At 34.0% G+C, this 144,179-nt stretch overlaps 3 protein-coding genes, 1 long non-coding RNA gene and 1 other non-coding gene across 15 annotated transcripts in view; 1 reads left to right on the top strand and 4 right to left on the bottom strand.

The window, feature by feature from the left end:
- Positions 1 to 35,313: 35,313 nt before the first annotated feature.
- Positions 35,314 to 101,319, bottom strand: LOC106663930 (out at first protein). The gene is made up of 3 exons (XM_024228530.1): positions 101,140 to 101,319; positions 37,942 to 38,201; positions 35,314 to 35,768 (listed from the first exon to the last, which is right to left on the bottom strand). The coding sequence occupies exons 1-2, from the start codon at positions 101,264 to 101,266 to the stop codon at positions 37,945 to 37,947; spliced, it is 384 nt and encodes a 127-aa protein (XP_024084298.1). The 5' UTR covers positions 101,267 to 101,319; the 3' UTR covers positions 35,314 to 35,768; positions 37,942 to 37,944.
- Trnad-auc lies at positions 81,467 to 81,539 on the top strand. The gene has a single exon. It is a non-coding gene; the product is annotated as a tRNA-Asp (tRNA).
- Positions 101,320 to 115,998: 14,679 nt separating the features above from the next.
- On the bottom strand, positions 115,999 to 128,675 carry LOC106672373 (hydroxyacylglutathione hydrolase, mitochondrial-like). 4 transcript variants are annotated; one of them, XM_014403752.2, is made up of 8 exons: positions 128,425 to 128,645; positions 126,448 to 126,514; positions 117,108 to 117,216; positions 116,917 to 117,038; positions 116,647 to 116,864; positions 116,434 to 116,537; positions 116,232 to 116,376; positions 115,999 to 116,169 (listed from the first exon to the last, which is right to left on the bottom strand). In XM_014403752.2, the coding sequence occupies exons 2-8, from the start codon at positions 126,510 to 126,512 to the stop codon at positions 116,042 to 116,044; spliced, it is 891 nt and encodes a 296-aa protein (XP_014259238.1). In that variant the 5' UTR covers positions 126,513 to 126,514; positions 128,425 to 128,645; the 3' UTR covers positions 115,999 to 116,041. The 4 variants fall into 4 exon arrangements, with proteins under 4 accessions (XP_014259238.1, XP_024084292.1, XP_014259237.1 ...); XM_024228524.1 differs by having other exon boundaries at positions 116,917 to 117,056; XM_014403751.2 differs by lacking the exons at positions 115,999 to 116,169; positions 116,232 to 116,376; positions 116,434 to 116,537; ... (1 more) ...; positions 116,917 to 117,038; positions 117,108 to 117,216 and adding an exon at positions 120,135 to 123,454 and having other exon boundaries at positions 128,425 to 128,675.
- Positions 128,676 to 132,777: 4,102 nt separating this feature from the next.
- On the bottom strand, positions 132,778 to 138,604 carry LOC106672338 (serine protease snake-like). The gene is made up of 7 exons (XM_014403687.2): positions 138,372 to 138,604; positions 137,816 to 137,872; positions 137,606 to 137,757; positions 137,389 to 137,492; positions 134,707 to 134,981; positions 134,481 to 134,653; positions 132,778 to 133,012 (listed from the first exon to the last, which is right to left on the bottom strand). The coding sequence occupies exons 1-7, from the start codon at positions 138,424 to 138,426 to the stop codon at positions 132,848 to 132,850; spliced, it is 981 nt and encodes a 326-aa protein (XP_014259173.1). The 5' UTR covers positions 138,427 to 138,604; the 3' UTR covers positions 132,778 to 132,847.
- Positions 138,605 to 140,055: 1,451 nt separating this feature from the next.
- Positions 140,056 to 144,179, bottom strand: part of LOC106672339 — a 43,145-nt gene continuing 39,021 nt past the window's right edge. For 5 of the 8 annotated variants that reach the window (XR_002910585.1, XR_002910586.1, XR_002910584.1 and 2 more), the window contains 4 exons: positions 143,628 to 144,179; positions 141,769 to 142,174; positions 141,465 to 141,638; positions 140,056 to 140,266 (listed from right to left, as the gene is read on the bottom strand). The exon at positions 143,628 to 144,179 is cut by the window's right edge and continues 328 nt beyond it. This is a non-coding gene — a long non-coding RNA (uncharacterized LOC106672339). The remainder of the gene's footprint in view (positions 140,267 to 141,464; positions 141,639 to 141,768; positions 142,175 to 143,627) is intronic. The other 3 variants (XR_002910583.1, XR_002910587.1, XR_001341231.2) reach the window with 3 other exon arrangements.

Raw genomic sequence — 144,179 nt, forward strand, 5'->3', positions numbered from 1 at the left:
TTCTCCTTTGTCGAGCCACTGTCCAGAACGTCTAGTGTTATCGTAGAGAATCCACTTTTCGTCACATGTAACAATTCTGGCCAGAAATGGGTCATTTTTGTTTCGACAAAGAAGTGATGCACAAACATCAAAGCGCTGATTTTTTTGGCGATCGTTTAATGAGTGTGGAACCCAATTTTCGAGTTTTTTCACTTTTCCAATCGCCTTGAGGTGGTCAGCGACGGTCGTTTTACTGACTTTGAGTTGCTCTGCAAGTTCTCGAACAGTTGTTTTGGGGTTTTCTTCCACCACTGATCGCAGAACATCATCATTAAGAGAGGAAGGCCTTCCACGACCTTCTTCATCTTCAAGGCTGAAATCTCCCTCCCGAAATTTTTTAAACCACCTTTGCACAGTGCACTCATTAACACAACCCTCGCCCCAGACTTGGTTAATGTTTCTAGCCGTTTGGGCTCCGCTTCGGCCGAGTTTAAACTCGTAAAAGAAAATCGTACGAAATTCTCGCTTTGACATTATAAGGATGACTGAATTATTTCCAAGTAGCGGAATGCTACAGAGGTAAACAAACAATATCATTTGGAAGAGGATTAATAAGTGTTGACATTCATACAAATGAGTAATCCTGTAAACGTAAACAGAATATTTTATATAGATTTTTTTTAATGAAAACTTAAAATCCTGCATTATTTTCCGGACAACCCGATAATTGATGATAGTCAAATTATTAATTACTAATAATGATAAAATTTGCAGTGTTAAGAGAAATAAAATCACCTTGCAAGTTGGAGTTATAAACTACGGTACTGCAGCATAATAATCATCGGCCATCTTGAACAATCTTGCTTATTGATGTGATTGAAGAAGCCTCAAATTAAAGCACATAACGAACCGTTCTTTCCTTTTCTTCTTTCTTTTAGCAAGTTTTACTTGGAAAAATTTTTTCTCTGCTGCATTTAAAGTAAGGGTGTAAGTGGGGCTATTCTTAACTTAAAAAGTCTCCCTCGTGGTTTCACTCCTCCAGATCGACTCCTCTTCCATTATAATAACATTGGTACGTATTAGCAAATTTTGTGTCGGATTCTGTTAAATTGTGTATTATAATGTCTATTTTACCTGAGACTAATATTATGATAAAGTGTTTTATTATTTGACGGTGGGAAACGAAACCACAGGGCAAGTGTTTCCACTTGATTGTGCTGATAATGCTTCATTGCTTCGAAAATGGATGTTGAACCAGACTCGTCTATAATACATTTCCCCTTCCTGCTGATTTCCGCTTATTAAATCCAACGGCATATTAGTTTTTCTTTGCTTTGGGTTTATCTGATTCACTTTAAGTAATAGTAAATTTCATTTTTGTTTAATGCTCACCAAAGTTTCAATTTTGATCTATTGAATTACGAATGTTATATTAGTAGTTGTCTAAATTCAAACCTGATACTCCAGCATCTTTCAGTTACTATCTACCGAGGTACGATCATTAACACAGGATTTTGATTCTTAGATATTGTATACCGGCTCTCTTTGCAAAATTGTCAGGATCATTACACTAATATCCAGTTACTATTTTATCAAGAGGTGGAAACATCGTAAGAAAATTATTTGTATAATTTTACTAAAATTAATTTTTTGTGATTTTTTTTGAGATTAGATAATTTGAAGTTTAGGTTCTTGAACAGTATTCAGCATGGTCTTTGGAGAATTCTATGTATTGATTACGTTTTCGACCTCATGAGTCCTCATCAGCGTTGCTACAATTTATCTGGCGGACAACCCAACAATGTGCAATCTTTCATGCCAATCATATACATAATAATTACATAAATACTTTTTAAAAGTTGACTTTAGTTTGCGTATTGTTCATTTAGGTTTGAAAAACAGTACAAGTCGACATAGAAAACATATTCTTATTTTCTCTACTTAAATAATTTAATGTAATTAACATATGTTTAATCATTGAAAAGAATCCAATTTTGTGTTTCCACCTGTAAATTTGATGATGCATAATTAGTTGCCTCTTCATCAAATATTCAACTCAAGTAAGGGAAAACAGCACAAATGAGATATTTCCATAAAGATGCACTTTGACGGCCAGACTATTAAGCTATAGTTTTAATCAAACATACTTTATGTTTTCCTACTTTTATGATCAAGCTATGGTTAATCTTTTCAGAAATTATATGTGCTCGGAAGTTGTGTTCCAGTAGAAATAGTTTGAATAGATTAAGAAGATCATCCTCTTTTGATGTGGTAATAAACTCTTGGGTAGAACAGCTCACTATATCATTTAAAAAATCAATTTAAATAACTTTCTAAATTATTCGCCTTTAAAATGACTCTGGTTTTTTTGGATACTTCAAAAATAGTATTAACTTTGAAAAGATCTAAAATAACTAACTTTGAAATAATCTACAGAAAAATGTACCGGAGTTAAGAGTCTAATAAATCACACATAATAGATATTTGTCTTCCGTAATTAAATTAGAAATGAAGATATAAAACAAAAAAATTGAGGAGTTTGTGCTGATTCTATTCATATTTTTGTTTGCTTATATTGCCATAAAATGTAAAGCTTGTTGACTTTATGTGAGTAATAAAGAAGACAAATTATACTTTTTAACGGTTAACGTTTGATAAAATCCAGTATGGTTATGCATTTGTAAATGGAACAAATCGCCCCCGGCTGCCAATACAGTTGTAATGACCGAGTAAAAGTGTGGTCAAATATTTTTGAACAAGGAACCAAATTGTATTTCTTTTTTGCTCCATCAAAAAAACATTAATACGGATTTTAGTTCAAAAACCGTGCTTTTCAAATAAATGCCTCCTATTTTTTTAGCAAATCTCATAACTGGTGTTCACTTTAAAATGACTCGACTGATCCGTTAGAAAATTTTACAACGGTTTAGAACCTTATAAACCACATGTAATGGCTTTAAGCTAATATCCTTAAAAAATGCTGACTATACAGATATATAAAAAATTTTGAAGTATTTTTTTATAATGACATAACATCTAAACCTTGCTGACTTATGGTGAAAGTAGAATAATTCAGCTTTCCAATAGTCACCATAACATTGAATCTGGATAAAATCAAAACACAATAAAACCGGAAAAAAATCCTCCATTTTTTTTGACTTCCAAATGAATATATTTCCAAAATGAAACTTCTCCATTGACATATAGCAAATTTTAATGTTGTTTTGGGCCCATTACGCATAGTAGCGCCCATTTGGCCTATGTAAATAAAATACAATATAAAAGTTTTGAAAAGTTTATTCTTTCGTCTCTATATTTCTCACTTATGCGACATAAAATGTACACCTTGTCCATAAAAGCTCATAGAAGTGAACTTTGCAACGGTTGTGATACCATGGACTATCGTTACAATCCAGAAGAATTATGAACTTTTAAGCTAATAATTTTGAATTCGCAAGATGGAATATTTTCGTGGTATTTAAGAGAATACATTTTTCAGAAAAAGTGCATCACTTGCTACTAAGTTATTAAAATTATAGGTTTGTTCATATTTAGTTTTTTAATATTAAACATTCCAGTTGCTTTGATTTGGTTTTTTGTATATTTTGACTTGTTTGGATTAACAAATCGTCTTGATAAACCAAAAATAACTATAACAAAATTAAGGCAAGTTAATCTTTTGTTATTAATGAGTGTTATATTTTTCAACTTTTTTCATTTCAAAATCTTTTTGTATCACTCACTGAGATGTCTTTAAATTTGTGTATAAATAGAAAGAAAATAAATGTATTTTTAGTATTATTAAATGGTAATTAATTACGAAAACCAAAAACGGTTTAATGGTGTCTGCAGCGCTAATTAATTGTGTTCAGGAAACAGTGAGCTTGCCGAACTTCTACAACCTGAAAAGGGTAGCCTGAAAAAGGTCCCAAAATGCATAGCTGTAAAAGAAATTAAATAATGGAAAACAAAACAGGTTGTAGAAGTTCAACATCACCATTTCCAGAAAATAAAAAGGAAAAACAACCAGATAAAAGGGAAAAAAGAAACGTGATTTAATTAGTTGTTTCAATTTCATTTACATTTCCTGTTGTATTTTCTTTTCTGAATTAATGACTGACAGTGTCTACACAGCAACACTTCTTAATACTGTAGTAATTGTGTAGGGGTTTTCTTAAACACAATTTGACATTCGCCAAAACAGGCTGTTTAAAAATCATATACGTTTTACAGAAGAAAATAAATTGCTTGGAATCAAGTTACTAAAACTAGGTTTGTTAATTTTTAGATTTCTTTTTAAAACTTTCGAATTGTACGGTTTTTGTTTTTTAGGTTGGTCTAAATTGTGGTGAGACGATCTTTTGTAATTAAAGCATGTTACAGTTTTCAACTTCTGGATTTCAACTTGTTTGTATGCTTCTTCTCAGACCCCCTCATCACCCATTTTTTCACTTATGATTAAAGTTCAATGGTCTGTAACAATAATTTTTCGTTTGATTTAAATTTCCTGCTCTGATTTGACGTTTAAATTTGTCTATTTTCTTTGAGTAGCCTATACAGTAACACGCAAATTTTAGAAATGCATATAAAATTCAGAATTGACAAAAAACACACAGACTAGCCACTGAATATGAGGAAATGCCGAAAAAAATATATCTGTCCTGGAAGCCATCGAGAATAGACAGACGATTATTACTTTAATTTTTATATTAAGTTCAGAATTTTACTTGTGTAAAAATATTTATGCTTGCCAATTAGAACAAAGTGTGTAAATTTACGATGTTAACGATACCTGTTGGGGGGAAGGGCTTTCGTTAATTTGAAATAAAGATTTCCTTACCCAATATCCCACTGGTTCAATGTGGGGATTAATTTTCCAGATCTCAATTAATTTCAGAGAAGATGAATAAATTAAATATATATTGTTATTAAATTGAAGATAGTTATGCAAAATATTTAACTCTCCTTTCCCCTTTTGTCTTTTGAGTAAATGGAAAATACCTAAAATTTGAATATATGGCATGCACACATGTATACGGGTAAAACTATCAATAATACGGTTTTATACATATTTAAAGAATATATTGTTATAATAAAATATAAAATAAATGTATTCTTACTTGATTTAAAACATAAACAAGATCAGATAAAATTAAAATTAAAATAAACCTTTTTCTATTGATTTGAATTGAATTTTCTATTGATCTATATACAAATTAAATTAAACAACTTTCTGAATTACGATCATTTGACCAGATCGTGGTATTCAATTGAACAGATTAATCAAACAAAATGAAAATTATTAAATTTTAATGAAAAGAAATGAAAGAAAGTTGACCTTAATAATATTACTCATGTAAAGACGTGCACGTTAACTATGAATTAAATTAACTTAACAAATAAACTTGCATGCAATAAAATAATAATAGAATAAAGTAAACTTAAGGATGAAGTGAAATGGCGAAGCAGGTATGAAACTTGAAGATGTGGAGTCGCAAATGATGAAGAAGCCTCAGATGATGAAGAAAAACCAGACGAAACGGTGACGAAGAAAAAAAATAAAGATGAGATGAAGATCAAAAGAAAATACAGCCTGGTGACGTCACGGTATAAGCAGTTGATTCCCTGATCTTTCGGCTGTGGTCCCTGAAGGTATAGGTATCGATGATGGGACGTAACGAAATCGATATAACAATCGATAGACCGATATACGGAAAATAGCTGTTCTGTCTTTCAAAGTTGCGCTAAGACTGCCTTCTCGACGTCTCATTCTCGATCAAGGGTCCGCGATAATGGCTAATCCTCTCTTGTTTTGTCCGCTTAATCCGTTATGGATCGCGTAATCAACAATTATTTGAACAAAATTAAAGATTTATCCCCGATACATGTATAAAATAATAATAAACTTAATGCATGCAAACATAAATCAAAAATTAAAATATATAATTAAGAGAGTGAAAAAAAAAGGGGGAAGGAGACTAGACTTCGTAATTTACGATAAAATATAAAAGAAAAAATGCGCCTTAACAATCCTTTTTACGGAATCGTTCACCATTATGTTAAAGCAATTATCGACGATTTACGCTTGGAACACAGGAAACAGTTGAATTTGTTTTGCTTGTCGGAAGTTCCGATGTTCTCGCAAACCTGAATTTTTCCACCTGTAGATTTCCCATCCGACCTGTCATAGGCACAGAGTTTCCAATCGTGTTATGGACAATAGGAATTCACGAATAAATTCATTTATTTTTTACACGCGGCTTAGAAGTTTATTTTTGTCACAACGAGAACGAATTGTCCGATAGAGATTTAAAAAGTAATTAAAAAAATCTACGTGTGTTATCGAATTATGTCAAATCATACTTTTTTACTACCTGTCTGATATATGACACGACATATAAATGCATATGACACTTTTGAGGCAGAATTGTACAATATCTCTACTTTACTCTCCTGGATTTTCTGAACTATAACATAAAAATTTACGTTGTAACTGTATAATCAGTTGATAATAACTTTTTTTAAACGTGTAATATGTTATAATAAAAGCAAATAGTATGACATCGTAATAACGTTTCGATTAGCAGCAAAAGCGAATTCCACCTGCAGACAATGCGACAGCATTGTGTTCTATTCTACTTCCACTTCCTGATCCTAATTACGGTTAATCACATAGCGGTATTACGCTTCGCCATCAATAACAATAGATATTTCAGCTCCATCGACATAAATCACAATTAACCTCAGTAGTGATTAAATCCAACAATGATTATTCCTCACTAAGCGTATGTGCGTCAATTCATTAACTATTGCCAACTAATCAATAAAAACTAGTAACATAATTATTGTTAAATTCGTGCGATACAATTATTTCAAACCTCGTTATTTGTTTCGTAATTGGCCAAGTTTACTTTATTGACCCATAACGGATGATCAATATCCACAAATTGAGAATTGCTCAACCGTACATCCAAGAGCTCTACAGACGTGGGATCGCCGATTTTAAAGAATTTTTTGTGTGATAGTAGGTCGAAAAATATTAGACAACTATCCAAAAGCGTTATTATAGGGCCTAGGAGCCGATTAAAAAAAAGTAATTTATATATTGCTTTAATTCTTTTTTGAACATGTTCTTCAAGGTAGTATACATCAGTCGATTTATAATGTCACGTAAAATTTAGACAGAAAATCATATTAAATTGAAATTATGAAAAAATCATTTAGTGATAGATTAAAATTTAATTAACAATTTTTGCTCGTTTTGCTCTTAATGCTTTATTAGTTTCATTCTACCATTTACATGCCAATCTAAACAAATGTATAATTAACAAACTAGAACAAAACCTGAGCTCAATATGAATTAAATTTTAATAATGAATTTAATTTGAAATAACTTATAAAATACTACAACTGCTTTTTGTCACTTTACTTTAAGAATTAAGCACAAATATTTTAATTATAAATATTAAACAAGTTTTACATAATGATATATCTTAACGTGTTAACGTACGAGAAAAGTTTTTTATTAGGTTTCGTGATCCGCTTGACCAAATAAATTATTTTCAATTCATTATGGTTGAGATATAAAAGTCAGTGTCACGAGCGGGATTCGAACCCACAACCTTCGGCTAAAAAGGAGGGAAAATTCAAAAGGTGGGATTGAGATGGGAAGTTGGTGCCGTGGTGGACGTAAGTTTATAAAAATTATGCCAAGTAATTAAGTAATTTCAAATTCGATTTTAAATAATACGTGGTAAATAATAATTTGTATGCTTTTAAAAAGTTTTCATATAAAATCGGTAACAACTTATTTTTCTTCGTCTTTCACAAGCCAATAATAACCAAATTTTAACAGAGAGTGGTGTTTGTTTAACAGAACAGAGATGGTGAAGAAAGGCCGTCCGTCATGCTCACCTCGTTAGTCGATCCACAGGACTTGGGTTCGATTCCCACCGCATCCCTTGAAATTATCTGACCTTTCCTCTGTCTTTTAATGACTATAATTGTCAAATAATTAGAATTCACTAATTTTCGTGGTCCACTTTATCAATTAATATCTTATTATTAATTAAGGTTTTAAGTTGAGATAAAAAAGTCAGTGTCACGAGCGGGATTCGAACCCACGACCTTCGGCTTGATTCGCCGCTACTCTACCACTTGAGCTATCGTCACTTCGATCCACTCGGACACCAACTTCCTATCTCAACCCCACCTTTTGAATTTTCCCTCCTTTTTGCCATTTTTCAAATGTCGTGTAATCAGGATTCGATTCTCGGCGGCAAATGAAATGGCCACGGAGAGCTTTAGTGAAGTATACTTCATTTTTCTTATTACATTTTATTAAGTTTCGTGGTCCGCTTGACCAAATAAATTCTTTTGAATTAAGGTTTTGGTTGAGATAAAAAAGCCAGTGTCACGAGCGGGATTCGAACCCACAACCTTCGGCTAAACAGGAGGGAAAATTCAAAAGGTGGGGTTGAGATAGGTATTTGGTGCCCGAGTGGATCAAAGTCACGATAGTTCAAGTGGTAGAGCAACGGCGTATTTAGCCGAAGGTTGTGAGTTCGAATCTCGCTTGTGACACTGACTTTTTATCACAACCAAAACCTTAATTATTACGAGAAAAGTTTAACTATTTGGATTGCCGGTGGTTATAAAGTTGAATTTATTTACAAATGAAAGTAGGTTACCTAAGGTAGATCTTTCTTATGTATTAAGTAATTATAAACAATTAAAATACACACAATACAGAAAACATACTAAAATATAATTCTGTTTTTACTTAGAAAGTCTTTTACAACTCAAATTAATTAATCATTATCTATAAATAATTGGATTGGTTTGTTGTTTCCGTTTAAAGTTTCAAAAACAAGGAAGTGCAAGCTAAATGAGAGGTTTCGAATGATGTCCCCGGCAAAAGGATAAACCATTTGATTTAAAGCTCTAGTTTCTGCGGTTGCCCTGAAAGGGAAAACGTTGGCTGAGAGACAAGGATGCCCTCTCGGGGTTTTGCTCTCTGACTTTTTGCCTGGCACGAAGAAACGAAACTTTTCTGTGGTTTCAGATCTAAAACGTATAAATCGAGGCGCACTCTGCAGAATAACATTAGAACAGTAAAAAACCCTGAGAATTAAACTATGTGCTCATCTTAGTGTTCAAACGTATTGCGGTTATGGTTAAAAATAAATAGAAGTAGAAAATAAATTTTTTGCAGAACGAAAACAGTGAGGATAGGAAGGACAAAATGATCAGGAAATGGCCAAGCTACAGGTTCATCGTCACCCAGGCCTAAAAAAAATCTCACATAAAAGAGGTTTTGGACAATTATCAACAACAAAAGTTGATATTTTTTTGACAGTAGGGTTATTATTTTTTAAGAATATTTACGTTACATGATGGAAGTAAAGTCATGTAAATTGGATCGAAATGAAAATATTTGGCAGTATGAATACGTTTTGAATCAACCAAAATATTCAGTATTTACATTTATTTCTAGTTTGTTGAAAGTTGTGTTTTATTCCCATAACTACGTATTAATGTAGTGTTTATAATATAATAAATATAATACAAAATACAAGTAATCAAATAAATTAGAATAGTGTGGTGATTAGTGACCGTTAATCGATATTTATTTAGAAATCGTGAGATGCTGATGTAGGTTTCAGAAAAACATTTTCTTTATCGTGCCAACGTTTCGATCTTTATTGAGATCATCTTCAGGGCCTGGGATTTACAAACATTGTTTACAATAACAATTACATTTTGGTTGTGAAAAAATGAATTTATACAATGCAAAATATATTTTTTATATTCAATTCATGATTGAATGGCACAGTTACACAGAAAACAATCACTTTGAGTGAGTAGAAATACTTTGATTGAATATAAAAAATATATTTTGCATTGTATAAATTCTCTTTTCCACATCCAAAATGTAATTGTTATATGTAAACAATGTTGTAAATCCCAGGCCCTGAAGATGATCTCAATAAAGATCGAAACGTTGGCACGATAAAGAAAATGTTTTTCTGAAATCTACATCACACCAGACCGCATCTCACGATTTCTAAATAAATTAGAATAGTTTCATTTATGTTTAATTACATGGGATATTTTTGCAAAAGTTATTTATATTTTTTTCTTAAATATTTTTTTACTGTTGGAGATGAAAATGTTTTGAAGACATCCAGTAAATTTTACCAGTTCTAATTTTATGGAGTCTGAAATTGTTGCGAATCTGTCGGTGTAAGGTCGGACCGCCGAGGGAATATATTCTAGTCAAAATTTATTTATACTTAGTACTGTTCACTTCGGCTTAGTGACTAAGTAAATAAGACATGTGAACATTGGAGATGTTTCTGACCATTCGAAAACCCTTATACAGTGTAATAAAGTATCTATTCATAAACACCAGCCTGGAATAGCCAATTTAGGATTTTTCGCTATAAATAATTTAAAAGAAATGGCAAAAAGGAGGGAAAACTCAAAAGGTGGGGTTGAGATTGGAAGTTGGTGTCCGAGTGGATCGAGGTCACGATAGCTCAAGTGGTAGAGTAGCGGCGTATCAAGCCGAAGATCGTGGGTTCGAATCCCGCTCTTGCCATTGACTTTTTTATCTCAACTAAAAACCTTAATTAATTGTTATAATTGGTCAAGCGGACCACGAAATTAATGAATTTAATAAATAATAAGCACAGAAAACAAACACTTCCAACCCTGAAGATGAGCTCAATAAAGATCGAAACGTTAATACGTCAAAGAAATTTTTTTTCTAAAATCTACATCACACCAGACCGCATCTCACGATCTCCAAATAATCATAAATAATAAAATATACTTGAAAGCTTCTCGTATAAATAAGAGAGAGTTGGCAACACCATTCGATTCATTAATTCTATATAAAAATTTTAAATAGCTTGTAACTACTTTTTTCCAAGATAATCTACAATAGTTAGTACAAGGCCTATTTTTCTGAGGTTTTCAACAATTGTTATTTGTTTATATTACTTTTCACTTTTTACTTTTCACTTTACTTATGCACAGTGTCCCGTGAACAGACGTTAATACTTCAGGAGGTGATCGTACCTGTCAAATTGGTCTAAACTAAAAAAATTAAAACACATAAAATTATACAGCTAGACAAACTTTGAATTTATACGTTTCAAAATTGTGAATAAATGTATAAATTTGGTCTTATTAGAATAATTTTGTTACCATTTTAAATTAATAATTATGTTTTATAATGATAATAAAATCTCGACAAAAGAACTCAATTTTTCCTTTTTCATTGATATTTTAATTATAATAAAACCAATCAACTATATTGCATTTAAACTAGGATGGTTGTAACTGAAACTAAATTTCGATTTTCTTCGAAATTTAACGTTTCGAAAGATCTGACTACTGTAGTTTAGCAGGATAGAAAAATAGTGGGCGGAAAATATGGCGTATTTATCTACAAATAATTAGTTGTTAAATTTAAATTAATAAATGTATTTATTTATATAATAGTTTATAATAGTTCTTTAAGGTTTCGTTATTAGATTGTTTAGATAATTTTATTGTCAATACAGTTTCTTCTTCTGATTCTAGTCAATAAACCACTTTTGATTCAATATATTTTTTCAAAGTTTATTTGTATGAATACTCTACAATTCTTTTACTGAATCATAAAGCATGATATAGAGTATTTAATTTTTCAATCAAACGAAATTTTGTTAAAGGATTTTTGATTATATACTAGATTTTTGCTTTATGTAAAGTTTTAATAAATATTACAGTTATTTTTTTGACAACTATATTTCTGCCTTGTTTTAAATCTATTGATAAAATGTGTGGTGTTTAGTGTCCCTTAGCCATTGATTATTTCTAGATCATGAGGTTTTATTTTTTATTTATTTTTTTATTTAAAATTTTCTAGCATTGTATAATTTTTGTTTCATATCCTACATGCATTCGTAAAATTTAAACAATGTTTGTTTTAGATCCCAGGCTGAAGATGATCTCAATAATGATCGAAACGTTGGCATGATAAAGAAATTTTTTTTAGCAGGATAGAAAAATAGTGGGCGGATTGGAGGGGCAAAACTAGTTGCGAAACATTATTGATTGATCGTTAAAAATCATCTAGAAAATGCTTTTGTTGCTGTTTTATAATATTAAAATGACGGATCTTGGTTGAATAATTAGGCCTAAGTGTTATTATACGTTGGATACAAATAAACTTTACCTTTATTAAACGTCTCGTTATGATATTTATAGAGTTGGTTGTTTAAAGCCTACATGGTAATAAATACTCAAGCTTTCCCTACAAATTGAATTACCTCTTCAAAAGATTAAACTTGATCTATTACCACCGGCCGGAGAGGGAAGCGGGCATATGTTGATAAGAGAGAGTCCAAAGGATGTATAATGCCTCCCGGCCCAACAGATAGGCTTAGTATTTAGTAAAGAACCTCATCTAAATTTGCCAAGGTTGGTCGGTATGTGTCTATTAAGTTTGTGGTGGCGGTAAAGTGCATGAAATATTCGCTTTAACGGCTTCGAACCCATCCCACGCTTGAATGTTGTGAAAATTATGCCCTTGTTTATAAGCAAACGATATCACCGACTCTCATCTAATCCCTTACTCAAAAGCTTGCATGGATGACAAATCATCAAAATCCTGAAACGAGCTTTTTCTAATTTCTCATCCAAGGGTGTTTTTTTTAACTCATAAATAAATTTGATGTTGCGAGTAATTGTTTTTTGTTCAAACTGCAAACAGTAATTGTTAGTCGTTTTTAACACGGGAAAAACTTCGGGTCAACAATTTTCCGTGGACAAAAATATGATGTGGAAATAATGAAAACTTCAACATATGTATTAACATATTGCAAATAAAAGATGCTTAGCTATTTTTTAATTAACGATCATATTAAATTAGTGCGGCGAGTTATGTATCTCCCATTAATAAATTTAATCTAACAAATGATTTTCAGTGTTCAAACTACAAAGAGTGATTGTTGTTTTTAACATGGATATGTTTTGGGGCTTGACACAAAAAAAGTTCTCGTTAATATTTTGCGTATAGAAAAAAGATATTTTAAACTATGTATGAACGCATCAAAAAATAATCCTTAGCTGCTTTTAAATTATTGATAATATAAAATTAAATACTGAGGCAAAAATGTGTTACTGGGATGTCCGCATGCACTTAGAATTCTGGAAATACTGAACATGTGAAAATATCATCATTTAAAAAAATGATTCTTAGCTGATTTTGAATTATCGATCATCTGAAATTAGCATGGTGAGTTGTGTAATTTCTTTCCCTTTATTAAATTTATGGTATTAATTATTATATTTTTTTATTATATTTATTTGGTATTTACAACTACAAGTGATGTATTAAGTAAATATGTTCGTATATGTTGAATTATCATTTGAGGCTTTTGTAAGAGAAGTTGCCCAGTGGTAACACTCCTTCACACTGATATCTTCACAAATGAGAATGTATCGGGGCCACTTTCGCTTTAATCGTCTTGGAGGATTTTCAGGTAGGGTTGGAAGTGATAAATTTCGTACGAATAGATATTGTGTGTGTTCAGTGATTGATGAAATTTTTTATATCGGGTTTTGATGAGTTCATGTACAAACGGGATGTGTAGGTCTTTATGGATAGTGTAATTTGAAACGTAAAAAGGAGCATTTATAATTTGACGGAGAATTTTAGATTGGATTGATTGGAGACGCTGGGAATTGGAATCCATGGTTGAGCCCCACACTTCACAACCGTACGCCCAGAGAGGTCTAATCATTGTCTTGTAAATTAAAAGTTTATTTTCAATGTCTAATTTTGATCTTGAGTCGAGTAGTCTTTTTAACAATTTATATGTCGGTTTGTTTGTTGTCTTTTCAGTCTTGTGTGAGGATTCCAAGTCAATCGTTTATCCGTGAAAAGTCCAAGATAACGCACAAGGTCAGTGGTAGGCAATGGAATTCCATTTATACTCACCGCAGGACAGTCATTTTTACGTAAGGTAAAATTGATCTGTGTGCTTTTTGTTAGGTTAACCTTTATTCTCCACTTTGTGAACCATATTGTTAATTCCGAATTAAGTCCGAATCGCGTGTAAGAATGCTGTATCATCAGCGAATGTGTGTGTCGAAATGTTAACGTGTATAGGAATATCTGCAGTGTTTATGAAAATAGAAAAGGGCCAAGTATGCTTCCCTGAGGAACACCCGCCCTTATGCGTATATAAGGTGAGAATTCAGTTCTCTGACGGACTCGACAAAATCGATCCGTCAGATAAGATCTCAGTATAAGATAGCACGTATGAGGGAGGATGTTCCTCAGTTTCCAAAGCAAGCCCGAGTGCCAGACACGATCGAAGGCCTGATTATATTATTTAATCTGAAAACAGTCGTGTAATTGTTTTACGCGAATAAAACAAAAGTTATGTTGATGTGCGTCCAGAGTTGTGGAAAAACTTAAAATGTTAAAACTTGTATTAACATGTTTAAAAAATGTTTCTTAGTTGATTATAAATGATCAAACAAATGAAATTAGCATAGTGAGTTGAGTAATTTCTGTAGTTTTCTGAGTAAACTCTAATAAATTTAATGGTAACAAATCATTTTCTTTGATCAAATTGATAACAGTGGTATTTTTTTATATTGTAATTTACGGAATACATATTGCATTTCGTACCTATATGTATGATGACTGGAAACAGAAAGAAAACGTACGGGAAAACTGGATGTGGACTGCGCTCGGAGTTGTAAAACTATTTTGTAGTAACTGTCTTTAAAAATGAAATCATTCACTTATCAGTAATTAACGACGAAATTATCCGTAATCTCTAAAGTTTATGGTTCTATTGTTTCAATCAACTGTGTTTAGTAAATAAGATTCAACATTGATTTTTTCGTGGTATGTCAAATACAAGTAATTTGTTACTTTTTAGGGAATTAATAATGGAAATACTGCACATTTAAAAATATCAAGTTATAACAAAAATGTGTAGAGATTAGTGACCGTTAATCGATAGTTATTCAGATATCGTCAGATGCGGTCGGGTGTGATGTAGGATCAGAAAAACATTTTCTTTATCGTGCCAACGTTTCGATCTTTTATTGAGATATTCAATACTCAACATCACAGATAACACATATAATGTAAATGATTCATTTAATTTCATTAACAAAATTAATAATATCCACATCCCCTCACACTACTCTCTCATATCCCTAGATGTTTCATCATTGTTTACCAACATTCCCATAAACACAACACTGAACATTATTAAAGATAAATGGCCCAACATAACACCACACACAACTATCAAAGAACATGTTCGTAACAATGATCCGACACTGCTGTGTTAACGGATATTTTACATACGACAATCACTTTTACAAACAACTTTTTGGTATAGCCATGGGTAGCAACCTAGGCCCGATACTGGCAGACATAATCATGACACATCTACTAAATACAGTCATACCACAACTNTTTCACCCCATTAGGCCCTGAAGATGATCTCAATAAAAGATCGAAACGTTGGCACGATAAAGAAAATGTTTTTCTGAAACCTACATCACACCCGACCGCATCTCACGATATCTGAATAATTATAACAAAAAAAGATCTTTGTCTGATTTTTAATTATCGAACAATTGAGTTAGCCTGGTGAGATGCGTAATTTTTCTCACTCATGTAAATTTAATGTTACAAAACACTATGATCGTTTAAACCACAAATAGTGATGGTTTTTCTTTTCAAGTGCTTCAAGCGCATTTGAACAAATTCGGTCTTATTATGGAGATATGTCAGTGAATTTTTCGAATTTTGTTTGTATTGACTCTGTTCAAAGAAAAAACCTCAAATTACAAATTTCGACAGAAAAATATCCATAACATGAAACTGATGGTTACGCTATACAATATTATAGCTGGGGCGTCGGTAGCCGCCATGGTTTAGGCGTTGACACGGCGCTCATCACTGTAAGGTAAAGTTTCCGGGTTCGAATCCAGCGGCCCTGCCTTCGAACCCGACATAATTACAAATGGGCTTTTTTTCAAAAACACCGGCACCCCGAGGGTTGATATGACCTCTGCTGTTGCGAACCCTCGTAAAATTTAAAAAAAAATATTGTCGCTGTGTTGCCGATTTCCACGTTTCTTTAAAACTAATAATATTGGCATTCTAAAATATAGTGTTTTATTTTGATTAATACACGTAAATTTCTAATGTTATTAATGTTGCCAATTTTAACTTCTTTTATTTTCCTAAAAATGCCATACATCACGGTCCATTAGGGTGATACTGAACATATCTACCACAAGGGTATGAAGACATGTAACAAGTATTGTGAAGAAATAGTTATAAAACAGGCCGATAACCAGGTAAAGAAAGTAGGCCTTGTCTGACAACTAAACAATTATTTTGGAACGAAAGAGTCATACATTACTAAAACACTAGGTATTATTTATTTGATCGGATAAAATATTGGATAATTTATCGCGTAAGAAAACTCCAGAATTGGCTGTTATTGTCTTTTGCTTTTGAAGAGACTGTTTAATAGGATTTTCGAAGGGATAGAAACCTCTCTGTTTAAATTCTGATAATACTGGTATTTCGGTGGATTTTACAAATAAATAATCACCTTACAAAACAGAAGAGTAAAATAAATATTCGAGTGTAAGGCGCAAGATTGACTTCCTCGGAGGAAATGATCTATTTTTAAATTTTTAAAAAATAAATTTTATTAAAAAATTAACTTTATACAATTTTCCGACAAGGCACTTGAATAGATTAAAACCACACTTGACGTATCGGTCGTGCTGGTTTAACATAGCGGAGCGCCGTTTGAAAATATTTAGCAAGATTGGATGAACAAGTTCAATTTTGGTAATATTTAAAAAGTAAAAATTATAGTTAAATTAAAACCAACCAACTGATCAGAGTTAAGGGTTAGTCTGTTTGTTGACGCATTTAGTATGATAATCCGCGACCTTCTTGTAAACGTAACAAGTCATCTTAAATTAAACATACACAAGAAAAATCGATGTTTTCACTTATGTTTCCGAACATATATAAAAAATGACAGTGTGTGAGGGCCCATTTTCCGGCGAGACAAATTTTCTTACCCTGTAAATAATTGAGGGAATGATCAATCCAATGTAATTTTTTGCTCGTGTGTAAGCGCTCAAAAATCAGGTGAATCTGAGGCGAAGGGCAGATGGAAACCCGAAGTACATGCGATCAAAATCACACGCTGGTTTTGCGTGTGAGTCCGACCTCGCTCTTTGACCCACTGACGCTTACAATATACATACGTTGAGCTTCGAGTACTGTGCCCCCTGGCAATAGTAATAAAACAATAAAGCAAAATAATTGATATTATGCGACAAAATCAACGCGGCATAGGTTTCCTCACTACACGTCGTCACCACTTCCCATGGGTTTGCAACTTTGTTCAACTCAATAATAATTAGGAACTTTACAAATTCGGTCATACAAGTGAGCAATGTTTACACATCCTGTGAACTTCCCCTTGTTTGGTAATTTAATTCGTGTACGTTCACGACACAGATTACAGTCAAATATTTTATCAACCACGTTTGTTTAAGACCAAAAGGTTTCAACTGACACTTAATACAAATTCAAAATATGAAAATTGATTTTCTAAATTCTATTTTCCAATTACAACGGTAGTTATAATGAGATTAAATTTTTACACAAATTAAACATGTTTTAATCAAATCAGATCTACCCTTAAAACCGTGTCCTATAAGAAACAAAATGTTTTCTATTTAATGAAACGAGAAATCTTATGAAATAAAATTAAACTGGGGCAGTAGAGGAAAAAGCTCTACTGAAATCTTACACCTTACGACACTCTGAAAACCTTGGAGACCAACTCAGAAAGAGAAAAGATTACAATCCTACGGTAATTGTAATCCTTAAATTAAATCTTTGAATTGTTTCGTTATTTTGCTAATTGACATTAATAAATTTTGTTTTGTATGTAGTAAAAAGTGTAGTGGAGAAAAACTAAGCTGAACAATTTTTAGCCTACACATAAGGCGATTATGTTTAGTTGCCTTTCAGAAACATAATTGTACAATACAATTTATGAATTATTCAATTAATAGTTTTTTCTTACTTAGATCATTAAAAATATTGTAAAACCTACAAATGAGAAAAACGATTAAAAGGGAAAATTATGCTGATCTCAAAAGAAAAGTGCCGTTTTCCTTACAATCGCATGACCGGTAATTATTCACGTAAAATGACAATTTAAACTGATGAAAAATGTGAGAATAGCAGAAGAAAGTTAAACCGGGGGAAGGAACATTAACCCATACCCGAAGAAGTCCCATTCTGATGTAAATTCGATCCTCGTCCTACTATTTCCCGTTTATAAGCCCGAAGGTATAATGGGGAAGCTGAGCCAACATCGTTGTCAGAATGGCTATCATAATTGGCTAATTGATTGCATTTTGATTGGATTTTACTTTTTTTGCTTAGAATTCATTTTCTGCTAGTAAACATTATGCACATGAAAACATGGAAATTAATTTCTAATAAATATTTACAAAACTGGCGTAACATTAACATTTCAATTCCACGTAACAGTCTTCCTCAGGTAAAAAATTGTTATTTAGATTTTGTCTTTTTGTATGATTCATTATGATATGGCCATTATGATCCAAGTCTACTTTGTATTTATGAAGAATATAGTTTTCGTACTAATAACTGACTTGATTTACTTATTAAATCACGTTATAGATTCTACTTTTTATTAAAAATAATTGGTACGATCCGTTTGACAATGAACATAAACGAACGAATTTCTTTTTTACAATTAAATGAACTAAAATAAAAAAGTGAGCAGTTGATTATTCTTTAGATAAAAATAGGTTTTAATTCAATTATTACCGTTTTCATTATCATTTCAATTTCAATCCATATGGCTAAACATTCAACCTTTCTCAAAAATTCAAAAAAACCTTGGTTTCTTTATAGGATCTAAAAATGAGTGGTAAACGCTACAAAATTTTGCAGTTTCATATGACCGCGCAATATAAGGTGGATCGCTACGAGATGGAAAAAAGTTTGATAGCGGAATGACACAAAACGGTTTTTCTCACTCGCTCCGTCGAACAGATACGGTTTTTAAACCTTTTTTTCGGGATAAAACTGACTTGTCATACAAATAACAGATTTTCTCCATTATCTATGCCTTTTTAATCAAAATAGAGATCGACTTGTATAATCAACATATATACATTTAGATTCTCTAATTTCGTGGTCCGCTTGACAATTAAATCATTACAATTAATTAAAGTTTTAAGCTGCTCTACCACTTGAGCTATCGTGACCTCGATCCACTCGGACATCAACTTCCTATCTCAACCGGTTTAGATTCTCGATAGCTCAAGTGGTAGAAGAGCAACGGCGTATCTAGCCGAAGGTCGTGGGTTCGAATCCCGCTCGTGCCATTAACTTTTTTCATCTCACCTAAAAAACCTTAATTAATTGTAATATACATTTCGACGTAAATCGACCAAAGAACGAATGGTGTACTGAAGCCAGACTGATAGACGTTTCACTGGCGTAATTTAAATTATGGAAAATAATTGTGTTATTTATAAATTCAAAACGTCATAGAGATTGTCGGTTTTTACAAAAATTGCTTCGTCTAATAAGCTTTTGAATGGTATGCTTGGTATGAACTGCAAATTCTTTTTTCGAGGAGTACGATAGATCTTACCCCAAGAAACGTGAATCATTAGAAGAAGGGAATGAATTAATTGGATTTGATGATAGATATTTTCTTATATAAAAATCTGCTTATTACAGATTAAATTAAAAAATAAAACTAGGGTTTTGGTAAAGAAATTAAAAAATTAAATGACTAAAGCTGATACCTTAAGAATCTCGCCACCACTGCAGCAAGTTCTTCAAGTGCTTTCCACCACTAACATATTTTCGAGCACATCTTTTTCTTTGTCATATTGAATGTTAATAATTCTCCCATAGTTTGTTCATTCACATTGTACACATTTTGTTGTAGTAAGAGTGACGGCCTAAAATTCACCTATTTTCCTGATAAAGCGATACAATCCGCCTTGTTCAAAACTTGGCATAAATTATTGAAAGAAGTTGTTTAAATTAAAGTAAAATATTCCCCAAAAAGTAGCCTAGAAATTAAATCTTGATACCAAATATTTTTATTATTCCAGTTGGGTTAACTATTAGATGCGAAAACAGTTGGGTGATATCCCCGTCAAGAAGATAGGTCACGCTCGCAAAAATAGTATTTGCTACCAAAAAAATTGATATACATTTTTAAGATGGTTGTCAAATTTGATAAAAACGAATCATCTATTCAACCATTTAACTCCAACTGGGGCACAATACGCACCAGTAAATAACATTGGAAGAGCTTCGAAAAATTTCAAAAATTCACTACGCTGTAGCAAAATTTCGTAAATATGAACAAATTGTGAAAATACTGCGACATTTCATAGATTTTTAATGGTATTCTTAATAGGATCTGTACATTTTTTTGAGGTATATGGTAGATGAAACCCTTTCAAAAACTGTGCTTCATGGTAAAGTCATCATTTTTTGCAAGGGGGAAGATTTAATCGGTATGATTACAGAATTGTTTTGTTACAAAATTATTTCTACAGACTTTTTAAAATTTCATTTACTTCTACTACAACTGTACAACGAAATAAATGGAAAATCCGAGGTAACATACCAAATATGAACCAATTTATGTTGAGATTGAGATGATGTGGACACTATCACTCAAGAGGAACAATTTGAACGGTCAAAAAATCATTTTTTAAATCTTATTAAAAACAACCACTCTTCCTAGACTTTTTACACCCAAACCACATAATTCTGACAACTAAAAGTATTTCTAAACATTTTTTGTATGGAGCTATCGCGCCAGAAAGCCTCACAGTAAACTATCTATTACGAATTATAAGTACCTAAAATTTTTATTTATATTGTAACTGCAAAAATACAAATATCACAAAGGTGGCTTAGATATTGGGAAAAACGATCATACATATACAAAAGGTATTTTTCCCTTTCGGTTCAAAAGGGTTCTTGGTTTTTCTTTCAGCTTGATTTAAAAATCGCCGTATCTATCGTTCTAAATACTTATTACAAACACTCGTCCAAATTCGATTAATTTTGGTCGGACAGTTTTTAAGAAAAGATTCTAACGAAGGTAAAAATAGCTTATTTTTGTGGGAAAAAAATTAAAATTTTCTAATTATAATTATATTTTATGTATATTACCATGTTTAGAAAATAGTATAAAACGAGAATATATTATTCACAAAGATTAGAAAAGCGGTAAATGAAATAATTAAAATTATTATTATAAAATTAATTTAGTCACATTTTGCAACTTTCATGATGAACACATGACACCTAAAAGGCGTGAAGTCTGGCCTGCAACACTTCGAATATCAAAGGCAAGAAATTTGAGCAAAATTCATGTGTGTTTGATATTCATTTTAAATCGTAATTTACTCTTGATGATCATTCAATAAATTAGGAATTTTATTGACAGACCACGTCAAATTCCAAGCATTTTACGACAGAACATCCTACACTCCTTTCCCTCATTCTTAATATTTTTTTTATATTGACAAGTACAGACGATTTCACTTTGGTTGTACAATTCTTGACGAGGATTACACGTGCGAGAGCGTTTAAGCTGGCAGGCTGATTGATGAGAAGTCACATAAATATTTATAGATTTGTAAGTAGTGATGCGTGAGAAGGCGCATTACGCAATCCGACCTCTCTCCTTGCGATTACCGCTTATTTTGGTTAACATACGAGGCTGATTAATCTAAGTACCCGAAAGGTATTGAAACATTTCCGTGGATTTACTACAGGCAATGTTATTTTACCATTTAGTTAAATAAATATTTGGAAATTAAGCTTGTGAGGTTGAAGCAATTAAAATAATAATTTAGCTTTAAAACTTGAGTGCGAATTCATTTTAAGCACACATTCCAATAAAGGCAAATTATATTTTGATTCATTCTATTTTATAAAATTTTATATAGAATATTTATACTCGAGATAAATATTTATTGACATTTGACAAACCAATCTATGCCTGTTATAATTTACACGATTGTTTTCATTTTTGTTTATAACTACTTATTTCTGATGCTTTTATGTCAGAGGTACTTTAATCCCATGGAAATTCTATTTTCTCTGCCATGGTGGCATTATTGCAGAAAATTGCGGACGTCCGTCAAGCAACTTCAACTCCAGCCCCGTGATGTCATTCTAGACAATCTACTCTCTTGTACAGACTATCCAAAAACCCGTTTACAAAATATAATTGTTCATTATGTTCAATGTTTTTTTTTCTGAACTATGATTTATATTTTTTATATGATGAGACAGTAATAAATACATTGACAGGCAAAATATTCCAGCCAATTGATTTCCTTTTAAAAAGATAGTTCCTACGAACAGTAAGTTGTTTTCCAACGGTACAGATTTCAAGCGTTTAGCTCATCATCAGGTTGAAGGGGTTCTACAGTTGATGAGCTAAAAGCTCGAAATCCGGATTGTAGGAAAACAACTTACTAAGGGTAGGAACTATCTTGTTAAAAGGATTGAACACCGCACACTCTCCACCATTCATCATTTCTGCCAATTGATGTTTTTTTCATTTGATCGATAAAAGAAAATTCTATCCTTAACTTGTCTCATTTTTTAAACTCTGCGACACGCCGTTAGACGTCCTACCATAGAAGGCCCGGTTCTGGACGCTCTAAGATAACAGAACCACATGACGATCGTTTTTGACTTTGAGAATTTTGCGATACCGGCACGTTACTGTCGTTCAAGCATTTCTTCAGGCTGTAGGAAGTTCGAGGTGTCTAAATTTCTAAATGCACTGCTCGAAGAAGGTTAAATCAGTATGGACTGATGCTTTTCGCCCCGGAGGACCAGAATTGACCAGAACACACGGAATTGCACGGCTCGCATTTGCTCGAGAATACAGCCATTGGTCTTTGGACGATTTGTCTGCTATACGATTTACATATGAGTGTAGATTTGTTCTACGATCTCCAGATGGACAAAAAAGAGTATGGAGAAGACGAAATGAAGGGTACGAAGTTTGTAATTTTTCCCAGAGCCAACATTTTCAACGTAGCTCAGTGATGGTGTGGGCGGGAATTTCAATGGAGAGTCGCACAGAGTTGGTTGTTGTTCGTGGAGGCTCATTGACGCCCATTCGGTATGTGGATAAAATTTTGGAACATCATGCGTTACCTCGATGAAATCAGCGACAATCCTATTCTAATACCGTCGCATAGTACAAACCTTCCTTCAACAGCATAACATCATGGTCTTAGTTTGGCCAGCCCGTTCTCCAAACTTGAACCCCATTGAACATTTATGGGATAACCTCAAATGACGAATAAGAGAGTGTCCATCACTTCTCGTACACCTCACCATCTTGAAAGGTCTCTTCGTGAAGAATGGAACATTTTCGGACTGAGAGACAGTATGCCGAGGTGTCTTCGAGATGTAATTAAGGCCAAGTAAGGAAATACGCAATATTGAAATGTTAATTAAAAATTTAAAACCAAATTAAATCAAATTTTATCGGTCCGCTTTTTTATATATTTTTTCATTTCCTTTAGCAATTTACATTTTTTTAAAACTTTTTTAGACAAAGACTCAATTATTAAAAGTTAAAAAAGTAAAGCTTTGATTAATATAAAAAAATACATACAAATCAAGTTATTTTACAAGTGGGTCGAATCCTTTTTAAAAGTATAGTTCCTACTCCCAGTAAGTTGTTTTGCAACGTCCGGATTTCGAGCCTTTTAGCTCATCATCAGGTTGAAGGACTTCTACAACCACTTCTCTCGACACGAATTGCCAAAGTGAACCCGCTGATACCTCCGCCAACGCGACGTTCCAATTAGCAGCTGGTTTTTTAATGGCGATTAAATTTGAACGTGGGAAACGCGGAAATTAAAACACAAATAAACATTATAATAGTAAATACTGTAAGAAATTAATTATAAATTAGTGATTAAAGATAGATACATAAAAGATAGAAAATTAGAATGATATCGTAATATTATTAAATTACTATAAAAATAATAACAATTAAAATAATTAATTTAACTATTTGGACGTTTAATATTATTTATGTACATATTTAAAATGGGAGGTAAATCAAAATCTGTTATATTATTTATGCATTTATCACCATAACAGATTTTGATCTACCTGGTTGTAGAAGTCCTTCAATCTGATGATGAACTAAAAGCTCGAAATCCGGATCGTTGCAAAACAACTTACTGTGAGTAGGAACTATCTTTTTAAAAAGGATTGAACACCAAACTCACTCCATCATTTATCATTTCTAGTGGGTCGAATTTTTTGCTTGCCAGTGTAATTGAATGAGAACCGCTAAATACTAAATTAAATAGTATTTATAATCCATTATATTTAGTAGTCTGATTGGCTAAATTTGTTCTTTCAATCAATTAATCTTTTTATGTAAAGTTTTGGTTGAAACGAAAAATTTAGTGTCACGAGCGGGATTCGAACCCACTACCTTCGGCTCAATTCGCGGCTGCTCTAACCACTTGAGCTATCGTGACTTCTGAAGCTCACTGAATGAAGTCACGATAGCTCGAGTTGTAGAGCAGCGTCGTATTGAGCCGAAGGTTCCGAGTTCGAATCCCGCTCGTGACACCTACTTTTTCATTTCAACCAAAACCTTAAATAAAAAGTATTTATAATATGTTAATTTTATTTAATTTAAAAATATTAACTACACCGTTCCGTAACATTTCAATTAATGCGTTTGAAAATTTAACTCCTATTCTTAGAAACGACAATTATTCGAGTTTTAGGAGGGAGATGATATTGTACCGTATACGTAGCCGAGCAAAGCTTTGTCGTCAGTAATTAGTCTCTTGATAAGGAAGTAGCTCAATGGGCTGTATTTGACTGGTAGCTGGAAAATGCGGGTCTCGAGAATTCCAGTTCTACTTTGGTCTCTATAATAAGTATAAACGGATTAATCATTTTCAATTTCCTTGGCCTCTTCTTCTCATCATTCTGGATGGTGTGATTATTGTAATCAACATATTTTTTTATTTTTAGTATACTGGGGCTATTACGTTGCTCTATTGAAGTGATTGTTTGGCCTGTTTTAGTGATAAACTTGAGTTAAGGCTAAATAAAAAAAATGAAAATAAGGATTATTTTTAAATACGTAATTCACCGTTTTTGTTTAGCTTCTTATTATTAAAAATTCACAAACAGTACCGATTGCTAATCACCATATGAACCCACATAAAATAAATTATTTGTTTTTGAACAATAAAACTATAGTTTTTTCAACTTACACATGACCTATTTATATATGATTTAATTGATTTAATAAATTGTGTAGATCTCCGTGCCATTGTTCAGAACATTGTTTGTCTATAATGTTTTGAACTTTTTGATTTCAAGATTAATTTTGTTACATGAATGTTCTACCCAAAATGTTAATTGACAGAATAGAAATGAACAATTATACAATTTCAGTTAATTGAAGAAGTTGGGTTTAATTTAGCTGTGAGTGAGTGGCACATTCGAAAAGACTCCTTCACGACGAGTAATTAAAGTAATTACGTTGTAAAACATTTAAAAACTGTACTTTTTTGCTTTCGGTATGTCTATCTGGGACCTTTTTTTAATAAATAGGCGATCCTTAATATTATTTGCGACTGAAAACTCACAGAAGGTTTGATCAGTGAAGAGGTGCGGGATTATTCTGGAAGAGGGAACACTTGTTAGGCCGAAGCAATTTAATAAGTCCGAAATCATTTACAACTTCCTTTCCGAAGGACTTGCTCGACAGTTAAATCAAGATTTAAAGGGGGTATTTCGTTATTTTATACTTCACAGACAAACTTGAACCTTTTGTTTGATTTAATTCAATTCAATAAAGATCTAACGAAATTTTTCTTTTCATCTAGTAGTACGATTCCAAAACCAATTATCATTTTACGTTAATAATTGACCTTTAATAACAAAATAACTGAGCACTATATACAGTGGTAATAGAAATAAATATTTTGGAAGGGTTAGACCAATCTCTTCTACAATATAAAAATGGTCAAAGGAATGCTTAGTGGACATATAATAAATAATAATGGATAAGGGTCATAGATAGTTTATTATGAATAATTGCAAAAAATTATATTAAAAAATTTGACAAATCAAAAACAATTTTTTCAAGATAGCTCAAGTGGTTAGATAGAGCAGCGGCGTATTGAGCCGCAGGTCGTGGGTTCGAATCCCGCTCGTGACATTAACTTTTTCATTTCAACCATAACCTTACATAGAAAGATTAATTAGTTGTGTATAATAATTATATAGTTGTAGATAAATAAATAATGTCATTAAAAACAGAGAACCAAATTTTAAGATGTATAGATTTTTTATGAATTTCTGGATACGACGCAATTATTAAACTTTTTATGAAAAGAAAAAAGTAAATTTAACAAAGAATTTTACTTAGTCACTGCAGTTCGAAATGTCCCAAATATAAAAAAAGGACTAGTTTTCAATATCATAAAATAGTTTGAAATTAAAATGCACACAAATTGGTACTTTTTTGCTAAGTAAGAAAACACGAACGAAATGGTTCCGTTTAAGAATTCCCGAGAGGTTTTACTGTAAAAGGAGAGTATTTGCTGATTGCAAGGGAGATTGGGAGAACCATGTTACCAGATAATATCTAGCGTAATACCATTTCTAATTTTTACAGGCGACACTTTCATCAGAATGAGGAAAATTGCTCTGGACTATCTACTTTCGGATTTAACAATCAAATATTGCTTTTATTTCTGGTTATTAGGTGGTTTTCTATTTCTATTTGTTACAAGAACACAAGGGAAGGCTACGAACGTGGGAGTAGAAATTTTAGCGAACCTTATTTTGTGAAACTAGTTATAAAACTGTTATACACGGGGCCGAGTAAGCAAGCCGTTGAATGAACCTACGAGCCGATAAAGAAAACATTTTAGGTAATTTAAATAATATTGATAAATATGAGTTTCCGAGGAAAATAAACATAAATAAACCAAGTTTCCAGTACAGTAAGCCCAAACAACAAAAATATTTTTTAAGCACCCTTGAATACGAATTTTTTTAACAAACAAAAAATAAACATCTAAATTGTTAACTCCCCCCGAATTAATCCAAATCCAACGTTATTCCTACCGGTGGAAAACTGAATATTTATTGTTTTAACCTAACCCAATGCCGTATAGATTTTACGCCATTACAAGTACGCAAGGTTAGGTAAAATTTGCTTGGCTTTGTGCATACTTACAGAAAACCTGTCCCTACTAATGAGCTGTAAGCACGTGTACGTAAATAATATAATATATCTCTAAATAATATACAATATCTCGGTGTTCAGTTATACCAACGTAATATTAACGTTTAATTGTTAAAGTAGTTCTTAAGATTTTGAAACGTCGATTATAAAATAATCCAAGTAATGCAAAGGAATAAAAAATAACTTCTGTACAATCTTGAACAAAAGAAACGAAAACAGAAAGCGTCAAAAGATTAAATTACATATTTTTATGTAAGGTTTTGGTTGAAATGAAAAAGCTAGTGTCACGAGCGGGATTCGAACCCACGACCTTCGGCGCAATACGCCGCTGCTCTAACCACTTGAGCTATCGTGACTTCAGCTTTCGTGGAAGTCACGATAGCTCAAGTGGTTAGAGCAGCGGCGTATTGCGCCGAAGGTCGTGGGTTCGAATCCCGCTCGTGACACTAACTTTTTCATTTCAACCAAAACCTTACATAAAAAGATTAATTAATTGGAAGAAGTAATTTGGCCAATATACCACTAAATATAATGGATTAAATTAAATGTTGAACATAGATTATTTATTTTCTCGGGTAATGCAAGCTAAACAGGTGTACATTTGGAACACTTAATTTAATTATTCAGAAATCGTGAGATGCGGTCTGGTGTGATGTAGGTTTCAGAAAAACATTTTCTTTATCGTGCCGACGTTTCGACCTTCATTTGGGTCGTCTTCAGGGCATAAAGTGTGGTGCTATTACTGTGGTGTCACTAATCACCACACACTTAATTTAATTTTTCAAGCTTTTTGTTTATTTTTATGTGTTCAATTTTGTACCAAAGAGTCTTTTTTGTTTATCTTTTATTACTTGAATTATATTTTATTACAAGTTTTAAAATCGTACTGACTAATTTTTTTAACCGTCTGTGACCCAAAACTCGATTTTGTAGCACTTTAATTTTATTTTGGTGATAATTTACCGTTGAGATATTAGTTACGTACATGTGTTTATAGCTCATTAGTAGGGCAAGTTTTCTTCAAGCATCATATTTGTTAGTATTTACATAACCAAGAATATCTTACTTAAGGTTTAGGTATCGGGAACTGTAAAAGTTTATGTTTTATGTAATTTTGTATTTTATTTGCTTATAATCACGCTAATAAAACAAATCTCACAGGTATCAATGCTTTTACTATTGGTCTAATCAAATTTTCAGTAGGATTAACATTTTATGACATACAAAGGGCTTTATGGAATAAATTTATTAAAGGTTGAAGTAATTTGAAAAGTGAGGTATTTCGAATACAATTAAGAGTCAGACTTTGGATAATAGGGACGTTGTAGCCCATGACATGTAGGATCATCTGCTGAAGTATTGTATTCATTTGACATTCTGTATACTTTTGTGAGTTATGTTTCGAGGTACTCGTGAGGTGTTGTTGCACATTGTTTTTGAGACGTGTTTTTCTGAACTGCAGCCATTGAACCGTCTCAATCAGGTTATTGATTCTCTTCTTAATTTGTAATAACTATGTTTTTAGTTTGTGGAATCGAAAAAAGTTGATAGGGGTTATTTAATATTATTTTAATAGGTGAAGAAGAAATTACTCGCTGAGCGGGCTTAAGATTAAATTGTTTAAAGTTTTTCTTTAGATATTATAAAAAAAATATAATAAAACATTGTTTATGCTGTATATTTCCGTGTTTAGCATTGTACGTTGGTTCTAATTGCACTATTTACTAAATGAAAATAGCCCCCGTTAATCTTCCGACCTTTGTAAATATTTCTTCCGTCTCACAATCGCGTCACGCGTGTCAAGCAGCAAACAGCCTTTTACAAACAATGAATGTTCGTACACGGCGAACCACTTCACCGATAAGTTGCAAAAGGGGGGTCGGAATTGTCGGCGAACAATGGCTGGCAAGTTGTGAAGGCATTAGGCACCGGCGGTCATTAATATTGCAAGAGATACCTGCTACCTACCTCCCTATCCCCAACATAGTTGTGCTCCGAGTAACATTTGTCTTGTACAACTGCCAACTATTCCGGCCTCACTCCCCGTGCCATAGAACCGGAACCCAAAACCCAACTTTATCCGCCCATTACTGTTGGCAGTTGGGCAACAAGGTGCACCTTGGATCTCAAATATACCGTCTGATGTGGAGAGGTCGATTCGTTGTAAAGTTAACTTTAAATTATTACAATCAACCTAACTTACCATCAGATAAATTAAATGAATATATTTAGTACTTTAGTAGTTGTTATTTACTAGTTTCTTTTCTTACATTATTATTTAATAACATTTATTTTGTAATTAGTATATTGAAAATGATTTTATGAAAAATTTTACGTTTTAATATAAGTATATTGATAAATACTTACAGGTATGAGATTTTTGATCTCTGCTTGGTATCGTAACCGATTATCCTGGTGTAATAATACTTGTGGAACGGGTGTTATTTTTTCCTTTGTTCTTACGCTTCTTTTGTTCTTAATGAACTATTTTGAGCAAAACCTTGTAATAAATTGTTATTTAAATTTTATGAGCATTACCAAGTATTACAGAGTTAGTTTAATTGTTTTAAATAAAGTATTCTGGTGTTTCGATAAATTTTCTGCATAACCATCTTAATTGAATAATTCTTATAAATACTGATGAATTTTTGATCTACATTAAAATTTACAATTTACAACTTTACAAAGTTGTAACACAATACAACAATACAAACACTTTATACAATTACAAATTTACAACCAAATTTAAATTTGGTTTACATTAAAATAAGCATGTTATAATTAACATAACCACAAAATTACATATTCATACTTCTAAATAAACTACAAAAAAGATGACTGTCCGGTTCTGATGCTACTCGTCGAAAATGGTGTAATTTTATGAGCAAAACTACGGACTAAATTGTTAGTTAACTTAAGGAACAAAGTCGTGTAATAAATTGTTAGTTAAATTGTATGAACAAAACATGTAATAAATCGTTAGTTAAATTTTTTGAACCAAGCCATGCAATAAACTGTTAGTTAAACTTTAAGAACAAAACCATGCAATAAATTGTTAGTGAAATTTTATGAACAAAATAGTGTAATAAATTTTAGTCAAATTTATGAGCAAATTCATGTAATAAATTGTTAGTTAAATTTTACGAGCAAAACCATGAAATAAATTGTTAGTTAAATTTTAGGAGCAAAACCATGTAATAAATTGTTAGTTACATTTTATGAGCAAAACCATGTTACAACTTGTTAGTTAAATTCTATGAACAAAACCATGTAATAAATTGTTAGTTACATTTTATGAGCAAAACCATGTAAGAAATTGCTTGTTAAATTTTATGTACAAAACCATGAAATAAATTCTTAGTTAAATTTTATGAGCAAATCAATGAAATAAACTGTTAGTAAAATGTTATGAACAAAATAGTGTAGTAAATTTTAGTTAAACTTAATGAGCAAATTCATGTAATAAATTGTTAGTTCAATTTTATGAGCAAAACCATGAAATAAATTGTTAGTTATTTTATGAGCAAAACCATGTAATAATAATAAATAATAATATAAAAATAATAATAATATGAGTGTCCGGTTTTTTTGTCTTCGACTGTACTCGATGTTACCCGACGAAAATCTGGACAGTGGGATCGCATAGCCCAGAGTAGGGTAGAGTTGCGTGGCATCGGGCTGATGTGCACGGGGGTAATACAAACTTATGGAAAATTGACTTTGGATTTGCGTCGGGTACCATTGGGTGTGTTCCCCGCTTTAATTACACGCACAAGCTATCCACTGAAGATGCTGAAATGTCCAAATTCTTCTAAAAGACAGATAGATCAGATCGATCAAACACGACCATAAAACAATGAGATTGACCATTTTATTGTCACTTTTAAAATTCGTATACTTCGGCAATCCTTTTGTTTTCGGGTTTTAAATTGAAACAGTTATTTTTATTTCTTTTCCTCGCACGCCTGGGGGGAAAGTATAAAATAATTTGTGTTTTTCCTCGCATGCCTGGGGTAAAATACAAAATACTTTGTCATACCCTAGACAGCGCGTTTCATTAAGATTCAATCAGTTGTTCTCAAGGGAAAATGAAGGGAAATAAGTTTTAGGCCTTCATGTTTGAATATCTTCATAATACAACCTTTGATCTTGGTCTGACAAACCCGACGAGAATAGAACGCTTCTCACGTACCCCATGCTTTTCATTCCAATAAGCTACGAAAAAAACAAATTAAAAATCATAGCAAGTTTTCTCTACCATTCTCTTAATTATAAAACAAAATAAACTTGGTTGAGTATTGTTTAAAATCTTTTTAAGATTTCTTTTACAGTTCTAAAAAAGGTAATTTAATAAGCAGTATATCATTAATTATATGTGTGGTGATTAGTGACCGTTAATCGATATTTATTTAGAAATCGTGAGATGCGGTCTGGTGTGATGTAAATTTCAGAAAAACATTTTCTTTATCGTGCCAACGTTTCGAACTTTATTGAGATCATCTTCAGGGCTCAAAGTGTTTGTCTTCTGTGTAATTGTGCCATTCTTGCGTGTCGTGTCGTATAATTAATTGTGTATTAATTATAGTCGATTATGTGTACTTAATACTATAAATATTTAACGCATTCTTGCCATTTAGAACGTCTTATAGTAAATATTTTTAAAAATGAAAACTGCTCTACTTAAACCAACTAATCATTCTAAAATGATATATACAGTGTCAGCTGGTCGTGTTGAAAATAAATTTGGTGACAGTATCTAAATTGGAGTAGAATGCCGTAAAACCCATGGTTTTATCTCAATCTGTACAAAAGTTACGATTGTTTTTTAGTGTTCATTTAAGAAACATCCTTTTCTTTACCTGAATTTTGTCCACGCAGAAACTAACGAAACACCTAGGACTTTTTAGGGCTAGAATTTTAGTAAGGCTGCTGACTGGCATATAGAATCGAATCAGCAGGCACAAGCCTGGGCAGTGATCACCAAAAAAAGTGGAACATATCCTCTGTTGGTGTGAAAGCATATGCATGCCGAGATTCATACAGCTGGGAAAAAAGCCAAGGGCTTAAGGACACAAACGGGAGTCCTTAACGAACCTTTGGATCAGGTAAACAGACTTAAGCTTAACGAAAATACGTAATTTTTTCTTTTATAATTGTAAAAAATCTTCAAAAGGTCAAACCGAAATACGGACTCCTAAGAAACATTGAAAATACGATATTAAAGGCCTGAGATACCGGACTCGACAATAAAAATACCCCTACAACCTACACAACAAGCGTCTTAAGCGGGGGTTACAGGTCGTTCTGGAACGAATGTGGTAAGTAATCAATAATAATAATAGATTGAACAATAGGCTAATCAATGTTGGTGCGCAAGGCCGTAACGAATCATTTTAATCTACAATAGTTGTATTAGGTTCATTAGCAAACCTTATCTTTTGATCACAATCCAAATTAATGGTCAAAATTAATTGTTTAAAATTATTTTTAGCATAATTTTTTAAAGAGTAGAGATTCTCGGTAGTAATGATATGAGTCTTTATGAAGATAGAATCGTTTGGTAGTTTGGCTTTGGTACCATGATGACCTCTACTAATTTTCAGATACTGGAAACATATTGTAGCCTGATTGCAGTATGAATAGGTACGTCAGTTTAACTAACCATATTTTGCCGTATTTTTTTATATTTGTTTATTTCTCCAGTGATAAGATACACTGGGATCTTTAGCCAGTATGGTTTTAATGTTTTGCCCTATTTCTTTAGATATAACCAGCTTTATATCTTTTGGAGATCGTGAGGTGCGGTCTGGTGTGACGTAGGTTTTAGAAAAAAAATTTCTTTATCATGCCAACTTAATTGAAATCATCACGTGGCTAACGGTCACTAAACACCATACATTTATATCTTTTACGCTAAAGTGCTCGTAAATTCTAGTACGCGGTCACTAATGCTTACATTTGGTTAACAAATTTCGGCAAAAGGAGGGTGAAAACTTCGAATCTGTCTCTACTGTCTCTCGCCATGTCATGACTTCTTTATTAAAGTTATTCGACAAAGATTTTTTTTCTATTGATTTACTGTTCAATTTATAACAATAAAACCGCTGCTAATTTCTAAAATGAAATTTTTTAGGTGATAAGTAAAAGAAGTAACAAAAGGACTATACAAAAAAGTGTAACAATCAGCTGACTTACTATTTTAATTAATTAAGGTTTTTAGTTGAGATAAAAAAGTCAATGGCACGAGCGGGATTCGACCTGGTGGGGTTGAGATGGGAAGTTGGTGTCCGAGTGGATCGAGGTCACGATAGCTCAAGTGGTAGAGCAGCGGCGTATCTAGCCGAAGATCGTGGGTTCGAATCCCGCTCGTGCCATTGACTTTTTTATCTCAACTAAAAACCTTAATTAATTGTAATATATTAATTGATCAAACGGACTACGAAATTAGTGAATTTACTATTTTAAATTGTAACACTTCTACTTCACTTTATTTAAAAAATTGATTTAAAATGACTAATTTTTGCGATAGTTTGGATGAAATGAACAGTCAAAACAAGACCATGTTAAAGAACAACCGTAACTATTATATTATTTTAAATCGGGAGGTTAGCTCCTATCCTTGCTGGGTTGGTCTGATCGCCATCTTCAGTGGTGGATGTGTTCGAGCAGAGAAAATACAAATATATCATATTTGTTTGAATTACTGAGACATTCATAAATATAATTTGGTCGCAGCATACTCTTTACTATTTTATAATAATCTTAATTTTATCGGGGAAACTTTATGAATAAGAAAAATCCAACTTTTTATAATTTCTCTCGGTGAAGAAAATGTTCCCCCCGCATTTAGACATTTAACGTATTTCGAGTTATTTAGTAATAATTTTTCAACTGTTTTAAAGCACAAAATTATTTTGCTTATTAACATAAATACTAATAAACTAAAGAAAAATTAAGACACTGAAATGAATTTCATTTTTTAAAACAGGTCTACAAGGAATACACTGAAAACTGTGGTGGCCGGGGAGTTAGGGCACTGGAATGGTCCTTGAATCCCGGCATATCCATTGAATTTTTAAATGCGAATGATATAAAGAAAGTATTGTAAACCAGTTCGATTCAAGCGACACCCAACCAATGTGGTAGGTGGAATCCTCTTCTGAAGGATAGGTTTTACTTGACAAGAATGCACTTGGGTTCAGGTTTTAAAAGAGAAACTCAGAGATATAATTAAGGAAGGCATATATTTTTTTACATTGTATTTTTAATAGTAATTGTATATAAAAATACAAAATAGGGAAGGTTTTTCACTTTGACATAAATAGCACGTTTTACCAACGTTGCAAATATAAAATTTATTTTTTATACTTTAAATATGCATTAGTATCGTCCTATACCACTATGATCGATTTTGAATGAAAGAACTTTGTCTTGAAATCAGAGGGAAAATACAATAAGATCTCAGGATAGGAGTAGAGTCCTTGATAGATCTCAAGTAGGAAAATATCAAAACATGAATGTTTTAAGACTTCAAACTGGCAACGTTTCTTGATTCACATTCATTTCATAGTGTACACCATACTATATAACATTAACTGGTACATATTTAAAGTAAATTTTATAGTTGGGATGTTGATAAAATGTGTTATTTATGTTAAAGTGGAAAACCTTCCTTATTTTATATATGGACATCCAAACAAATCAAGGTATTATTAAATATAAAAATACAGTCAACCAGAAAACACTGGCCTTCGTTGTTTCTTACCTCCTAATACGAATCATTTTGGTACATAATTTTGACGTAATTAAAAAAACACAAAATTTGATTCCTTATTTTAATTGTTTCTGTTCGATTTATACAGTAAAAGAATTCACAGTAGTAAAAACATATTCTTATAAAAATAAATGAAAGCGTATATGTAAACTTAGAGGTTTATTGGTACTTCCAAAAAGTATATACAGAAAAGAAATGTATTTCCACCTGAGTCTTATTATAGTTATTGTTCCAGTATTTGAAATAAAATTATAAATTTACAACAATACAAAGTATATAACGAATTTAATACGCAAATAAACTACAACAGATATTTCTCAAAATTCAACTGTGTTTATTACTTAAGTTAATTGCAAAGTAACATTAACATATAGGCTAAAAACTATAAAAATAATGTTCCCATTTAAACAACTATTCTTATTTATAAAAATAATTAAATAAATAAAATAATATTATTTAAAAGATGTTTGGCGGTGGAAAGCTGAGATCCATTCTTTTTTATGTTCATCTCGATCAGACTTAACTTATTTCATCGCCACGCCCTGCTTTTCCCCTTAGATTGGGCTTTGTTCAGCAAGCGGCGAAGTTTGATCTGGCAACTGAAAACATGGAAAAATTATATAATATATTCAATTAGATAATCCAAGCCCACGGCTTTTAAATGTACTGAAATTAAATGCAAACCAGAGAAAATAAATGCGGATGTTTAATCAGTTCGATATTCCGAGAAAATACAATAATAATTGAAAAAAACAAACATTTTCACAGCAACACCAAGTAGGAATGTTAGAAATTAAAAATCGTCCATCTAATTATTATTATGTTATATAGTTAGTTATATTTTGAAGGCGCTGTTTCCCGGAATCGAGATTTTCAAAAATTTTATCCTTGGAAGTATTCGCAGGAAGTGTTCTAGGATTTCGTGGTTATCTTCTTGGAGGTTTTTATTCTGGAAGTATTATATTAAATTTTCCTTTTCCATAGAAAACTGACTGGAATCTCCATTTTTCTAAATCCTCTCTATTATAATTCAGCTCGCATAAATTCATTCAATTTTTCTTCTCTTATGTGCATTTGTTAACCCAGTGATAACATTCGTTTTAAAATTATGTATTTAGAAAAATCCGAAAATATATTTCGAAGGCCAAAAGAAATATCAAGGGGAATCGCATAAACCTAGAGCCTTTTAAACGATATATACAAATATAATTCAAGAATCATTTATAAAACAAGATATAGACAAAAATTAACCAATTCCGATTCCAAAATACCAGTGGTTATTTATTTTTTTATTTTTGAACTGTATTGAATATTTCAACTCGACAATTATGCATCACAAGTAATGAACAAGAGTGAAAGAAACAAAAATTTAAATTTAGATCTCTGGGCTAGCACCTCTTTCTTAGGGAGGGTTTGAGAGGATTCGGCAGGATGAGAGCTGTTGGATGAGTCTGGGAGTGATTTGTGGAACTTCCAAAATCTCGATAAGATTATGTCGCGTACGAAGGGTGCATTAAGGTCATTAAGGTCTCAGTAGATACCATCATAACCATTTAGGATTTTTACAGGAATTTAAGATTAGGATGTTAGGATTCGTTGTATGTTGGTACGCTTGGCAGAACCCCCAAAATTTTCCAGTCCATAATTGTACATCGGTTTTACAATTCTATTGTATATTAGTCGTTCATTAGTCAGTGACGTATTTGATCTTTTGATGATTTGATGCTTCTTCTTCTAGCTGGTTTTCTCCGTTTCACAAGCCGACGACTTTTCATACGGTGATTTGTTGCTTCTTCCATCTGATTTCTATGCTTCACAAGCCGTTACTATTTTCTTTTTAAAAAAATTTTTTGTTTGTTTATTTCTACTGAGAAGTTTTCATTAAACAAATACATGTACCCAATTGATTTCGTTAATTAGTATTTTTAAAAATACAAATTATCCAGAAACCATGCGGCAAATCAACGGCGCTACCGCTAACACTTTTGCATGACTTTAAAACATTCCTGGTTTAGCCTACCTCTGAAAAATTAACCTAGTAAGAGTAATGTGTAATTAATAATTTTTTCTTCTTGGTATAAGGTGATGATGAGGGCAGGGCGTCGACGGAAATGATAGGTGTAGTACTTCGTCGATTTGCAAAAAATACACACCCTCACAAAAAATAATATCAAAATATTGAAATAGAAAATAGTGCCAAGATTTCTAACATAAAATTGGGAAAGAAGAAGAAAGTATTCTTAGAAATTGTGTTCTTTAGAGAAAAGCAAAACTAAAGAAAACAAACTTTTTTATGTTTAATTCGATATAATATATAACTAGAAAACATCATAAATTTCAATATAATTATTGCAATAAAGAACATTTATGTAATTGGTAACTTTTTATTAAATCATTATTTTTAGCTATATTTAGAATTTTATATGTTAGTGTGAAACATAAAAAAATAATTTAAAGAATATACAGTTGATTAAATAAAGTAAACTATAAAATAACATATAAATTTCACCCCATTTACCTAAAAGAACTTATACTTTAATAAAGCTACCTCGAGTAAAAATTAACCTTAGTAGCGTAAAAAGCTTACTACCAACATACCCTTCCATTATCCAAGGTATATTCATTCTGAAATTCATAAATAGAAAGTCTGCATACAAGAGTCATTGAAAGTTTTCCAAGTGAAGTTCCATCTTTCAACTAGTTATGTTAGAATCTTAGAAAAACTACCATTTAAAGTGGTCAGTTCGGTATCTAAAAAAGTACTTTCTTTACCTGTCATTCGTCCCAAAGGCAGAGTTGTTTTTGACGCACATAATAAGAATAGAGATGGCACTTTCGGCAGGTCCTGATACCACACCTGTAAGAAGAGCCGTCTTTGGAACGGCAGTACTTGAGACCGCAAGGGTACCATCCAATGCAGGTTTCGAGCCTACACGTGCACGGGGCCCACATCCCCTTCGCTTCTCTGCAAGTTGAACTCGCCAGCGGGGTCTCTCTCACAGAGCCGAGCAGCCTTATCATCTCAGTCCTCCCTGAAAAATCGTAAAGCGATGTTTCAACAGTTTATCGACAAATGTTCGATAACAATTTAAGGAAAAGCCGGTTCATTAAGGACGGTTGCAAGTACGGGGAAACGGAAACGGGCTGGTGTAAATTTCATTAACAGGGATTAACTGGGTTTCAGTTATACAGGGCGTTAATCAAGTCTCGGTTTAACACGCTGTGTGAATCTGCTAAAGTAAACTGGCTTTACCATGCTTACCACATCAACCGGAATGCAGTTTTCGTATTGTAAAACGTTTAGAATATTTTATCCGAGCCAGATTTAGTTCTTAGTCTATCTTAAAAAAATTAGGGCGGGCAAGCTAAGACTTTCAGAAAAGTAGGCCAGAAAAATATTTTTTCGGAACACAAAATTCGGATTTATTTTAAGCATCCTACATACGAATTTACATAGCAATAAATAAATAAAAAATAAATTGCTTGATGAATCAGCAGGTGTATTTTTCCCGACATCCTGTGTTCCACTTAAAATACAGAACTTCTCTGGGCTCTAATAACTGAATCTTACTACGCCTTTGGGAAGCTGCACTTCTTTCATTGAACTTATATTAACAACCATTTTTATGCTATTATAAGCGAGAGTTTTTATATTTTGGGAGTTTCTGATTATTTCTTTCTTATTTTTCTCATTTCTAATAAATTACGATTATCAATCAAACACTCGTCGATACAGACTGAAAGAAGAGAAATTCAGCTTTCGAACGGTTGTAATAACGTTGGATTTGGGTAAAATTCAGAAGAGGTAGAATTTTTAAGTGGAACACCGGACACCGGAGAGAAAAAAATGCCCCCGGCGAATTCAGTCCATAAATTTATATGCTTTTGTTGCGATGCAATTAATATTCAAGTGTGTTAAAAGGTGGGTAAAATGAATCCAGATTGTTAAAAAAAAATGCTTGTTTGACCTACTATACTAAAACGTCTTTTGGTTTTTATATATTTAATGGTGCAACTTTTTAAATATGTAATCTTAATATGATCCTGCTTATTATTTTTCTATCCTAGGTTAAAAAGAATTTGAAATGCATGCACAATAAAGGCATGAAAGCATATTGAAAAAATTAATTACGTTCTTTTTTAAAATAATCTCGGCTCCTAGGGGTTTGTGGGCAAGAACGAAAAAGAAGGGATGAAGACTAATATTTTTTGACTTGCATCGCCAAATAAACTTTAAAATAAAAATTATAAGGAAGATTGCATTCACTTGAACGTTTGTTATAGATATTATAAACTAAAAATTACAGAATCTGTGGCTTTTGCCTTCCATTTTTGATGTGAGTATTTTTCCGATTTTAATTGATAAAGGCTCGCCATTGTTACAAGGAATCATAATAATTTTCTTTATTTTCTGAAACTAAAATATTGACATATTCTTAAACTACAACTGCCATTGATTCGACCGTTCCTTTATACATAAAGCGTTATACTTAGCCACTTAGCCGATGCTTTCATGATTTCAGAACATTTTTTATCTTAATCCAGGGCCTACAAAGGGCCGAAACATTGGGAAAATTACGATTTTATGCTTAAAAAACTATTGAGTTTTTATTTTTAAGTTATGTAGTTTTTGAGTAAACCAACGGGGACATAATGACGGTTGATATCCTGTATATTTTTATCTGTATATTTAGTTAGAAGTCTGTATCTTGTTAAACACGCTATTAGTACTTCGCAATCGTCACTGAACCTTCACAAAAATTTATTGTCTTTTTTAACCTTTTTAACTATTTAATTAAACAATTCCGCATTAACGTTTATCAAACCATTTAATTAAGGTTTTAAGTTGAGATAAGAAAGTGAGTGTCACGAGCGGGATTCGAACCCACGACCTTCGGCTTGATATGCCGCTGCTCTACCACTTGAACTATCGTGACCTCGATCCACTCGCACACTAACTTCCCATCTCAACCACACCTTTTTGAATTTTCCCTTCTTTTTGTCATTTTTCAAATCTATTTGATTCTCGGCTACAAATGAAATGGCCACGGAGAGCTTTAGTGAAGTATACTTCATTTTAATTCATTAAATTCACTATTTTTCGTGGTCCGCTTGACCAATTAATATCAATCAATTAATTAAGGTTTTCAGTTGAGATAAAAATGGCAAAAAGGAGGGAAAATTCAAAAAGGTGTGGTTGAGGTGGGAAGTTAATGCCCGGGGGGATCAAAGTCACGATAGCTCAAGTGGCACAGTAGCGGCGTATCAAGCCGAAGGTCGTGGATTCGAATCCCGCTCGTGACACTGACTTTTTATCTCAACTTAAAACCTTAATTAATTGCTTGATATTAATTGGTCAAGCGGACCACGAAAAATAGTGAGTTTATCGAACCATTCTACGAAATATGGTGTTAAAGGGTAAAAGTGTCCCAATTAAAAAAAAAAAATCAATCAATAATTTAAGAGTGTTCAATTACACCCGAAAGCTGTTAATCAAATATATAAGGCAGAATTTGTACTTGAGGAAAAACGTATATTATTTATTAGCTATACATTGAAGAAACTCATATATTTTTATGTCTCATGGTATATGGAAGATAGCATTGAGGAAAACTTAAGAAAATAAAAATGTATGGAACTGTTTGAAGGTATAAAAATTCTACTCCTGAAAATGAAGTTGTAGACTACACAAGTACGAACAGTAAGTACGGAGGAGACTTAATTGTGCACATTTACCATTAAGTGCTGCGTTCTTGTTAAGTAGACAAACACCCTAGTAACTAGGAGAAACATTGCTCTAAACAAACGTACAGAAACAAAATTGTTATTTTTATAATTAAGCAAAAGGTCAGAAGATTGTTGGCGATGGGTAACCGGCGTCTACAGGTTTACAAAAAACGGCACGTCTTAACATGCTCGTACGAGCTATATTTTCACTTTTGGTTCCGTCCTTCATTGTTTTCTCGGACTAACAACTCGAAGATAATGGAACTTTACAGAAAATATAAACACTGAGACCTCAAATTAATTGGTTTCTTCAAAACAAAACCGGATTTAAAAGAGATTCGGCTCTGTAAACATTGGAGGAAAATAATTCCAGAGGCCGAGATAGAAGGTTAGCGAGTGCAATGTTATTTTACAGGTGGTAAAACCTACTCGTACCTCCAAGGCTGCAATTTAATTTTTAATAAATAAGAATAACATAGAGGATTTAAAACAGGTTTATCTGGAAAAAATGACGTCCTAGATATAACAAACGTTCATTTAAAACAATCATCATGTTATATAATCCAACGAAAAATTTACATAGTTGGCATATCCAGGCACTGTAGACTTTTTCTTGCTGTTATTAATAAACAAAGTTGTTTATAAACCACTGTTTGGAAGATTTCCAGTAAAAATATTTATTTTGTTGACGTTTCAAAGTTTATGAAATAAGAACTGAACGGTATTTCATTTGAGCGTTCTTACCCCTTTCTTTTCCTTCAGACTTTCAACATAGACCATAACTATAATCGTTCGTATCTGTAAATAAACATTACAGAAACTCGCCTATTGTTTTAATGAATAACCCAAGTTGGACCATTAACTGGTGGAGTCTGTCTGTCCCAAGTTTTTAACTCGGCAAGCCTGGGTTGCGGTCGAAGTAATGGTTCCGATACTTCCGCCCCTCGCGACAGTCCACAAGCCCACAGCAATTTACAACTTCTCTTCCAACTAAGTTTCACTATCGACGTCGTGGGAAGGGGGATAAAGAGCAATAAAATAAATGGTTTCATTTGACAGGTTCAAATGATCTTTCTGTTAAAGTTTGAAGAACATTTTTGATAAAAACCTGGGGAAAACTCGCCAACTGGTCGTAACTCCTGAGACTCACGATTTTAGTTATTTCTGTTCGCTTCAAAGATTTTACGTCAGTAAAATTATTAATTGTCAAATTATTAAAGTAAATTGTGAAACCGAAATGGATTTGATTAAAATAAATAATTCATTGCCTGTAAAATTCATTAAGAATCGAAATTTAATTTAATTTATTAATTATTCGGAAACCGTGCCAACGTTTCGATCTTTATTGAGATCATCTTCTGGGCTCGAAGTGTTTGTTTTCTGCGTAATTGTGCCATTCTTGTGTGTCGTGTTGAGAATGCCCAATTTAATAAATTTAGCTTCAGGGGCGTTGGGACGGCGCTCGTCAATTTAAGGTAAAGGTTCCGGGTTCGAATCCAGCGGCCCTGCATTTGAACTCAACATACAAAACATGGGTATTTTTTCAAAACACTGGCACCCGAGGTTGATATGATCTCTGCTGTTCCAAACCGTCGTAAAAAAAACCCCTCAGAAATGAGTTCATATAGATTTAGTCAAATTTTCTACCACATATGACGTCGGATTTATTACGGATGATAAACATTGACATGCACATCCTGTTTTTTAAATCTTCGTTCTCCAAATGATAAAATGTCCTTTATTTTATTTAGGCCGTATGTTGAAGGAAACAATCCAGACCTGGCTGCTGAGGGTAAAAGTAATCCAATTGTTGCTTAAATCCATTGGAAGGGTTATCGTTGAGATTAAATTGGAGAAACCGGAGACCAATCGGGAGATAGCGGATTACAAATTTACGAATTCCTGGGGCTAGCAATTAAAGGCAGTGGAATAACTAGGAGGCGTTTTTTATACAGCTCCCTTCCAGTTAACACCAATTCCCCCCTCACCGTCGTTCTCTCACTCGGTCAACCTATCTAATCTGACAACCAATGAAACCGTGGACCGCTTCATTTGCACGACAATTCGATATATTGGGTTTATTCAATCAAGTGTGTTACTCGCAAACATTCCTAGCTCTAATAATTTCTTCCTGACCCTCACTTATTTCGTTTTCCTACTCCGTTTGACGAGTTTTCAATTTGAAACTCGTGCAAACCTCAATTTAACAAGAGTGAAATTGAGTTAGTAGATTTAACTCAACAACTGGTACGAATTCAACTGGTGAAACGGTACTCACACGTACACTAATGTTTCATTCTGGAAAAACCTATTTCCTTAAATTAAATGGTTCAAACGTCCGTTTTGCTTATAAAAAAACTGGTATATATTTGGATTCCGAGGAGAAACAAAAAATAATATAATGGATATGATTAAAATAAAACGTTTAATATAAATGTAAGCCATTTGAGTTTTAAAGAGAAAAAGGACTTTATATTTTTATATCGAAAGTGTATCGCGATATGAATGCTGACAAAAAGGTAGCAGGTCTATTTTTGCATATAACTAAGGCAGTTAATAAGCTAGATCACCACGGCCAAGTTTGGCCTTAATTCTGTTTGGCGAGGAGCAATGATGCAGCCCCAGATCCCGCTAAAGGCTAAACTGCATATCTTTAACGCGGTCTCACGCTCAATTCTGTGTTATGCTGCACAAGTATGGGGATCAGAGGAATTCGTGGAGGTGGAGAGGGTGCTGTGGTTCTTCATATGAAAACTGTTCAGTCTTCCAAACTACACTCCAATTTACATACTGCACATTGAAACCAGCCTTCACCCAATCTTTCTATTCACGTTGACTCTGAGTGGTCGTTATTTGGTTAAGGTGCTCCGAATGGACCACTCCAGGTTCCCCCGAATGGTGACTGAAGAGATCATCAGGCTGGGGATATCTTGGGCTGCTGACTGGGGGAGAGTGGCGGACAGGGTAGGAGTAGGTTTGTTCTCTTTGCAACCCGAGAGTAAGGCTCTCTCTCTTCAACTGCACTCAATTATTAGTCGACTGAAAGATAGTTTTATGGTGAGCAACATAGAGAGTGCAGGCTTCCTGTCGATACCGTATATATAGGTTGCTGGATCACGGAGTCAGATGTGCCAGCTTGGTTGGGGACCAAAAGCCAAATAAGAAAATTACAGACATACGTTGGATCCTAAAACTGAGGGGAGAATTGCTGAACCTACGGCATAAGCCGTATTATCTCCTCAGCCAACAGGAGGGTGAGTTATGCAATTACCGGGTAAAGGAAGACATATACCATTTTGTCGCAGAATGCCCCATTCTGTCCCCCTATCGTTTTTCTGCGTTCGGCGAAAAAACCATATCACATTGCTCAACGGACCAGATTGGACAAATTTGGTAAATTATGCTAAAGCGGCCTGGGCCTATCGAAGGCTAATAGTAAACGAATTTAATTAGTAATTCTCTTTTCTTTTCCCCTTTTGCTGTCCATCTCTTTGCCCACGCTCTTCCCATGATATTTAGTGTTTCTGTTTCTCCGGTCTCAGCTCCGCTCATTGATTTTTACTTCTCAGTTTTGTGTCCTTTTGATTTAGTATTTTGTTATAGATATTACTCTTAGCATAGATTTAGTTTAATGCATTTGTATGTTTATTCTACAGGATTAGTCAATAATTAATCCAAGCTCCGGCAGACGGTTACCTTGCCGTATTAAGTTTATTTTCTTGTGTGAATTATATGTAATTTTTTTTTCTTCTTGTGCAATAAACTTATTATTATTATTATCATTATTATTAAGCTAGGTCACCAGATATCAATTGAAGACTTGAGGATCATATTCCTTTACAGTGATCCACTATTATTCGACAAAGTTACGTCGGTGCGTAAGAAATGGTACCACATTAACTACCATCATGGAATACCTCAGGGATCTGTACTGGGTCCTATCCTTGTTTGAATTTTCCTCATAAGCATGGAATCCATATTAGCGTCAAACTGTTTGGAGCTCCCAACTTTATAAACGTATTAGGCAGTGCCAGAACTTTGAGTTGACCTTATAGGCTTGGAAAGCAGTCGGAGGTGATACTATCTGATAGTATCTGTTATAAATGTATCCTTGACATGTTTGTTATTGATCTCAAGTGAACGGAGAGGCTCATCCCTAACCCGGAAGAATGTCCAATACTCAACATAGTAGTGACGGAGCCAAGGACCATGTGGTGTTTTTATTTATGCTCCTTTATGCCCATGTTCACAGCGTTTCCCATCTTTGAGCCATCTGAATATCACAGAAGAGCTCTCGGCTTTTGTTCTTTCGTTTTAGCTTTCCATCGTGCTCTCTTTTCAATAATTAAGCTGGATGAATGGTTTTTGCAAGTTCTAGAATTTTATCTGGAGAGTCCGAAATAGTTTTAAGCATGTCAGTTATTTTTCAGTGTGACGATTTCTTTACACCTTGCATATAACTTAAAAACCAGTAGTACGATTTAATGATTTTATCTGTAGAATGTTATAAAACAGAGTGAGTTTCAATTATCCTTGTTTTTTTAAAGCTCCAATCACAACATTTCCTTTGAAGACCCCCCTCCCCCAGAAAATAATGTACGTTTTAATCAGCAGTCCTTTTTTATCTTCTTATTTTTTAAATTTTGATTTGGCCAGCATTTGTTTGATCTTTTGTTTACACTTTGTAAGTCGAAAAACAGTATGATTTTATCATTTTAACTGTAGATTGTACTTTTGTATACTATTTATATAAGTAATTTCATTTTCTTTAATTTTTAATGTATCAACTCTAATATTTACGTATGCATAGATAAATATTTGAACCCCTGTTTACGTTCAACTTGATGCGAAACATTTTATTTTGTGGTATATTTTGTGTTTTCAAGGGTATTCAAATTTTCCTGTAAATTATATTGTATTGTATTCATATTCAATAAAGTTGGTAAGAAAAGCGTATTGGTTAAAATTACTCAAAATGTAATGAGGGTTGGATTAGGAAAATAAACGAAACTAACCTTCGCAACATAAACAAGAACTATTTAAAAAGTAAGGAAAAAACTTTATCCAAGTGGGACAGGGTTTCAAAAATCAATATTTGTCCTTTTCCAGGCTTAAACTCGACTGGTCTTCCTATCACAGGACAAATCCTATTTGATAACGCTAACAAAACATTTAAAAAAAACTTAAATAAAGACTATGGCAGAAACAATTTAAATATTTTACATGTCTTCTAGTGTTCATAGAAAATATTTTCTTTTAAGTTGTAACCTTTAAAAGGACTCAATTCAATTGAATTCAAAGTTTGACATGAACTGTTTTAGAAACGATTAACAATATGCCGCGTATTTGCGTTCGTGATTCAAAGCCTAGGCTCAACAGCCCCCGACCAAACAGAAGAACAAACAGCGAGATTTGGCAGGCACACAAATGATAAAATCTCTTTTATCATTATCCACATTTGATAAATGTGCTAGCGTTTATTCCCATCAACTGTTTCTATCAGACCATTACTCACTTCTTTCAGATGCGATCTGTGTTTCGAGACAGGTTTCAACAAAAACAAAGCCCTCCCTCTTTTTTGTTCCATTTAATTATACTTAAATTACTCGGCGTTGTTAACGATTTGCATTTGTCTAATGGGTAGTTTCATGAATCAAAAACTTGGATAAATCACAATAAATTGTTATAACATTGAATGAAACTATAAAGGAGGAATCCTGGAAAGATATTATTAATTTAAATGTTAAAAAACCGGACAAATTTTCCTCTTTAATCAATTGTTTCAATTTTACTCGTGCCTCGACTTCCTCCGAAAAGATTTTAACTTCGGAGCAAACTCTAGGTAGGACGTTATCGAACTTGCCACTTTTGTCTTCCCATCTTGTTCGAAACTTCATGTTTCGCATCCAAGATAACTTTCAAACCAGTTTCCAGTTCCCCATTCTGACTTCATTCAAATGTTCCGATGTTTTGCGGTGTGTAATAATATCTTCACTGTTTGTACAAGTGCGAGTTATCGAATAATTTACCAGTTATATTGTCACTTTTCATTTATCGCATGTTTTGTATTAAACGTGACTTTTGAGGATGGCGAAATTGATATTTAAACCGCTAAAGTTGGTTTTATTATATTTTACAGATCTCACTACTAAGAATTAGTGGTTTGTAATTGTATGTTATATTAATTGCTCAAGATCATCAACATCTTCAGCCGTTGTGTATTCAGAATTACTATAACCAACTCTATGGATAAATCATGAATATGCATGTAATTTCTGTTATGATCCAGCATAATGAGGCTTCATCTCCACTTTTTCGAAGGAATACAGTTTAATTAAAAACAAAGGAATAATAAATTTTTATTCAAAGCTTAATTTTAACCTAATTGATTGAAAACGATTAAACTAGGTCATGCTGAACATGTTTAAATTTAACGATGACAATTCGGAAGGAAGCCGGGATGGAAGTTATAACCCAAACAGAGTGACATCCCTGGACCTGTACCTCGGTTGAATTACTCCTTTAGGAAACAGAGGAGATGAGCGGGAAATGACCTGGTCGCCACAAGGTAACATTTATTGGCCGGGCGTCGCACCCATTATCGAATGTAAAACGGCCATATTTCATGTTTCCTCTCGTCCAATTCCTATTCGGGGAATGGTCGTTTCCTCTGCGACCGTTTCTACTTCGGAATAAGGCTAATATATTGCACATGCTGCGTTGAAAATCAGATAAAGAGAAAATCACAATTTAAACAAAAGAACGAGTAAATATATTTATAATGACGCCAGTTATTAAGCTTTTAATGATAAATAATTATTAAAACTTGTGAAAACAAATGGCTTACAAAACTAAAACCAATGTGTGGTGATTGAATATAAAAAATATATTTTGCATTGTATAATTCATTTTTCCACATCCTAAATGTATTTATTAAATGTAAACATTGTTTGTAAATCCCAGGCATGAAGATGATCTCAATAAAGATCGAAACGTTGGCACGATAAAGAAAATGTTTTTCTGAAACTTACATCACACCAGACCGCATCTCACGATTTCTGCATAATTAAAACCAATGTAGTTCTGTTAAAGAATAAATTTTTCTAAAAATAAGCTATTTTAATCCGATAAAAAGGGGCAGTTAAAAGTGAGAGAATGAGACCGTCGTGAGGGAGAGAGAGAGAAAACATGAGAAAGAGAGAAAACAAGAGAAACCGAGAAAGCAAAGAGAGAGGGAGAAGGGGAGAACGAGCGAGCGAGAGAGAAAGAATGAGAGGGGGTGGAGGAGAAAGAGAGAGAGGGCGAGGAAGAAAGAGCGAGAGAGAGAATGAGAGGGGGAGGACTAGAAAGAGAAAGAGGGAGAGGGAGAAGGGGCGAAAGAGCGAGAGAGGGAGAATGAGAGGGGGAGGACAACAAAAAGAGAGAAAGAGAGGGAGTGGGAGGAGGGGAGAAAGAGGAGCGAGAAGGAAAGAATGAGAGGGGTAAAGGAGATAGATAGATAGATGAGATAGATAGATAGATAGATAGAGAGAGAGAGGTAGAATGAGAGGGGGAGGACAACAAANGAGAGAGAGAGAGAAAGCGAGAGAGAGAGAATGAGAAGGGAGGACGAGAGAGAGGGAGAGGGAGAAGGGGCGAAAGAGCGAGAGAGGTAGAATGAGAGGGGGAGGACAACAAAAAGAGAGAGGGAGAAGGAGAAGGGGAGAAAGAGCGAGCGAGAGAGAAAGAGTGAGATGGGGAGGACGAGAAAGAGAGAGGGAGAGAGGGAGAAGGGGCGAAAGAGCGAGAGGTAGAATGAGAGGGGGAGGACAACAAAAAGAGAGAGAGAGGGTGAGGGAGGAGGGGAGAAAGAGCGAGCGAGAGAGAAAGAATGAGGGGGTGGAGGAGAAAGAGAGAGAGGGAGAGGGAGCGAGAGAGAGAATGAGAGGGGGAGGACGAGAAAGAGAGAGGGAGAGAGAATGAAATAATCGCCAGGACGGCGTCATTGTCATGCATAAGGATTTCTTCCTTAGGTTTCGCGTATTTTCTCTGTTTCACCATAAAACGTTTAGTATTTAAAAAGAAATTTGGATTGTCAATATGTACAATTCACCAATAAGCTGCACTAATGAAAATTTAAACGATGACAAATTCGAATCTACCGTCAACGAACTGGTACTTTAAAAATTGCACTCTGGGCGCATCTATTTAAAGCTTTATTTTATCCACGCGGAGGACGCGATGAGCTTTGAAGAATTGACGAAACCGTTTATTGACTACATAACTTCATTCTTTCACCATCAACATATACAAAGTATGTGCTGTTAGGAAAGTATGTTAATATTTGATTTGAAACATGTTAGGAGCACACTTGATGCGAAAACTTTTGATTGAAAGAATTTCTTACATAAATACTTGAAAATGAAGTTCTGATATTATACCGGAATCTTGCTTTATACAGAAATATGGACAAGTAAGACTAAATAAACTTTTAAAATTAAAAACAGAAACAAAGTTAAATGCCAAATAAATGATATAATTACGAAAATATGATACGTTTAGTGGGTATTCCCAACGAAAATGACTAACCGTCGCTCATCATACTATTTATAACAATCAATCTAAAAGCAAAGAAGCATAAAAGTACATATATTTTGTAAGCTTCAGACATAACTATTACAATTGGCACAAAGGAGAAAGGTACAATTACCCGAATAACTCGAAACCTCTCACGAAGTCAGGTTTAGTTTCACTTGCAGACACATGATCATGTTAGCGATGCGAGAGTGTCATTGTGATAGACATTTGACACGACGCATTTCTGTTTGTGCTTTGCCGTTACAAGGGTGACAAAATGATCCCTTATTTAGAATAAATACTGCAGATATAAGTCGATTCTGTACTAAGAAAATAAATCGGACTTTTTGAAACATTCACTCACCAATAGAATAAATGAAGATGGGTGAGTAGTATCGTTTAAAAAAAAGTTCACCGACTGATTTGATTATTTAATTACTGACAGGTATATGAATAAGTATATTATTAACCTTACATAAAACCTTAACTTACACGTAACTTGATAAGTCGAACCAGCAGAAAACAAAAGCACGAACAAGACATGATGTAAGAAATAAGATGAAACTCATCATAAAACATGTACTAAACTAAAATACGAGTTTAACTGAACTTAGCAACCCTGCAAGAATCTATTGTGTTGGCCTCAATCAGCCGTAAAGCCCTACACAAATTACGAAGTAAATACGACTAAAAGGAAATGGCATAACGACCGGCTGCGAAATTTCTCGGAATATTCACCGTGATGAAGTGAATAATTGATTAATGTTTTTTTAATCTACTTTATCACATGGCTTGGTAAGGCGTTAGTCTATAGGATTGGTGATTTTTGGACGCCCTGAAGTTGGTTGCCTTTAGTGATTTCGAGTTAATGGTCATTGAAACATAACGAATGCCAAGGTGATGTAACGCAATGATTTCCCCTTTTCATGAATGATTCTGACTGATTCATCCCATTTTAAACGGCTCATTATGACAAAGGAAATTAACAAGTGCAGAAAATAGAAGAAATTGCCACCTGGGCCTAACTAAAAGTAAAAAAACCGACTGAAAGGGCCATTGAAATGAACCAAAAATTACGTTTATCCTTCGTTTGCCGGAAAACGTTATTAAACTCTCATAGAAAAAACAATATTACTACAAATACAAATCAAACCGTATAAAAACTATGGTGAAAAATGAAAACATCGAGATTTTTAGGTATTGGGATTTTTCTTTCGGATGTGTATAAATAGGATTTTTTACTTTGTCTTAATAATAAGGAAAGAAGAAGAGTAGACAATTTGATCGAAATACTAATGGACTTTCCTTAGTCAAAAAAAGTTGAATTTTAATTTTGCCTTAAATTGAGCATTCCAGAAAATATATATTACATTCTGCTTTGTACACTTTTTACAGGATAATTTAAACTAGAAATGCATTTTTGTTTACTGCTTTACGGAAACAGGCTGGGGAAATGTTTAAAGCAGAATTGAAAAAAAAATCGTGTTTCATTTTTCCTTGAATACTGAACACTAATTGCAATATAATTGAAAAGAGGAGTCTTATTTCATCTCAGCAATTCAGGCAGTCATTAAATACTGGGCCCTTTTTTTCTAATTTGTGGAGGATTTTCTGGGATCGTTTTTAATTTAGCCGCCCAGAGGAAATATCTTCGTGAAGTGCTGAGTAATTGTTCAATAATAAGAAAAGTGGTCTGTGGAGTTTGAATTAGCAATTAAGGGCAAAACCCTCTCTTAATTGTGCTTTTATTAAATTTATTATATTTTCTCCCTTCGAACAGTTCAGAATTATTGATTTTTAATGGCTTTAGATATGTTCAAGAAGCTTCCTATTCACAAATGTGAAGAATATTCATAGCATTAACGGAAAATAATTCTATAATTCGAAAAATTCTAAGGTGAAGAGGTTCACCTCATCAGTCATGCTATAACTCCTAATGAAATAACTTACTATTGTTTACAAAAATACATACATGTATTTCTATTCTTTGGATCAATTGTGTAGTAACTATCGCTGAGCTACTGGCAATTCGCAAGTCTCTTAATCTCGTGGGTTCTAACACAGCTATGACCCAAAATCTGCCTTGCAGCCTTGGACCACCCCCATTCAAATGCCTCCCAATGACCACGATGTACTGACGTTGCTGAAACGCCTCCAACTGCAGGGAAGAATAGGTTAGTTTGTCTAGAGTCCAGGTCCTGCAAATATTAAGGGATCCCACATAGCAGATGGATTACAGGCCATTAATTAAGGGACGTCCCAAAGGGTGGCAGGACTGTAGTTTGCAAGTCAAAAGTATGGTTGTCAATGAAAATAGGTCGAGGCTAACATGAACGAAAACAAACTCCGGGAGATAAACGACTCTGGACGCATGGCCTGCTTCATATATAACAGAAAGGAAGAAGTGGTTCTTGCATGGTTGACGATTGGACATTGTAGAACCGCGAGACGCGCCCCCTATCTGTGGACCGTCCAACCAGATCATTACAATAAAATTCACACTTACGTCATGTATATTGTATACCATAGGCATCTAACTGCTTGACCAAGCATCCCGGAAATACCTAGCCGATAATCAGAATAGTATACATAAATTATTTGGATTTCTCTTATTGGCAAATTTACTCAACAAAATATGAGGTTCTCACGTTGTCTCCTTTTTCCTTATGGTTAAGAAAAAGTAAAATAAAATGTAATAACTGGGGAAGCGGACCCTCGGATGAGCGGCTGGGTTCCTGGCTAAGCCGTGAAATCATCTGGCTGGAACGTTCCTTCAATCTCGTACATAGAAATCTATGACGTGCTTAGATCGCGGACGCAAGGATTCTCTTCGGTGAAACCCTAGGGAGAGCTTGGCCCTGGGGACGGTGCTCCGTCTGAGTGATAGACCAACACCACACTGGACCCTTCCGTCTGTACTTGTCCGTGACGATCGGTCGAAGTTACCCAAATCATGTACACCGCCATATTTCTACAAGCCTATATTTTATGAACTTGGTGTGGCGTGTGACGTGTATAGCTAAGGGGCGGCCACGTTTTGGTCGTGGCCTCCTCATTTCAGCGTATATACGGCAAAATTGTACCCGATTTGGTACGGTCTTGAGGCGGTGCGGACCGAGGAAGGTTCAGCCTTCCTCTTACGTACCGACTCTCCGAGCGCTCTTTGGGCTTTGGATGACGGATCTCGGTGGACCCTCTCGTCGGGCTCTTGTTAGAAAGATATGCCGAACTTGAGCGCCTCGGAAAAACGGTGGTCTGGTCCCTGGACCTATCAGCCCGGAGAGTAACGAACACGCAGACGCGGCAGCGAAAGCCGGAACGTCTCACCCTCCCGACCGGACCAACGCGATCAGACTCTCTGATGCTAAACGAGCTGTCAAAAAGATGATAAGGGATAAATGACAGCGTTGGTGAGCAGGGTGATCCGAAACGCTCCTTCGTATTAAGAGCACGACCTGCAGGTGGCCCTCCAAGGATCTGAGCTAGAAGCTAGGTAAAGAAGGAATAGTTCTTGCGAGATTTAGAATAGGTCATACGCGGTTGCCACATGGGCACTTGCTAGTTGGATAATCCCCCCGCAGGTGTCCCTTATGCAGAGAAAGTTTGCTCGATGTGCTGCACATAAACGAAGCGTGTCGTGCTCCCTACAAGGCGCGAGTAGGCATGCCTCCAGATATAAAAGGGGTTCTCGGACACAGCAGCGAGTTCCAGGTCCCCTGTTCCGCTTTTTAAGGTAATTGTTAAATTTTTATTGTATATAGAAGTTAAATTGTGTTTGTGTTTCTGGGTATTGTATGAGTGAACGTATTTATTAGTGTGACTGGGGAGGAGCTGATGGTAAAGTAGGTTCTCCACCGGCCCTCAGGTTGTGTGTATGACTTGGGTTGATGGCGGAAAAGTACCCCGTCGACCCCAATTTAGATTAGTTTATTATAGTGAACAGGTAGATGGAGGAATATCGAGTACTCCATCTACCAAACATAATGTGTGCGATCAATGTATATAGGTGTGAATGTGTATTAAGTGTGTGTTGCAGTATTTTACTTCCGCTCGAGGCAGAAATGACCTAGCTGTCGGATGCCCCTGCAAAAAAAAAGGTAGTGGAAGTTTCGCGAGCCCAGTTGGTTTATGCGATGTTAATCCCAATCATCCGTCTGCCCCGCATACCAAATAGTTATAAATCTCTTAGTGATTGGGGCAATCATGACCCTTGGTGATTGTGTCCCAAATTTATATATTTAAAGAAATCAAGAAACGAGTAACTTGTATGTCTTTCCTGAGTACCAAGAGACTACATATTTCTGGGAATAACTTCTGAAAAAATTTAACCAAGATTAAATATTTCTTTTCTTAAATTTTTCACATGCCAGATGAATAAGCAGCAACTCGTATAATGTAAATCACGCAAAAAAATACTTGTCATATGCTCATTTTCTTAACATGATTAGCATGATTTTCTTTCATCCGGTATCATTGAAAGTAAATAATTAAAAAAAAATCTCCGTTTAAAAAAATGTAATTATAACTAGCCAAATGGAAGATCGAACGAAGATAACGGCGGAGAAGTGGGATATTGCAAATTTTGCTGATTCAGCTTCGGTAATGTGATTACATGTTGGAAATTGGAAAGCCAGCACCCAACAGGCTTTCCCTTCCCTCAGTCGATAATAAAATTACTGTTGGAGTAGGTTTTTTATTTACATTATTAACCCACTCCAAATATGATTTGAGGAAATAATATAAATTTATATGTTAAAGACAAACGTAGGTACTCTTTGCAAATATAATTTTGTCATTGTCTATGAACGATATATAATGTGGAACGATATTGCTGGTTTCTTTTAAAGAATTTTACGCAATTTGTTTAATTTCTCGATAATTAATTGTCTTAAAAATATGTTCATTTCGGGAGGTAACCCCCACCGTATAATATTGAAAACAAGTCGTATAAATACAAAATTTGTTTAACTAATAAACAATGAACAATGAAGTTAACATAATGGTTCAATATAAATTGTCGATACTAATTAACACTAGGTTTGCTTGGTACCGTCGAGCAATCACACCTGTAAAGGGTGGCTCCGGTATACAATTAATTCAACAATCACCTGACCTGGCTTCCTCCTCCTTATAAATCACCAAAATGCATCTCCGCCCCTCACAACCCCTAACAACTGCCTCATTAACTAAAACCTGTCCTGACAAAGGCGATTCCCCTTTGTGACTAGGAAGCTAAGACAATTATTTATTTAAAACAGAATCGTATTAAAAGAAATGAAAAAAAACATGAAAACCAATTTAGCTTTAAATTATTTCAATTAATTAAGGTTTTTAGTTGAGATAAAAAAAGTCAGTGTCACGAGCGGGATTCGACCCCACTATCTACGGCTAGATACGCCGCTGCTCTACCACTTGAGCTATCGTGACCTCGATCCATTCGGACACTAACTTCCTATCTCAACCCCACTTTTTTGAATTTTTCCTCCTTTTTGTCATTTTTAATATCTTCAATTAATTAAGGTTTTTAGTTGAGATAAAAAATTCAGTGTCACGAGCGGGATTCGAACCCACGATCTTCGGCTAGATACGCAGTTGCTCTACCACTTGAACTATCGTGACCTCGATCCACTCGGAGACTAACTTCCCATCTCAACTCCACCTTTTGAATTTTCCCTCCTTTTTGCCATTTTTCAAATGTCGTGTGACATTCTCAGATGATGTGATTCTCGGTGACAAATGAAATGGCCACGGAGAGCTTTAGTGAAGGTATACTTCATTTTAACTTATTAAATTGACTAGTTTTCGAGGTCTGCTAAAAGGTGGATCTCGAGGTTACGATAGCTCAAGTGGTTGAGCAGCGGGTAACTAACCGAAGATCGTGGGTTCGAATCCCGCTCGTGACACTGACTATTTTATCTCAATTAAAAAACCTTAATTAACTGAAATATATTAATTGGTCAAGCGGACCACGAAAACTAGTAAATTTAGCTTTAAAGTTGAAAATTCATTAATATTAGACTAGAATCAATAAAAAAAAAATCGAATCATTAAAAAAATAAAAAAATAAAAAACACTGAAACTCCTTCTCCTTTTATTTTGGTTGTTGTTGGATTCATGTGAGAGGGAACTTCACCAACTTTTGGTTATCTAAACAAAGAAGCTGGGTTATGTAAACAAATAAATACCCTCCTAATATGAAAAAAAAAAAACATTAGGTCTTGCTTTGAAATAAAATAAAGCACGTGATATTCGAAAAGTCATGTTTCTAGTTCTGGTATACAGTTTCTCACCAGTTGTCTGAGAACAAACAATTCCCAAAACACAATATCTTAAATCTTTCCGAAAAAATGAATAAAAAACTTTTTTTAAATAATTACTCATTCTAAAATCATTAGGCCTGAAAGTATTTTTGAATTTCCATTACTAAAACACTTTGAACTTATTTTGTTGATCAACATTAATCAATGAGGATTGCGACTTTAAACAAATAGTATATTAAAACCACTTCTTTTTCACATGAATATTGATAGTATACAATTTTTTATTTTGCTTTTTTATTTACCTGAGCCTATTCTACTATGAATAATTTTAATTATATTATTTGATCGATCTTTCAATTTGTCAAAACAACATACGTTCCAAATTGACAGTTTTCGTCTTATTTATTTATTTGAACAAATTCAATACAGGATACATTCCCAAAATAGGACAATCATCTCAGTTGGAGTTGAAAATAACATCGGCATCATAAATTTTGGTGACTTCCACAGTAATATCTCCATTGACAGCATAGCGAATGTATTATTGAAAATTGTAACCTTATGCTTAGAGTCAGGTCTTCTTGAAGAAGACTTCAATCAATCCCACAAACCACGTCCTTTATCAGTAGGAAATCATCAGCAAGCGACATTATATTCTTAATAACTCTAGTAACATCATTGAAGATTAAAGGAAAAAATTGCCCCGGTGTGCAAGCCCTGAGTCTATACGAAACAGTAGAAAAAGCACCTTTATGGGAGACAAGAAATAATCTATTAACGAAGTATACTAGTAAGGGATATCCAATGCCAAAGGCTCGTAGCTTTTCACCAAGAATATATTTTATATCCACCCTGTCGAACGCTTTTGACAGATCAATGTAAAACATTTTTGCCAGATTTAACATTATTTAAAATAAAGTCTTTATATAACAGTAGGGTCGTTGGGGGTTGAATCGCCCCTTCATAAACCCATGTTGATCAATCGATATAAGTTCTAAGGCTGTAGATACAAACAAGCCCATGAACTTTGCAATAGGAGAACATCTGCTTATGGGCCTGTAATTGAATGGAACTGTCTCATTAATATTTTTATGAACAGGTAACGCATACGATAACTTCCACTCCACTTGTCAGGAAATAAATTAGATGCCATCGAACAGTTGAATAAGATAGTAAGATTAATTAAATTTCAGTGATGCCATCAGGCCCCACACTAGCATTAGATTTCAGACCATTTAACTTTTTTTCTACTAAAGACGCACTAAATTTAATATTATTCTGATTCGTATCACAAATTTTTAGAGGTCTACTATAATCATTGTTGAAGGGAAATCTAGTGGTAAAATTATTCTTACATAAATTCGCGAAAAAGTGCGAAATATCTGAGGAATCTGGGATAGAACTGTTATTATGATGCATAAGAACTGAAATGAGATTATAGCAACGCTTATATTTTAAACGACCAGAAGTATTTTACGATCTAAAAAACCTAATAAAATATTATGCACATAATTTAAATAATAAGATGAAATTTTTACCCAAATAAAAGTTTAGACTGATCTCTCAGAACACACACACACACACACCTTTAAGTAGATAAATTACTTTTTTGTGACCAGCCTTCTTTTTGGAAATAAATTTCCTTATCGAAACAACTGAGAAAGAAAATGTCAAAAAACAATTCTTTTTGTTGGTACGAAAAAATCCAGAATGATTTTAACCATTTCAAGTTCCAACTAGAATCGTTGATGTCATCACAAAATATATCAACCCAGTTATTAAGGGTAACAAATGTGTTAATGTTCAGATAATCAGTATTTCGGATTTTTTTACGTACCACGCGAAATAACTTGTACCTTAACATTTACAATAAACGGAGGATGAATTGGGTCTGAAAGCACCAGAAGAAGATTATAATGTAGATATAAACAAATCATTGGGATGAACATATATATTTTTACCGAACTTATAAAAACAAAACAAAAAAAACATGTATATAGAGGATGACCTGTGAACAAAGGTAAATACTTCATGAGTTGATTCTACATGCCAAATTTTTAGCAATTAAACGTTGATTTCACACTGGTAAGAACCGATCATTGATAAATTAAGTACTTTCTCTGTATCAAGCCATATCTGTCAATATTTACAGAACCAAAAATATTAAATTCTCTGAAATAAATATTATTAAAACATTAGACAGGAAGTAAGAACTGATCATTGATAAATTAAGTACTTTCTCTATATCAAGCCATATCTGTCAATATTTACAGAACCAAAAATATTAAATTCTCTGAAATAAATATTATTAAAACATTAGACAGGAAGTAAGAACTGATCATTGATAAATTAAATACTTTCGTTATTCAGATATCGTGAGATGCGGTCGGGTGTGATGTAGATTTCAGAAAAACATTTTCTTTATCGTGCCAACGTTTCGATCTTTTATTGAGATCATCTTCAGGGCCTGGGATTTACAAACAATGTTTACATTTAACAAATACATTTAGGATGTGGAAAAGTGAATTTATACAATGCAAAATATATTTTATATTCAAACCAAGTATTTCTACTCACTCAAAGTGTTTGTCTTCTGTGTAATTGTGCCATCCTTGCGTGTCGTGTTGAGAGTGTCAGTGAGATTTTGCTGTTTTATGTTTATATTTGTTTGGTTTTGAAGAGGTGGGGAAGGAAGTCGGTATATAAAAGACAATTTTGTGCAAGGCGTCGGTTTCTTTGAAGTGAAAAAAGCCGACAAAGGGGAACAATGTGTTGGTAATAGTTCGGCCTGAAGATGATCTCAATAAAAGATCGAAACGTTGGCACGATAAAGAAAATGTTTTTCTGAAACCTACATCACACCCGACCGCATCTCACGATAGCTGAATAACTATCGATTAACGGTCACTAATCTCTACACACTTAAATACTTTCTTTATATCATACCAACTGTCAGTATTTACAGAACCAAAAATATTAAATTCTGTGAAATAAATATTATTTAAACATTAGAAAGGAACTTTGGAAACTCTAAAAGTTTATATATAAGTGATTTTGTATTTTGTTTTCTACGGTTACAATCAAACGAATTTAATGGTATTTTCAATGATCTTGCCATTGATGTAATCAAATTTACAGTTATTCTATGAGATAGGTGGACTTTATGGGTAATAAGTTGTCAAAGGTTTAAGTGACCTGAAAAGTGAAATATCTTGAATACAATTGAGAAACAAACGATGGACAGTACGGACCTTTTAGGCACATTTGACGTGTAGAAATGGACTACAGAAATATTGACGTCTGTTCACGAGACATGTTGTATATATCATTAACTAAAATAAAAACATAACTGTAATGGTCCGTGCTAAAGGTACCCTATATTAAATGTATACTTTAAAAGTTGGCTTATTTAATTGCTTGAAGTGCAACAGTTCATGCTTTAAAATATTGCCATCTTAAGAAGAAAATCACTTTAACATGAATATCGTTTTAAAATGAATTTATTTACTGGCTTAATTATAATAATCTATTATTAATAAATTAGTAAGTAATCATTTTGATTAATTGTTAACCATTAAAGATGAGTGAGACCTCAATATTATATAAAAAATAAATCTTTGTGGTTAACCATTCTAGGAAAAGGTAAATGTGGTTTTAGCTTTTAATCGTTACAAAATTATTTAAATGATTTCACTTGAAGTAAATTGCGTGTCAGTACCAGCAATCATAAGAAAACATACATATCTTTTAGAAGAAACAGCAAATACGACCAAGTCATAAAAGAATGATTGATGGCTGAGCGATGGAGTAAGCCTAAAGCAATAAGAAAGCCTTCGACAGGTAGTAAATACTTCCCTATAAACCGATGGTGACATATATTTATACACTGGCCGTGTGTACGGGTGAGGTCCTTCCTTTACGAAGGGTGTTTTTTTCCTAACTCACGCTCCTCTTTTCACAATATCTTCGTTTTCTGACCCATAAAGCAGAGTCTCCTGGGAAAGCGACAAATATGTCCGACAGGAAAACCCTTTTACAGGAAAAGCCCGTATATTATCGTACAACGGACCCGGTACAGATGTGAAACCCAAAGCATTCCGGGACAATCCGCACCATTTTTTATAGGATCACCATTTTCAATTATGAAACTTCTCCGCGTGATCCTCCGGACCCTACTCTAACTACTAAAAAAACCCTCGGTAAAGAAAGTTAAGACAATATTTTCACCGTACTCGGATAAAATTTAATAAAAAAACCTACCATTAGAAAACACTTCCCCAAGCTCGTAAATTTACTCGTCTACAGGGTTTACTGCTAAGATTGAAAAGATCTTTCATTAAAGAACAAGCAATTACATTCAAATCGAGCAATGTTACATTCCCGAAATAAAACGCCGGAAATACTTGAATTAGCTCTATATTAAAACCCATTAATCAACACGACACCACCTGGGAACGAAGTTTCACAAATTCAACCCCCTCATACCTTGTCAGCCGCCGCCTACACATTCCATCACTGGTTTAATACATACAAGTAAACATGTTATCAGTTTTTATTAACAAGTTTCATTAGAAAGGTTTTTTTAATAGTTGTTTCTTCTTTGTAAAGGGGAGAATATGGGTGGAGAAATACATTTACCTTTGCAAACCAAGATTCAAATATTTCTGTAATTTTTAATTTTTTTATCCGTTTATTAATGTTTTAATTCAGAATTTTTTGACTTTTGGATGAACATATAAGGTACTGAAAGATGAATAGTGGTCGCTAATTTTTGGTTGTCTCTGTTGTTTATATCAATATAGATAACACCTTTTCAATTAATTAATCTTTAAGTAAGGTATTGGTTGAGATAGATAGATAGATGTAATAATTCAGGGTGTGGTATACTGCGCCCTTTAAGAGCTATTGTATCCCCTGTGCTCTGCCTAAAGCACATCGGTGAGTCCTATTTCACCAAGAAACTTGATTAATAGGCCCGGTTTCAGTGGTTGTAGTTCTTCTATGGTCACATTGTACATCCCAAAACACTTCCTCCTGCGGGCTAGTGTAGCTCCGNAGGCTCAGTGAAAACTATTCTTGTTCATTGAATCCCTATAACTCTGCTAACAAAAAGTCATATTTTTAGTTCTGGTATACAGTTTCTCACCAGTTGTTTGAGAACAAACAATTCCCAAAACACAATATCTTAAATCTTTCCTAAAAAATGAATAAAAAACTTTTTTTTTAATAATTACTCATTCTAAAATCATTAGGCCTGAAAGTATTTTTGAATTTCCATTACTAAAACACTTTGAACTTATGTTGTTGATCAACATTAATCAATGAGGATTGTGACTTTAAACAAATAGTATATTAAATCCACTTATTTTTCACATGAATATTGATATGTATACATTTTTTTATTTTGCTTTTTTATTTACCTAAGCCTATTCTACTATGAATAATTTTAATTATATTATTTGATCGATCTTTCACAATCTTCAGATTTGTCAAAACAACATACGTTCAAAATTGACAATTTTCGTCTTATTTATTTATTTGTACAAATTCAATACGCCGGTGTTCTACCACTTGAGCTATCGTGACTTCGATCCACTCGGACACCAACTTTCCATTTAAATCTCACCTTTTGAATCCCCCCCCTTTTTTCAGTCCGAGTGGATCGAAGTCACGATAGCTTAAGTGATTGAGCAGCGGTGTAAGGTCGTGGGTTCGAATCCCGCTCGTGACATTCACTTTTTTATCTCAACCAATACCTTGCTTAAAGATTAATTAATAAATAACACCACTGTTTACTCTCAATAAAAATTTTATTTGATAAAATTCCTAACTGTTTTTAAATTACGTTTATATTAATACTACGATTAAGTTGAAGAAAAAAAAATAACAGAGAGCACAGCGAGCTGAATTAACAGTAACCTGTAAACTATTGTTGCGTTTTGGTCATCATCCAATGTCACCAACGCTAGCCTCGACAAGGGTGATGCTGTTCGGTGGTCGATCAGGGTGAATTAAACAAGAGTGTCAGCCAGGATTTATATACCACTAGTCACGGATTATCAAGCATAATCGGGCTTCATGCTGTACGATAAGCTGCCATCTAAGGAAATTGGATATCCGGCATTATCCTAAGCCAAACAGTGAGTCAAAATTCGACGAAATTTAGATTGAAATCGAACCCGGCTTTCGATCGAACCCCATGAAACAAAGCTAAAGTTTTGCGTTTTGTAAATTTGGTCGGTTTGCTTGTTGAGATTGAAACATCAGTTCAATATTAATATGTGAAGTTTTATGAGCAAACAATAAAATTAAAGTAATAAGAAGCTTTATTAAACTCAATTGCCTAAAAGAATAAATGAACTTTTTATTTAAACGAAAATCTTTGCTTTTGACCAATCTCGTCTGTAAAGAGACACTTTTTTACGCGTACACGCACATACATTTACGAGATGACAAAATGAATTGGATAATAAAGTCAAGAATTAATTTATTTATATAAGTACAATTTAAGAAGAGAATTAATTATTTTTCCACTTCAAAATAAAAAAAGAAGAAAAAAATTACATTATTATTATACCCTACATTATTTTTGGAAAAAGGCTTTATTTCTTTTGATGAAGTGTTAGATGTTTTACAATAAAATGGATTTGTTGGCCCAAGTTGGGTGGTTTCTTTAAGGCGACATGGAATTAGCTAACTTTGGAATTCAATTTCCAACAAAATATTTCTAAGATTATTTTTTTTTGTGTTAGTTATTAAATAGTGAAAATTTCATACACAGAAAACACAGTAAAACGTGTATACATTATGTCAGTTCAATCTGTGGTATCATTGTAGTGAGGTGACATGTTTATTAGATTACTTTGCAATAATAAATTCTATATCGTGAGACAGAAAAGATAGTGACCCCAGCGAGATTCGAACCCACGACCTACTACTCAATAGGCCGCTGCTCTTACCACTTGAGCTATCGTGACTGCGATCACTCTGACACCAACTCCTCATCTCCAACTCCAAGACTTCAGATAAAAAAATACATTAAAAAAGTAGATTAATATAATAATTTCAGAAGTACTTACTTAGCTAACAGCTCCCTGTGGCATAATCGAATCACAAAGATTACACGATATTTGAAAATATTGCAAAAAGAGAGAAACTTGAGGATGTAAGTTAATTATATAAATATTATGACGCAGGTTAGGTATTTTATCTGTAAAATTTAAGTACAAAAATCAATTGCAATAATGTATGTATGCATCGAATAAATGATTTAAAAAAATGCGACTCCTTCGATGAGCAAGGATCTAACAAACCTAACAAAAAGAGTGCATTATATTTATTTTTCTAATAAAGGCATTATTATTATTACTTACAATTAATTAAGGTTTTTAGTTGAGATAAAAAAGTCAATGGCAAGAGCGGGATTCGAACCCACGATCTTCGGCTAGATACGCCGCTGCTCGAGCTATCGTGCTCGATCCTCTCGGTCACTAACTTCCCATCTCAACCACACCTTTTGAATTTTTCCCTCCTTTTTGCTATTTTTCAAATGTCGTGTAATCAATTTGATTCTTGGCGACAAATGAAATGGCCACGGAGAGCTTTAGTGAAGGTATACTTCATTTTAAACGTATTAAATTCACTAGTTTCGTGGTCCGCGTGACAAATTAATATCTTACAATTAATTAAGGTTTTTAGTTGAGATAAAAAAGTTAATGGTACGAGCGGGATTCGAAGTGGTAGCTCAAGTGGTAGAGCAGCGGCGTATCTAGCCGAAGATCCTGGGTTCGAATCCCGCTCATGCCATTGACTTTTTTATCTCAACAAAAACCTTAATTAATTGTAAGATATTAATTGGTCAAGCGGACCACGAAACTAGAGAATTATTATTACAATTAAATCTGTCTTTATACCCCAAGGTATAACCAGGAACCTATTATTTATTGTTTCTATCCATACCTTCCCGTCTAAGTTACAATTTTCTCTACAGATCAACGCATACTACAATAGAATAAAATTATGTTAATTTTAATTGTAAAAATGTTCTTTACGTTTTAGGAACAAAAAGAATGTAAGGATTCTTCGGGCCATCATTAAATTAATATATTAAAATACATTAAAAACCTGCTACAGGCATTCATTAAAAATTAAACAATCTCCAACAAGGGAAAATAGATATTTATGATGCTAAAGAGCTTCCTGTTGTACAATTTTTTTCATATGAGCCAGAGTTTTTTCCCTTTGAAGCTTGGGGAATAACCCCCCTGTGTCCATTTGAATGATCGAACATCTAAAGCAATATATGGCGTGTTTAATTAAATCGAGCTCAAGGGTGGATCGCAGAACTGTTTGCCATTTCGTACGAAATCGCGATTCAGCGTTTCGAGTTGTTTATAAATGTTTATTTTGATTCGTTACTCGGGTAAAAAGTCCGCATTAATAAATGGAAAATTCAGAACATAAGTGTATTTTAAGTTTGCACAATAACATAGAAAATATGTTTTCAAAGAGAATCGTGTTGTAAAAGGACCGTTATGACGATAAATTTTGAAAATACCAGTTAGGAGGGGTAACAAAAGAGGGAAGGGAAACGAAAAAGAGAAGCGGCAGATCGGATCAAGCTTTGGAAGAGAAAAATTGGACGCAAGCCGAAGATAAAAAAAAAGTAAAAAAAGAAGAATTGGAAGAAGCATAAAGAAGAGCCTTTCAAAATTTGCCTCCCACCAAAAAAAGTTTTTTTTAATGCGTTTTATGTAAAAACTGGACTCGGATCAAGCTTTGGAAGAGAAAAATTGGACGCAAGCCGAAGATAAAAAAAAAGTAAAAAAAGAAGAATTGGAAGAAGCATAAAGAAGAGCCTTTCAAAATTTGCCTCCCACCAAAAAAAGTTTTTTTTTTTAATGCGTTTTATGTAAAAACTGGACTCGGATCAAGCTTTGGAAGAGAGAAATTGGACGCAAGCCGAAGATAAAAAAAAGTAAAAAAAGAAGAATTGGAAGAAGCATAAAGAAGAGCCTTTCAAAATTTGCCTCCACCCCAAAAAAAGTTTTTTTTTTAATGCGTTTTATGTAAAAACTGAACTCGGATCAAGCTTTGGAAGAGAGAAATTGGACGCAAGCCGAAGATTTAAAAAAAAATTTAAAAAAAGAAGAATTGGAAGAAGCATAAAGAAGAGCCTTCAAAATTTGCCTCCCCCCCAAAAAAAGTTTTTTTTTAATGCTTTTTATGTAAAAATTGGACTCAGTTTATTTTATTATTTTAAAAAAAAGGTAACAATTTATTAAAAAAGAAAACAAAATGAAAACCCTGCCAACAACATAAATTGGAAAAAAGCTTAACAAAATAAAAATGACCTTTTAAAAAGAAATCGAGCTAGCTTTATTATGTCTATTCTAAATTTACAATAAAAATAATAACCGCCACATTAGCATCATTTTCAAGCTTATGCGGAAGTCAAAATTTTTTTTCACTTTTTTTCCTTTTCGTTGGGGAATATTTATGACGATACAATTTAAAAATGCGCGCCAACCGGTAGGAGGCGTCACAAAAGAAAGTAGGTAAATGAAAAAGAGGAGAAGCGGTAGTTCGGATCAGCTATGGAAGAGAGAAATTGGACGCAAGCTGAAAAGAAAAAAAAAGAAGAATTGGAAGAAGAAAAAAGAAGAGCCTTCAAAATTTGCCTCCCCAAAAAAGTTTTTGTTATTATTTTTGTTTTTAATGCATTTTACGTAAAAACTGGACTCAGTTTATTTGATTTTTTTAAAAAATAAATTTAGAATAGACATAATAGAGATAGCTCGATTTTGTTTAAAAGGTCATTTTCATTTTGTTAAGCCTCTTTTATGTTGTTGGCAAGGTTTTCATTTTGTTTTCTATTTTAATAAATTGTTACATTTTTCTAAAAGGCCATTAATCTCATTTAACAACCAGTTCTTTTTTCTTTTAAATTCCTTTTAATTTAAGTTTACATTAAGTTTTTAATTCTATTTCTACATTGAGGGATCCACGAGAGATAATTAACGCTATACCCTATAAAGTATACATACTAAGTAACGTAGTAAAATAATAGTTAAGCAGGAGACGTCCATTTAATTACTTCTAAGGAAAAAAGCTCATTTTACAAGTTACAAGCGTACCCAACAAATGATATTTATTTGGAGCAAAATACAGTTTAATTTAATTCACTTTGGATGACAAGTGGTGGGATACATTATTTTTCGCGTGGTGACACTTTATGTACGCAAGAGTATAATGATTTTTTTTACTAAAAAACAAGCCAGGACCAGATGGTCTTCTTTGATTGTTACTTAAAAGTTGGTCGGCCTCTCTTTCCAATCTATTAAGCACAATTTTTAATCGTTCCTTAAAAGATGGTGCATTCCTTTACGATAGAAATCATCCATTCTAACCCCAGTCTTCAAAAAGGGCCGCAAAAATGATATATATAATTATCGACCAATTGCAAAGTGTTCAGCACTGGCTAAAGTACTAATTCATTTCTTGAGGATTCCCTGGAATTTCCTCTTTCAGAAATGTTATCATCCCTGAACATGTTGGATTTGTTAATGGTCGCCACGTAGACAAATGTTTTAATTTATAATAACTTTATTAACACAAATGTCAAAAAGGAATACAAAGGCCACTCCATCTATACAGACGTGTCAAAGGCTTTTGACAGGATGAATGCTAACATTTTCCTTTCTAAGTTCTATTTACGGCATTGGGATCCTTTCATAGTTAGGATCCTTCGTTATTGGGAGAACCTTCAGGGTGGACTTCAATGGTGAACTTTCTCTTATCCGTCACAAAGATTCGAGTGTCCCCTAGGGATTCCACTCAGTGCCAATTTTATTCCGCTTATATTTTAACGATGCCACTAAACATTTTGACACCTCTTCCTTCTCCCTCCTCGCCGATGATCTCCTTTATTAGTGTCACGCCTGACTAATGTTGGGAACTGCACATTGACATTTTTTCCAACTGGTGTTTCAACAATGAATTCTCAAAAATTCCAACCTCATTGTTAACCCAGAACATGCAAATGTATAGAATTTAGTAGAGCTAATAAAATAAGACTGTATGATAACTTTTGCTACTACTTGGATGGCATCCTTATTGATGAAGTGGATAGCATTTTTGATCTTGGTATAACTTTTATTTCACACTGTTCCTTCACAATTCATGTCATCGATATTAGAAAAGGGGAGCTGAAGAACTTTTATCTCACCCTTTTTCTTTTGACTTTCCCAATCCCCTTGTCAGTAAACCCCTCTACATTCTCCTTGTCAGAAGCCACTTGGTGTATAGTTCGTTTGTTTGCGATCCTTACCTGGGGTTCGAAATCGACCTCTTGGACAGGAGGAAGGCTACCCGTTTTTCTCTTTTAAATTTGGTTCGCCCTACATTGAATCTTCTTAATCTTGACACACACACGCGCGCGCGCACCTTCTCTCTCTCTCTCTCTCTCTCTCTCTGGTCGTAGATTCTTGTCGCCTTCGGTTTTCATCTGAAAGCTTACAACGGTGTCATCTCTTCGCCTGAAATTTTAAGTAACTGCTCTAGTAGTTCCTCAGAGTGCACTCCGGTCCAGTGAGATTTTCCATGTGGAGAGGCACAGGACGGTAATGCGATTCAATACACTTTCTCACGCCTCACCTCTGTTGCTATGTTGTCTCCAGGTTCGCCCACCTCTTCTCCGACCCACTTCGTGTTTTTAAAATAAAATCCTGGAAAACTTGCTACGTAGGAGTAAAGGGTCAAAGTTCCATTTAACAATGGTTTATGTAAAGTTCTATTCCACTGATTGTATTTGTATTTCTAATGTTTAATTACTTATATTTAGTACGTTATGAGTGAGTAATTCACTAGTTTTCGTGGTCCGCTTGACCAATTAATATATTTCAATTAATTAAGGTTTTTACTTGAGACAAAAAAGTCAGTGTCACGAGCGGGATTCGAACCCACGATCTTCCGCTAGATACGCCGCTGCTCTACCACTTGAGTTATCGTGACCTCGATCCACTCGGACACCAACTTCCCATCTCAACCCCACTTTTGAATTTTCCCTCTTTTTTGCAATTTTTCAAGTGGATCGAGGTCACGATAGCTCAAGTGGTAGAGCAGCAGCGTATCTAGCCGAAGATCATGGGTTCGAATCCCGCTCGTGACCCTGGACTTTTTTTATCTCGACTAAAAACCTTAATTAATTGAAAGTTATGAGTAATAACTCAAAATTCTATTTTAATGTTTACCTTCATTTATAATTTTAATGATTATTTACTAATAATTTTCTCTCGGCTGTTGCTTTTTTGGGCCATGACTCTGTCGAAACTTTATTTGTAACAAAAAATATATTTTTATAATTTCTTGGAAAAACAAACTCTAATCTTTTTAATTGATTTAGTGTATAATCGGCACGAATAATTTATTCTACGGGCAAATATTGAATTCAAACAGGTACAAATTGGGTTAATAAATTATAAAGAATCGTATTCAATTGAAAAACTGTTTGTATTACGTGTTGAAGAAGACAAAGGACGAATGACGACCGATATAAATTAAAGTAAACATTTCTCTAGCGTTTATTGATACTTGTATTTAAATTTCTACTATTCTGAATCCATGGGGTGGCAATGGCATTTAAAATATTTTTCAAATGTACGAGAAAATGCAAAAAAAAAAATTACATAAACATGTTCAAACCGTTTTGTTGAAGGAAATATTTTCTTATGGAACAAAACGTACAATATCACCACTGCTTTCGATGAGTTTTGAATCATGATAACATGATATTTTTCTAGAAAAAAACCTCACCTAAAATACAAAGAGTCGAGAATCCCACATGTATTAAAATAGCCTTCCTCGTGGTAATGACAAAATACTTATTTTGCATTATTAATTACAGGCTTAGGGGAACTTGTAACTTGTTTTAGCCACCTCGCCGCCATCCTAAATATTTGTTGAGCCCTCACGCCAAAACAATGCTTTGAAGCAATTCAGGAGTTACGCTTCGCCTTCCTTGTTCCGAGCCCTGAACATCTACAAAAGCAAATTTCGTTCTGCCCAAATTTCTCTTACCACCTCTGTTTCCATGGTATTTTCACACGCCCAAATTAACAGGAGACTCTCCTAAAGGAGAATTTAAAAACAAAGTACATTTAGAGATCTACTAAATCTATGTCAGTTAATGAAGAAAGGTGAAACACGTAAACTTAAGTAATAATAATAATTTTAAATGTTTAAGGTATAATTCGAGTTTTTTTAAACAAGTTGTACATTTGTTCACTACTCTACTCTGATTTTCTCCTTTATATAACATTTCGGATTTGGAAATGATTATTTATATTAATAACAATGAATATTAAAAACAAATTCACATGTTCACACTACACTCAGAATAGATCACTGATCAATTCAAATGCTGTCTCGAATTTGGTCATAATTTGAGAAAAATAATTATAGTGAACATAGAAAGAAATCAATTTCGTGTAAATCAATTTTTGTATTGATTTGCATAAATTGATTTTATTCAAAAGAGAAAGCATAAGACGACTCTTATACCAGGAAAAGGAAAATACCATGACCAGGAGGCATTCCACTTGATTTTTAAACGAATGTAATTTAAGTTTGGCGCTGTTATTTATATGGTAATGAGAGAATTATTAAGATATCCGGATGGGCTTATAATATATCATCTATACAGGGTGTCCCGTAAACCGACATCAATATTTCAGTAGGCTGTCTACCCTACATGTCAAATTGGACTAAAAAGCCCGTATTGTCCACAGTCAATTGTATTCGAGGTATTTTACTTTATGCGTTATTTCCAACTTTTGCAAGTGTTTTTCCGTAAATCCCCCGTAACATATAAAATAATAATAAACAAAAATGGCTCTTTGAACACAAACCTGAACATAAAAAAAAGCGGCTAAAAATGAAATTGAATGTTCAAATTGTCCACATGATTGAAGCGCCTCATCGCACATTTAATTTACTTTTTAGAAGCTTGTTATTTTTTTCCAAATTCAATTTTGTACCAAAGAGTTGTTTTTTCTTTTACTTTTGTATTATTTGCGTTATTTTTTTAATAGAAGTTTAAAAAATACTAAGTAAAAAGATTAATTTTTATAAACATTTGAAACCAAAAAATAAAATGATTAGCAATTAAAAGTTCATTTTACTCTGGCGATGATGTCAGTACATTTGAGAGATTAAGTACACGTGTTTTAAGCTCGTTAGTACGAGCAACGTTTCTGTACGCGGCATTCTGTCAGTATGCACAAAACCAAGAAATTCTTACTTAAACAAGACCTCTTACAAATTTATATTAACGCTTAAGGTAACAATAAAATACAAATGAATCCTATAGGGCTTTTAATATTTCTCCATTAGAATAATTAATTTAACGGAGAATTAATCATCTAATTAGATAATAAGAGGGCTTTATGGGAAAAAAGATGCAAAAGGTGGAAGTAACAAGAAAAGTGAAATATCTCTAATACAATTGAAAAGCAAGCAATAGGGATTTTTTAGTCCACTTTGGTATGTAGATAACCTCCTAAAGTATTTGACGTATGTATATGCAAAATGGGATAAAATTGTGTTAAAACTTTAAGAGATATATAAACAAATCTTTTAAGAATTGTCGAAAGAGTTTTATGCCATAAATTGGCAGGCAGTAAACAACCACTGAGGATCAATCTGGATTTATAGAAGGCCCATCATGCGAAGACAATATTTTTGTGCCAAGGCGTGTTATTGAATCGTTTCATACCAGAGATTTGAAGCGACATTTAGTTTTTGTAAATCTTTAAAAAATCTAATTATAAGTTTCTAGATGCAAAATGAAGAAAATCTCAAGGACGGAAGGAATAAAGTACAGAAAAGCAATGCATGGCCGGCATACATCAGGTGGTCGTCACCAGTCTTCTGAGCTTTAAGCGGAAAATTCGTCGTTTTTTCATTTTCGTTCGAACATCTTTGTCACTGGCCCTCACATATTTTGTCTCATGTTTTCTTAGTTCACCAACTTCTCAAAGGCACCTCCAGGGTGTTTTTTTAAGAGATTATTTCAAGGTTATATGACTTATTCATTTATTGATTAGGTTAAATAATTTTTTTTTGTATTTTGTTGTATTATTATTTAAAGTGTTAGATGTATCAATCAACCTAGAAAAACTCCTTTTAAATCGCTTAATACCAACCCTTGACACCTATAAAATCATTCTCTCTCACCAATTCGGTTTCCGTCCTCAACATTCCACTATCCAACAATGTTTTAGAGTAGTCGACATCATCTCATCGGCCCTAGAAAAAAAGGAGTAATGCCTGGGCGCCTTCTTAGACGTAGCTTAGGCTTTCGACAGGGTCTGGCATCCAGGCATACCTTTTAAACTTAAGCGCTTCCTACCATATCATTATTACCTTTTATTGAAATACTAACTAACTGATCGCTATTTCAGAGTGAGGTGCGGCAATGAATTCTCTGAAGTTAAACATATACAGGCCGGTGTACGGCAAGGTAGTATCCTTGGTCCTATCCTATATATAATTGATACTGCTGACCTACCAATACATCCTACACGACACCGCAATCCTATCCTGTAACTCGAATCCTGTCCAAGCTACCTCCAACATCCAGGGACACTTTGAGCTTATCGAAGACTGGTGTAAAAAATGGAGGACAAGAGTGAACGAAGGAAAATGCACTCAGTGTGCTTTTACGCTGAAAAAGCAGTCTTGCCCGCCATTGAACATCAACAACAAAGAGATACCAGTTTCCACTCAAGTCAAATACCTGGGACTATATCTCGACAGCAGACTGACGTGGAATCCTCACACAAGGCTTAAAAAACAGCAACTTAATACAACACTTGGACTACTACGAAGACTTTTAAGACCGAAATCGACTTTGACAATTAAGACAAAGCTAACACTGTTCAAGACTTTACTAAGACCAGTATGGACATACGGAGTGGACCTGTGGGGTACTGCCAAGCCTTCCCATATCCAGTGCATCAAGTCCTTCTACTCGAAAGTCTTTAGACAAATTGTCAAAGCACCTTATTATGTCACTAACCTCTCTATCCACAAAGACCGCAACATACCTTTTGTCAACGAACTAATCCGGTCCAGATTACAAACCTTCCACACCAACCTTTCGAACCATTCTAACCATACTGCTCGAGCCCTCTCCATTCATTCCTATCCTTACAACCCACCACGTCGACTCAACGGACGATGGCCTCGGGACCTCGTCAAAGCATGTGTTCTACCGGTGCATTAGCGCTAGTGTTGTGCTGTGTAATATATTAATCATGTGTACGTATTTGTACAGTATACTATCATGCATAGGTAACAAATAAATTTAAAAAAAAACAAGAAAAGAGGTATCAATCACATTTATATAGACAATAATATGAATCGCGGTATGATCTGTTTGAAAAAACAAATTCAATTGTTATCAGCCAACTGCCAACCTGCCAAGCACATCATAATTGAATTTTTTTTTCATATAGACCATACGAAACCGAGGTCCAGATTATTCCTTGAAAACTATTCGTTGTTGTTATTATTATTATTATAAAGAATTATTATAATGGACGTTTCTGTGTCAGTCACACCCAATCTTCGATTACATGAATTTCAGTCGGTCCGTTGGATTGACGACCCTATAATTTATATTGATTAAATATAAACAAATTTAAAAGTATAAATATAAAGCGTTACAGGCTATCGGCTCTAGACCCGCGGTCGGGTTCGATTCTCACCGTCACCCTTGTCTTTTATTTCAGGCAACTCTTACCCCCAAAAAAGAATATACATGGCATATTAGATATAACGTTCCTTGGCTAATATGCAAAGTTCATAAGGCCTCAAAATAAGTTGAATTATTTATTAAAATTCTCCAGAGCTTGTATGATAGTAGATCGCAACTTGTTCAATTAGATACTAAAATTATAAACTAGTAAAATATACGTGTGTAAAAATACGATTTTTTTATAATATATTTCTAACCTAACTATTTGACTATGATTGCCAGATATGCACATTTTATGTTTTCAGTACTACAAGTATCGACCACTTTTTCACTAACGAACACTCTGGATCAAGGTATGGTTTTGAAGAAGAAAGCAAATTCAGTTGCTACTGCAAGCTTTCGACCTATTTTAAGGTCATCATCACGGCCTATGCTATGAAAAATATATGTGTATAATTGATTTAACAATCAATACAACTATATATAACTGTCAAAATAACCTTAAATATCTCTACAGGTTGATATATTTATATTATCACAGGGGATTTCAAATTTCCTTGAAGGCCGACAGTCCCAACAGTGCCGAGGACTGTAATAGTATTGCCCCGGAGGTATTGATATCTAACAATAAAAAAAGACATTGGCTAATAGATTGTTAGATATTGATTCAAGGAAGTTAAAAAACGGTGAAAAACTGATAGAATTATGAACAATTCTTTCGGTACGTCCCATTGATTTCGCCCAAATTAAAATATTTTAGAAAGAAATACATACCCGACATCAATGAGTTCTTTACGTACTAAACTCAAGGATAAGAAAAAAATTAAAATGATCGAATATTGTATATAGGTTCTAGTGTAGCGAATGTCCAATCAAATACATGGGTCAAACAAAACAATAAAAAATATAATTTATGGCCATGTTTCTCTTTGTGGAATTAAATCCAGAAATGTCATAAATTGGACATTTCGAATGTTGAAATAATTGACAGAGTCTCATTACTCAAAAGAATAATAACAGAGGTACTACTTCTAAAATAGAAAATAGTAATTGTAACATTCAAACAGAAACTGTGGGCTTAGTTAAATTTATGAAGGTCTTATTAATTTTAAAAAGAGGAGGACTTCTCAGTTATGATTGCAACACTTTATAGTCCTTGGCAATGTTGGTGCTGAGTCGGACTTCAAGGAAATTTAAGATCGCCGGTGAAAACTTAAATATTTCAAAATGTAGACATATTTAAGGTTGTTTTATAAGTTCCAATAGTTATATTGATTGTTAAATCAATTGTACAAATATGTTTGTCATAATGTCATAGGCACTGATGATGACCTGCAAATATGTCGAAAATGTGATAGTAGCATTTGAATTTGCTTTCTTCTTCAGGTCCATATCTGATCCAGAATGTTTGTATATTTTATGTGGAGAACAACAATTTGAAAAGTTTTGAGAAGATAGTTAGAATTACGTCGAAACTATAATAATCGCTAAAGGCCAATGAAGTTTACAATTTATAAGCCGGAAAAGGAATTGATTGTGTATATACGATAATAAGGATAGAAGATGAAGAGCTCTAGTTCTAAGTCAAGAAAAGTTGACGAACAAAAATAAATTTTAGAAGTTACGATAGCTCAAGTGGGTAGAGCAGCGGCGTATTGAGCCGAAGTTTGTTGGTTCGAATACCGCTCGTGACACAAACTTTTTCATTTCAAGCAATACCTTACATAAAAAGAATAATTAATTGAAAGAAGTTATTTGGTCAATTAGACCACAAAATATAATGCAATTTAGAATTCGATTGCTCCATTTGTTCCAAATGAGAATTGTGCTTGAACAAGGCAACGAGTCTCATCTTTCACTTTTGTAAAAAATAGAAGTATAGTAGAAAGAAGTAATTCAATAAATGGATTAGAAAATAGATAATACAAAAGACGATTCAACATGAACGTAAATTATTTGCATTTATAAAAACATTTATGATAAATATAATGATTTACGCTACCAACATTGGTGATTCAATGCCGAGAAAATTAATATATCAACATTTTTACAATATTTGTTTTCCTTGAGAACTGTGAGTAATATAATGTCAGTAAGACGATTTATTCAAGCTTCTGCGTGCACGGTTTTTTTAATTTAGTTTTATCCAACGGATGTCATACGCTGCTAAATGATGAGAGAATCATTATCATTGCCTGGGTCACGAAAATCGAGCAAGGGATATTTGTATAAAACCGCAGACAAACTTCGCGTGCCTACCCTTCCGATTCGAGTGCTAAAAAGAGACTTTACGGCTCAAGGAAATTTCCAAGATATTGAAGCGACTACTTTTTTTCTCCTCTTCCAAAAATGGAAAACCGCAATCGCTTCGATCGGCGAGAACGCGACGGCTGAATATGCATGATTTTTCCCCGTCCTCCGCCGAGTTTGAATATTCAAGGAAATGTCAACAACCGAAATCTGTTTATTTAGAAGAGGATTATACTCTTTCGCTTCACTTTTCAACGTTAAGGGATGATAGCTTCTACAGAATAATAATATTGTGTAAGAGATAGGTATGGCTTCGATTTAAAATTCTAACTCTAACTTCTAGGTAACTGTAAAAACTAATTGAAAAAACAAACAGCAAATAAAACCACCCTTTCCAATTGGTAATCAAAACCGGCTCATAAATTTCATGTTTCTGCGGCTTTAGCGACCCTCTCACGTGTGTCGACCCTGAAATTACCGAGGGTTGAACTGTCATTCATCATAGCCGGGCCCACTCTGGAAACGGGTGGACGACGGTTCGGCAGATTTATGTCCTCTTGTTTAAATGATTGTCGTAATTTTTCACCCCTGAGATCGAGAGCGACCCTCAGCAGCAAAACGTTTATTGTAATAAATATCTCACTTGAACACTTTCCAAAACACATTTATTACACATATGTATGTGACAATGTGAGAGATAAGCGTTAAAATTACATTGGCGTGGAAAATTTAATTATTTATATTCAAAATACAAACTAAGCAGTTAGAGTTTGAACATATTATACATTTCTTTCCGTTTTTAATAACATTATTATACCTTATATATTATACTTAAAATAAACATTTTTTTCACTAAAGCACTATTAACTAAGGACATATAGACACTCAGTGCTGAATCATCTCCAAGAACTAAATTTGCTAAGGAAGAAATACACAATCCCATATGAACTATGCGCCGCCCTGAGACGCGGCAGCAGGTACAGATTGTTGATCCAATATTTCAGGCCCATAAACATTCTAAATTGTATATGTGCACCTTTATATATGTGATATCTATTATTTATTGAAACGAATGTATTTATTAGCGTGAATAGAAGGGTTTATGCTCAGAGGAATGTCGAATAATCTGGAGTATTGTGAAGGCTAACCAGACTATCATGTTTTTATCTTGTCTGCTATTTGTTGGAACGAGTGTATTTATTAGCACGAATGGCAGGGTTTAACCCCAGAGGGATATCGAGGAATCTGGAGTACTGTGAAGGCTAACCAGACTATCATGTTTTTAACTTGTCTGTTATTTGTTGGAACGAGTGTATTTATTAGCGTGAATAGAAGGGTTTATGCTCAGAGGAATGTCGAGTAATCTGGAGTATTGTGAAGGCTAACCAGACTATCATGTTTTTATCTTGTCTGTTATTTGTTGGAACGAGTGTATTTATTAGCGTGAATAGAAGGGTTTATGCTCAGAGGAATGTCGAGTAATCTGGAGTATTGTGAAGGCTAACCAGAGTATCATGTTTTTATCTCGTCTGTTATTTATTGGAACGAGTGTATTTATTAGCGTGAATAGAAGGGTTTATGCGCAGAGGAATGTCGAGTAATCTGGAGTATTGTGAAGGCTAACCAGACTATCATGTTTTTATCTCGTCTGTCATTTATTGGAACGAATGTATTTATTAGCGCGAATGGCAGGGTTTAACCCCAAAGCAATCTGGAATATTGAGATTGCTAAACAGACTACCAAGTTTTTATCTTGTCTCTGTTTTTATGTGTATTTGTGTTTATTATTTTTATATTTTATTCACAATTAAGGAGGCCCTGAAGTAACGCACGAACTGAAAAAGGAAAGGAAAAGAATGGAGGGCTGGCGATGACCAATGTAGGTTGCCTGCCCTAAGAAGGGAAAAGTGACATCAAATTTAACTCGAATGTACTAAAGATTGTGGGGTTAGTTATAACGGTGTGATAAAATTATTCAGAAATAAGAACGGAACAGAACCTCCCTAGATTATACACGTTTTAACAAAAAAAATGTAACCATTAAATTTCCCATCCTTATTTACTTTATCTACTTTTACTTTTATATGGTTACTTTTTTTTGTTAAAACGTTTAAACATAAATAGTTAGATAAGACACTTTCTTTCGTTTAAAGAATTTTTTGACATTGTATAATAAACCTAGACAGGTTCTGTTCCGTTCTTATTTCTGAATCATTTTATCACACCGTTATAACTATCCTCACAAAGTATCTACACTCTTTTTATCCTAGACCAAAAACCATTACAGACGACGATTCGCAAGGATGTTCATAGGCTTTTTTAAATATGTTTCATTTCTAAGACTTTTCTGTTATGGTAGACACTACCACGATCAATAATCGCATTATGAAAGCACGGAGTGTGGTTTAAATTCAAAACATGCCTTAGGTAGCGTGTTTGGGTTTTGTTTCTTAAGTCATATCCAACCTGCTTTTTAAGTATAGTTTCGTTTGGAGGTACGCCTGTACATAATCCTTACAGGGAACTTTGAAGACCAAATTAACTTAACCAAATTAAATTAATTTAACTGTTTTAGTCTTTAATTTAGAAAGAAACGTTATTTCTTACATTAACGGTGTAGCCGAACCACGTTAGAGTAGTGACTGAATATTTTCGGGATGCCGTGGGAAAGAACCATCACGTATGGAATGCCATAAAATCTAACATTTCCCCCCAACTCTGTTGCCACTTTGTCCGTCCAGTCCTCAGACATTTATTTATGAGAGTACTGGCGTAGCGATTCCTTTCCAATGATTTCTAGCCTTAAATGTATTGTGAAAAGGGCCATGGCGGAATATGAAGTACTGATCGCCCTATTTTCGGATGGGTACATTGACAATAATGTATTCTAGAATTATGGTTAACAATTGTATTAGACGGATGTCGATAACCCGGTATTCTAACTTCAAGCGGAACGGACATGATCGAGGTCTAACCCAAGAAAACGACATTAACTATTAAATTTGGTTTTGAATTTTTCAAATATTAAGCAGTTGAAATTTGACATTAATTAGTTTGGCAGTAGTTAACTGGAATTTTTCTATTCCTCTATGCTGTGTTTTAATTCAAGTTAAAAATAGTTTTAATCATAGTTTTTAATGTTAGCATGTTACCACTGGTATAAGCATAAAATGAAATAACGTGTAAAGAAAAGCCTAATTGGACGCCTATATAATAAAGAAAGAGGGTATTTTTTAAATTTTTTATTGAAACGCCCTAACGACTTGTTCATTTCAGACTATGCATAAAAGAGCCGGGTAAGAAAAGAAAATAATTAAATCAGAGCGAAATAGAATATTTAAATTTGAGGGGCGTCAGTGGCAACAACGGTACAAGCGTTGACACGGCGCCCATCACGGTAAGGTAAAGGTCCCGGGTTCGAACCCAGCCCTGCATTCGAATATATGCATACGATACTTACAAATGGGCTTCTTTTTTCACCGGTACACTGAGGGTTTATATGACCTCTGCTGTGGCAAACCCTTGTTTATAAAAAAAAAAAAATTAAAAAAAAAAAAAAAAAACCGGCCCGTTTGACCTCAAAGAAGCCGTCTCCTCACACAAAAATGAATTTCTATCCCTACTTCCTTCCCACTCTTTCAAAATCCAACATATATAAACAAAAACATTAATATCTCACTAACCCACACAACAGTGAATATCTATACAAAAAACAAAACACTTTGAATGAGTATAAATAATTTGATTAAATGTAAAATTTCTATATTGTGAACATCATAATATAAATTTATAGTCATATATAATATAATAACTGTATAATTTAAACAATGTTTATAAATCCCGGGCCCTTAAGATGATCCCAATAACGACCGAAACCAAAGAATTTTTTTTCTAAGCCTACGACCAGACCGCATCTCACGATCTGTAAATAATCATTACATAACGGTCACTAAATATTATATTGGGTTGTCCGGAAAATAATGCAGGATTTTAAGTTTTCATTAAAAAAAATCTATATAAAATATTCTGTTTACGTTTACAGGATTACTCATTTGTATGNTGGGAAATTATTTTGATTAAAGAACATTGCTTTAAAGTAACTAGTTTCTTTTTTTTTGTTTAATACCAAAATCCTGCATTATTTTCCGGACAACCCAATACAGTAATAACTAATTTATCTAACAAAATAATTTTTAACCTAAAAATAAGCGATAATTTTTTATTTCAAATTATAAAAAATTCAATGAATAGGTTTCTATCGAGTAGATATATTTGTTGATTTTCCAAACATGATTTTCATACTAACCCCCAGGGTTTCGGTGTTTTTTAGTTAAGTAGTACTAATAAAAATTCATCTACAAAATAAGAAAAACCCTTCAATTCATCAAATCACACAGTGTTTATGGTATTTTGCTTTGAAATTGTATATTTTAACTTACCAGGTACAGAGAAAGATAATAAAAGAGCCCTATTTCATACAAAAATCGGAAGAGTAGAGCCAAATACTAGCTGATACGCTCAATATTTATATAATTTTTACCAAGAATTTATGGAAGAAGAATCGTTTATAATGATTTATTGGTCCGGTTCCTATTCATCATGGGCAATGGTGTTATTATATAACATTGTAAAATATGAGTTATAAATGCGTTCATAGCTGCAAAGGGGGTGAAAACAATAAAACTGACTCGTTTCCTTCACAAATCGGAATAGGGCCCGCTAAATACTGCTGCATGCTAAAGCACAATTCTCATATATCGGGTGGCATTCCTACACACCCTTTATACGGAGCCAAGGAATGTCACCCTTCAATTAAATAAATTCAATTAAAGAATTAAATTTGGGGGGTGAAGGCGGACTCTTTTAACTTTTGAGCCTAAGTTGTTACGCTCAAAAAGACCAACAAAAAAGGACAGAATTTCCGTCAGCTGGGGATGTAAACAATGGCCTTTGTAGGGACATGAATCTTCAAACTGGCCACTCATGAATGATAAAGGACGAAACCACTTTATAAACAAATATGCCCGGGCGGTATTAATTCAAAAACATCATTTCCACTAATTTCCCCGAAATCGACCCCGTTTTCTCATCAAACGACAATTGCCATTGTGTTATCGCGGCGATTATGCACCGGCCATCGGGGCATCCATCACGTCCAAAATTGGTCGCCTGACGGAAGAATTAATAGCTCTGATGCAATCCAATGTAATTATGCATTATCCTTGAAACAGAAAAACTTCACAAACGTTATCACTTCGCTAAAACATCTATCGAATACACTCAACAACAGACGAGATAACCTAACAGGATGTTAAAAAAATGAAAATTACAGAAAGTAAGTTTTTTCCAAACTGCACCGGGACATATTTATTAAAGAAATTCTATCTGGACTATCAATAGTAATCCGTTTACTTTAAATAATTTAACGAAGATTTTAAAAGCGATTTACATTTTGATGAACAGTACATAGGCAATGGAATACAATGCGGCAAAATTGGGTTTTCAAACTCACTTAATTCGAGAAGATACGATTTATTGAAATGCTTTTAGGAAAAAAAACATAATTGTAGAAGAAAACACGGATTTTATTCATTACCTATGCATTTTTCATCAAACCTTAGAAGGTTTTAAAAATCTACATGAAATTATCAATATAAAGAATCAAATAACTGAGCCATCTGATTCCGACTGATAGCCATTTCCCTAACTCAAACCACAAAATTTAAATAATGGAAGTTCCTTGAATAATTTCAAAAATTCGCTTCTCCGTCAATAAAATTCCTAGAGATTGACGAATTTTCCACCAAAAATGGCTTTATTTAATAAGCTTTCGAATGGTATGCTTAGTGGGAACATTAAATTCTTTTATAAGGAGGACGATAAAGATTAATTCTTCCAAAAAACATGAATCCTGGAAAAAAACTCGTTTTAAGCGAGGGTAGGTGTAATTCATATTGATGACAGAATTTTTTATTACATGAAACTGTTACATGGAAATGTCACACTTCTCCAGGATTGTAGGATGCATTCAGATCATACTTTATGCTCTTTTATTGTAGTCTAAAAGTCAACTCTTTCCCCGATAGAGTAACGAAAATCGCAACCTTTAAAATCCTTGAGTTATTTTCATACATTATTCAACCTTTAGTATAATTTTAATCTGTAGTATTCAGTTTTCCTATAATAAACCAATTCGGACTAACTTCACCCCCAAAACGTTGATTTTCCTCTGTCGTAAAGTGTTTTTGGGCAGTTATATCTATCATATAAAAAATGAACCGATCCTACCAAGCATATATCATGCTTTGCTCTTTAACTGCATACAGAGGGAGTTGGATTCTTACCATAATATAAATATAGTATCAGTAATTTACAATAGTTAGTAGTTTACAATGGTCTTAAAAATATTCGATTGAAATATGTTTTGTTTCAGTAATGTTTTGAAAACAGTAATTATTATATTCCTAATGAAATCTCGAGACCGAATACTTTCATTATTTTCATAATAATAAATTTTCAGGAAATAAACTGAAATTGTAAATAATTAAGGTTTTTAGTTGAGATGAAAAAAAGTTAATAGCACGAGAGGGATTCGAACCTACGACCTTCGGCTTGATACGCCGCTGCTCTACCACCTGAGCTATCGTGACCTCGATCCACTCGGACATCAACTCCCCATCTCAACAAGGAGGGAAAACTCATAAGTTGGGGTTGAGATGGGGACTTGATGTCCGAGTGGATCGAGGTCACGATAGCTCAGGTGGTAGAGCAGCGGCGTATCAAGCCGAAGGTCGTGGGTTCGAATCCCGCTCGTGACACTGTCTTTTTCATCTCAACTAAAAACCTTAATTAATTATAATGTATTAATTGGTCAAGCGGACCACGAAATTAGTGAATTTAATGAAATTGTAAAGTACGACAGTAAACGTACGCATTCAGGCTGGTTCGCTAAGAGATTTAAAAAAGAATTGATCATTAGTTGTCTGAAAATGGAGTAGAAACTCATAAAAATTCGTTTTCTAACTCGTTCCATGAGAAGACACAATTCTTACGGTGTAAAAAGAAATTGTAAAAAAAACGAATTTCTACATTACGTATATATTTTTCATACAAATTTAGGTCCTTATTAAGTAGTATACGCTGTTTTCTTTGGCGTTTCTTTGGCACAAATACGTAAATTTAAATGGAAAGATCATCGAAAAATTTCATAAATTCACTGCGCTGTGGCAAAACTTCATGGAGGTTGGTGAATTTCATAAAAACGTCTTCATTTAATAATGGTTAGCTAAGTGGAAACAGTAAATTCTATTTTAAGGGGGAGAAATTCGTGATGTTTCTAAATTCTATGAAGATCTGTAATAGAAATTATTAAGGTGGTGTATGTAGTTCCACTTTTTGTAAATTATGGTTCTACTCAAAGAGTTGTTGTTTTCAACGACCGGATTTCAAACGCCCATCATCAGGTTACATTACAAACACGTCGATCGAATAATTTCAAAAATTCATAGAAATTCTACTCGTTCACCTGTCTCATCAGCCTATTTTTAAATTTTATTAAGATACCCATAAACAATCGGACATTAATAAGAGTTTATAATATTTTCTAAAATTAAAATAGGAATTGGGGTAAATTATTACGTGAAAGACGACTACCAAGACCAATCAAAAGAAATATTAAAAATTGAGGGAATTATGATTAACTGCTCTCAGCAAGCGACAAGCCACCTTTCCCAACCCATTAATAATAAAATGAGAAATACCTCAAACTTTCCTTCCGACGAGTTACAAGGAAATTGAAAACGGAACCGAAAACCACATATTAATTTAAGTAAACGTGCCGGACAAAAGTAATTTTAACTTGGAAAGATTACAGAGTTCCCTTTTCTTTTCAACATTAAAAAAAATATATATTGATTCGGTCAACAGACAAAGAAAATATATGAAAGCTACAAGATTTATTGGAAAAAATATGTAAATATGGTTTTTTTTCTTCGAGTTATTATAGCAAAAATATAGGTTTTCCTTTGTTTTATACTTTAGTGAATGTTTTAAATTGACGTTAACGTATATGGACGAGTAATAAATAAGAAATGTAAATACTAAATAAGCTTTAATTTATCAAGTGAAATATATCCGAAGTATAAATACCCGGAGAGGAAACAACGATATCTTTAAGAGTTGAAAAGACCCATGGCGAATAAATAAAAAAAGTACCACTTGTGCCGGTTTAATAAAAAATATTTGTGAAACCTCCAACCTGCGGCACTTCATTTGAGCCTTTGCATTGAGCCAATTTTTATCAAAGAAAATTTCCCCGTTCCAACGTTCTCCTTTTTTTGCCCAAAAAGAGGGCCCGATTAGGGTCCTAGTTATATTATTACTCGTCCGTCTAAAACTCTACACAAAAAAAAGGGGAAAAGAGAAAAAAAATAAAGTTGCTGATTGAAACACACAATTTTCTGGGCGAAGGGAATCTTCAAAGAAAGTACAGAATCATTGACTGACCGTGAAACTTAAAAAACATACATAATAAAAATATCTATTAGATTTCGTGGTCCGATTGACCAAATAAATTCTTTTCAATTAATTAATCTTTAATTAAGGTTTTGGTCGCTGAGAATAAAATAGATTACACGACTTTTGAAAAATGGCAAAAAGGTGGGAATATTGAAAACGAAGGGGTTGAGATGGGAATTTAGTATCCGAAAGGATCGAAGTCACGATAGCTCAAGTGATAGAGTAGCGGCGTATCTAGCCGAAGGTTGTGGGTTCGAATCCCGCTCGTGGCACTAGCTTTTTCCTTTCAACTAAAACCTTACATACAAAGAATAATTAATTGAAAGAAGTTATTTGGTCAATCGACCACTAAATATAATGGATTTAATAAGTAAAACTTCACTAACAGCTCCCCGTGGTCATTTTAAATGTCGCCGAGAATCGAACCCTGATTACAAGATATTTGAAAAATGGCAAAAAGGAGTGAACATTCGAAAGGTTGTAGGTTGGGATGGGGAGGTAGTGTCCGAGTAGATCCAAGTACAGACAGAAGAAACACTGTGCAGATACTGCCAGGAAGAAGAGGAGACTGCACAAAACATTTTATGTTTGTATGAAGGTAGATGCAGGTTCTTGCAGCTAGGACTAGAAAAACCACAAGCAAGATCCTACACCAAGGAACCACTGGCAAATCTGTGGAGGCTGGTTAATAGCCTGAAGCTGGCCAGTGAGTTATAACTAACAGAGGAGCACAATAGATCTATTTAGGTCGAGGTGCAGTAGGCCTTGTGGCCGCCTCTCATACCCCGATCCTCTATCCATAATAGACCAAGTGGTAGAGCAGCGGCGTATCTAGCTGAAGATCGTGGGTTCGAATCCCGCTCGTGACGCTGACTTTTTTATCTCGACTAAAAACCTTAATTAATTGAAAGATATTAATTGGTCAAGCGAACCACGAAAACTAGTGTTTTTATATTGTTTACAAATTTTATTTTATATTTTATGTCTGTATAAGCATTTTAACCCTGTAACTATGTTTTATTTAAACTTATATGGAGAAAATTGTGCGTAATATGAAACTGTTTTACTATGTAGACTGAGAGGCTGGTACCCCCGAAATCGACATCGATATAATAAAAGGACATTTTGAAATGATTGTAAGTTCCTGAAAAACCACCTAAAAGCGAACAACCAAGAAGAAAGAAGAGAAGAATAAAAATTAAAGAAAATGCTACTAAACCTACAACCAGAACGCATCTCACGATCTGTAAATAATCATTACATAACGGTCACTAAATATTATACAATAATAACTAATTTATCTACCAAAATAATTTTAAACTTAAAAATAAGTGATAATTTTTTTCAAATTATAAAAAATTCAACGAATAAGTTTCTTTCGAGTAGATATACTTGTTCATTTTCAAAACGTGATTTTCATATTAACCCCCAGGGTTTCGGCGTTTTTAAATGAAGTACTAATAAAAATTTATCTCTAAAATAAGAAAAACACTTCATTATAAACAAACCACACTGTGTTTTTGGTATTTTGCTTTTAAATTGAATATTTTAACTTACCAGGTACAGGGAAAGATAATAAAACAGCTCTATTTCCTCCAAAAATGGGAAGAGTGAAGCCAAATACTAGCCGATGCCGTCAATATTTATATAATTTTTACCAAGAATTTATGGAAGAAGAATCGTTTATAATGATTTATTGGTCCGGTTCCTATTCATCATGGGCATTGGTGTTATTATATAACATTGTAAAATATGAGTTATAAATGCGTTCATAGCTGCAAAGGGGGTGAAAACAATAAAACTGACTCGTTTCCTCCACAAATCGGAATAGGGCCCCCTAAATACTAGCTGCATGCTAAAGCACAATTCTCATATATCGGGTGGCATTCCTACACACCCTTTATACGGAGCCAAGGAATGACACCCTTCAATTAAATGGGACACACTCACTACCTTTATCTTCGGCCGGACACGTGGCATTATTAAAAATTCCTATAAGCGTTTATTTATTGTTTTTCAAGTTACATTTTCGTTTGATTAAAAATATGCGATCATGGTTTATTATAAATTCTAAACAATTCGATGAAGAAGCTTCTTTTGTATTAATATTTTATACACACGAATTTGAGATAAAAAGCAAACGGATAAAATTATGTAACCAATAAAAGTAATAACCTTTATTAATTGATATTTTATTTGATTTTCCGAAGAGGAAACACCAACTTAGACCCATAGACGTTCACTTCTCAGCGTACTGTTAATAATTTACTAAATAAGTAAAATATTTTATTATAAACAAATTGTACAGTTTTTTTCTCTGGAATTAACACAGCACAAACGAGACTGCATGTAATATGATAAATATGGGTTATGTGTTCGTAGCTGCACGGGGATATTAGAGTTAGCCCATATGGACTGGTCTTAATAAAAAAAAAAGTACTCTTCAATAACTCTATAGTAAAATAACATTCATTGTACAATGACTTTTGGTCCTTTCTTTTCCGAAGAAAGATAATCGACAATATCCGATTTGAGCTTTAGATGGCCATTCTCCTTCATCTCTTTCTTGTCGTACAAAATGCTCAACTATTAATGAAAATCGATCGTTATATAAAAAACAACAACAATTAAATGAAGAAAATTACATATGTATCTATTATATTAAGCCTAATCTATGCGGAGAAGTATTATAATTATGGAGGAACACTTCTCGTTTCTACGATACTCAACAACAATTTTTTTTACGAGGGTTCGCAACATGAGGTTCCCGAGAGCTCTTCGTCACAAGACAAGAGGATCTTTAACGTCCGCACCTGGCCTATTCGGCCTTATCGGACGTTTTGATTCTCAAGATGAGAGCTGACGCACCTCCGCATACGACGGAATGGTGTTACCGCCGCAGCATTGGTGTAGAGGCGTCCCAGCTCCTAAGGGCCACGAACGACGTCGCTCTCCGCTTTTCACTCGGAATGGTCGGGCCCGCATTGTGCATCGGGTGCAAAGGGCTAACAAGCCGAATTACCTCAGCCTGTTCTCCTTCGTACTCCCTAGATAGAGAAGGCGTCTCTATCTCCCAGAGTATTGGGGCCCCGGCCGCGGTTTTGTTTAAAGTGGAATTGCTAACCACACCCTAGATGAGCACCGCTTACGGTAAAATCTCTCATCGAGCTCAGCCTACACCTGCTATGCGCATTCGAGGGACGCCATAGGCTTAGCCTAGGTGGTCCGATCCTTCGCTTCCGCAAGGGTACCACGCCGGTCATACTCACAACAATGCAAAGCATACTCGAGTGATGATTCACTATCCGTTTCCGTTCGCTTACTCGCGCATTCGAGGGACTATTCAGCATAATCAGCGCGTCTTCAACGCCTATAAGCTGTCGTCCGGTCCACTGTCTCCCGTGAGACCGAGGGTAATAACGCTGGCCATACGCAAGCTTCACGAAGGCTACAAATAGAAGACAGCCTCTGTGTCTAAGGTCCCGCCAGGGGCGTCACCACGTACCACCACAAGTCCGTGCCCAGTGTAACTAGTGCTGAATTTGGAAGGTTTAGTTACCCCGTGGTACAGATGGCCACACACCCTCCCCCGTCTATGCAGACAGGATCTGGTGCACTGGCCCTCGTGTGACTCTGCTAAGGCACCCGCCGCCCATGCCGACCCTAGGCCGACACGAGTACAGCTTGGGCTTAGAGCGGTTGCCACTCCCTCTGGGCTACACCTTTATTTTGTGCCCGGATACCACCCTTGCAACCAAGGGTTGGATAAAATGAAGGAGCCGGATTGAGAAAAGGGCCGTGGATGAGAATCCGAGGTGAGCCGTTTCGGGGTCTCGAGCCACACTATACCACCCGTCGTCGCCCTAGTTCCACACATAGTGGACTACGACTCCCAGGTTTTTTTTTGTGTTTAAAAAAAACATTTGTAAGTATATCGAGTTCGAATGAAGGGCCGCGGGATTCGAACCCAGGACCTTTACCTTACAGTGATGAGCGCCGTGTCAAAGCCTAAACCGTTGCGGCCACCGACGCCCAACAAAATGTTAATGTGCTGTATAAGGAACTTGAGAGATTAAGCTTCAACTTTTGAACAGTACATCAAATTCAATTAATTTAATTAAACACGACCATATCGTTATAACTGAAAAGAAATTTCAATTAAAATAGGACGATAGGATACATTCTATCCAACTGCCCAGCAATAGCGACGAGAAGGCTATGAAACCTAGGAAAGCCACACTTGAGCATTAATATAGTCTACCCCAGAGAACAAGAATTCTGTATTTCATTCAAGAAATAAAAATCTTCCAAGAAAACCATTAGCAGAACTGGGAAACAAGGAAACAATAGCGGAACTCGGATAATTTGAGTAAAAACTAAAAAACATCCAAATGGATGAAAAACTTAAAAAGCGTTTTACAGAATAAACTTACAAACTACATCAAAATTATTTATTAGTAGAAAACCAAAGAACAGTATATTATACAGTGTACAACATTAAAAAATAAAAATAAAGAAGGAATCTATTATCAACGATTTTTCGTTATAAAATTAGAAAATTCATTATTTCAAAGTGTAATTTAATACATATAATCTATAAACAGCGAATCGTAATACGTTTTAGGGCTTATTATTAACAGTAAAAGTAATTTCAATTAATTATTCTTTTTATGTAAGGTCTTGGTTGAGATAAAAAAGTCAGTGTCACGAGCGCGATTCGAACACAAGACCTTCGGCTAAACACGCTGGTGCTCTACCACTTCAGCTATCGTGACTTCGATCCTCTCGGACATCTACTCTCCATCTCATCCCCACTTCGAATTTTCCCTCCTTTTTTCAAATGTCGTGTAATGAGGATTGGATTCTCAGCGACTTATGAAGTGGCCACGGGGAGCTGTTTAATGAAGTGAAACTTCTTTTATTGTACTTACTAAATATTAATCCATTTACGTTTTAGTGGCCAATTGAGCTGTCTTTCTTTTAATTTATTGAGCTTCTTTCAATTAATTGTTCTAATTTTTATTTCAACAAAGACCTTACATATAAATAATAATTAAAAGAAGTAACTTGATCAATTGATCACTAAAACGTAAATGGACAAAAGTAATATCCGAGCTGAATTTTTATGACCCCGTCAGGGTTCTTGTCCTACATATTGCAACCTCTGGCAATCACAAAGCTCAGGTTGTGTCAGCCATGACTTTATTTTCCTCATCAGGAGGCCCGCCCTTAAGAGCTAAACTAAAGGCTTAAACAATGAATGTACCTTGACGTGAAATACTAGAAGTGGTGACATTTGCGAACATTTTAATTAGAGTAGAAACACGAATCTAGGCCGAAAGTGAATTCAACTCACATGGTTCCCGCATCTTTGCTAAATGAGTAAGAAAATTGGCCCAGGCCCAAGATAAGAGTCTCCAACATGCGCGAAACCCCTGACTCGAAAAGATAAGGCATACGCCTAGGGAACTCTCCCTTCCGCGGGTAAACAAACCTAACACTTGCATACATTATGTTTTTAATAATATACGTATACGTGGGTGAAATATATAGTTGATGTATAATACCCAGGACGTTGTGAAGTTCCTATAAAATAAGCCGTATTCCAAAAACCTTTTAATATATTCAAATCTCGTACTACTCTTACTTTTTATAATAAGTTTGCCTCGAGGTGTCTGAACACGCCACTTAACTTAAAATATAAAGATTGTAGATTCTTTTCGATTTTCCTTTAATAATTCATTTATGTATAGTGGTCTAATTGATCATAGTAATTATTTCAAATAATTATTCTTTTTATGTAAGATCTTGGCTGAGATGAAAAAGCTAGTGTAACGAGCGGGATCCGAACCCACGACTCAATCCGCCGCTGCTCTAACCACTTGAGCTACAGTGAATTCGATCCACTCGGGCACCAACCTTTTTACGACTTTTTGCCATTTTTCAAATGCCGTGTAATCAGGATTCGATTCTCAGCGACTTATGAAAATGCCCATTTCTTTTAATACTTACTCACGCAGTCATAAAAGCCTATCTCTTTTGGAAACTCCGTCTTAGTGGAATAAAAAGAAACCTGCTTCGAGGTTAATTCCAACGGAAAATAAACATTTAGGTCGAACAAATTATTAATTGGGCAAGGGATTCAATTTTGTAGTTAAATTGAAGAAATTGATTTGATTGGAAATAACTGCCAGTCTGTATGTGATAAACCGGTTCTTTTATCAAACACTGAACGATGTAAAAAAAGCATAACAAAATCAGGCAAATTGGTTTTTAAACCAATCCTTTGTGCTGATAATACGGAGAATTAAACCGAAAAACCTCAATTTTAATCCTAACATCGATAACCATATCTGTAAGGTTAGGGACAAAAAGATATCCCACCCTAATATTTTCGGTATTGTTTTGTTCTCATTGATTTTTTAAATCACAAATCACTTTTTTGTTACATTTTAAATAAATTGATAATCATCTGTCAGTATGTATTGCTACCTGGAAATAAGAGTAAATATTAATTTTGAGGTGGGGCAAAAAGATGCACATTTTCTGATTGTTTTTATTAAAATTTAGGGAAGCACATAAAACGATTGACAAAATAATTGCAATGCATCCACCTTTCTCTACCTAGCTTCGATTTGGAAGGTCATAGAGGTGACATCTTGAGAAAATTCCCCCTTTTCCCATTATTTTTGGATCGGGCGTTTCATATCTTCTCTGTCCTGTAACTGGCTACAGCCTCTATACCAATTAATGACAAGATATGCCAAGACACTATTCCTACTAAAATCTGGAGATCTAACTGGCCATTCCAAAACGTGACGTTTTTCTTTTGGAAAAGAACCATTTCTGACCATTTCCGGGAGCACTGCTCTGCTGGAATACATATTATTCACTTGGTATTGTTTCTGAGTACCTTGTTAATTGATTTGGTATTAATTTTATATAACTCATACTGTTCATTCTAAAAGAAACAAAAACATTTTCTGTTTTCTTGTTGTACCCAATGATGCGATTCAAACACACTTCTTCTACTTACTTGCTTTTTTCAAAATATCATTTCTTCTTTTATTTGGTTATAGAAATAATGTGTTAAACAATCATGTTGAGGTTAATTTTTTATTACATCTGAAAATAATTTTTTTCTCAATTCCTCTTTTTAGTAGACATGAGCGCGAGAGAACGGCTATAGTGTTCCCTATGAACTGTATTTAGCGGTGGTATCTGTTTCATTTTCTTCCTCAGGATGTGTGTGGCACCATTTATGACTACGTTTTTTATATTAGATGACGCTTCAAGCCCTTGGGGCGATTTGCCAAGCTGCCAAATAGGAATTTGAAGCGATCCTCAAAATTGTTCGCTTTTCCCGTCCTGTTAAGACGGATAGCCTACCTTGTATGGTCTTCTTTCTATAGCCTCTGGATTATTAAAAAAGGTAGAAATGACTTTCCTATCCCGTTTTCTTGATATTTCCAAAACCGATATTCTACGATTTTTCATTATTCGTATTATTGCAAGTTCACTAAGTACCAAACAACTGGCACGACCCACATTTACGTAGATAGTGGAAACAAGCCGAGTTTTATAACTTGGTAGACAATTGGATTTTGGATATTTTTTTGTTTACAAAAGATAGTTGTTTCATCTTTCTGTCCCATCTCAAAGTCAATATTTACTATTATTTCCACGGATTAAAATTTTACTGGCAATTAAGTAACAAGATCCAAAAAAAATTTGCCTGATGAAGTATTTATGTTAAAATATACTTAACGAAAACACACGTAATGCATAGACAAAATAGTAGGGTGGGCTATCTTTTTATCCCGAAGCTTAACTGTCTCTGGTTTAAGAAAAATGTGTGGTGATTAGTGACCGTTAGTCGATGATTGTTCGGAAATCGTGAGATGCGGTGTGATGTGATGTAGGTTTCAGAAAAACATTTTCTTTATCGTGCCAACGTTTCGATCTTTATTGAGATCATCTTCAGGGCCTGGGATTTACAAACATTGTTTAAATTTAACAAATACATATAGGATGTGGAAAAATGTGTATTTATACAATGCAAAAAATATTTTTTTTTCAATCAAAGTATTTCTACTCACAATGGCAGTACTACTCAGAATGGCACAATTACGGAGAAAACAAACAGTTTGAGTGAATAGAAATACTCTAATTGAATATAAAAAAAATATTTTTTGCATTGTATAAATTCCCTTTTTCCACATCCTACATGTATTTGTTAAATTTGAACAATGTTTGTAAATCCAAAGACCTGAAGATGATCTCAATAAAGATCGAAGCGTTGGCACGATAAAGAAAATGGCTTTCTGAATCCTACATCACACCAGACCGCATCTCACGCTTTTCCGAACAATCAATTTAAGAAAAATATAACCTCAACACGTTTTTTTTTATTGAAAGAATATGATTAAGGTTTAGGAATTTTGGTTTGTTTCAAACGGCCAATTATGCCGGAAATAATGAATATTCAACATACGGTATTAACAATATCAATTTGCGATTAATGAGAAGGTACATGATCAATAGATCGAAAGGAAAAAAACTCAAGTTTAATGGGACCGTCACGATGATCAAAGAGATCCATCTAAATTCATTTCACAAAGAGCCTGTTTCCAGAGACCTGATTCTACTCCTATCATCAAAGTGTGAGGACAAATCTCTATTTGCTCGACTTCCTCCCGTTCCGCATTAGCATATAAATGAAAATATATGATGATGAAATCGCTCTTCCCGGCACAAACGGTTACCGACTTAATAAACAAAAGTGCTCAGGAACATGATAAACTCCATCTAGAGTGGCGGCAACAATACCGCCGAAAACAATGACCGATTCGGGCTGAAAGTTTAGTTATTATTTTTTGAAAAGTAGGCCTTCCTTTGCCAGGCGGAACAATCAATATGGGCTTGGAACCGGCTTGCTAATATTCCTGTCTAATTGTTATTTCCACAACTGGGCCCCATCATCTCTATTGTTACTGTTAATTCGATCCTATTGTTTCCTTTCCATTGTTCCACCAGACCATTGCTTACTTAACGCGCTTCTTTATACTCTTGAAAGGATTTGAGGATTCTCCTTACAAAAAAAGAAGAAAAAGTATAAAATCGAAATAAAAGAAAATTTTTGTAATCTCCTTTAGATACCAATCAGTTCAACTCACTATATATAAAAGAAGAGATCAAATTATTATTACAAATAAGGATCTGATAATTTAGCAACGCACAAAAAAATGTAAAAGTAATTACCATAACATTATATAACATATAAGTATTATTTACATGTGTATACAATGCTGTAAAAAAGTGTTGAAATTATGAGAAGAGGTCAAGGAAGAGGTAGTTTCGAAAAACACCTGTTTCATATGTTTGTCGACCTTTCAACCTTTATTCGGGTTATCTTCAGGGCTTGGGTAAATTACAAAACATATGTTGATTGCAAAAAATACAATTTAAGATGTAAATATAAATTTTGAACCAACTATTTCATACTCACATAAAGAGTGGTACTATTCTTGTGTTGTCATATTGGTTGGGTGAAAGTTGTGAAACGTGAATTTGTATTCAAGAACGGAAAAGCGGAAAAAATAACACAACTATGATGTAAAACATCAAAAATTAATCCCACAGCATTGGCCACACACCACTTTGTAAAACAACACAACTTTGATTTCGATAAAACACAAATACTAAACACGGAAAAAAAACACATACAAACGCAACTTTCTAGAAATATTTCAATTCACTAGTTTCGTGGTCCGCTTGACCATTAATATATTACAATTAATTAAGGTTTTCAGTTGAGATAAAAAAGTCAATGGCACGAGCGGGATTCGAACCCACGATCTTCGGCTTGATACGCCGCTCCTCTACCACTTGAGCTATCGTGACCTCGATCCACTCGGACANCGATAGCTCAAGTGGTAGAGCAGCGGCGTATCAAGCCGAAGATCGTGGGTTCGAATCCCGCTCGTGCCATTGACTTTTTTATCTCAACTGAAAACCTTAATTAATTGTTTCTAGAAATGGTTTACATTACCAGAAACACACACAGTATTAATTACTGAACAGATATATGCAAACTCAGCCATAGCTACGCCACACATCATTAAGCAAATAAACTATTACACATTAATTTTATAAATCCATTTACGCTTTACTGGTCAATTGATCAAGTTACTTCTTTCAATTAATTATCCTTTCTATACATATAAATTGCTGAGAATCCAATCCTGATTACCAGACATTTGAAAATGGCAAAAAGAGGAATAATTCGAACCATTGTCGGTTGAGAAGGAGAGTTGGTGTCCGAGAGGATTGAAGTCACGATAGCTCAAATAGTAGAGCGTATTTAACGGAAGGTTCGAATCCCGCTTGTGACACTGAGTTTTTTATCTCAACCAAGACCTTGCATAAAAAGAATAATTAATTGAAATTTATTTTATATTTCCCTTTCCTTCGTTATCGTAATTACTTCCTTTGCAATATTGAATGCCGAATCACAAATCCAATCCGCAAAATCCCCATTCCTTTTAGTTTAATAAAACCGCCTACGGTCAAAGAAAATTTTCCAAATTTACCACCCTGTCAAAATCATATAAAAACAGCAGAATACAAATTCACGTTTCACATGCTTTCACACAAAACCAATGACACCACAAAAATAGTATCACATTTTATGTGAGTATGAAATACTTGGTTCAAAATTTATATTTACATCTTAAATTGTATTTTTTCCAATCAATATATGTTCTGTAATTTACCCAGGCCTTGAAGATGAACCGAATGAAGGCAGAAACGTCGGCAAAAAAATGAAAAAGGTGCTTCCTAAACTACCCATTCTTAACCGCTCCTCACGACTTCAACAAATTATGAAACTCCAGTTCACTAAGATACAACAATGTAAAAAATCGTAATATTTAAGAAAATCAAGTCCAATTAAAAATAGAGAAATTTAATATTTTTCTATAAAAAACTTACTACTCTAAAAACGTACAGTTAAGTATCGTGTATCTGATGATTGGATTAAATTGACTGCGCATTGCAGTACAGAAACGTGGTAAAGCACAAATAAATTTTTATTCTCTCCAGGACAATAAAATAAGAACTTCCCCGTTTCTAGCGGTTTTTATCGTTTAAAAGAAGAAAATTAGATTTTTTTTTTTAATGGAGGAAAAAAATTGTTTCCCGCCCGTGGTTATCGAATTAGCGTAATAGTTGCTAGCAGAGAAGTTATAAAACAACAATTGCAACAACATAAGTTTGAAACGTGTAGTGCAACAAATTTGCAGAAAGGGGGGGGGTGGCTGGCTCTATGTTTAGGTTTCAAAGGGATGATATAACAGTTGCCTCTCCGTGGATCCCTTTTAAAGGGAATGGGGTGATTTTTTTGGTTACAACCCTCTTTCTTGTTGTCCCTTGTCGGATGAAACAACATTTTAATCCCCGAGTTAACCGAAAAAACGGACAAACGACTACGATGTAAGTTATGTTTGAGACGCCAAGTTTTTTTTGTTAAATATTATCTTACACTCCGGCTTTATCATAATATATTTACAAATAACATTATTAATAAATTTTGTGTAAAGTTTGTAAAAAATTATGTTATTATAGTGTTAGAATTAGAAAATCATATTATTGAATGCACCAACTGTAGTATCATAACATTTGTTAAGGTTCACCTTTTTTCCAGTCTTCATTATTATTATTATTATTATTATTATTTCAATTAATTAAGGTTTTTAGTTGAGATAAAAAAGTCAATGGCACGAGCGGGATTCGAACCCACGATCTTCGGTTTGATACGCCGCTGCTCTACCACTTGAGCTATCGTGACCTCGATCCACTCGGACACCAACTTCCCATCTCAACCCCANATCGAGGTCACGATAGCTCAAGTGGTAGAGCAGCGGCGTATCAAGCCGAAGATCGTGGGTTCGAATCCCGCTCGTGCCATTGACTTTTTTATCTCAACTATAAACCTTAATTAATTGTAATATATTAATTGGTCAAGCGGACCATGAAATTAGTGAATTTAATTATTATTATTATTATTTGAATTATCTGTGATATGCGCATGGTCTTCCTGTAGAATAAACAAAAATTGGCATTAAAAGTCTACAGTTGAAATTGGACGTTTATGATTTCCCTCAGAAACTTTTTATTACCTATTCTTTAGAAAGTAAACAGCAAGTATTTTAAGTTACCCAAAGTTTAAGGCTATAAACGTATTTATTGTTGTACAACTACCATTCCATTATTGAAAATTCAGCTGGTTCTCAAGTGAAACTTCAAGTGAACTTCCCGCCCGTTCTATGTATCGTCTGACTAAGGAGCAGGATAAAAGAAAGGGCACATGGGGTCGCAGAATATATGACCTCTTTTAAATAGTTTCTTCTACTTCCTGCACGAATTGATTTTGAAAAAATCTCATTAAATCGTCTTAATAGCTACTACTCGCCGACAGAAAACCTTAGTGCTCTAAAGTTGACATTTGAAAAAAGTTCAAAAGGCCCATTTTAGGTGATTTCTTTAGGGACTTTCAACGAAGAGTATTCGGCAATTTACATTTGGAAAATATCAGTCTTGATAGTTCTTCATCTTGATGGTTCCACTAGGTTTCGTGGTCCGATTGACCAAATAAATTCTTTTCAATCAATTAATCTTTAAGTAAGGTCTTGGTTGAGATAAAAAAGTCAAGTTGAAAAATGGCAAAAAGGACGAAAAATTCAAAAGGTGAGGTTGAGATGGGAAGTTGGTATCCGAGTGGATCGAAGTCACGATAGCTCAAGTGGTAAAGCAGCGACGTATTTAGCCGAAGGTCATGGGTTCGAATCTCGCTCGTGACACTCACTTTTTTATCTCAAACAAGACCTTACTTAAAGTTTAATTATCTTGATAGGGTGAAAACCACTCGTTATTATAATTCATAAAAAAGTATGTTTTCCGAATGAAATACAAGACAATTTTACTTCTATGACAAGTTTAAAATCGTTAAGAAATTCTTCATTAAAAAAAATCGTTAATTAATTAAAAAAGGCGACAAATATGACAATGACGATGGAATTAATTAAAAATGTTCAATTTCTATTTTAATTCCTGAATATGCCGGGAAAAGACTGAGTTATAAAATGTAATAGCAAAAGTGTTCAACATGGATTGTTCACATCTCAGTAATTAATTTAAAATGGAAAAGCACGGCTGGCAGAGGTTTTTAAACTTTACGACGAAAACTTAACTGAAACAAGCTTTACATGTATAAGAAGATTGAAGGAAAGCCGAATATATTTTGATTTATGCAATACATGTTCAACCATACGAATATAACGTTTCAGGTGTTTAACAGCGCCTATTGAGATTTTATTTTCCATTATATATTTTATTGATCACCAGAATAGAACTTCCTTCCACATTTTGTATTTATTAACTTTCGAATAAATAATTCGGAAGTTGTCACAGTTATACCTAGCTATAAGCGTTATAGCAACCCATGAAATGAAAGGAGTTCCAATCATTGAGGAGGCTTTTCATCGATTCAATTGTTTACAACCCAAAGAAAACCGTTTTTCTGAAATCCAAGAGAAGATAATATAAAAGGTTTGCAACGGAAGAAATAGATGACCGATTATTTTGTCCCTTTGGGTAAGAGCCGAAAATGATTCGATCAGCCTTTCGAAAGGTAGCTAAGTAAGAAATGTGGAAGGGAGGTGATGGAATAGATTCGCTGACTACCTCTCCATTCCAGTGTAATGTTGAAGAATCACGTGTCGACACCAGGAGTTTCTTTTCAATTTCTTTTCCATCACTGTCCACATATTCTGTCTCAGTTTTCTTTTCGGTATGCTTCAGCCTGCCATATCGATCGATACGAGATCCTCTCAATCCACGTGATTGATGAACGGTATTATTTATACATTTATCACGCACTTTATACGAGAACCTCATCTCGTTTCTCTGGCTGTTCATTAAACACAATACAAATTGCCATAACTTGCTAGGACTTTCACGTTTATTCACTTCTTCCCAATCTGCTTTCGTGTTCGGAATATTATAGTATCTACAGTTGAGATATCGGTTTTTCATTACCTACTTGTCACTTTCCCTTTAAACTTAATTAAACCTTACTTTAAATGCGTATAAATTGTAGCGTAAGTTGCATCTGAGCATAAAACATAACAACATAAATTGAAAACAGTATAATGTCATTATTTAATTTTATTATCCATATGTTTTTCTTTGTGTAAGCCACTATTTCTTGGTTATATTAAACTTACGTTTTTCGGAAAAAAACAACTATTTTTTGTGGCATCTCGTTGTTCTTTATTATAAATGACGCTCGGTGTATAAAAAAAAATCGAATATTTTTATCTGAATATACTGACCCCTGACAACAAAACAACAAAATGCCACAATTTTTTTTCGGTACAAAAACTATTTTTTGGGGTATTTTGTTGTTTTCTACAATTATAATTGACGGTTCGGGGTTATAGAAATAAAAAATTTCGTACATTTTTAGCTGAAAATACTGACCAAAAAACATCTGCACTGTAATAAAAAACAACCAAATATCACAAAAGACAGTTATCTAACGTAAACAAAAATATTTAATTTTTTATTACAAACAAAAGCGTCTCTCTTATAATCTTTTTATTACCCATATTTTATAATTATGTTTGAGGGTTGATTTTCGTCATACAGATTGTGTGTGATACAATAAAAATAAAAATGGAATATAAATCAGTAACGATTTTTTTTTAAATTTTATCAATCAAATCTATAATTTTCTGAACTTATTATCATTCCAGAACTTTTTCAAGAATTGAATGCAATTATTTATGAATTGAATTCTGTAAAAAACGATGTTAGGCCCAATATGAAACGAAAGAGGAGACTTTTTTCACGAGTAAACATGATGTACATAGAAATTAAAATGGGTTAAAAGGATCATTGTCAGAAGGGTCTTTCAAGGATTTTAATCGCCGTATTGCCATTTCCTGAATGAAAAAATTCTGGGGCATGAAATTTACATTGTGGCAGCCTGTAAAGCATACAAGACGGGTATTTAAGATATTTCTTGATTTACATTTTTACATTGCGCATAGGTCTGGTCCATGACCCAAAGAGGAAAACAGCCTACTCAAGCAAGCTCAGCATTTGATAGAAAGAATTACAAACAAGAAATTGAAAGGAAAACAGGTATAAAGTATATAGTCAAAGAAAGTTACTGTTAAATTGAATAATGGCCAGCCATGATCCCAGGATGAAGGAGAATAATGAGTAATGATCAGGTAGGCTGGCAAAAGATTTATATCACATAATGACAGATTAGCACATAATAAACATATTTGGCAAAAACGAGAAGAGTCCCTTGACAAAGGTAGGGTTTAGCTTTACTTATATCGTAGTACCAAGTATTAAATATTTTGTTTTTAAAATTTGGAGAAAGCTACAATATCTTCAATTCATAAACATGTAACAGTAAAAAGGAAATAAATTGAAACCTGAGGAGAAACTACTAATTGGCAGTATTCCACTAAAAACCACAATTTGGTTTAATTAAGTTGTGTCATTATGACTATCATTGGAAAAGAAATCCCGAAGCTATCGTCTCTTTGGTTTAGGGTTTGAGGGAATTCGTCGGAAAGAGTTTCTGAATTTTGATTTTTTGTGGTTCTTCGTGAAGATATATGAAACTGTAACGTAATTATATCCAAACAAAAATAACATTTGGATCTGTATAGTTTCGTTGGACACAAAAAATGGAGCGTCAAGGATTTTTTCTTAGGATTGTGGAATAGGCAGTTGGGATGCGGTGGATATCGGACAAAGTGACATGAAGTGTTTTATTTGTAAGAGACAAGACAGAACCTTTATCAATAATTCGTGTCATAACTTCTTGAAGTTTTAGTCCTTTGTGGGAATTCCAACGTCAAAATTCTGTCGATACACAGCCCTAAGTACCACACCTTAGGAGGAGGATAATATTGACACAAACTAAAATAAGGATTTTTTCGGGAAGAGAGGTGAATGAATTTTTCTGTGTTAAATTTTATTATTTTTTTTACAATCAAGACGATGTCTATAAAGGTCGATGGTGGTTTGTGGGTGGAGGTATGACCTCGGAAAGTGTGGGGACAGAACGGTACCATAAGGAGGACTAGCACGGTTAAGATAATATGTAAAGAAGAAATTTCATTAAATTTGGTCAAACCTATCTGTGAAGTGTGCGGTATTTAGTGACCGTAATTTAATGATTATTTGGAGATCGTGAGATGCGGTCTGGTGTGACGTAGGATTAGAAAAACAATTTCTTTATCGTGCCAACGTTTCGATCTTTATTGAGAACATCTTCATGACCTGGGATTTGTAAGCATTGTTTTCATTTTTTTAGATCTAAAGATGATCTCAATACTAACCTACTAAACCTACGACACACCAGAACTGATCTCATGATCTCGGTATAATCTGTGAAGTCGGTTGAGGATGGATGCCCCCCACAGCAGACTCCATAAAAACGTTGGTTTACGTTGAGAAAGTCCCAAGAACAGTACTGCCCTGAGTTAAATTTTAAGAATTTAGGATTGTAAAAACTCTTTTTAATAGGATGTTTTCAAAATATTTTCCTAAAATGAGTAGTAGACCATAACCAGGTTCAGGAAACATTCGGATATGTGAGTGTTTCCAATCTATAGGGAAAAGAGTACATAAATATAATACGATACTTAGTTTATATTAATGTTTCATATTTTATAAATCATATAAAAAGCGATTTTGTAGTTTATATTTCAGAAAACAGAAATATTTTGCTTTCATTTGAATTGTTTACATAACGCACATAAATTGTTATGTCTGACCATAAATTAAGTTGCATGTAAGCCCTTTTTTATTCATATCGTACTGTAATTAAAAATTAATATATTTAACCCTTTGGGTAGGAAAAAATTGTGGAGTAAAACTATGTTTAGAATTAAATTATTATTAATGGCTTAACTGGACGTCCATTAAGGTCCGAGGCAATGCTAATGGTCTTTATTGAGGCAAACCGTATTTCAATTTCGGGACTTACACGCCAAGACTTAATTGCACAAACCTACAGAAACTATTCCAATTTTACCATACCTAATCTGTATTCCATTACGGATCAAATTATACAACGGCCATTATCGAATCGAAAGCTGTATAATTATAAAATTCCGATTTAATGAAACCCTTCGAAATTCGTTTGGCTGTGGACGTGGGTTCGGGTCGATTCCTCGGTCGGAATTTCAAATTGTTTACCGTCTTTAAGGAACGTAATTAAAAGACACTTTAAAACGGAAGATGCATTTAGAAGTTACTCAAATCTTCAAAGACTTTTTTGTAAGTTTACTTATTATATAAGGTTATAAGGATTATGAACATAATTCCGATTTAAAATTCAAAAACTGACGAAATAAATCGGTATCGGTTCAACCGATTAAAGCAATCGTTCTGAACTTACACATAATAATTAAAATTTAACTGCCAATAAATAAAAGGACGAGAACTTAATGATCGTTATATACAGCAAAGAGAACACAACTAAGCTAAAATGAGTGAAAAATATAGTTCTCTGCAACAATAAAGACTAAGTGGTTAGTTTATGAACTTTGAAAACTCCAGGACAATACCAACTTTACCCTTTAAAACCATGAAAAGCGTATTATTTTAATATCTCTCACTTAGCTCTAATACACCTTCTGAAAAGTATTAAGTGGTAATGCTATATGGAAGCAGTTCCATCATCCCTTATCCACCTATTATTAAGCTGTTTTTATCATTATGACTTTATCAATCCGTCTAGAATGATAAAATACGACTAAACCAAACAATAAAATTACAATTAGTTAATAACTAATTAATGAAACTTACTAGGTAACGACGCCCACGCGTTTATATCAGCGCGCCGCGTGTAGGTCGCATCGCTCGCCTCCGTGCAGAGATTGGCGATGTGCTTCGATATGACAGAAGACCGGCCGACTTCGATGACCGCGTCCATGTCAAACCTTTCTTTTTCTTTCTCGATCTCCGGCACCCTTAGAGTCCCAGGGTTTTTCTACAACAAACAAAAAATACGAAAAATATTAGATTAAGAATCTTTTTGAAGCAAATCATAACGTAAGAGGTGATTTATCGACTCATGATGATTCCACATCTAGACCCAATTCTTCACTATTGTAGTTAAGTCTCTGAGTCACTTTTGCTTCAAGCATCGCGTAGGTTTAAATGCAGAGTAGAAAAGGATAACTTTTGGAGAAGAAGAAGATTATGATGAGTGAATTTTTATAAATGGGTTTGATTAGGTGCAAACCGGTTATGAAGATCTTTCTGAACTATATGAATGGACACAAAAAAGCCAAAAAGAAAAAAAAAGGCACCATTATATTAGAACAAACAATTAAAGAAACAAATTCTAAATTAAAGATAACGAAAAGGTGGACATGCGGCTAAGCCCGGATTGTCTAAACCTCCGGACTGACCACCAAGATGCAAGACCCTCTGACGCTAAAAATGCAATAAAAAACACCATTAAGAGAAGGTGGCTGGGTCGGTGGGCCCAATATGAAGAGAAGCTGTCAAAGATGAAGAATACTATCGATAACCGGCCCTTTGAGGATCTGACTTGTAGAAGAAAGGTCATTCTAACCGGATTAAGGATAGGCCATGCGAGGATGGCACAAGGACACTTAACTTTGTGCCAAATCCTGCGTTTGTGTTTAAATTGTAGAAGCAACAGTAAAACACCCGTAAACCTGTGTGGATGTTTGGTCACTGGCGTGGTCGTAAAACACCCGTAAACCATTGATATTACAATGAAATTTATTTCAAATTTTTTATCTCACGATTAATTACGCTATAAATAAGAGTGATACAAATTTAGGGATCGGGTTCTGTCGAAAGAATGTGCTTCCTGCAGAAAGGTTTTTCAGACAACAGAGATACAACGTCAAGAGTGAATTTTGTTCAAATATGTCGTACCATTTATGCTTTAAAAAATATATTGTGTTAATTTAATCTTGTTGTTTTTATTTATTCTACCCCAACGAAACCCATGAAAGATGTAAAAGCATTTAACTAAAGTAATTCAGATATCGTGAGATGCGGTCGGGTGTACCCTAAAGTGTACCTATAATTTCTAGAATACACTGGTTTGTCATCAGTGGTTAATATTTTATGCTTTAATAAATTTGTAGAACTTAGTCTATCGTTTTCTCTTTTTAATATTTCAGGGTATTCCTTCAATAATTTTATTATTTTAAACTTTTCTTCAGTTCATATGCTCCGTTCTAATTAGCTCGGGTGTTTCTTCCCTTATTTCTTACGAAGCCATAACTTTCGACCTGTCGGGGCAATTGGTCACGAATGAGTCGGCATAGCTCGTAGGGGTGCTTATTTTGTCGATGTCCATAGGTTCGGGGCAAATGGCCATTACCTGCTTGGATTCATCGCAAATCACTTCGTTCTTCTTGACTTCGACATTTATATTTTTTCTTATCTTTTTAAAATATTTTTTATTTACTTCTGGTGGCTCGAAAGAGAATCTCAATGGAATCGTGCCACCGTCATAAGAAAGAATTTTATAGTTAAGGTCTATTTTTACGCCTAGCTTCTGCATGGTTTTATATCCTAACAAAACTTGGTATTTATCTGAATATGGGAAGAGATGAAATTTCGCAATATCTGGCTTTTTGAAAATGTTTGAAAGATCTAAATTGCAAGATTTTTCTCCGTCTTTCTTTTCTGTGGGAGTTGAAATTATAAAAGGGTCATTGTTTAGAATTATGTTTTTGGGTACAACGTGAGGGGTAATATAATTTTCTGACGATCCAGTGTCGATTAACCATTTGAATCTGAACCGATCAACAAAATGTGGTAGGGACTGAGAGATGGAGTTTATTTGATATTCGGGGAGCTGCCTTTCAATTCTTTGCCGAGTTCTAAAAAAATTGTCAAATTTTTTTGTCAATGTGTGGATGCTGTGTTCTAATCTGTCAATTCTGTCTCTCGAAATATAGTTTGTTTTTGCTTTTTCGCAGTGTGTTAATTCGTACGGGAACCTCAACTCTGATATTCGAGGTTTTCCCACCGATCGCATAGAAACTGTGTTCTGAGAGTCGCGTTTAATGAATGATCTTGACCTATTANGACAGGAGTACATTTCTGGCAGGGCCAACTAACTTGCTCTTTGTTTTTATAAATAAAATATTATGATTATAATCTCTTTCTACTATATTTTCAGCACAAAGGACACTGTAGGCTGTTTCAAGAATTTCCCAGAAAAATGCTAATTCAGAAGGGTTTCCATCAAAGAAAGGGATGTGATCATAATCCTCTTTTGCAATTTTATAGTTAATTTTCTGAGATATTTTGGTGGTTATAGGTGAAGGAAAGATTAATTTGGAAGGCGAAAGATGAGGACTCACTTCTACGCTGGTGTTCTTCTTCGCCAGGCCGTCTTCCTTCTTGGTTCATATTTGTTTAATTGGTCTAAGGGCTGATGTGTTTTGTTGCAATGATAAGAAGGGCGCTTTATCGTCTCTGGCCCCTAGGCTAATTGGGTCCTGGATATCTGGCTGGCTGATAATCTGTCACCTCTGGCCCGCTCGACTTATTTGAAATGCTGGTTGTCTACATGACGTGTAGGTCGTTTCTATAACTTCCATTAAACGAATTATTTGTTTCGGGATGTTGTGTCTAGAAAAAAAATGTTATTAGTTTGTTAACTATTTCTAAAGCTCGACTTGATTTTAACTTATGCTTCTGCATATTTTGAAAATGGATCTATAATAGTTAAAAATTTAATATTTTCTAAAGTGATGGTGTCGACGTGAATTATTTCAAAAGGTTTTGTGGTTGTTGGTGTTGTGTTGAATTTTAATTGCAAAGGGTGTTTATCGTATTTAATAACCAAACAATTATCACATTCATTTATAAAGGTTTGTATCGATTTCCTTTGGTTTGGCCAGTAGTAGAGAGTTTTAATTTTATTGTGTACCTCATCTACACCTCTGTGATTTGTTTTACCGAAATGGTAATTTGCAATTATTTATTTAATATCTTCTTAATTTTCCACGTCTATTAATTATTCATTGTATCTACTGAAATCTAGTTCCGAATGTTTAAAATATTTGGACTGTGTCGAACAAAATTTTTCATAAATATCTTTTTAAAAGTATAAGCCGTATTTAGTCCTTGGTACAATATATGTTTTTATAAAATGTATCAGATCTTGATCGAATTGATTTCTCGAGATTCGTGTCTTTGAGTTGAATAACTTTATTATTTTGGGTTTAGCGGGTCCAAATTCTACTTCGTCTATTATGATTTGGTTACCATTTTTATTGACTGGTCTCTCTATTATGGGTACTGTAATCACGGTATTACTTTCAGCATTTGAATGGATAGTAGTGTCATCGTTGATCGGATCGTTCGCTTCGTCTTGGTCAACATTGACTATTACTGATTCGTTATCAATTATTTGATCCAACTCAGCTTCTGATAGTTCGAATTCGCGTAGATTTTCTTCTTGCAATTCGGGGAATAAATTATAAAAGCGCTTTTTAATAATTCGTGTACATCTTTATCACTTAAATCGTCCATATCTATGGCTTCATTAGTGTTTATTTCCACAATTGACAGTTGATGTCGAAATTGAATTCTCCCAGTTTCAATCTCCATCTTAATAATTTTGAATTTGGTTCTCTCATCGAAAAGAGCCATTGCAACGGGCGATGATCACTTAAAATCTGAAACTTCCTACCAAAAAGGTAGGGCCGAAAATATTTGGTCGCCCAAACTGTTGCAAGTAATTCTCTCTATATAGTGGCTAGCTTAGTTCCGGATTCGCCCAGAGTCCGACTAGCATATGCTATCGGTAAATCTTTACCGTTGAAATTCTGCCTCAAAACAGCTCCTAAAGAAACATTACTAGCATCTGTTGCTAGGGTAAACGGTTTTGAAAAGTCTGGGTGTGATAGAATCGGTTCATTTGTTAAAATGTTTTTGCATTTTTGAAAACGTTCTTTGTACTCGAAGTCTGAGAAACTCAAAATGACCATTGTCAGTAGAAAAGGCTTTTTGAAATACTGTCGGATTCCAGTTCTACTTGATGGAATCCCGATGTTAGGTCTAAAACGGTAAAATATTGGCTACGTCCTAGTGTGTCTAACAGTTCTGTACCGTAAGGTAATGGGTATACATCATCAATAGTTTTCTCGTTCAGTTTCCGGTTGTTGATAACCATTCTCCATTTCTTTTGTTCGGATGCGTCTCGTTTTTTGGTACAATCCATACCGGAGAGTTCCATGGAGAGTATGAGTGACGTATTATTTTTTGTTTGATCACGACTGCCCAAGCCTCTTTTTTCAATTTGGTAGCGATTTGTTTTTTTGCTTAACCCCTTCCACCATGTGGTCTCACCATTACGATCCATTTTTCAAGTCTACTAATAAATTGTATATAACGTTACAATCGTGTTGCCAAAATCTTGTCAAAGAACATCAGATGGTGGAAATGTTTCAATTATAAACGAATACTTATCCTGTAATATGGGTAGATGCTACATATGATGATAAAGAACTAAACTTATACATGATGGCACAAACATAGAGTCTGTTGAGGAACGACAAGCAACATCTTATATCTATAAAGTTTGATTATCTAGCTGTACAAAAATAAGTATTCATTGGCACACATATCACAGATAATTTAAGGCACTAGATTCCGGAATTTACATTTACAATCACATTTCAGTATTGAATGGAATGATCAAATCATTATTATTAGTGAATCATTAATATATAAAAAGTAATGATGTTAATTGGGAATCTGGCCACACCTCCCTAATGAATAAAGCAAAGATAATCATTCTTAAATAACTAATCTTTGATATTGTTCCCATAAGTAAATTAAAAAAAGCTTGACAATGTATTTTTATGTACTTGAAAAGTACAAAAGTAAAAAATATAATATAAAAAATGTAACGATGAGCGGGGTTATCGACCTGCTGGAAACATGAAGTTTTTCGGAGGATCTACGGAAGAGGTCAACACAGAGAAAACTTCCTTTCAGTTTTCGCCGAGCTTTCGACAGTTATTATACTGTCATCTTCAGGGCCTGTTTTGTTATCATATAAAAAACAACAATTAAAGACATGAAAAAAAAAATTGCACAAAAATTGAAAATTTGATATATTTTACTTTAACCTTAATGGGGGAAATAAAAAAAACATTATGTCGTGGGCACCGAAGTACATTACGTTTTTTGGTGCTCAGCATCTAAAGGCTCCAGGAAACGTCCCCGACAAAATGATGGCGACACCTCGTTTTCTCTCCCCTGGTTAACAGATTCCGCCAATAGGGCGACGTTCTCATTTCCCTCCTTTGCTTTGAATTTTTGTACTCGTTTAGGAGGCCTGCATAGACCGAAATGGAGCCCAACCTATCGGTTTGTAGATTACAAGTATTTGGGGTGACATTGATATACACTTTTTCTGTCAGCAATCTCTTTTCCAAGTTCGACTCCCCGGCCAAGATTTTCGGGGAGTCGAACTTGAAAAAGTGATTACTGTTTAACGCATGGGTAGCAAGTCCCGATATCTTTTTCTTATTGTCGCATTCCAACCTGTGTTGGTTCAACCGTGAAGACAATTTTTGCTTTGTTTGACCTACATAGTTGACATTGCATTCCCCACACGGCACCTGATAGACCACATTGCAAAGTGATCGGATTGCTTCTTTTGATTTTAGATTTGCATGTAATATATTTAGGTTGTTCTTATACTTATATTATAAGCAATTCCTACATCCCCAACTTTGTGCCTTTTTAATTTTTGGGACACTTCAGGTATATAGTGATAGACCTGAAAAAGTAGCTTTTGCCACCCCGTTGTTTCCCCATTCTGATTTGCGGTACAATCGCATTTTGGTTTGGAAATTCATTTTCAACATTTTCAAAGTTTTCTTCAATTTCGACATTGACATTGTTTACATTAAATTGACATTGCTTAAATTAAGTTTATTGATTAGTGCCACCAGGTAATGGTTATTTTTAAGTAAATTGAAAATAATTTGTATATTCTCTTTTAGAAATTTAATGTTTCTTGGACCTAACGCCCTACTAATTAGGTTCTTGGCAGAATTCACCTTTAGTGAAAACGAGTGAGCAGAATTGAAGTCAAAATATCTTCCCTGACTAATTGGCTTTCTATACCAGTTTGTTATTAATTTACCCATTTCCGTCCTTTCTATTAAGAGGTCGAGATAGGGCAGTTTCATGTCCACCTTCTCCTCTGTAGTAAGTTTTAAAGCCTCATGATATGAATTCAGACAAGTTAGGATCTTTAACTTTTTTAATTTTGGAATTATACTTAATAGGTCGTTCACATATTTCATCATGAGTTTTAATTCAAACGGTAATTGGGTCACAAGCCATTCTAATAAATCTGTCATGACGAGGTCAGCTAAAACTGGCGACAAAACGCCTCCCGTAGCGACCCCATCCTTTTGCTTATAAATTTCTTCCTCAAATTTGAAATATCCATTCATTGAGGTGAAAGTCACCACTTCCATGAATAATTCAATATTTAAACCTGGGTAAGATATCTCGATTTCATTCCATCTTCTTTTGATAATATAACTGACCAACCCCAGAGGACTGATGTGAAAAGAGATTTTACATCAAACGATACAAGTAGTTCAACTTCATTTATCGTTATATTACTTATTTTTTCTTTTACATCGAAAGAGTTTTTAACATTGTACCTATTGTCTACACATAGGGACGACAAAACCTCATGAACCGATTTTGATAGGTTGTAAGTTAGAGCATGGATACATGAGACTATAGGTCTGAGCGGTACATCCACTTTATGTATCTTGGGTACATATATTTTTGGAGCCACTGCTATATAAGTTTTAAGACTTGTCCCTTTAGCCTTCGTGATAAACTCCGCATTTACTAATTTGTCTACCAAACAGGTTGTTGGTAGCTTGCAATTTCGTGGTGGGGTCATCCCTTATAGTCTCATATTTTCCTGAGTCATTTAAAATATCCTTCATTTTCTGCCTATATTGCTCCTTTGTTAGTATTACATTTGCATTACCCTTGTCAGCTTTTACTACCAATTTATTCATAGTTTCGGTGGCTCGTTCGGGTGAACGTCCTTCGCAGTAGAGCATTATATCCATTCTTTCTTCTACAGCAATTCTGGTGCCAACTTGACTGTTAAAATCGCCCATGATTATCATCTCATTATCGAATGTTGATTTTATGTTGTCTATAGCAGTCCGTAAGTCATCGTAGAATTCATTTATATCATCTTCATCAGATTCGGCAGTTGGGGTACAAACTTGGGTAATAAGTTTTCCTTCTATTAAGTTGAATTTGAAGGGTCGCTATCCTATCTGAGTATCCTTCGAACTTAATTATTTTTGTATTTATTTTTGGTTTTATTAGAAATCCAACTCCACGGCTACCAAATTGTTTACCTGAATATGCAAATGTGTAACCTGATTTGAGTTTTAAAATTTTTACTTCTCCTAGTCGTACCTCGCATATTCCCAGGATATCTGTCTTTTTCATTCATTGCATTATCTAACTCTATAAGTTTATCTTCATTTCTTAACGATCTTACATTTAATGTCCCAATTTTCCAATTTTTAAATTGTCTTTGTTGTTGAATTTGAGTTTGGGAGTGGGAGGATGTGGTCTCAGTTTTCCTCGGTGACCAGTGGTTCTGGAAAACTAGTCTATCCTTACAATTTTTAATTATTTGCGCGTTGTTTTCTGAACCACTATCACATTGAAAATCAAAACACTCACCGTTGTGCTTTAGCTGCCCTTTCGGGTTTAAGGTCTTTGCCCACTAGAACGTAACATACTAGGACCGTGTCAGGCACGCCAAAAACGCTCCGGTCACTACTATGCCCACTGCAACGGATGAACCGCGTTTTATAGCCGTATGTAACGCGTATGTAAAAACGTTTCGTAGCCGTCCTCCTTCAGTCGCTGTCGTACATTTCTTTTTTAAAAACGCGTCGTTTGTGAACTTTTGTTTTCTTGTGTGGACTGAATTTGTTAAATAAAGTATGGCTATTAGAAAATTATCTATACGAGAATTGGCCATGATTGCCATTATTTTGGACGAGGAAGAGGAAAAAACACTAGATGTTGTAAATTGTATTAACTCTTCTTTTATAACTCGTAATTACGAACATATTCTATTAGTTGTTCATCCTCCATTTTTATTAAGACACAAACACTCACAATACAGTAGAACACAAACTTCCAGCAGAATTACGAGGAATACAATAAACAAGGATTGTTTTCACAGAGTCTCATTTATTACAGACAGAAAGGAGCATGATACAAAAGTGTGAAAAAGGACGCGAATACAGTGAATAAGGAAGGTTTCGGCAAGACCTGGTACTTGATTTGAGTCCACGAAGACCAACGTACGGCGACGACGCGCTCTACATCGTCTTCTCCAGCACAAACACAGATCTCTTCGTCAAATGCAAAGAACTTTTGTAGAATGGGACAGCAACACAGTAGGCCGGATGCGCACAACGGACCGACATCTGCAAAATATTCTCGGCAGCCGATTTTTGACAACGTGCACGGCACGGTACGGTGTTGGCCGGTGACGGAACGGTGTAGTGGGCATTTTCTAATACTAAATGATGTAAATATTTATTTGCATGTGTCGGTACGGTTACGGTCCTAGTATGATACGTTCTAGTGGGTAAAGACCTTACACTGCCAAAACCGACACGATTTTCTGAAACTTCCGATGACTCATTTTTCTTCTCCCTCTTCGCAGGACATCTGGAAGAAAAATGACCGGTTCGCTTACATCTGTAACAGGTGATGTCAGGTCTGTTGTTTTTGCTCGGCTTCCTGGACGAACTATTTTGCGGCGTTTGTCTTCCGGACGATGACGTTGACGTCTGTCTTCCCGATGATTTGTTGATTTGCCGGTGGTAAGCTTGGCTTGGCCTCATTCGGGCTTCTAGTGGACATAAGTTGGTAAAATACAACGAGAATTTCTTTTGCTGCAGTGTCTTCTGTAGAGTTGCTGAGTGGCCTTTTGCTAGTCGAAATTGCTCTTAGTTCTTTTATCATTTTTTCTTTGTTATTTACATTTGCGGTGTAGGCAATTCTTCTTATCTGAGGATGTAATTTCGCCACGTGAGCCAAAGTTAAGTGCGATTTCTTGGCCAGACATCCCTTGAAATTTTGATGCAAGAACGGAAATGGTTTGATTTGCGTACGAAACGAAACTGTCGCCATCGTCGGGTCGACTGTCTAGAACATTCAGTATCACGGACGCGGGATTCTCGTTGACGTCGTACTGAGCTAGGAAATTTTCCTTAAATTCGTCCCAAGTAAGGTTTGGGCGTGTCATTTGTATGAGCCACTGGGAAGCAGCACCTTTCAGAGCCTTACTTAGTGACAAAAGCAGTTTTTCCCCTGTCCGAGGTGATGTTAAACTTTAAAAAGTTCTCTATTAACGACTTTGCTAAAGTATGTGATGAAATGTTTATAAGAATTGTGACTGGGTTTTGCGTTCAGGCAGATCTAGGAGAACAGAAGGCACGGGAGGACTTTCAAAGAGTGTTTATTCATCCAAGGAGGTCCATTCCACCACAAATCGTTATTGCCAAGGGTTGTAGGTAAAATCCCTCCCGTGGTCATGTCCGCAGGGCTTTCCGAAGAGGCAACGTGATTCCATTGTTGAGTGTGGGAGTAAGACAGAATGTAGCTAACTCTATTTGCAACAAACTCTTGTAGATGGGGTGATAGATGGAGCCAACTCAGAACAATTGTGGAGTCTGAAAATAAAAGAATCTCATCAATGGCATTGACCACCCTAAATTCTTCGAGCGATTTGAACAGTTTTATCAATAAATGAGCAGCACAAAGCTCTAGTCTTGGGATTGATATTGATTTAAGAGGAGGCAGCCGAGTTTTAGCAGTCAGGAGATGAGTGCAAACATTAAAGTTTGGAACGGTAATTTGTACCTAAACGACAGCAGCAAAACCTTTCTCCGAAGCATCGCAAAAACCATACATCCACCATCTACCATCTAGCAATTTTATCTTTAAACTGGAAACAGTCCGATATTCTGTCCCATATCTTTCCCAAAACATTGGTTACGGAATCTTCCGGAGACATGCATATCTCTGTCTCTTGTGCACCAAGTGGAATCTACGCTAGAAAATCAGCTGAGTTGTTCGCCCATTTATGTACCGGGAAGCATCCCCGATCGAGAAAAGCCACAATCTGGCGCTTGAGTTCTAGTACTTCTTCCAAAGAGTCTGCACCGGTAATAGCATCATTGATATAAACGTCGTTGAGTAAGATATTTGACGCCTCACTTAGCTAAAGCGCTTAGAGCAAAAAAGGAGACGAGGTTGGCCGTACGTCAGGGTTTTCAGTTCGTAAGTGTCAAGAGATTCTTCAGGGGAATGTCGCCACCAAATATGTTGGTATTTACGGTGTTTGGGTATAATTAGAATTTGTTGCAACATCTTTATAATATCCGCACAGAAGCCTATTTTATGCCGTCGAAAATTCAGGATAATGTTGTTATGTCTTTCTGAAGTTTCGGCCCCTCCAACAGGTTTTTATTTAAGGAACCAGTTCTCGAAGACACAGTATTTTGGCTTGACCTTCAGAGCTAAATATCTTTTTAAAACTGCGTGATGAATTATGCAATATGAAGAGGGATTAGTCGTATGTCTGCATGTATTCTGCAATAAACTCTTTATATTTGCCATTCAACTCGGATTTTTTATGACATTTCTGTTTCAAATTATGAAATCTGGTTATGGCAAATGTCCGTGAGTCTGGATATGTCAAGCTGGGATCTCGAAAAGGTAGAGCAACCATATACCGGCCAGAGGGTAATCATTGAACCGTGGATCTAAAATAATCTTCTCAAAACGTTTGCTAATTTCTTGCTCTATAATTTCTTTAAGACGTAGTTCTTCTGCTCCTGAATCTGCCCAGAATTTCGAGTCGCCACGGAGGCGACTTCTGCTGGTGAGTGCACTTCGTGAACCCTATCTGCAATCGTAGCCAACTTGTTTAGATCTGTATATTCGGTTGCCTGTAAAATCGCTTGCTTACTACTAGGCAGCGATTGCATCCACAATGTTTTGAGCATCATCAGATGCGACCGTATCGCCTGCCAGCTGCCTCATATGCCTTAGTAGTGGCCGAGTAGTATCCTGCCAAGCCCAGGAATGCTCTTATATCCCTGACATTTTTGGGTTGAGGATAATTCTTCACAGCTTCCACTTTGTCGTTTTCGGGTTTTACTCCATCTTGGGTGACGACGTGGCCCAAGTAGTGTACCTCTTTCTGGGCGAAGGCGCACTTCTTCAGTTTGACCTTGAGGTTAGCTGCCCTAAATAGGGTGAGGGTTTTTGCCACTCTCTTACAGTGCTCCTCCCAGGTCTCGCTGAAAATAATGACATCATCTAGGTACACGAAACACTCGTGCCCCTTCATTTCACAGAGGAGTTGGTCCATCAGGCGTTGGAACGTGGCTGGTGCGTTTGCGAGTCCGAAAGGCATTCGACGGTACTCATAGTGACCGCCCAATGTTGTGAAACCGGTCTTTTCGCAATCTTCGGGAGCTATTCGGATCTGGTGGTAGCCGCTGGCCAGATCCATTGTTGTGAAGTACCGGCTCCTCCCCAGAATAACCAGGGATGCAAGCTAATTGCTCCCATAAGAAATCTGGATATGTAGTCACTGTCTTGGTAATGGTCGTCAACCCTGTTAGTCCTTCTTCCGCCGACTGTTGGAGGGTGAGTCGGATACGTAGGGCCGACGACGGTGTCCACTCCAACCAGTCTCCGACGAGATTACGAACGATTGCAGAGTTCGTATATTGGCCATAAGCTTGGTAGATCTGTCGGACATCTTCTATCTCTAGCGTGATGTCTAAGCCGAGGTCCGCTTTTATCCCTTCTATCATCTTTCTGCAGAACTCTCCAGACATAGTGCCCTTCTTGAGAATAGCAAGGGTTGTGCTGAGAAGCATGCGTAGAGGTCCGGTAGGTGAAGATGTATAGATCAAGGTCCCTAAATCGACGAGGATGGTCATAGCCTCAGAGGGAGTTAGGTTGATGTCTAACCATGCAGGCGTACCCAGAACAGGGACCGAATCAGGTGCTCGACGAGTTCCAAGTAACTCTGGGTCCTCTTTGTATCTTTGGGTATGGCCTATGGACGTAAACATTACAAAGAGAGGACTCCCTAGCAGAGCCTTAACAGTAGCCACTAGCTTCAACCTGGCTGCTTCAGGTTCAAGCCATAGTTGGTCCGGCAGGCCTGGTGCTAGAATCTCTCCACAGGCAACTGCCATAGCAAGGGGAGTCTCAGCAGTTTGAATATTCTTTTCTCTAACTAGTCGCCCAATGCCATAGAGATACGCGCAACTGTACATGAACGGTTCAGTCCGATCGCCCTCAAAGGGCCATATCTGGGTGGTAGCAAGTGAGAACTCTTTAAACAGAGGTGTCGAGGGGAGCAACCTCTTAAAGGCGGTTGCATTGTCTAAATAATTGTGAGGGAACTGTCTCATCATCCCGGTCCCAGTCTTTACGTTTTTCAGGAAATTTTTCCTGTCAAGAAGAGACATAGAAGCGAAGTCTGATGAGTCATACTGAGGAGGTGGCTGAGAAGAATGTCCTTGGTCAACATATGAAGCACCGATAGACACTGATCGCGTGTCCTGATTTTTCGCCGTAGTATCTTTCGAAGTGGAGGGTCCCAAGCTGAGAGATTCTGGGTACGTATCACGTGGGGGTCTATCAACCATGGTGAATCAAGTCAAGATTAGAGCGGAATAAAAGGTCAAGATTATTCTCTCTTCTCCTAAGTAAAACAGTCGTTTGAGTCTACTTGGATGTAACAGGATCACAGTCAATCCAAAAGAGGTTTTAAAACAAGATGTGTCAGGTTGCCCGGGCTCGACGGGTGAACACCCTTTTCTTCTTTGCTGCTAGTTCGGGCCAAGGAGGTTTGGGGAATAGACACAAGAATTCGGACGAAACAATCAAGTCCCTTTTATTATTGTGACTAACAATTCCCAATATGTACAAACAAAAATAGTGTATAATTCAGAGACAACCCTATTACTGGACAATTATTTCTAGAAACTTATACTTGTGCTCNCTACTCAATACGTTTTCCCAATAATTAGCTAACATATTTCTTATGTATAATCTTATATTTACAATATACTTAATTTCTATAAAACTCTGTTTAAGATTCCCAACATGGAATCTTCACAAATTAATTAAATTCAAATTCAATTTGTTTTAATTGAATCCTCTTTTTATTAAAAATACTATTACTATTTATATATTATTAATATAATAACACTTTATTATGTGTAAATATTGCTGTAAAAAATCATATTAAAGGCTATTTTTTTAAAATGCAAGTAAAACAATAATTTCCAAAAGTTGTAATTAGCAAATTCCATCAATTTCCTATAATTTTTCTTCTAGTTATTAGTGTTATTACTAATAAAAATTAAGCATAACAAATTGTAGGTTTTAAGCTGGATGCAGAAGAACCTCAAACAATTTTAAACTAGCTGTTTAAACTGTTAGCTAACTAAAAAGATCGTTTCTTAACACATTCACTGTAGGGCCTATTGAGTTTGTCTAGTAAATATTGTAGTAGAGTCATCCTCCTGGTGAAACTCCCCATGGCTAATGTTTGTGGCTTACCAACATCAATACTACATTTGCCTCGTTACATTATTGGATGCTCCTTTCTCCATGGACCAATAGAATAACTAATCTTCAAGGTAAGAAGACACCTGACCCAGATGGTATTGTTAGTGAATTATACAGGTATTCTGCTTACTCTTTTTTTATGAGACTTTTTAATCTAAAAATCTATCTGAAGATCTCTTCATAGACTTTTTAAATGTTATCTATGAAAGTGGTGATTACAATTGATTTATTAGTTTTAATTTCCCGAAGAAAATATTTGCTAATGTGGTTAAATATATTTTTGAAGAGGGCAATTTACAAAGTGAGTTCCAGACAGGATTTAGAAGGGCGTATTGTGTTTTGGATCATTTGATTAAAAAAACTACACAAAATCCCAGCAACAGACCCAATACTCAGAAAAACGAAAGAAACTCATTTGAATAACTCAAGAAAACATGAGAGGAGAAACAGCCCCAATAAATAACCCTGTGCTGGTTCACTTAATTTGATAAATGTTAGCCTTTCCCAAAGAAGGCGAAAAACTTAGTTTTTTTTGTTGATCTTAAGGCAGCTTTCGATACTATTTACTATCTGTTTTTCGAGTTATTTAATCTGGCGTTTCTTGAAAGTTCATTAACATGGTGTTCAAACAAATTTTCAGATATTTTTTTTTTTTACTAGGAGACTAGGATTTAAGTCTTTTTCTTCTCTTCCTGATTGTAGACAATCTCCCCTCAACTCTACAATATAACATGGTGTTACTTAATTATTATACAGTTTCCCAATTACAAATGTATACAATACATAAATTTATATTGTCAGTAAATAAAACAATTGAAAATTTTGAAATCCATATTAAATTAAAACTATCTAATTAATATTAACAATAAAATATTTAATTTTTTAATGAAGTCTTCCGACATCATGTCCTTATTAGTTGAGGTTTTATTTAATAAATTTAATAAAAACTTGTGTTTTAATCTAATGCACTTTTGTTTTTATTTTATTTGTTCCATTCGTTCACATTAATTTAAGCTTTAAATTTGTCTTTTGCAACCCTAATGATTCCCATAACAGACACTGGATCAGATGAACCATATTTATCCAGAAGAGATTTCTGGGTGACTCTCATAAAGGGATTATATTGTTTTTCTTCTCCTGAAATAAACATTAATTAAATACATAAACACTATTAATCTATAGCAAGATGTAATGGGCACCTATGGTCGATGGTACTGTTGGCAAATTTTTATTCCGTTGGCTTTCAGACCAGGTTAGTTTGTTAATGACATCTTGGTTGTTTGGCTCCAGAGTTTTAGCAAATTTTAGATTTGCTGTAGTGTATTCATGACCACAAAAAACTTGCTGTGTGACAATCAAAGTTAGTTTTAATTATTAGACAGTAGTATGCCAAAAACATACTGTTTCATCTGGCAATTTCCCCAATTTTTCAACTAACGCACTGTACATTTGTGCAGGTGTTCCTTCAAAGAATCTACCACAGCCCGCAATAAACAGAGTATCACCTATGGGCATTAAATTTAGAATCTAGAGAATCACATATTAAATAGCTGATTATATAATATAAATGTATATTTTATATTTTTTTAAAACAAAAACGAAGATATTACAAACCAGTAAACACTGCAGGTTTTTGGTCAGGCCCAGTAACAAAATAACAAATATGGCTTGACGTATGACAAGGCGTTGAAATACATTTTATTTTCAGCCTGCCTAAGTCAATAGTATCCCCTTCTTTGACTATATGTGTAATTCCTCCTACTCTTTTGTCTCCTCCATAAATCTGAACTTTGGTCTGCTTTGCTAGATCTTCATTGCCTCCAGAATGATCCCTATAGTGATGCCCATGAATACACAAAATATAATTTAACATACGTAACAAACCAGTGATGATGTGTAGTTAACACTTTGGTCAAGTTTCCACCTTCTTTCCTTACTTCTTTAAGTACTTTTGCAGGTTCAACTGGATCGACAACAGCGGCTTCTTTTGTTTGCATGTCCATTACCTGGATTTTACAATTCAGCTGCATACTAATACGATCAGTTTAATTATAAAGATTTTTGCATACACTTACAAGGTACATGTAGTTGTCAGACAAAGCTGGAATCGTTTTGATCATCATGTTGTTTCCAATTCTGAACTTAAAATATGTTCTAATCCCTTCTTTACAAACAGCAGGTAACCTACAAAAAATATGTCTGAATGTACAAGTATGGAATTAGTATTTACAAATGAAAATTGTAATTTATTATATTCTAGATACTTTTTTATATCTATCTTTATCTTTAATTTTTACACATTTAATTAACACAAACTTATAAATCAATATTAAATAATATTTTTGGAGGTCATTCTTTTATAAGGTAAAAGGTTAGATTGTGTTGGTTCCCAGTGATAATAGTTACTGCAATGGTATTTTATGCTATACATACCAATACATTGAATTATACATTTAAAATCTGCCCAACTACAAAAAATTGACAAACAGTATAACATTTTACAAAATACAAACAAGTTTATAACATTGATTTAAATAAGTTTTCAGCTTTAATAGACACTTGTTAAAAAAAATTCTACTAAACACAGGTTAATTATGAAAACAACTTTATTTTTTTAAACTTAATTATAACAACTTCATTTTACACACTTCCCTCAACAACAATTTTTATTTTCATTTTTTCATACTTACAACACTGTTTACCTTAAAGAAATAAGTTTTACTGAACAATGTTATTACCAATATGTTATATAATTATGATGATTTGATTAATGGTAATAGTTTTAGTTTCAGGCCCTTTTTATATTTATGGTTTTTATATACTAAAATATATTTAAAAAAGAATCAGTTAAGTGTGATTTCTATAATTGACATTGATCTTCATAAATATTTTTTTTAAATTAATTAATTTTTTAAATTTATTTTATTTATTTATTTTTAACCCTTCTATAAATCAAGTTCAAATGTAGGCCCGCTGGGATTCAAACCCGGGATCCATTAACTATACGTCTAAACAATGTTAATGATAAATAACTTTGTTAATAAACTGTAATAAAAAATAATAATAAACTAATAAGTTAATAAGGTACAACAAACTATAAATAACCTAGTTTGTTCATATATTTATATAATACATATATATATAACTATAATGTAAAATTGGCACAGAGGTTTTCACTAAGTGCAATAAATCTAACACAAAATAAGGATTTTTTCCCCCAACATTTTGGTTTTGTCAGGGAGGTGCAGAAGCTATAGCTTCACCACTGATCAAGTTTTCATCATGGTAATTCTTCTTGTTTTTTACATGCAGTCCAACTGAAGTTTACTAATGACGAAATGCGTCTGTGGGAGGCAGGCCAAGTTGATAGAAGTTTGTCTAGCCAAAATTAGATGTATGTACATCACAGAATATACAAATACTACCGTCTAATAAAATTAATTCATAGTAAAAAAGTGTAAATTGTGTGTCTAAACAAGAAAATGACTAAACAATTTAAATCAGTGTACATATACATAATATATAATGATTGAAAAGGGGTGCATGAATATGAATGCATGAATTTTGAATTTTCATACACATGTGTGTTGCACGTGTAAGGTGTGTTTAATTTTATTTTACTTCTTTTTTTTTACTTTATAATAAAATGTTAACATTTATAACAAGTTAATGTTATAGTTGCCTTTTTTGATAAATTACCAAAATATAGTTATACAATTATACAAAACAAGTACATCCATAAGACATACTGGCTGTTCTAGATGAAATAGAACTTTACAACATTCAATTACATGCCACCTGATGAAAATAATATTCAAAATAGTGTTGTGTGGTGATTAGTGACCGTTAATTGATAATTATTCAGAAATCGTGAGATGCGGTCTGGTGTGATGTAGGTTTCAGAAAAACATTTTCTTTATCGTGCCAACGTTTCGATCTTTATTGAGATCATCTTCAGGGCCTGGGATTTACAAACTTTGTTTAAATTTAACAAATACATATAGGATGTGGAAAAAAGTGAATTTATACAATGCAAAAAAAAATATTTTAAACTCAAAATATTTCTATTCACTCAAAGTGTTAATTTTCTGTGTAATTGTGCCATTCTTGTGTGTCGTGTTGAGAGTGCCAGTGAGATTTTGCTGTTTTAGCACTCTCAACACGACATGCAAGAATGGCACAATTACACAGAAGACAAACACTTTGAGTGAGTAGAAATACTTTGATTGAATATAAAAAATATATTTTGCATTGTATAAATTCACTTTACCACATCCTAAATGTATTTGCTAGATGTAAACAATGTTTGTAAATCCCAGGCCCTGAAGATGATCTCAATAAAGATCGAAACGTTGGCACGATAAAGAAAATGTTTTTCTGAAACCTACATCACACCAGACCGCATCTCACAATTTCTGAATAATTATTCATGATAGTAATTCGATTAGATTCTTAGACCAAATAGTTGTAACAATTAATAATTATGAAGGAAAAACTGTTTTACAAACAAAAGTTAAATTTATCTCTTCAAAATTCATTAAAGACACATAGTACAAATGTACAGACATGTAACATTTAGCATGGACCACAATGCACAGTGTGTTTAAGACATTTGATTATTATATTTAACAGTTTAGCGATCTGGGTTCAAATCCTGGCACACATCCTTTGAAATTTTAAATGAGAATAATTTGACAAAAAGCATTTTGAGATGATTGGACCTCTTGTCCATGACGCCCAATGGATTTTAAACCCTCCTCACTCACTCTGCATTACTTGACTTTAGGCGTTTATAAAAAATATATTTTTGAAAGATGCATTAAGCTTTTATTAACAATGTATTTGCATAAAATATTGTGTATATTTATAATATTTATTCAGATATAAATAAATTTATTTTCAGTGTTAGATATAGCCACATCTATTAATGGAGAAAAAAACCGTTATTGTGGATCATGATGAAAATAAAATAAAATATTATATAGACTATGTAATATATATGATAAAAACAACTGAAATATCAATTAATCTTTTTTTATTAATATATTGAATAATCTTTTTTAGTTAAAACTAAATAAATGTAAAATAAATAAAAAATTAAAAAATTTTGCTTTGTCCACAAAAAATTTAATAAAAAGAAGTTAGCAGCCATAATACACAGGTAATGAAATTTTTATAATGATTATTAAAAATGGATTTCTCTTGTTTAAATGTAACACTAAACAAAGAACATAGGACTGCTCTGGGCAAAATCAGGTTTGATCTCTCTTTTTTTCTCTTCGTATTTTAAATTGGAGAGATTTATTCCTGCATTATCTATATATGATCTGACCCTAAATGCTGCTAAATGAGCATAATAAGTAGGTGCAGGATATGAAACCGATCTTGTACATCTAGTAAATAAGTGACAAAGGTAGAATGTTATCTCTTCTAAATCATCTTCAGACATGTTGCTATCATCACAGAGCAAATGGTACTTTGTTGGTCGACTTGTTCCTTGAATACTAGCATGAGACACCAAATAAAAATCCAATTCTGTAGGGTGAACAATTTCAGTATCAACAACAGTACCAGCAGGAACGTTTTTGTTTTTCCCTTCTGCATCATTTGGCCCAGGAAAGAATCTAGTGTGATGCCGTTTTTGAACAACTAAAAATGTGATTAATGGCTCATATTCTTTTGAGAGCTTTTTACAAGCCCTTCTTATAGCAAGTACTTCTTCATCTATGACTTTTTTGAACTGACCCTCTGATACACCATCTCTATAAAATAAAATAGCATGAGGCTTGTGATTGGTACGTTTATAAAAAACCATTAGTTGTTCTCTCATAATATTTTCCAAATCCTTGATTATTTCTTCTCTAGGAGGCTGAATCCTATATATCATGTTATAAAGAAATGCTTTCGGATCATGACTTGCTGCAACAGCAGCGACTGAAGGCACATTGACTTGATCTGGCGCCGGGTGGGTCACATCAGCACCGACTACCATTACAGGTTTTTTGAAGAAACTAGGCCAGTGACCCGAAGTAATCGAATGATTTATTCCATTGAGTTTGGCATTAAGTTTTAAAAGTATATTTGTGACAGTTGAATTACTGTTACATTTCGTAAGTGTCCTAGATTTAATGCACTGGGTTAATACCCCAACTTTAAGCTCAGCCATTTGCTTAACTTTTGCGTATGTTACAGGTCCTCGATCAGGCAAGACAACAAAAACTACTTGTGCAGTACTGAAATTGGTAAGATCATGTTCCAACTCTCTATGATGGCTCATAATTTTTCTTTCTTTTGGTTCTTTTATAACCATTCCGACTTCTTTGCTGACTTCCATCAGTTTATAGGCCAGATCCTTTAACTTTTTATCAGGGACTTTGGTGTCTACAGAATAAATGTACCAATGCTCCAAATTGCAAGGTTTCAAGAATTTTCCAGAACGCCATACGCCACTTGACACACGAACACTTTGTTGTTCTTTGTATTCAAGAGTTGGTGGATCTAAAACTCGAGCTGGCACTTTTGTAAATTCTGACGACACTGACAGACCAAATTCCTGAATATACGGATCAGTGTTAAAACTCACTGTACGTATAGAAGCTTCAATCTTTTTTTTCCTCTCGTAAGCAGGGACAGCAGCAGCTCTAACCATATTCCTTGTTTGAGTTTCATTCATTTTTTTCATAATCACTTGCCCCTCTTGAATTTCACAGAGCTCTATAGGAAGTGAAATTGGGCGAGCTTTTGAACCACATTGAAGGGTTGGTAAATTAATGAACTCTATGTTATAACCATATTCATCACAATAATATTTCCAAACAGAAGTTTTACCTTTGTCGGGAATTTCAAAAATATTATCTTTAGCTGGAAGACCTAAATCAATCACTTTATATGTTCTTCTTTGAACTAAACCGTTAACTCTTGGTGGGATGTATACTACTTTTAAACCTTTAATAAATGAACGGAAATTAGAGTGGCAATACTGGTCTAAAGAAGTAGTCGGTTCAATTTTGTTCACTTGCATGAACTTTCGAACTGCTTCAACACATTTCACTGGACTTGGGAACCCTTTATGAGCCACATCTATATTAAGATAAGGTTTCCAACCAATTATAGCACTTTGGAAAAATCCATACCATAAATCAAGCCCATCTCCAAGTGGAATCACTTGATCAGGGGGTGTAAAATAGGACCTGCCTACTTGGCAAAAATTTCTAGCTGACGGCTGTCTTAGAGCAACATCAATAGCTTGAATTGCATCTTGTGGAATGTTAGTGGATTCACCACCTTTCATATATTCAAAAATAGAAGATAAATTGACAGTGTTGACCCATTTTATTTTAACAGTTAATTCTCTGTCCTTTCCTCTTTCGTTATCATGCACATGCACATTATGAATCAAGACATCGTCTTCAAAAGGAAGTTTTCTAACACTGTAAATATTTTTCTTCCCATCAAATGATGGATAATTTTTTGGATAACGTTCACAACGTACCATTTCAAGAGCTTCTCTATAAAATTTGTGAGGCTTCTCTGGTTCAACTACTACATCATAATGATGTATAATTGCATTTTTATTCTTAATATCAAGATTTAAATGATTTGTATCTACAAGGATTTGTCTTCCTCGATTTTCTTTATCTGGTCTGCCTTCAACTCTTTTGGGAATAAAGCTTGCCATTCTTAGATCTTGAATGTGTCTTGGTGAATCGGTTTGTGCAATTTTATTAGTCGTTAACTTTGTAATTGGATAATCGAGAGAGTCATGTAATGGCTGCTTCAAGATTTGTGGTTGAATTTTTGGAATGGCACCACCTCTTTTTTCTTCGGGTGGCAACTCTGTCAAATACTGAGCCTGTGAACCCCATGGTTTTCCTTTAAATTTTGTCAGAGTAGGTGAAGCCAAAACTGTTATAGGAGAAGAAAATTGTTGTTGTTGCTGTTGTTGCATAAATATTGATTGGTTAGCCAATGGCCAGGGTGGCCCAGCTAATCTGTGTTTCACATGATGCTGCAGCTGATTGCGAACTTGAGCCATATCTCCTCGCTGGGGATTCCAGTTGCTCACTTGTGGATAAACTGGCTGAAAAGAGACTACACTGTCAACACCCCTTGTGGGCAAAGTTGGAAAATCCTTTTCTGGTTGAAATCCAGGATGGCATAAAATATCTGCATCACCACCTCCTCTTTGAGCAAATTTTGATGTTTGGACCAGATTGGTCTCAGATTTTCTAGTTAACTGCCTCAAAGAACTGCCAGTAGTACTTGGCTTACTGCTGCTAGTAGTACTGCAGCTGCTTTCAGATGGAGATTGTACACCTCCTCCTGAACTACTTGTGCCACTACTGCTGCCACTGCTGCTTGTTTTCTTCTTTCCTTTCTTACCCATGTTTAATAACACGTGATCACTGATTCAATGCTAAGCCTGCCAACAGAAATAAACAAGTAAAAAAGGTTTTTTAAAATATATATTAACTATATTTTTATACTCGATAGCAGCTTTTATTTTATTTAAATATACAAACTTATACAACAGCAAAAATTGCCTTTCTGTGATTAAAATTTTATTGAATTGTTTATGCTAATTTTGTATGTTGACTTTTTCATCAAAACATTAACAGTTTATATTTACAATATTGATTAAAAATAACTATAATTGTTATTAAAACATATTAAATTATATATANTACATTTTACAGAGATTCTTACACACAAACTTTCAGACAATAAAAATCATTTTCATCAGTGATTTCCATGTGTTAAAACAAAGTGAATTTTTTCACATTTATAGCTTGTAAATCAACTTATCTTTACATAAGATCTTTTGAAAATTTTTTATGGAAAATAAAACAATAAAAACACAAATATAATTTCTCAAGTTGTGCTATAACTACATAACATTTGAAATGCAACATTAACATAGTTTGTACTAAGGACAGTTAATATATTATTACAGACTAAACAAATCTACATTATTGTATGTGACTACTTACAAATAAAAACTGGACTGAAAGAAGAAAATATTCAATGATTGATTCAAATGTTACTGAGAAATTAAATATCCTACTTCACAAGAAGAATGTCATCCAATGATGATTTTTAAAGTGTAAGGCTCAGAAATCAGCTGAATTCTAGAGGGGAGGGATTGGGTGAATCACTTTGCCAACAAGTATGTAAATATGAATGTAAATTAACTGTTATAATTCATTTCACAATTTTTACAACATTTTCTGCTTACTACCAGTCTTATATTTTATTTATAATTGAGACTTGTATCATGTAAAAATAATATGAAGCCATCAATATGGAAGATAGTAATGTTTGAACAGGACTGCATCAATTACTTTTTTATAGTTTAACTTTTTGTTCATACTAGTGGCTAACTTTTGTGGTTATGGTCTACAAACTAATGCTAAAATAATAATAAAAATGGCAATTAAGATATAATTTTCTATATAACCATGTGACCAATACCTTTTCTGGCATTACATTTTTAATCAAATAGTACATACATGCAGGTTAATCCTTCTTAATAATATTTTCTTTATGTGAAAAAAATGGATTTAAATTTACAATAGACCTCTTTTATACAGTTAACCGAATCACAGTAAACTAAACACTTTAAAACAATAATCATAAATAATAAATGTTTGCTGATACTATAGCCCTGTGTACTAATGTACATACTCTGTACTGACTCATTTTAAAAAATCCGGCCTAATGTACCTACACCCAGATTTCCCAAGTGAACACAAATAGACAGAACATTGATGAAAATATTTTAGCAATGCCACATCTAGAAGGGGGATCAAAAGTGCAAATTGAAGAAGTGGCAAAATGAATCTTAGGTAATGAAGAACCTCTCTAAAATTATCAAGCTTGTGCCAAACCACTAAGTTATCAATACACTGATAAACTGAAATTCCTGAGTTGTGCCATCCCAAACCATTTCCATCTAATATACCCAAAAAGAGTGAAAATTGCATGTCTGTTTCTTCCCACCTCCTTCCAGGGTCTGTTGTCATTTTCAACAATCCACATCTTACAAAGGGACGAATAGGCTGATGTCTAAAGGATTTGGACTAAACATTTTTTACTGATTCTACACTGCAATATATCAGAAATGTATCCGCCACTTCTTGTGAATAGGCCTGGTTTCGCTTAAATTTTTTTTTGAAAGTTGAAATTTTCCGCTTTTTAATATTTTTATTTCGGCGTTCTACTTGCTCAAATCAATTATGTGAACATATCAATGTACAGCATTTGTTTAAGTAGATTGCAATAAAAATATTTTAAAAATTCTAACAAAAAATTTCTGAAAACCATATATTTTTCAAGTAAAATGTCATTTTTTCATGAAACAAATTTAAAACTGCATTTTAACACCTCAAGATACCCCTACCTAAATATTAGAAATATATAGAATATATTTCATAATTATTATATTATTTCTAAATATTTAGAAATTTTTTGGTTATTGATAAACTTTGATAGATTTTAGTATATTTGTATTGCAATCTACATAAAAAAATGCTGTACATTGATGTATTCACATAGTTGATTTGAGCAAGATGTTACATAAACATCCTTAAACTTATCAAACTCCTTTTACTACAAAATATTATTTATGCATATCTATCAATAGTATATATTAAAACTAGAATGACCATCCCTGACCAGGCCACACTCTGAAAAATTTAGTTTTATTTTGGGTATTACAGTGTGAAGGAGTGTTGCCACTGAGCAACTCTTTTCACAAGTGATTCAAACAAAAATCAGCACTATAAAATATTTATTTAATACAATATTTGTAGGTGTAAAAAACAAACAAAAGTAATTTTAAAAAATGGGTAAAATTAGATGAGTTGTCATTGTTTCTAGCTCACTTCTAATACCACAAAGTATTTTTTTGAGAACTCTGTCCCCAAAAACCTGGGAAGCTGTCGTTTTTTCACTGTACACTGTTTTTCACCCCACTTTTTGAAGATCTTGATATAGTTGAGATGTAGATTCAGGCGATATGCTTTTTGCAACATTTTATGATACGAAGTTTTTTGAAAATCGCTAACCGAATTCGAAATTCTTGCTGTGGTAACCATATCCATAGTATCCACAAGTGTGTTTACCCAAAGCACTAAGCATATAATATATCTTTAATATATTATTAAGAAAATTATGTTTTTTAAATTCCAATTTGCAACTTTTTTTTACATTAGGATACCAGAAAAGTGCAACCAACCAACTATATACATGATATACTATAAATATGAACTATATTTAGCTTCTTATATATGAATATAAAATATTATTTGAACATATTAAAATTAATTAAAAATGTACTTTGAAGGAAAACAATCTTATTTTTTGTCAATATGTTGATGCATAACTATGGAATAGTATGTTTAAACACAACATTACCTTGATTTAGTGAGCAGTACAAACTGACAGGCTTTTGCAACTTTAGAAAATCCTGCTCCTATCATACCTAAAACCACAAAAACTGTAAATTATTTTGTATGAAATTCACACATTGATATAAACATATATGAACATTTCCAATCCAAGATTCCCATTTTTTAAATCTGTGTAGAGATTAGTGACCATTAATCGATAGTTATTCAGATATCGTGAGATGCGGTCGGGTGTGATGTAGGTTTCAGAAAAACATTTTCTTTATCGTGCCAACGTTTCGATCTTTTATTGAGATCATCTTCAGGGCTCAAAGTGTTTGTCTTCTGTGTAATTGTGCCATCCTTGCGTGTTGTGTTGAGAGTGCCCGGGCTACCTTGATTTATTTATTTATCTTTCAATAAAAGATTGAAACATTGGCACGATAAAGAAAATGTTTTTCTGAAACCTACATCACACCCGACCACATTTCACAATATCTGAATAACTTTTTTAAATCTGTTCAATGTTTTAAAACTACTTAAATCATATTTTTTACATATTTTAACATTGTGAGAGAATTTTTTAAGGACTGTGGGGGGTGAAGAAATGGTAATTTGATTCATTCCTAAATATGGTAGCCAAGCTCCAACAATTTTGGTGCATCACAAAGACACACCAAAAACACATCTGTAGGAAACCAGTCGTCTTTTGTTAGTTGGGCAATGCAGGTCGATTTAGATCATTTGCTAACTTTAATCACTCCAACTGTGTATAGTAGCTCATTATAAAGCACCCCATTTTAATCCCGCCAAATGCACAACATTAGCTTCTACGGAGATAATCCAGTATTGGTGTTTGTAACATGGGACCTCTCTGAACATTGCTGTAAAACACCCACTTTTTATGGCCAGTTATCAATCAATGGAGAAACCCATACATCTACAAACATATCCACTACTCTCAGATGTGTTGAAACACTTGTGTAGCTATTTTCAGTGTTTATGTGATAACTCGTGTTGTCAAGTGTGGGTTATTTTCTGACAAAAGCTTGAATTCGGCGACCAGTGAGCTTTGCGTTTTCCAAATCCAAACGTTTTTCTCCCCATTTTAACTCAATAAAACTCCTCGTAAAAACACATAATCTCTAACGAAACTGACAAATAAAAACACCTTAATTAATCAGGGTGTAAATGATGATGTCTAAATAAACATTGCTTCACAACACTAGAAGGATCAAATTGAATTGTTAAACAACACTACGGACTTATTTTACAAGCCAATTGATCCATCAGTGTACCAACAGGTTGTACCTTCCTTATTTAGACTATTTTGATCATACACTTGGCCCTGCATTAGAACCCGACATACTTACAAATGGGATTTTTTCAAAAATACCGGTCCCCGAGGTCTCATATAATCTGATAGTTGAAATGCCCTTGTTAAAAAAAAATCATACATTCAAACTTGAAGATCTTGTTCAAGTCATCTCTGTCATGACTCATGAGTATTGGATATGATCTGTAATGAAAGATCAATATGATCCTGTCCTTACATTTATGCTTTAACGTTCTTTTCAGTCTATGGTAATACTTGAAGGAGTCTCAATATATTTTCTAGGATTGCAGGATATGTTCTTGTATCACAAGTGTACTTTAAGTACTTTTTTAAGTACTTTCAACCATAATTGAAGATTAGTCTCATTACCCTAAATAACAGGACAAGATCGGTGTATGCAATTAAAGGCACATGCACAATGTAATTAAATTAATTAATATTGGCTTATAGTTGAGATTCCCACCAAAGAAAAGCAAGTTAAATACCAATATACAAATGCTATTAAAATATGCAACTTCTACTCCATGCTTAAAAAGTAAAAAGAACTCATGCACAGAAAACTGACAAATACACAATATGGTCAATTGAATAGTTTCTTTATAAACATTTTCTCACATCGAATGCCCACGTTTAAGTAATTTGGAAATATGTGTAAAGAAAAATACTAACCACAAGAAGAAATCTCGCCTGTTTTCGTCCAAGGTTTAACAAATTGAAAAATAAAAATAAACAACACTAAAAACTATTGATATTGAGAACAACACACTTATTAATGAAATGATAACATTTCAAACGTAAAAAGTTGTGTTTGTCTCATGTCGCTACTGATAAAAATTGGATAATTAGTAAAAGGTCAAGATGATGAAACCTGTTTGAGACCTTCCGGTGCGAGAAAGAATAGCTTTTACAATAATTGATTTGCAAAATAAAAACCTTGGATGGATTATTGTTTTTTATTTGCTAGAAAATATTTTTGAAACAAATAAGATATCATAATATAATACAATAACGTAATATAATAACATAATATAATCATAAGATGTGTAATTGTGATTTACATTATACCGTTTTTATGTACACATTTTTAACACAATACAAATTGATATAAATTTTTAAAAAAATATTAGTTATTAGTTTCCAATCTGTGTACTGTGTGGTAGTTAGATAACTTGCAAATCTCTTCTTATAACAGGATTATTCGATGAAATGCTAGTGACTGTTGAAGGCATAGTGCCATAGTAGATTAAATTAAATTATGTAGAAGCCGACCTCTTTAAGACCCATGCACTGCGACCGGAATTAGTATTGGTCTATTGTGCATCTCCATTTTTTTTCTTTTTTTAAATCGTTAAGCTTAAGGCTTTTCACTAGACCCCCCAAAGTTTTTTCAATACCTCCTGTGTACATCCTTCAGGCCCTGGCTTTTCCTCTCCCTAGATTAGAAATCTCAGCCTACATAAGCCTTCGCACCAACAGAGGATGTGTTTCGGTGTTTCTTCTTCTTCTTGGCAATATCTGCACAGGCTTTTTCTGCCATGAGTCTATACATATAGCTCCGGAGTCTGTAGTGCCGGGTTAGCTGTCAAACTATTATTCTAGTCCTAACACGTCCTAGATTTAGTAGCTCTGCCGTTTGTTATATGGTCCTTTGATAAACTTTTTCGCATGTCTCAGTCCCAGGCTACTGCGAATGAAGTACTTATTATTAATCCATTGTTCCGCGTTTTTGGAAGTTTGGTAAGTCATAAAGGAGTTCAGGGCCAATAGGTGTCCTGTCTGAACTTTCTTTGGCCAATAATCGGCCTGTTTGTTGCCACTCTACCTAGTGTGCTCTTGTACCCAGACAAGGGTAATTTTGCTATTTTCCCCAATGTGAATAGTATATATTACGCAAGGCGGGCGACCAAGGCCCGAGGGGTTAAATGCCTGGGTAGACTCGTACCCCATCCTTTTTTTTTGGTGTCACGAACGGTCAATGTGAATAGTAATGGTATGTAAAATCGTGTCACCGCATGACGTCGTTGAGGTGCCACGCACGAGGCGCCAATTGGCTTCGTCGAACCCACAATCTTCGGCTTGATACGCCATTTGAAAAATGGCAAAAAGGAGGGAAAATTCAAAAGGTAAGGTTGAGATAGGAAGTTGGTGTCCGAGTGGATCGACATCGAGGTCACGATAGTTCAGACTTCATGTGGTAGAGCATCGGCGTATCAAGCGGTTCGAATCCCGCTCGTGCCATTGACTTTTTTATCTCAACTAAAAACCTTAATTAATTGTAGTATATTAATTGGTCAAGCGGACCACGAAATTAGTTAATTCACAATACTGTCAAATAGCATCAAAGCTGGAAGAAAAATAGGGGCAGGCAGGAGGACCTATTGGTTCGTATTTGGCTGATTTGTGAATGCGTCGTAGGTGGTTTTTTTCTTTTTATACTGATATTTATATGACAGCATTTTACGCGATACTATTGCAATTTTATCATAATAGTGATTTTTTTGCATGCCATAAGGGAAAGTAATGAAACATTCCGGTTTCATCAATGTTAAGTGATTCATTTTTTTTCCTGAAGAATATCTACTGTTGTACTTTGGGAGGCACCAATTCTCATTCTTACACATTTTTGGCGAATAATATCCAATTTTTGTAAAGCTGTTTTACATGCCTGTCAATAGTACTATGCTCCAAAGCCAAAATTTGCTGTAAAGTGATAAAACATAAGTTGCATGCAAGGAAAAACATTTTAGAATGTTATCTAACTAAATGTTTTCCTTTGTTGGAATTTATTTTTATTGAATTGTAGTGTGGTTGGTTGTAACTTTGTTGTAATCCACAATTTGTTTTTTAGACTGATTTTTGTAGCTAATTTAGCATTCTGTAGTAGTTTAAATAGGACTAAACATGAGAACTTGGAGTTCATTATAGCATACGAATGCAGTTCACAAATGGGTGAACTCGTTTAATGTTAAAAAGAAAATTGCTTTCTAAGTTGTCTGTAAAATATCTGTAGTATATATAAGATAGAGATTTACGTTGAGACTGGATGTAAGAAATTTTTGGTTGTAAGAGGTTTTTTTTTTTAAATTTTAATTCAGAAGAGTTGCATATGAGAAAGTTTGATTGTCTAATTAATCTAGTTGGGGTATACAATGAAATTAAGTTGATGAAAATTTTATGAAAAGCTGTAAAAAAGGACATCAGTATTTAGGGAATTGAGAATATTATATATATATGTATTGCCATAGTCACAGTTGCTGTGGTCATAACTGTAATTGGTCAAGGAGAGAAGTTGATCAGAAGCATTGAATGGGCAAAAGAGGAGGATTATTTTCGGCATATAAACTATAACACTCATTTAGTGACATTTTTGCATGACCAATCTTCATTAGAGACAAAATCAGGTTGAAAATCATTCCTTGATGATTGTAGATCTTGTATAAGTGATGAAATTCAAGAAATGAAATTGATTTACATGTTTTTAGTTGGTCCTAGTTAACCAAAGCGATTATTTAAATTGATTTACAATTATTATGTAATTTTGGGTGAGATGAAAAATTAGTGTTCATGATACTAATTTTTCATTTCAACCAAACTTTACATAAAAATTATAAATCAGTTTGGATAAGATTGAGTTGAAAATAATATTGTACATAGTTGAAGCATAACTGTGAGAGCATTGTGGTGTTTTGAAGAGTGATATGGTCGAATCATGTCTTAAACAGGTTGGGATTATAAGCAAAGAGTAGAAACCTAATATCCAAGAAATCTGTTGAAATGCCATTCATCTGAAAAGGTATAGAAATTAAAAGATTGGCAACCCTTTTCCCTAACAATTTGATGTGCCTATCATTTAAATCATTTAAATAAGATAAAAAACATTTTAGTAAATTAGTACCAAAACCATGTCATGCCAATTTAAGTAGGATAATATTGATGTTGATCTTGTCAGGCTTTTGAGAAACATGTGAGTGTACCATCAACAGAGTAATGGTGGACAATTTTGATTGATTGTTTCTTTTGATCTATTGATAGTTGATAGATATAATCAAATATCTCACCCTTGTGAATACTAATTTGGCCTCACTCAAAACCATATTGATTTTATAACAGAAATGCATGAGGCCGGTTACTGCTTAAATCATTCCAGTCATTAAAATCATTTTTATTCCGTACTTCACCACGAATAAGTGATAGCAAACTTTTTTTTTTATTGCTACCATTTGTTGCCTGGCAATTTCTTAAGAGATATATTCAAGATGTCTGTAAAAGATTGTAGCTTGATTATCTACATAATCTCCAACAGTGAATTGAGTTGACCTGTTACGGGGCTAAAGTTGAACTAAAGGGACCTTGGTTAATTTTACCTATTGGCAAGTATATTGTTTCTATTAATATTTCGAAATTAGATTTAACCATTCATGTTTACGAGTATTAATAATTATAGTTAGTATATTTTGGAATTTTTCATTTTTACAATTGGCAATTGCTCAAGTTAAAGGATTACTGTTTTTTATTGTTATTTGTCACCCATTACCTCAACAAGTTTTTCATTTTTGTATTTTGTACCAATGATTGAAATATTTAGAATGTTCATTTTGTAAAAAAATGTGCTACTGTATATTAGTTTTCTCAATGACATTGGATGTACATTTCCTTCAGGAATTTTGGACGTACATGTTCTTCAGAATTTTCAACATATAAATAGATTAGATAGTTTGGTCTGCATAATTATTTTTTAACCTATTTTGTTAAAGAGGTTATGTGCTAGCTAGTTTTATGTTCATATCAAATAAAATTGTTTCAAGAGGGACTTAATAAATACATTTTTAAATTTTGTATCTTCTTGTGATAATGAATTAGATACACATTTACATACTGAGTAAATCCAAGCTTTAAAGTAAACTCTGCTTAGGGATCTAAAGAATGGGGAGATTATGAGATTCAGTACTACATAACACCTAAGTAAAAATAAATTTTACTTTATTATTATTTAACAATTAATTATGGGCAAGAATTTAATTAAGAAACAATAATAACAAAAGTAAATCACAATGTTAGAAAATAAGCTCCCTTATTGAACAAAATAAATGTGTTAAGGCCAAACAATATTTTCAATCCATTCAATGTAATTGGATACTCTTGTGTACACTCCTGGTCTCCTTTTTGCACAGTCATCTCCAAAAGAAGTAATGCCAATTATACTGTACATACAATGGGGTTCGGTTAGCTTTATCTGGAGTGGTCCACCTGAATCACCCTGAAATAAAGTAATTGAATTAAGTATAAAAATAACATTGATTAGTGCCACTATAATGCTGTCTACTAGAACTGGACACAGCAACATCTAGAACCTCCAAAATATCTATTGTGGGGGGCATTCGGTGGCCGCATGGTTTAAGCATTGACACAGCACTCTTCATTGTAAAGGTAAAAGTCCTGGGTTCGAATCCAGCAACCATGCATTCAAATCTAACAGACTTACAAATGCACATTTTTTTTTTCAAAAACACAACACCCTGAGGGTTGATATGACCTCTGCTGTTGCGAACCCTTGTTTAAAAAAATACTTATTATATATATTTTTTATTCGAACTGTAAAATAAATAATGTACTGTGTTAGGCCTTTCTCTGAAAGTGTAAATCTTAGATGATAAACATTACACAACTTATATAATGTATAAAATGTACATAACTTATTAGCAGTTTAAGCCTACGGTCGTTTTGTTCGTTTATTTTTATTTTTTATGGAATTTAAAAATTGTATTCAGCCTCAGAGGCGTCTTCAAGAAACAATTAAGGCAAAAAAAAGGAAACTTGTGTTACTGAAATACTCAAAATCTAATAAAACTGAAATTTATCATTGTTCCTTTTTCTTTTAAACATTTTCCTTAGCCCTTCTCGTGTAGAAATGAGTGGTGTTTAGTGACCATTAGCCAATAATTATTCGGAGATCGTGAGATGTCTGGTAGGTTTTAGAATAACATTTTCTTTATCGTGCCAACGTTTCGATCTTTATTGAGATCATCTTCAGGGCCTGGGATTTGTAAACATTGTTTAAATTTTACAAATAGATGTAGGATGTGGAAAAAAACACGACCCACAAGAATGACACATCTACACAGAAAACAAACACTTTGAGTGAGTTTTCTAGTGTTGTATAAATTCAATTTTTTGTCTTCTTCTTTTTTTTCCCACATCATACATGTTTTTCTAAAACATACATCACACCAGACCATATCTCATGATCTCCAAATAACCATTTTCTTTAGCAATTTAGATTTATGTTTTTATGTTTTAGGAGGAAGAAAATTGTTGTAGTGACAGCCAATGACTTAATACTTCTGAGAAGAAGCATTGAGTGTAATGCACAGAACTAAGAATGTACAAAAGCCAGAAGGCTGCAATGCTTGGGGCGTGCATCTCTATCATCATCATGTATGTATGTATTAGTAAAGATACATATTTTAGTATAAGTGAGTGTGAATACATTCATGCTGAAATGTGAATCTATTGAATTGGAGTAGGTGTGCCTCACAACTTGCTGTGAGAAGTCTAATTCTAATAGCACATAAGTCTATAAAATATTCTATAAAATTTACATATTATATACATATATATAAAAAATTTACACACACACACACACACACACACACACACAGTATAATATAATTACTTTATCCCATTCCATTACATTTATTTTAAAAATCCCTGAAAAAAAGGGGCACCTGGCATGTATCTTTGTTTTCGGTCCACGCACAAAGCATTGAGGTTTCATTGATGCCCTTGGGAAATCGAGCCAACAAGTTGTTACTGGCCGTTTCATATTTGTTCTTACAAAAATCCTCTTTTCTAATGAGGTCCAACTCCACTTTCTGAAGTGCTTGAGAAACAGAAGAATCTAAAAATGCATATAAATTATTTTATTTTATTTTATTATGGTATTAGACATACCATTAGAAGCTATTGTCCTTCCCCATCCTGTCGCAATAGCTTTATCTGTTCCGATTTCATGAGATGTATGTAAGCACAATGGGCGGATAAATGTTGAAAATTGAACCGGTTTTTCAAGTTTGTAGAGAGCTATGTCATTGTACACTGTACGCCTTTCATATTTGGGATGGTTTATTCTAGTTTTAATTCTAATAATCTGAGGACTGGAATAATTGATATCTTCGTCAGAGTTGACTTTCAAATCCCCTAGAAGTACCCATTTTGCAAGTGTCCCTCTGTAACAAAAACGTAAAAACAAAACACGTTGACAGCAAAACATTCACATGTGTGAGATGACTATTTGCATTTCAAAGGCTCCTTACTTTCTGCCTTTTATTATAGCTGCTAGAGACTTGGATTTTTCTACCAGCCCTAGTTAGTGTATGCAAGGGGACATGTTTGTATGTAAAAATATTATTTTTGATGTATTAATTTCATTGTTGGTTAACATAAGAACAAAAATGTTCGATGACGCAGAATATTATAACTAAAAGATAAATCAACAAAATACTGCTTTTTGCATATTTTAACAAACATTCCGTAAGCAAAGCAGGTCGGAAAATTTTGATTTGACCTCACTGCCGTGATTCTAGCGTTATAAAACCCTTAGAGACCGACCTTTTCATAAGTGTTGGTGTAAATTAATTTTTTAACTGACAATTTTGATGACCGTTTTGTCCTGACTGACATTCCTAGCGCAAGCGCTAACATTTTTCCCAAAGCTAGTAGACCAATTTTCATGCTTGATAATTCATTTTAAAGAAAGGCTTGTGCATTTCATAACTGTATCAAACATTAAAATTGGACTATTATTTCCAATTTAAAAAAACAACGAGGTTAATCACTGAGAATTAATTTCTCTCTATTTTGTGCATTTAGAAATATTTCATATATTTTAATGGTACTTATATTGTGAAAAAGCTACATTGCTCTTCTTTCAAATGGTGTGTTTCATGTTAAAATCTTTTTAGTCGTTTTTGAATTATCATTATTATTTATCATCATTTATCATTTATTAGTAATCAGATATTCTGATAATGACTTTTCAAAAATAAGAAAAATTTTAGGGTAAAAAGTTGATAAATTTAAATTCAAACAAAAATTTATTTTTAGGGGTCTCTAAAGGTACTAAAACAAAATTTCATATTAGTTTCACAAAAAAAAAAAAAAAAAAAAAATATGACCTAGTTTACTTGAAAAATATTTGGTTTGTAGAATTTGTTTGGTCGTTGATAAACTTTGATAGCTTTTAATTTATTTTTATTGCAATGTACATAAAAAATACTGTAAAATGACACATTCACATAGTCAATCTGAGCAAGTAGAATGGCAAAATAAAAATATTAAAATGGAAAATTTCAACTTAAAAAAAATTTGTGAAACCAGGGCCTATTCACAAGAAGTGTTGGATAAATGTCTAATATTTTGTAGCTGTCCTCTTGATATTGTTTTGAGATCCACCCTCTTCTTATCCACCAATGTTTCTGGTTATAACAATTGTTAGCCTTGTGCATATTATATTTTATTACCATTATTTAACTTTTTTCCAAAGTTAGTGTTTTTGTTTTTAAATTTTCATTTTTTTATTGATTATTTGGATCTCATGAGATGCGGTCACGATCCCCAAATAATCATTAATTAACCAAATAATAACAATTAACTAAGTACTACACATTTATTTTTTACCATTGCCTTTTAACATTTTTGATTTTATAACAATTTAAGGGATATCCCATTTTTAAAAATTATGTATTAATTTGTTATAATTACTAAATTGTGACTGCAAATGCTGTCAACACCTCAAATCTGCTTTGGGACTGCAAATGCTGTCAACACCTCAAATCTGCTTTGGGAGGGGGTGAACCAATATAGTACTTGGAGAGGGCCTCATATTCAATGGAAACTTAAGGTGGCAGGCAAAGGTCAAGGTTTGCAAGAAAATCCACAGAAACCATCAGAACCCTTTGTCCTACCAGCCGTACTTGTCTGATACGATCTTGAGGTAGTGTACTAGCCATGTACACCAACATACGTCCACTGACCTGCATTCCAAGAACTTGGATTGGGGTTTGACACTTTTTGCCAGATCTTTATGAACAAGTCTAGAACTGACATGGGTGTAGCCTGCAATGTGTACAGCTTGGAGACTTGTCCACTTTGAGGCCTTTCCCACATCACTACAATGTGTGCACATCAGAAATGTACGGGATCTGGCTCAGGATGATTTTATATGAAGGAAGCTGTGCCCATCTGTTCTGACTCTTTGAGTTTTGACTATTATTTACTAATGAAATGAAAGCTGGAATGTTTTGCCCTCCAGACCGAACCACTGGTCAGTGAACTGAACAAGTAGTAACTAGCAGTAAACTAAATAAATATTGGTAGTGCCATTGGGCTGAGTATTTCAAGAAGTTCTTGCATGGCAAAAGCACAACTGATTGACAGCCAACCAGTATGAGTTTGTGCACACCTGTTTGAGGATAGGACATACCTGATTGATACCCAGATATCTGTTTTTGTAGCAAACCCCCATATCCCTAATTCTTTGGCCCCTTTTGAGTTTCAAAAAACAACCACTGCACATTCAAGCTGAGGGAGCATGTTGGTCAGTGTGTTAATAAATAAATATCATATTACACTCACGTCAGTGAGGCTGTACAGTGCGCTGCACTCAGGACCCAACTGTCACTGATTAACGAACCACCACAAATCCATAGCACCGGGTGATCTCTATGACCAATTAATGCCTGAAAAATTAGAACTTAAGTAAAAAAAAAAAAAGAGTAAAACATAACCTATTAATTATGCAACAACACTTATGCACATATTGAACATTTGTGCATGAGAACAATCACATCACCATATGTGGAAATTCTTCTGGATTAGCATCAGAGCCACCAATGACCAAAATAGAGCTAGTTGTTCCACATGTGCTCGTCCGTTCTGTAATTGTTTCTATCCCAGTATTTATAACAATAGTCTTATATACAGATTCTGCATATTCTCTGCACACTAGAAATACATTTTAGTGATTTTTTAATTTATTTAATTTTTTAATTAAAGAAGTTACTTGTTTCTGCCTTTTCTCCTGGAATTGACTTATTAGAATTTTGTGTTGAAGTTCCATCTAAATTTAGAAGAAATAATAATGAACAAAAAAATAAATAGTTACTACCTTGAAACACTATTAGCATTTTGATTAAAAATCTCATTAGCTGTCAAATGGCCTAATTACAAAATAGCAATTACTTATTTAATAATTAATCAAATAAATACTTGATTTTGCAGAGTAATGTTAATGGAATACATGAGATGTATGTGTAACATGCCTACATTTATGCTTTTTACAGAATAGTCTACTATTTATGTATTTTATCAAGGCTGGAACAACTAAAAATATATTCAAATATATAAATGATTATGAATTTAATAAAAATTGTAAATATAACAAAATGTGCTAACAAATTAAAATTATACTATAAATAATAAATGATGTTATAAATAATCTAAAGTTTAATCACCCGGGTTTATTTACAAATGGATTTATTTATCATTTTGTATGTTTATTTAATTAACAATTTAACTATTTGATTGTCATAAGGGGTTCTTGTAAACTCAAAAAATACCTGAGTTTGCAGCCCAGCACCAGAAGAATAAAAAATAAACACTCAAGAAGTTCATTCTTCACAAGGATGCGGGAAAATAAAAATGTACTTTATATCAGAACTAAATATATATGAGCATGATCAATGATGTTCCTAAGGTCATTTCAACAGGTTTTGTTTTTCTATTTGTATCCTCGGTGGGGATAATTTGCTTTAGTATTTAAAAACCTGTTTTTACACTGAATCTTGACTTGTCCATTTTATTCAATATTAGTATTATTTTTAAAAGTTATTTTGTTTTTATGTTAGTAGCATATATAATTTTTTTTATTATTAATTATCTGATTTTTTTAACATCTAAACTTTAGCACATTTTTTAATTAAGAAATTAGTAAGGTTGATAAAGAATCTTTCATTTTATGCCTGTTCTTTCTCTCAGTCAGGTCTTATCAGTTCAGATAAAAGATAGAAATTCCAGATAAAAGGTCAAAACATGGACTAAAAAATTGCCAGAGAAAATATTTTTATTTAGTTTTGACCGAAAGTTCAATACCAGTTTTGTAATCCCAGATTTACAATTAGTTTCAAAAATTTCCTTCAAAATTGTGTAAACAAATATCATGATATGACAGCAATGATAATTAATTATGATATTTTTCTTATTTTAACTTTTTAATTTATTTCAATAAATTATTATTTTTATCTAAGGTCTTGGTTGAGATGAAAAAGTTAGTCATGAGCAGAATTCGTTACGCCGATGCTCTAACCACTTGAGCTATCATGACAGTGGTTACACCAGCAGCATATTGAGCCTAAGGTCGTGGGTTCGAATCCTGCCTTATTAAATACATTTTTTATTGTGCATCTTCTTGTGATAATGAATTAGATGCAATGCATATGTTACTGAGTAAATCCAAGCTTTAAAGTAAATTTTGCTTAGGGATCTAAAGAATGGGGAACGATAAAATCCTGTACTACATTACACCTAAGTAAAAATAAGTTTGTCTTTATTATTATTATTTAACAATTAATTATGGGTAAGAATTTAATTATGAAACAATTTAAAACTAAAAATAAAGTACAATATTAGAAAATAATTAAATTCACTAATTTCTTGGCCCGCTTGACCAATTAATACATTACAATTAATTAAGGTTTTTAGTTGAGATAAAAAAAGTCAATGGCACGAGCAGGATTCGAACCCACGATCTTTGGCTTGATACGCCGCTGCTCTACCACTTGAGCTATCGGGTTGAGATGGGAAGTTGGTGTCCAAGAGGATTGAAGTCACGATAGCTCAAGTGGTAGAGCAGCAGCGTATCAAGCCAAAGATCGTGGGTTCGAATCCTGCTCGTGCCATTGACTTTTTTATCTCAACTAAAAACCTTAATTAATTGTAATGTATTAATTGGTCAAGCGGACCACAAAAGTAGTGAATTAATGATTTAAAAATGAAGTACACTTCACTAAAGCTCTCCGTCGCCATTTCAATTGTCGTCGAGAATCCAAACCGATTACACGACATTTGAAAAATGGCAAAAAGGAGGGAAAATTCAAAAGGTGTGGTTGAGTTGGGAAGTTGGTGTCCGAGAGGATCGAGGTCACGATAGCTCAAGTGGTAGAGCAGCGGCGTATCAAGCCGAAAATCGTGGGTTCAAATCCCGCTCGTGCCATTGACTTTTTTATCTCAACTAAAAACCTTAATTAATTGTATTAGAAAATAAGCTGCCTTATTTAAAAAAATAAATGCATTATGGCCAAACAATATTTTCAATCCATTCAATGTAATTAGATACTCTTGTGTACACTCCTGGTTTCCTTTTTCCACAGTCATCTCCAAATGATGTAATGCCAATGACACTGTTCATGCAATGGAGTTCCGTGAGCACTATCTGGAGTGGTCTACCTGAATCACCCTATATAAAATAAAAAATTAAACATGTGTTAAAACTTTAGTACATACTAGTACCAGACTAGAACTAGATACTGTAGCTTTTGGAACCTCCAAAATATATATTATCGGGCCTTTGGTGGCCACAACGGTTAAGGTGTTGACACGATTTATCTTTTTTTTTTTTAAATATTTTTTTTTACATTTCATTAGCAATTTACATTTATGTTTTTACTTGTTGAAACAAAAGAACACAGTACAAATAGTTGAAAACAAAAGAGGAAAATTAAAAGCGAAATTTTTTATGGCCGAAAAAAATCAAAAATCAAGTGGATGGAACGAAATAAAAATTTTGATTTTTAACTTGTAAAAGAAAAATATAAGTACAAGAAAATGATTAATTAATAACAGGTGGATAGATGAAAAAAAAAATAATGAGAGTTAACCATTTAATTTAAGGTATGATAATTTCTGATCTTTGTTTGACTATCTTTTCGTTTACATCTACTATATCAGCAAATCTCAACAAAAAATCTCACAAATAAATTTAGTTGGCTTCTTCTAAAATGCATTTTATCACTGTGCAAATATTGGAGATTACTAAAATTTATGTTTATGCTAAGTTCTTTTAACAAAACTGTTCATAGTGAAAAAAAGGAGTAAACGGGAAAATATCGATGAGATTGAATGATCTGGCTATTCTCAGATTATTTGACACTTTGTAAAGTGGTACCAACTTGCAAATCCCGCAAAAAAATCTGATGTACAAAACTACAGACCAATCACCATCCCGACATAATCATACCTGAACAACAAGATATCTCAAAAGAAGATCAACCATCCCTAAGTGAACCAGAACTATGTTCTATTGAGGAGGGATGGATCTTGAGGAAGAACGTTGCATATGATTTAAAAAAAAAGTAAAAGACGCTCTAGGCAACATGCTAAACAAAGGAGTTATTGTCCTTGTAAATCACTCCACAGATTGGGCGCCCCAACAGTCGTAACCATAAGAAGAGTGGAGGAGTATGACACATGAGACATGTGTCAACCTTCCCCCACAGGTGCCAAAGGTACCATATTCTACCATAGTGAACAGCCTAATTAGTGAAAATGGTTTTACATGTAAAGCCAGAATTCAAGATAGAATGGTATATGCCCACTCAGTTGATGCTTATCGAACAATTATTCAATAATTAAAAACAAAAAGCTGAATATCATACCTGTCAGCTTCAAGAAGATAAGGCTTTTAGGGTTTTTATTCATCACTTTCATTATTCTACACCCGCAGCATAAAGAAGAACTGGAGAACCTCGGGTATAATGTTAGGCTCGTCACCAATGAGAAAACCTCACTTAAAAACTAATCTTCTCCTGTTCTTTTCTTTATATTCTTACCTGGAACCAAGCCCTATTAATGAACAAATCTTTACATTCAGCAGTCTCCTTTGTACAAAAATTAAGGTGAAAGAACCTTACAAAAAGAGACAAATAACCCAATGTACAAGGTGTTAAGATTATTACATACCAAATTGTACTGCAACTATTTTCCATGATGCGTGAAGTGCACCAGCAGGTCTCACTTGACAGAAGATTGTATCAGATCACAAGAGGAACCCGCTATATGTATGCATTGTAAATAGAACCACTCTGCAAATTACCATGGGTGTACCACTTACACCATTATAACACCTCCAAACTCACCATATTGTCCAACATCTGCTCATAAACTTTTTGATATATTAGATGATTTTATAACAATCAGAATCTCTTCAACCCATCTGGATATTTCAAATTCTTTTGATTTTTCCTCTGATAATAGCTCGGTTCAATTAATCCTTAATTCTGACCCTTCCATTGTACCAAAACTTAATAACTGAACCAACAGATCGGAAAAATTTTCAAACCATGTTAGCCTAAACATTCTCTAAAAACTGCAAAAGAAATAGCTGTAGATGATTTCACAGAATTAATACAGCATGTAGCATAGGTGTGATCCTCCTTACCACCATCTCAAAATAATCAACAATTACTATTATCTCCACGCATTCGGCTTCTATTAACTGAAAACTAAAAGGCCAGGGCCAGGGGTGATATCCAAGAGATCACTGACAGATGAACCAACTCACGAGAAAACTTAAACAAGAACTCACCAAACTTAGGGCTGAAATGTACAAACAATGTACTACTCCACTTTCCACAATAGACAAGTCCTTGTGATACTGCACCTGCAAGATCCTGCAATATAAGGGCCACACTCCCCCCATCCTGATAATGCTTGGGCTAAATCCAATTCAGACATAGCTAAATTGTTTTCACAGCATCTTTCAACAATAGTTAGTGTTGAATAATGTGTAGAAATTGTTACTTGAATTTTATTCCTTTTAGAATGTTTTGCCTGATGTAGGACTAAAATAAGTCCAAAACACCTCCAATAATAAGAAAGGTCATGAACTGCTGAGTTGTTAATTCTTTGGCTGCCACCCTGACAAATTTTCCAATCATGTCCTTCAATCCTTCAACAATATTCACTCCACATTATGATATACTTGACCATAACCACTGGCATAGCATTGAACAAGACTTGAATATCCCCTTGCAACTCTCTTCTCCTTCTAAAGAGCATTTACCCCATTAGACATATGACACGACTACCTCCTCAAAAAGCAACAGAGTATGATCTAATTACAACACAAAAATTACAAAATTTGCCCCACAGAGAAGAGGTTATAGAAGTTCTTATATTTTTCTTTGAAAATATACAGAAAACAAAAAATTATAACGATTGCAAGTATTTGCTTAAATAAGAGAGAGGGTGGCCACTTTTTTTTGCCTCTCAATGTACATAACATGGGTATATTCAATGATGATCCCATTTGCAGATTATGCAATGAGGAGGAAGAAACAGCCACCCATATTACCTTTGAATGCGAATCAACAGCTCACTGGAGACAGGAATGAAATTGCAGCAGCAACAGTTAATCACTAATGCTTCTGACAAGAAGGATTCAGTTTATTGCATTCAACTAGGGAACTGGGAAGGTACAAAACCAGAAGACTACAATGCTTGAGGAGCGCAAACCCCCACTTCCTGGCATCCATCTCTATCATTATGATCATTATCTTGCTCATATGTATGTATTAGTAAAGATTGTACAATTTAGTATAAGTGAGTGTGAATGTGAATACATGTTCATATTGAATTGTGTTTCTACTGTCTATTGAATTGTAGTAGGTGTATCTCACAACTTGCTCTGAGAAGTTTAATTCTAATAACACATAAGTTTATAAATATTCCAACTTTACATATAATATTTTTTGCATAATACAATTACTTTATCCCATTCCATTATATTTATTTTAAAAATCACTGAAGAAAATTAGCACCTGACATGTATCCTTGTTTTCAGTCCATGCACAAAGCATTGAGGTTTCATTGATGCCTTTAGGAATCAAGCCAACAAGTTGTAACTAGCCGATTCATATTTGCTCTTACAAAAATCCTCTTTTTTAATGAGGTCCACTCCATTTTTTGTTTCTTTTTCTTTTTGATTAATTTATTATTATTAAATTGTTACTGCAATTGCTGAGGAAGCCAGTTTTACCTTCTCCTTTCCCCATTACCCACACCTCAAGTCTGTTTTTTTTTTTTTTGGGGGGGGGGGGTGAACTGGTACAGTACATAGAGAGGGTGCAATTCCTTGGCTTCATATTCATATGCAGACAACGTGATGAAAGCTGAAACGTCTTGCTCTCCAGGCTGAACCATTGCTCAGTGACCCTGAACGAATAGTAACTGGTAGTAAACTAAATAAATATTGGTAGTGTCAGTGTATTTCAAGAACCCCTAACCAACCTGACTGATCAATGGCCCTCCAGTATAAGTAGTATGAAACACAAGGAAGTTTGCGCAAACCTGTTTGAAGATAAGGCATACTT

This window comes from Cimex lectularius, unplaced genomic scaffold (genome assembly GCF_000648675.2).
Source record: "Cimex lectularius strain Harlan isolate CLEC.00 unplaced genomic scaffold, Clec_2.1 scaffold260, whole genome shotgun sequence".
In the NCBI taxonomy this organism is placed as follows: domain Eukaryota; kingdom Metazoa; phylum Arthropoda; class Insecta; order Hemiptera; family Cimicidae; genus Cimex; species Cimex lectularius.

Bases quoted from the DNA above. Each gene is read 5' to 3' on its own strand.
- LOC106663930 (XM_024228530.1), bottom strand. From the start codon at position 101,266: ATGGACGCGGTCATCGAAGTCGGCCGGTCTTCTGTCATATCGAAGCAC. The intron at 38,202-101,139 runs GTAAGTTTCATT...ACGATTTTTCAG, and splicing joins CGCGTGGGCGTCGTTACCTA to GGAGGACTGAGATGATAAGG.
- LOC106672373 (XM_014403751.2), bottom strand. From the start codon at position 123,418: ATGGGTAAGAAAGGAAAGAAGAAAACAAGCAGCAGTGGCAGCAGTAGT.
- LOC106672338 (XM_014403687.2), bottom strand. From the start codon at position 138,426: ATGAACTTCTTGAGTGTTTATTTTTTATTCTTCTGGTGCTGGGCTGCA. The intron at 137,758-137,815 runs GTAACTTCTTTA...ATGTATTTCTAG, and splicing joins AGGAGAAAAGGCAGAAACAA to TGTGCAGAGAATATGCAGAA. The intron at 137,493-137,605 runs GTGATGTGATTG...CTAATTTTTCAG, and splicing joins CAGAAGAATTTCCACATATG to GCATTAATTGGTCATAGAGA.